The 130533-nt window shown below is 39.1% G+C and overlaps 3 protein-coding genes across 5 annotated transcripts; 1 reads left to right on the top strand and 2 right to left on the bottom strand.

Annotated features, from left to right (window-relative positions):
• Positions 1 to 23534: 23534 nt before the first annotated feature.
• On the top strand, positions 23535 to 80108 carry COL6A2 (collagen type VI alpha 2 chain). 3 transcript variants are annotated; one of them, XM_070933155.1, is made up of 28 exons: positions 23535 to 23691; positions 27886 to 28002; positions 30531 to 31126; positions 33450 to 33470; positions 34015 to 34080; positions 45677 to 45730; positions 47523 to 47567; positions 48320 to 48346; positions 49171 to 49197; positions 49287 to 49331; positions 50261 to 50314; positions 51139 to 51201; positions 53690 to 53752; positions 54741 to 54830; positions 55478 to 55540; positions 58967 to 59029; positions 61745 to 61807; positions 62593 to 62655; positions 63827 to 63877; positions 65044 to 65079; positions 65522 to 65584; positions 66483 to 66545; positions 67446 to 67481; positions 67825 to 67870; positions 68795 to 68947; positions 69659 to 70111; positions 70898 to 70936; positions 77729 to 80108. In XM_070933155.1, exons 2-28 carry the CDS (start codon positions 27915 to 27917, stop codon positions 78334 to 78336), a joined length of 3039 nt encoding a protein of 1012 aa, XP_070789256.1. In that variant the 5' UTR covers positions 23535 to 23691; positions 27886 to 27914; the 3' UTR covers positions 78337 to 80108. The 3 variants fall into 3 exon arrangements, with proteins under 3 accessions (XP_070789256.1, XP_070789255.1, XP_070789257.1); XM_070933154.1 differs by having other exon boundaries at positions 27883 to 28002; XM_070933156.1 differs by lacking the exon at positions 77729 to 80108 and adding an exon at positions 72564 to 72838 and having other exon boundaries at positions 27883 to 28002.
• Positions 80109 to 80315: 207 nt separating this feature from the next.
• FTCD (formimidoyltransferase cyclodeaminase) lies at positions 80316 to 105725 on the bottom strand. Its single transcript, XM_070933157.1, has 14 exons — positions 105656 to 105725; positions 101311 to 101439; positions 100421 to 100509; positions 98576 to 98755; positions 98243 to 98380; positions 95563 to 95694; positions 94798 to 94859; positions 93385 to 93514; positions 91301 to 91462; positions 91019 to 91062; positions 90071 to 90209; positions 89805 to 89900; positions 88357 to 88449; positions 80316 to 81123 (listed from the first exon to the last, which is right to left on the bottom strand). The coding sequence occupies exons 1-13, from the start codon at positions 105669 to 105671 to the stop codon at positions 88363 to 88365; spliced, it is 1404 nt and encodes a 467-aa protein (XP_070789258.1). The 5' UTR covers positions 105672 to 105725; the 3' UTR covers positions 80316 to 81123; positions 88357 to 88362.
• A 4051-nt stretch (positions 105726 to 109776) lies between these two features.
• On the bottom strand, positions 109777 to 116356 carry SPATC1L (spermatogenesis and centriole associated 1 like). Its single transcript, XM_070956756.1, has 3 exons — positions 116251 to 116356; positions 112204 to 112355; positions 109777 to 110103 (listed from the first exon to the last, which is right to left on the bottom strand). The coding sequence occupies exons 1-3, from the start codon at positions 116330 to 116332 to the stop codon at positions 109777 to 109779; spliced, it is 561 nt and encodes a 186-aa protein (XP_070812857.1). The 5' UTR covers positions 116333 to 116356.
• Positions 116357 to 130533: the final 14177 nt, after the last annotated feature.

Raw genomic sequence — 130533 nt, 5'->3', positions numbered from 1 at the left:
ATATATAAAAAATTTATTAAAAGTTTTAAAAAGAGTATAAAAAGTAAAGAAAAAAAGATAAAAGATGCAGAAAGATAAAGATAAAAGGAAATAGAAAAAAAGCATCTGATTGTAGAATTCCAATAGACAAGCACCTGCCACATAAGACCTCAGCTTTAACAAAATTTGATAAAGTCTGGATAATGGACACGGCAGTACCTGGAGACAGCAGAAGAGAAGAGAAAGAACTGGAGAAAATCACAAAATTTGAAGACCTCCAAGTAGAAGTAGAATAATCGTGGCAAAAGAAAGCAAAGGTAGTATCAAAAGTAACAGGCACCATCAGTGCAATCCCAAAACAACTTGGAGCACCACTTGAATACTATCAGCATTGACAAAATCACCCCCAGTCAATTGCAAAAAGCAACTTTATGTGGAACAGCTTACATCCTGAGATGATACCTTTAACAGCATCAAAACATTTGCCTCCACCGGGTTCTTGGGAAGGACTGGATAGATGGATAACGCTGTGACAAACCATAATAATTCATTAAAACACTATCAAAATTAGGCTAAAGTTACTATTTAAAAATACCAACTATTAACACCCTTTTCACAAAGGTTAGAGGAACAATCAAATCAACCAAATAATCATTTTTGATATTTTGATGATGGTGAGAGGGGAGTCGGTTTTTGCTGCATCCTTGAAGGATTGCAATGTAGGTGCATTACAATAAAGTTAATTTTAAATCTTTCCAGAATTGGTATGCTTCATTTCTTGTGTTCCTGTCAAAAATTTTCCCAACCTAGCCTACTGGGGAAAAGCCGGACACTTTGTATTGTCTGACTTCCACAAATGTGTTCTTTATTCCCTCTTTTCCAATGACTTTGGTCAAGCCTTGACATTCTCCTTATTTCTAGATTAAATCTCCCCTTAGTTAGTTTCCTCCATTATTCCTTGTCTGGCCTTCATGTGCTTTGAAAAACAGCTTGACCTCTTTCTCTCTGTGGCGGCCCCTCAAATATTGGAACACTGCTATCTTATCTCCCCTGGTCCTTCTCTTCACTAGACTAGCCATGCCCAGTTCCTGAAACCGTTAATCGAATGTTTTAGTCTCCAGTCCCCAAATCATCCTGGTTGCTCTTCTGTGCACTTTTTCTAGAGTCTCAACATCGTTTTTATAGTGTGACCAAAACTGGATGCAGTACTCTAGGTGTGGTCTTACTAGGGCTTTATAGAGTGGTATTAGTACTTCAAATGCACTTATTTTCATATGGAGAGAATGGAACAACACTTGGCCCTGAGAAATCAGTAACTATGAGAGATTAATTGTGATATCACAGAGGTGAAAAAACTCTTGGCATACTAAACACCCCTTCTTCCTTCAAATATTTACATGCAGATAAGAGCAAGAGCATGAAACTCCTTTGGAGCCCCAGGAAGGTTGATTATCTGCAAACTAAAACTATTTTTTACACAACATGACTCAGTGCAATTTGACCTGCAATCCATAATTTTCAGCATCTCCATTTCCTCCTCTTTAAGAGGTGCCTCCTTGAGCCAGAAACATATTTTTATTTCACTTGAAGATATATAATGCCCCCCGACACAACCTGAAGGTAATTGTGGAGAAGTCTAATTCAAATATACCTAGGCATGTGTAGTATTTCACATGTTGGTGAAAATCACAACAACTAAATATGAGCACAAGAGATTACAACATAGCCTGCCCTGTTTATAGCTGTCTTTCCAGGTTCCCCTTCAAGTTGCCCCTCCCCCCATAGCAGTAGGGAGTCTACTATGTTTTCCTTCTTTATACTTGGCCAAATAAAGGAACAAGGAGAGGGGTAGGTACAAGTGACCACTTGGCCTATTCCCAGTCTATCAATGATTGTTTTTCTACCAAAATCAGAATAATCTACACATATACATATAAATACACAGACAAACATATTCATATGCATACAGTTTCCAATTTGTGCAAATCACATCAGAAACCACACAATAGATTGTCAGAAAGTTTGATAAAGCTCTAACAATTGTATTTTAATAGGAGAAAAGGCAGTCACAAAAGTAGCTATTTATTATTAAATCAATCGAAAGAGAGATTACATTTTCATTGCCAGAAAAAGAACTCCCAAGATGAATAATGTTTTCAACTGGATAAATAGTTTACTTAAAGAAAGAGAGAATGTTTCTTAAAGGGATTATGCTTGTATATTATTATTTAAAAGAAGATAATTTCTTGACTAAATAAATTAAATTGAAAGACCATTTCCAACTAATATCATAGGACATGGTCAGATATATTGTGAAAAAGTTGAATAGTAGGATATTCCTTCTCCTATAAAAGTCTACATTTACACACACATGCTGAGTGTACATGTGCCAAACTCACATTCCAGGGCCAGGACAAAAATACATCTAAATTAATGACTACTGGTTAATTGCCTATCAAATAAGGCCCCACACCAACAAATGAATCTCCATCTACATCTATAAACCATTATTTTCTGTTCATACACATGAACTGCCTTTGTACAGAGAAATCCATCAGAACATGCAAGTACAGTACACATTCTCCGCCCTCTTTATTGCTCCCCTATTCACAAATAATTATTGGGGGGGCCAGGGCATGAGTCATCTTCCTGTGCAATATAAAAAGAGTTATAAGATCTCATAACACTTTCTGTTCCCTGTAATGGAGACCTTGACGGAGGACTCTATTTTTGTACCACAGTCTTTTTTTTCCTAGTACACGTATTGCCTACTGGATGTTGAATAGTCCTGCCCCTGGGAAAAGAGAGAGAGCCTGCCAAATAGGATCTCCTTTGCCATCTGCCAAATTCTATTCACTAAGCACCTTAATTCAGAGAGGCAAGGCAGCCTGCTAGGATGAGAATCAAGAACTCAAAGACAGAGGGGATTTGTGTGTTTCCGTGTGGGATGATGGAAAGTTTCTCCAACTGTGGAAAAGTCACACAATGACTTAGTCATCAGAACACAGCCTTTCCTTCTTGGAGAGTACATTTCTTTAGTCCAGCCAGCTTGTCATGAGCAGGTACAATTTTGCTTCAGAAAAAAAAGACATATTTACAATTGCAACATCCTTCCTTTCTAACTCCTTCTTGTGACAACTTCTCTGCAGAACCCAAACACAGTTACAGTTGCCCAAGGGTGTAATTTTCCTTCCTTTCTCATTTTGCCCCACATCCTCTGATGCTAAAGAAAATCTTCTCTAGAAGGTGGAATTCTCAAGAAGGATGGCCCTGCATGGGAAATGCCTTAAATGTTACCTCCCTTGCCTCATCAGGTGCAGAGGCAATGACAGGGCAAGGGATCAAATTGGGAAGCCTCTGGCAGCTAAATAAAACCCTGAGGAGCAGTGGCTTCCCTTTTTGTCCACCATCCCCTCCGTTGCCTCCACGTCTGGATTGACTCTATGCCTGATGCCAAAAGGGCAGTTCTGCTTCCGCCCCCTCTCCCTCCACAATGCTAGACACTGCACACCACCACCGTTCACCTGCCACACCCACACCCACCCCCAGCCCGTGCAATCGCCTATCACCCATCCCAGGCTGGCAGACAGAAGCACCATAGTCCTAAAGGTCCCATTTCATCTCATTCCCATCTCCTTTCTTCCTCTGCACTCAGGAAGGGAAGAGGGGAGGGGAAGAGATTGGCAGCACTGCCAGTAGTTGTGCCACCACTGGCTGTGGCTTTCCCACATGGGGGCAGGGTGGTTCCAGTGAAAGGGGGCTGCGAGGCCAGGTTGGTTAGTGGGGCATGGAGACGCTGATGTGGGTGCGGCACTCAACTACAACTTGGTGCAGCAATCTGGGCTGGAACATAGTCAGCCTTAGATACAACCCATGCAGCCGCCCTGGAGCCAGCAAGAGACTTCCCCACTGCCTCAGCCCCACTCTCTGGGCGTGCACACAGGAGGCAGCAAGTATGTGTGTCCTGTATGAAAGGGAAGTGCTCAGAAAGCAGTCAGCCTGTGAGGCAAGACAGTCCCCAGAGATGCCAGGCCCTGGCATTCTATGCTATCTCCTTTGCGCATGCCCAGGGGGCAGAGCGGGACAGTCCCTTGCTGGCTCTAGGGCAGCCCCATGGATCTAAGGCTGACCATGTTTTGGCCCAGATGGCTGCCATCTAGTTATAGATCAGCACATGGCCAGTTTGGGCCAGGGCTGAGGCACCAGGGGCCGGTCCTTAGCTGTCTCCAGGGCAGCCCCATAGGCCAGATCAAGCCACATTGTGGGTCAGATACTGGACTCAGTGTACTTTAACGGGATATTACAATACTTAGTGCAGTGGAAAGGCTATCCCTCAGCTGATGCCAAGTGAGTAGATGGCCACAATGTTAGCACAGGCAATCCTCTTCCTGAGGCAATTTGGATTAAGGTGAGAAAAACCTGAAGAAAAGCAGTAAGAAAAACCCTGAGATTTGGATTACAAAATTTTTGGGTTTTTTTCTTCTTTTTTCTCTTTTTCTCTTTTTTGTTATTTTTGTTATTGTTTGTGCTTTTTTTTTTTTTTTGCTGTTATTTTTGTGGTGGATCTATATTTGGATATAAATTGGCTTGGACAACAATTTATATTTGGTAGATTACAAATATTAAGATATTACAAGATGAAGAAAACAACATCAACATTGTCTTTAGTGTCCTCTTTTGCAACCTCTTGCCCTGCTGGTCAGAGAACATTAGATGCTATGATACAACAAGAAAAAACCAATATTATGCAATTAGAATTAAAGAATATGATACAAGCTCTTCATGAAGATCTGAAGGAAAGAATAGGCAAATTAGATGAGAGAATGGAGAAAGTAGAAGGGGAATTAAAAAATGTCCAAGGGATCATGGAGAAAAATGAGCAACGAATACAAAAAGTAGAAGAAAAAGCTGAATCAACAGAAAAAAGAGTGGGAGAGCTGGATTACAGATTTACAGCAGCAGATAGAAATAAAGAAAAGACAATTATTTCCGAAGATCAGGCAGATTATTATCTAAGATTTCAGAATATGGAAGAAGAGAAGGGGGAAAATCTAGCAGAGATAATGGCAGATTTGTTGGTGGAAGTGATGGAGGAAACTAAGGAAAGAATTTTGAATGAGATTGATGAGATATTTAGAGTGCATACAAGATATGCAATGAGAAATAACCTACTTAGAGAGGTGCATATTAGATTTGCCAAGAAAGTAATAAAAACAGAGATTTTACAGAGAGAAGAAACAAACCTCTGAAGTACAAAGGTAGAGAAATAGTAAATAGATATTTGTTAAAACAAATATCGAGAGGAGTTAGAGACTTGAGAAGAGAGTACCAGTTCTTGACAAAATGTTTAATTAAAAAAGGAATCAATTTTAGATAGCTGATACCTGAGGGAGTATTGGTGACTTGGCAGGACTAGATTCAATAGAGAAGGCAGAACAATTTTATGATCAATACTTGGGACTGCAAGAGGAGGAGAGACTGAGAGAGGAGAGAGTGAAATGCCAGGAAGAGTTTATGGAAGAGAGAAATAAACAACAAAAAGAGACTGTCAAGGATCGGGAGGAAATAGCAATAAGAGAAGGAGCAAGGGCAAAGGAACCAAGAGAGACAAGAGAGACAAGGATGACCAGAACAACAAAACCTACATATAAGTAAAATATGGAAGAAGAAATAAAGTTAACATCACTTAACATAAATGCATTGAATTCGGCAATAAAAAGGAAAAGAATTAAATTGGAGAAATTAAAACAGGATATAATTTGTTTACAGGAAGTTCACATTAGAAAGCAATATAAAATTTTTTTGGAATACCCTAAAATGGGGAAAGTATATGCCTCACTTACACATCAAAGTAAGAGGGATGTTGTCTTGTATGTTAAAGAGACAATAAAGTCAAAACAAATTTTTATGGATGAGGAAGGGAGGATTTTAATGGTGGAGGTAACAATGAACTATAAACGAATTCTCTTAGTGGCGATATATGCATCAAATGATAACCAAGAAGACTTCTATGGTAAATTACATAGGAAAATAATAGAATTGGAATATGAAAATATATGTATTATAGGCAACTTAATGTAATCGTGGATGTAGATTTGGACTATAAAACTAAAAAGATAAACAAAAAAGCTAAGAAAACATTTCCAAAAGCTTTTTTTTAAATGGTGGAAGAATTAGGCATTCAAACGCTTGGCAAGGAAGATTTCCAAAGAAAAGTCAATATACCTTCTACTCAAATAAACACATGTCTTGGTACAGAATTGATATGATATGGATGTCAGTTTATTTATTATCTAATATACAAGAAATAAATATTTAAACAAGCACATGGGTGGACCATAATCCAATGAAAGCTACATGGAGGGGACAAAAAAGAAGTTAAGATGGACATTGAATCAAACAATTTTAAATGAAAAGGAATTTTTACGGTTTATGGGGAAAGAGTTGGTCTTTTTTTTTTTTTAAAGAGAATAGAAAAGAAGAAACTTCATTACAAAATGTATGGGACACAGCCAAAGCATATATTAGCGGATTGGCAATAACATATGTGGGAAAGAGAAATAAAAAGAAAAGACAAGCTCAAATGAAATTAGATGAGGAGTATAAGAAGTTAGAGATGGAATTACAAAAAGAGCCACAAAAAAAGAATATAAGAAATCAAATGGATTTGGAAAAAAAAACAAATTGAATTTAATAGAAAAAGAGGATTTAGCACAAAAAAATCAAGAGATCTAAACAAAAAAAAAATTGAAAACGCAAATAAACCAGGAAGATGGTTGGCATATAGATTGAAAAAAGAGAAGGAAAAAAATTAATCTATCAATTAATAGATGATGAAGGGACTGTATGTTATCGAAATGATGAGAAAAAGAAAATGATTCGTAATTACTATGAAAAGTTATATAAACAAGAGACAATCCCAGGAGAATAAACAAAATAATACTTAGAAAAACCTGAACTATCTATAATACCAGAAACATTTAAAAAGGCATTAGAGGAAAGGATAACAATGATGGAATTGACAGAGGCAACTAAAAGACAAAAGAATGGCAAAACACTGGGCCCAGATGGTTTACCAGCAGAGCTATATAAAACATTACAAGATGTTATAAGCAACACAATGCTGGACGTTTTTAATAAACTATTGTTAGAGGCAAAAATGCCAATTTCATGGACAGAGACATATATTACTCTCATACTGAAAGAAGTTTCAGACTTGCAACAGATAAAAAAAACTACAGACCGATTTCTCTGTTAAATGTGGATTATAAGATATTTACTTCAATAATGGCAGAAAGATTAAAGAGATTTCTAAATGAATTTATACACATAGACTAAAATGGCTTTTTACCTAAGAGACAGATCAGAGATAATATCAGAATAATTTTGAATACATTGGAATATTATAAAGCACATCCAGAGAAACAAATGACATTGATATTGAATTATAAAGTTAAATAAGCTAAGAAGAGAAATGTTACAATAATAGATTTGTTAAGTATTATTAGTATTAAAATAAGAATAGATATAAATAATGAATATGGTGGTAAGCTTAAACTTTTATGACATAAAAAATTTGTACCTAGATGACACACTGTTTAATGAATGATGAAATGTTTCTATTAAAAGAAAATAAAACTTTATTTTAAAAAATGTTAGCGCAGGCAAATTAGTAAAAAGATTCCAAACAAAATACCCTCAGTGACCAAAGAAATTAGTGAAGGCTAAGACTACCTAAATAATAATACTAATTTATATGTTAACTTCAAACTGAACTTGGCCACAGCCATATTTCTCTTCCTTAGTTGCCACATAGAGGGGGAAGGGGGAAAGGTGGTTGGAATGCATTACTAGACACAACAAAGAGCTTTCTCGTGAGAATCAAGATCATCTCTACTGGCAACAGATAAGGTTGGGGAAGGAGTGCCCGAAGAGCCCACCAATTAATCCAATTGGCAACCTTGACCTGACACATTTAGGGATGGGGTTATTTCCTGGTTTAATTATACTGAAACCGCGGCAAAGATTTAGAATTGATTTTCCATTGAAGCTATGCCGATATGACAATAAAGAAGACCTTTGAGAAGGAGCCATTTGCTTGGGATCATTAGTCAGAGCCTTGACACTATGCTCAATATTTTCCAGATGCCCTTTTCCTTTAGTGGGCCAGCATGTCAAGATTGAACCGCTTTGCTTCTTTCAAACCTTAATGCTTTTCAACTTGCCAATGAATGGGGGGGGAGAGAAGGGGGAAATGTAATTCTGAGAATGTATGCAGAGATGGTGAGACATCAATCCCATAATTGGACAATGGGATCACCCAGGTGTGGGGAGAAGAGGAAGCTATTGTTTAACTAGGCAAGGATTTGCATGGGAAAACCAGAGCTAGTTTTGTTTCTTCAGAGTCAATATGATGTATCCAATAAAGTTTTATTTTTGAGAATTCAAAGCTCCAGAGAGTGTTTCCTTATTTTGGGTTCATTAGTTGGACAGTTGACACTCTGTCCATCTCCACACAGGATCTCTGGAGCTCAGTCAGAGTGACCATCGGTTCCTGGTCACTCTATCTCAGGGGTCTGCAACCTTAAATACTCAAAAGAGCCATTTGGACTTGTTTCCCACAGAAAAGAAAACACCAGGAGCCACAAAACCTGGTTGGGCGTGGCCAATTCGATGTCACTCACTTCCACCAGTCACATGACCCCCCCCAACCATGCCTACCCAGCCGGTCATTAGGGTAAAGAACCGTTGTTAAAAAACACCAGGAACCACAAAATCCTTTTGACATATCTCTTTCTCCCCTCCCCCCTTTCTCCCCCTCTCTCTCTGTATCTCTCTATGTCTCTCTCTTCCTCCTCTCTCTCTATCTCTCTGTCTCTGCTCTGGCCGCTTCGCCATCCCCCACCGTCACCCTTACCTTCTCAGGCCAGGCAATGAGTGACTGGGAGGGGAGGGTGAGGGGCAGGGCCAGCCAGTGGTGGGATCACCTGACAGGGAGCCACAGCAGAGAGTCCAAAGAGCCGTATGCAGCTCCAGAGCCGCAGGTTGCTGACCCCTGCTCTATCTCATATTCCTAGACCTATGAATACACACACACACACATACACACACACACACAGCCCCTATATGTGTTTTTGTGTGTGTGTGTGTGATATTCCTTGAGCTATGACCATTTGTTCAGTGAGAGGTCACCCAACACACAGACACACGTACAGACCGCCCAGAGCTCTCTCTGAGACAGTTAAGAAACATGAAATATAAATAAAATAAATAAATGCATGCCAGAGACTACTGTTTACTAAAGTAACATTACTCATTCAACCAATAAAATTTAACAGAAAATATAACTGTCTTTTCTCTGCCAAGAAGTTTTCTCCAGGGAATATTATTTGAGTCATGCAGAACAAAATAAGATGTTTGGATAAAGGAAAAATATGCAAAATGTGTAAAAAGTATATTTTGAAAGGGTGATGCACCATGTCCGAGTTGCCCAAAGAAGCTATTAAGGAAAATGTTCCTGTGTCAGGGCATCTTTGAACAAGGCATAAGGAGAATGTTTGCTGCTTACACTCAGCTGGATTGCTTGAGACTAATCTCTTCTGGTTACTCTGGTGACTAGTAAACAATAAAAATACAGCTGTATTTTCCAATCCTCACTCCTGACCACATCCCACAAATCATACTAATATTATGTGGAAAAGCACAAGAATGTATTAAATGTATGGCTTGTATTAATTTTCTCTGCTCTTTTTCTACTGCATGGCAATGGAAAAGATAGAAAAGGTATCAGGGTTATCCATTTTGGATTTTTTTTAAAAAATATATACTTTTATGGAAAGTTTTTAAAACAAGAATAAAAAAAGAATTTCCCATTCTTGAAGAATAATTAGTCTTCCTATCTTATTCTAGGACCAGACTAATAATCAATTCTGCATCTTAAAACTGATTCTCTTAAAATAAAAGAAGAAAATGTTTCCTAAGGCTTTATCTGAACCAAAACTCAGTTCAAAGGCCAACAATATAATTTAAATTAAGCAATAGCAGATTCTGGGATATCCCACTTCATTTTTAATCCCTGGTACTTCTGGGCTGTTATCATCAGATTCCTTCAGATGTTGCTGCCTCTTTGTCCTGCTATTTACTGCCCATTACTTCCTAGTATTATCTGAGCAGCCAACACCCTGTCCTTGAAAAAAATGCCATACCAGCTTTCACAAGTTGGAAACAAACCCTTGTCTGGTTTATGAAACAACAAATGAATCTCAGGATGCTCTATTTGCTTTAAACAACTGTTTTTCAACCCTTCAATCTTGGAACATATTCAGTGGTGGGTTCCAAAAATTTTTTACTACCAGTTCTGTGGATGTGGCTTATTTGGTGGGTGTGGGTTGATGGTCATGTGACTGGATGAGCATGGCTTGATGGGCATCGTTGGGTGGTCATGTGACTGGGTGGGCGTGGCCAACTTGACATCACAGGTTATGGTTAGGGTGCCTGGCCTCTCCTCGCCTCAAAGGCCTCAATGAGATACAATTTCCCTGTCTATTTATTTACTACTACTGAACATCCAAAATGTACTATTTAATCCTATGTACATATGCCATATGTGTACATACATATTACATAGTATAGAGTATGTATAGGCACACAAAAAGATACATTATTTACTATATATACTGTATGTGTATGTACACCAGTGGTGGGTTACTCCCGGTTCACACCGGTTCACAAGAACCGGTAGTAAAAATTTATAGTAGTTCAGAGAACCGGTAATAACATTGGCTGACCACGCCCCCGAACCGGTCCCCGGCTTGGTCGCCACTTGCTTGCCCGCCCACCTCATCAGAGGCTTTTTTTTTAAAAAAAGCATTTTTTCTACAACCTCTTTGGCCGAAAAAATGCTTTTAAAAGTAAAAAAGAAAGCCTCTGATGATCGCGCGGCTCAGCTGGGATCGTCAGAGGCTTTTAAAAGCATTTTTTTCTGCAACCTCTTAAGGTTGTAGAAAAAATGCTTTTAAAAATAAAAAAAATGCCCACGCCCACTTAGTCACATTACCCCATCAAGCCACGCCCACAAAATAAGCCACACCCACAGAACCGGTAGTAAAAAAATTTAGAACCCAACCCTGATGTACACATACACACACACACATCTCTTCTAAAACTATACACATTCAACCTCACCTACTACATTTGGAAAAACACACCCAGGGTTCACTGTCATTTAACTATACATTTAAATATAACTTCTGTACATTTAGAACATTACACACACCTTCAAATGTTCTTCCCTAACTTGCACATGACTGTTAGGGCCAGGAGAGATCATGGATTGAGTAAAATGTGGTGAAACTCACTTAACAATGCTCTTGCTTAGCAACCAAAATTTTGGGCTCAATTCTGGTCATAAATCAAGGACTATCTCTGCCTTCCTCTGCATGGCAGCCTTGTCCTAGTAAACTCCTTCTCCTTTCTGGCAATTTTCCTCTCTGTTAGAGGCACCAAAATAATCCAGGCGATGTAAGGTTTCCTGCTGGAGCAGAGGGTTGGACTAGATGGCCTCTAAGGTCCCTTTCAGCCCTAGAGTGCTGTCCTATTTCAAAGCATCTTCTGAAGCTACGTCTAGTGCCAGGGTTTGTGTTCCTTCCTTCCTCTTCTTTCTTTCTTTCTTTCTTTCTTTCTTTCTTTCTTTCTTTCTTTCTTTCTTTCTCTCTCTCTCTCTCTCTCTCCTTCCCTTCCATCCTCGTTCTTCTTTGTCTCTCCCTTCCTCTTTTTTCTTTCTTTCTTTCCTTTTCTTTTTTCTTTCTTTCTTTCTTTCTTTCTTTCTTTCTTTCTTTCTGCTCTCTCTCTCTTCCTTCTTCCTTTCTCTCTTTCTTGTCTATCCCTTCCTCTCTTTCTTTCTCTTTCTCTTTCTCTTTCTCTTTCTCTTTCTCTTTCTCTTTCTCTTTCTCTTTCTCTTTCTCTTTCTCTTTCTCTTTCTCTTCTCTCTTTCTCTTTCTCTTTTTCTTTCTTTCGCGCTCTCTCCCTTCTTTTCCTTCTTTCTCTCCTTCTATTTCTTTCTTTTCCTCATTCTTTCTTGTCTCTCCCTTCCTCTCCCTCTCTCTCTCTCTTTCTTTCTTTCTCTCTCTCTCTCTCTCAAAGTCTAGGAGAGTGAGACCGGGAGGCCCGAGAGAAAGTCCCTGGTGGCAACAGCAGTAGGAGCAGCAGCGGCGGCACCCAAAATGGGAGCTTCAGGCTGTGGCGAAGGGGCAGGGGTCGAAATGAGAGCTTCAGGTGGCAGTGGCAGGGTGTCCCGGAACTCTCTGAAACTTTTCCTGTATGGCTTTTGCCGCAGCAGGCATTGGCAGTGGCGGCAGGGAGTCCCGGAACTCCCCAGGACTTTTCCTGCACGGCTTTTGTGGTGTCTGCCTCCCTTCACATGCGGTGTACATGTGCAGCAGCCCTGGGAAATCCGCTCGCCCTCCCACAGCACCACCACTGCCACCACCCCTTTCAGCCCTATCACAACGGCTCCATCTCCCCGAAGGGCCACCCACCCACCCTGGGCCGGAAGCAGCACATCTCCTGTCACAGGCCACATGTGTGTCCCAACCTCAGAAGGCAAAGGCATGGGGGACCACGGGAAAGGCCATGTGGAAGGCAGGCAAGCATGCCAGGCCACAGGGAAGGGAGTAGTTCCCTTCCCTACAGCCGGGTGGCCCTGGCATGCTTGCCTGCCTTCCATGCACCCTTCCCGGCAGTCCTGTGGCCAGGCCCACTTGCCTGCCTTCCTCCCTCACCACTGCCTCTTTGTTCGGCTGCTTACCTTCCACGGCAGCTGGTCCAGAGTCAGGAAGAATATTCTGATCAGAATTTTTGGCGGCCCCCAGCCAACCGCCGCTGCTGGAAAGCTTTCTCTGAAGGCAAGCTGCTGCCATCACCACCTTGTTCTTCGCATATGCACATCCCATTGGACTTGCAAGGCAATGGGATGCGCATGCGTGAAGAACATGGCGGCGACGAACATGGCAGCCAGGGCGAGCGAGTGGCGACCAGGCGACCGGTTTGGGGGCATGGCCAGCCAGCCATTGCTACTGGTTCTGTGAGTGACTAAAATTTTTTACTACCAGTTCTCCTGAACCGGTAACAACCCACCACTGAACATATTGTCTGCCATCTAAATGCAGGCATGCTGGTTTAATGTTGGTTAGTTTTCAGGGGGCTCATTGGTTTTCCTAAAAACTCCAGGAACTCAGTAACACTCTTCAGTAAGAATTATGCCATGGTGATAAGTCGGGCAAAATGTTATCTATTTTGCTATTCTTAACATGTCAGCAGATAGATGATGAGTTGTCCTTCCCTGCTAGGAGGAATAACCACAAAAATATCTAGAGTCATAGTAAAGAATATTCTAGGCATCTGATAGATAAAACCAGTCAGATCTGCTTAGTCAAGCTCTGTCTGGGCAAGTTTAGTTGAGGGGTCTTGTTCCTTGGGATGGTTAACCTGGTTAACCATGTCTTTGTTACATTCCTGTCTTTCTTGGTTAGCAAAGCCCTCCCAAGAGTTGACATGTAGTTGGGTTTATGAGATAACTTTATCTGAGGGAGGTGATGGTTCTGCCTTCCTTGAAGGAGACAATGGTATATCTCCTCTTCAAGAAAATATCACTGCTTCTATGAGTGCTGGACAACTTTCATCCAGTTTCCAACCTTCTCTTTTTGAGAAAAATTATTGAGAAACTTTCATTAACAATTTATATTCCTCAGTTCTAAGGTTTATGAGACCCAAGTTATGGAGAGAAGTCACCACTCAGTATTCAGCTCAGTATTTATTTCTGTTTGAAAAAGACTTCAGTTTTTGTCCATTGCCTTTTTTTAGTATCAGGGTTGGGAAAGAATTTTTATTTGCAATCTTGATTATTTTCCTTTCTTTTGAAATGTTGTCTCTGCAAAATATTCTCTGATGGAGCCAGGATAGGGGTGCTGCAATCCATCTTGGCTCTCTTTGAATTCTTAGTGGCCTTCAATACCATTATCGTGCTCTGACTAAGGAGAATGGGTGTACTGTGTAGCATTATGGGAGTTTCCAGTCAGTGTTAATGTAAGAGGAGAAATCAAAAGTCCTTGAACCGCAGGATATAACAAGGCTTGACACTCTTACCCCACCTGATTAACATCTATATGAAGCTGCTAGGTGAGGTCTTCCATTGGCAAAGTGACAGGTATCTTGATGTAATTTTTTAAAAATCCAGCAAAATAGTTTTACATTTTCACTATCTCTATTTTCTACTATTTTCTTCCTAACTTAGACAATATTCCTTGCAGCTATAATGGACACTTTTCTCAATTTTTGTAATGATTATTTCTAAACCATAATGTTTTTTTCTTTGTCATTCCACCCCTTCCTCTGATGTTATCAGTGTCATTCCACACATTTCTGTTGCACTCTTTTCATTCTACTCAAACATTTTCTTCATCATATTTCATTATATCTTCTTTTTCTTTTTCCCAGGTCCATTTTCCCCCAAGATCCACTTTTTACACAATGAAATAATCGTGTTTGACTATTGTCTCAATTTCCATCTTAAATAATTAAATAAAAAATGGTGTTATATTAAACCTTCTGCTATGTACATACTTCAATACCTTTATGCTTAAAAGACAGGCAGAAGAGAGACAGAAAGACAGAAGATAGATATGTCGGGGGGGAGGGAGGGAGCAATACAGTAAATAAGGGAAGAAACAAAGACCTAACTGCTTAAATAAACCTGTAGAGTCGAGGTGTCAAACTGGCGGCCCATAGGCCAGATGCATCATGCACAGGCCACGCCCACCCAGCTCTGCAAAGGCAAAAGTCGCAATACATCATATGATGTCATGTGACGCAATCAAGCTTGACACCCATACTGTAGAGAAATTCAGATTTTCACTCTAGCCCTGAAAAATTTAAAAATTGAATCTAAATGGGATTCCAGGCAATAAAGAATTCTACAAAATTTAATTTAATTTAATTTAATTAATTTAATTTAATTAATTCAATTTATATGCCGCCCCTCTCTGAAGACTCAGAGCGATGAGGGATATCTAAGTGAACAGTACATACAGATGTAAAATATTCATATAAATATTGCAAGTTTCCAAATGTGTCTACAGTGGTATCATCTGTGCAGAACATGTTTGTTTATTTTAATTAATAAATTGTCCATTAATGGCTTAAAGACTTCATATTTAAAAATATAAATTTCCAAGCAAGGTAATTCAAAACTATTTCAAAAGAATCCCCGTGATTTTATATTGCCTGTTAGGATTCAGTTGCTTTTGTGTCCCAATGGAATGATCTTGGTATAAAAACTATTTTTAAAATATATTTTGCTGGGAAACATAATCAACTTCTTAATCCCTTGTTTGTCAACCAAAGAAGATACAATTTACACAATTTAGTCCCTCAATAATATTTAGATAGATTGCATCTCTTAGATGTTTGCTAAAATGCGGTGAAGTGTCAAAATGCAGAGAAGCTGCCTCTGCCTTAATTCATAGATAGGGCAGCTCCATCCAAAGTTACCCCTCATGCACTCTCCCCGACCAGGGGTGGGTTGTAAAATTTTTTACTACCGGTTCTGTGGGCGTGGCTTATTTTGTGGGTGTGGTTTGATGGTCATATGACAAACAACTCTTTAGGATTTAGCAGAGATACTGGTCTACCAGGCTTTTAACTGCTTGCAAAGCCGTACCAGTCAACCCATTTGTTTTTGGAGCATTCCAGTCTACCTATTCGTTTTTGGAGCGCACTGATCTACCACCACATTGCCTTTTACCACTGATCAGCTGTAGGGCGGCCCTTTGAAGCACTGCGGCAAGAGTTTAAACAGTTTTTTGCCGCTCTGCCACCACCAAGAGCATGGGAAACCGCTTTCAGGCAGCTTGGTCTCAATTGCCAATCTACCACCACCGAGCGATTTACAAGGAGCAGATCGGTTCTAGCCAATCAGTTGGGAGACTTCTTGGCTTTTCAATTTAAAGCTAAGGTGTCTTGTTGTTTTTTTCTCTTCTTTGTCAAGTGAACCCTGATTTTTTCCTTCTAGCCGATCAGCTGCGACTCGGGAGGCAGCGAATAGATTGGGGGCAGGGCCAGGCAGAGGTGGTATTTACCGGTTCTCTGAACTACTCAAAATTTCCACTACCAGTTCGCAAGAACCGGGGAGAACTGGTAGCAACCCACCACTTTCCCCAACCCGTGTAGCATCTCTCATGCATCCTCATGCACCCTCCATGATCCATGCAGCGTCTCTCACATACCACCTTTGTGATGCACCGTTTCATCCAATTGAAGATTATAAACAGACGAGCATCCATAGGAGTTTTAGTAATATATAAATGGCTGTGAGCAATTTTTAGTAAGGAACAGGACACAGTTGGTTGTGGTAAAAACATAGAGTGCTTTTGACATATATTGTCTCTTGAAGGATCCATTTGCAGAGGCTGGTATTGTACTAAGAGACTGTCATCTCTGAGCAAACTTTTCAAGACGCTCAAGTGTATTGCTATTTGGTGTTAATTAGTGTTAGCATTGTACCTGTGTATCAAGGGCATGTTCAGGGAGAAGGCAAAAAGTCAAGACAGAAGGTATGCCTTTGTGATCTGACAAACATAGAAAGAATTTCAATCATACCTTTGTCCCCATCTTCACTTTTTGGACAGGATAGAGCAGTGATGGCTAACCTTTTTGCCATCGCATGCCAGGAGGGTGGGGGGGTTGTGAGTGCATGTGCCCACACCCATAATTCTATGTGCCCTGCCCCCACGCATGTGACTCCCACCGCTCCTGGCATGCGATGGCCTGGTAGGCCCATTTTTCTTTCTCACCTAGCTCCAGGGCCTCTCTAGGAGTCTGGGGACGGCGAAAATGGCCTTCCCCACCCCCTTGGAGGTCCTCCGGAGGCCAAAAACGGCCCATTTGACAACTTCCGGTGGGACCGGAAGGCCCGTTTTTTGCTGTCCCCAGCCTCCAGGGCCTCTCTAGGAGTCTGGGAGGGCGAAAACAGCCTTCCCCACCCCCCTGGAGGTCCTCCGGAGGCGAAAAATGGTCTGTTTGGAGCTGAGCTTGTGTGCCCACTGATGTGGCTACATGTGCCACCTTTGGCACGCGTGCCATGGGTTCGCCATCATGGGGATAGAGTGACTGCTGCAAAAAAAAAAAGTCTGAAAAAAGATACTATATAAAATACTCAGTAAGAAAAACGAATGTGGTCAATAGCAAAAGAAATGGCTAAAGTGTTAAAAGGCAGAGATAATGCAAAGTGCTTTTAATGAAATTGTTTTCCTAATAGCGAGAACAATTAACCAGTGGAACAGCTTGCCTTCAGAAGTTGTGGGTGCCCCATCACTGGAGGCTTTTAAGAAAAGACTGGACAGCCATTTGTCTGAAATCATATAGGGCAGGGGTGTCAAACTCAAGGCCCGTGGGCCAGATCCAACCTGTGGGGTGTTTAAATCCAGCCTGTGGGGCTAACCTGGAAATATCAAAGGACTGGCCCGCAGTGCCTCTGCCTGCCAAAACAGGCCACATGAGGCCACCCTGTGGTCTGTTTTTGGCCTCCATGGCCTCCTGCAGCATTCTGCTGGCCAAAAACTCCCGAGGCCCCTGCGTAGCCTGTTTTTAGCCAGCCAAGTGCTGCAGGAAGCCATGGAGGGTGAAAATGAGGTGTGGGGGGGGCGTGCACAGCCCCCCCCCCGTGCCCCATTTTGGCTGGTAAAGTGCTGCAGGAGGCATCTGTTATGTTCTGACAGATTGGTGCATGCGTATCTACCACCGCCAGGCGAGGGCGCTCTTCTGGTGGGAAATGAGCCGAGCGCTCATTGGGTAAGATGCTGACAGCTCGCATATATTAGAGCTGTCAAAGCCTGAAGGAATCGCTTCGTCCCTCAGATAGTTAGTTGCTGTTAGCGATTAAGCCGTTGCTGTTAACTTGTTCTAATTAAAGGTATGGTTATCGTTAATTGAGTCAGCCTCGTTTTCTGCCAACCCCCGTCAGTATATACCACTGGCGACGAAGGTGGGATGGTGAGGCGGCAAATCGAGCAACAACGTTTCAGCTGTCATTGACCTATTAAGCATACCGGAACACAGTTAAGTGCCTCAGGCAACCGCCCGGACACCATGGCCACCCTAACGATGTTCGCGCCCTTTAACCAGATGCAGGAGACGTGGGACTCTTTCCTAGACAGGTTTGACTGTTTCTTAGCAGCTAATGACTATACTTTACTAGGCTTTACTGGGCGATCGGAAGCAAGCCGTATTCCTCAGCGTCTGCGGCCATGAGATGTTTGAGACCGCAAGAGTGCTATTAGCGCCCCTGAGGGTTCAAGACGTGCCGTGGGATACACTAATGGCCAAGTTAAAAGGACACTATGCCCCACTGCCTTCCCGTGTTGCTAGGCGCTATGCTTTCCGCCACAGATATCAGGCTGAAGGGGAAACGATTAACCAATACATGGCCGCGTTAAGGACAGCCGCCCTGTATTGTGAATTCTGGGACCTGGATGACCTCCTGCTTGATCAATTAATTTGCGGGGTACAGGATCTTAACCTACAACACCGTCTGTTGGCCAGAATGGATGCCACCTTGCAGTGGGCGATTGATGAGGCCCGTGCATCCGAGCTGTCGGATAAGTCCTCAAACGAAATGCAGAAGACATCTGGCCCCGCACTGGTGAAACAGGCTTCAGCTGTTCACCATGAAGACATTGACTCAGACCACTCCATAGATGACGAAGGAGTGAGCCGTTTAAAGACAGTTCCTAAGAAGGATCGGGACCCCGAGAAGCGGAAGGCACAGAGTCGGTGCGATGGTTGTGGGGGAAACCACAGCCGGTCTTCCTGCAGATTCTGGAGTGCGGAGTGCAGGCGATGTGGCAGGAAGGGCCACATAGCCAAACTCTGCCGAGCCGGCCAACCGTCCGCAGTTAATCCTAATAGACCATTGTCCCGGGAAGTCTGACCACAAGGTAGACAAGGCCCCAAGGGGGAGTGCTTTACCATCTATTGAGACACGCACAGCCCTGAGGTAGATGTTGGCCAGGCCAGTGGGGAAGTAAAAAGAAAAATTTTCCTCACATTGTTAATCGAGGGTATTCCGTGTAAAATGGAAGTTGACATGGGATCCTCAATGTCCATAGTGTCATGGAGCACCTTTAAGCGCCTGTCGCCCAAAATGTTAAAACACCGTTTGTCTCCAGGCAGTATTAGGTTGCGGGACTATCAAGGTAACTCCATCCCCATTTTGGGGCACGGATATGTCAGAGTACAATATAACAATTTTAGCGGCCTCCTGCAAGTAATCGTTGTCAGCGCTCCTTACCTAATCTCCTAGGGTTAGATTGGTTTGATGCCCTAGGTTTGGCCATAACAGAGGTTCATAGGAATGGCGAGGATAAATTTGCCTCCTTATTAGATGAGTTCGCTGACGTATTCAGCGAGGGGCTTGGTACCTACGTAGGTTCCCCTATATCTTTTAGCCTGGACCCTGGTGTTGCCCTCATCAGGCTCAAACCTCGGAGAGTTCCCCTGGCACTCCTGCCCAAGGTCGATAAGGAACTGGATAGACTAATTAGCCAAGGGATCCTGGAGCCTGTGGACTACGCTAAATGGGAGACCCCCATCGTGCTTGCCATTAAACCTAACGGCTCGATTTGAATTTGCGCCGACTATAAGGCGACATTAAATAAGGCGTTGCAGTCCAACCCGTATCCTGTTCCTGAGGTACAGCACTTGCTGCATTCTTTGGGCCACGGCGCGGTGTTTGCCAAGTTGAACATGGCGCAAGCCTACCAACAGCTTCGGGTGGACAGCGCCTCTGCGGAGGCCCAGACAATAGTTACCCACCGTGGCGCCTTCAAGTGCAACCGCCTGCAATTCGGCATTTGTGTTGCCCCTGGGATCTTCGAGAGTTTGGTAGAGTGGCTATTACAAGGACTACCAGGGGTGATACTGTATTTTGATGACGTCTTCGTCTCGGCGAAGGATGACCATGAGCTTCTGAGCCATTTGCGACAGGTCCTAGCTAGGTTCCAGCGTGCTGGCCTTAAATTAAAGCGCGACAAGTGCCAACTTGGCTCTTCACAGGTCGAGTTCTTGGGCTACCAGATTGATGCTGCAGGGATTCACCCTACTCAGGCGAAGGTACGAGCCATCAAGGAGGCCCCCACTCCTAAGTCCAAGTCCGAATTGCAGGCCTTTTTGGGCCTTTTAAACTTTTACAACATGTTTCTTCCACACAAGGCCACTCTCGCAGAGCGGCTCCACCATTTGCTTAAGACTCAAACGCCATGGTCCTGGGGCCCCCGGGAGGCTGCTTCTTTTGCAGCTGTTAAAGACTTGTTGACTTCTTCTAACCTGTTGGTCCAGTACGATAGCTGCCTCCTGTTGTCCCTTGCCTGTGACGCTTCTCCCTATGGCGTCGGGCAGTCCTCAGTCACCGCCTCCCCAATGGCTCTGAGGCTCCTATTGCTTATTTCTCCCGAATGCTCTCCCCAACTGAGCGCCGGTATGGCCAAATCGATAAGGAGGCTCTTGCTTTGGTGGCTGGGGTCAAACGTTTCCACCACTACTTGTATGGCCGCTCATTTGACCTCGTCACGGACCATAAGCCCCTCCTCGGTATTCTGGCCGGGGAAGGCAAACCCTGCAGATCATCTCCCCTTGCATGGCTCGAAGGGTCGAATTCCTGATGGCTTATCATTACTGCCTCCTGCACCACCCCGGTAAGGCACTGGGCCACGCGGATGCCTTCAGTCATTGCCCACTTCCCTCACTGGTTGATGACCCCACACCTGTCGCTGCTGTTTTATTAATCGACGACCAATGCCTTCCCGTCACAGCCACAGATGTGGCGCAGCTCACCGTTAAAGACAAAACCCTCTCGCAAGTTCTGGACTGGGTTCTGAGAGGATGGCCTCTTGGTCCCACTGCCCCTGAGTTCCAGCCCTTCAAAATCTGCCAAACTGAACTGACTACTCTAAAGGGGTGTTTGCTGTGGGGTGCGAGGGTCATTATACCGCCTACCTTGCGGGGGAATGTTTTATCGTCTTTGCATGAGGGTCACCCAGGCATCGCCCGCATGAAAGCCTTGGGGCGCAGTTATGTTTGGTGGCCTTGTTTAGACCAGGATATCGCAAATTGGGTAGCTGGCTGTTCTCCCTGCCAGGAGTCGTGAGCGTCTGCTCCGGCTGCCCCTCCCCGGGAGTGGGATTCCCCCCCCCATCCCTTGATCCCATCTGCATGTTGATTTTGCGGGACCTATGCAAGGGCATACCTTTATGGTTGTACCTATTCTAAATGGGTTGAGGTGGTGCCTATGCCTTCCACCTCGTCAGACGCTGTTGTCCGTGCACTGCGCCTCCTGTTCACAACCCATGGGCTCCCAGATTTTATCATCTCCGATAATGGCCCTCAACTCACATCTACCACATTCCAAGGGTTTTTGCCCGTGTGGCCCCGTTTCATCCAGCCGGAAATGGTTTGGCTGAGAGGGCCGTGATGTCGGCTAAGGAGGCCCTCCATAGGTTGGGGTTAGGGGATTGGCAGTCTAAGGTGGCCACCTACCTTTTAACGCAACATTCTACCCCTTGCCCAGTCACCAATCGCTCCCCGGCGGAACTACTTATGGGCCGCCGCCTACGAATTCCCTTAGATCGTTTACATCCAACCTATTCCACTGAGTTGCCCCTAGACTCTGTGGGTGGGGTCCGAGTTTTCCATGAAGGAGACCCTGTCTATGCCAGAAATTACAGTGGCAACCCACATTGGGTTCTGGGGACAATTTCGGGGGTGACGGGACCGCGATCTTATTCTGTCCTCCTGGCTGATGGCCGTCTGTGGCACCAGCACATTGACCAGTTGAGGGTGCGGCGTTTGCCAGACCTGCAGGAGCATGGCCCCCAAGCCTCGACAGTTCCTGTGTGTCCACCAGCGTGCGAGCACGCGCCTGACCACCTACCACCTACCACCTACCATTGGACTCACCTGTACGGAAGGAATTGGCAACGATGGATGATCCGGGTGACAATGGGTTCACTCCTCCTTCCCAGTCCATCTCCGATCCTCCGACCTGGTCGCCCGTCCCAACCGCAGGGACCAATCTACGCCGTTCAGGGAGGAGCCGGCACCGCCCGGCATACCTGCATGATTACGCATGCGTCATACTGGGGAAAAGGGGTGTTATGTCCTGACAGATTGGTGCATACGTATCTACCACCGCCAGGCGAGGGCGCTCTTTTGGCGGGAAATGAGCCGAGCGCTCATTGGGTAAGATGCTGACAGCTCGCATATATAAGAGCTGTCAAAGCCTGAAGGAATCGCTTCGTCCCTCAGATAGTTAGTTGCTGTTAGCGATTAAGCCGTTGCTGTTAACTTGTTCTAATTAAAGGTATGGTTATCGTTAATTGAGTCAGCCTCGTTTTCTGCCAACCCCCGTCAGTATATACCAGCATCCATCCCGTCTCCCCACACCCCCCCTCTACCGCTCCGCAGAGAACTACAACGCTGATCCAGCCCTTGAAGAAATTCAGTTTCATACCCCTGATATAGGGTCTCCTGCTTGAGCAGGGGGGTTGAACTAGAAGACTTCCAAGGTCCCTTCCAATTCTTGTTATTCTGTTAAACTATTGCATTGTTTTGACAGTGGTTGAAGAGAGATAAAGAGACTCCAACAAAACAAATGAAAGATAAATGACTGAAATTACTTCAATTGAAATTGAAAAGAAGTGGATGGTGTATTTTAGACGTAGGATATGGAAGAGTGGAATTGAACAAAGGGTGCATGGGTCCATTTGGGAAACAACAATTGCACCACAGAATTTATGGCAGGGAAATGGAGAAGAGGAGGGTCAGTTGCCAACCATTTCACTAATTTAAGACAGAGGCTTGGTTTTCACCTTACTGGATTGGACTCATTGTCTAAGGTTGTGCCTGCAAAGAAACGTTCTTTTTTCCTGCATGCTTATTATTTTTTATTGTTGATTATGTTAATTTTTATTTTGCTTGCCCCTTTCACACCCATTAAACTCTGGAATCAGAAAGATTTGAAAATAGCACAGTTGCGCTGCCGTTGAAGTCTGAGGCTTCGTTTTGAGCAATTTTACAAAATCTCTTTTTTCCCCAGTAAATTCAGCGGGAGGTGCGGGGGAGAGGGGGGTCGGAATACTGTACAGTACAGACATAGCAGGAAGCAAGCAAGTTAACGAGAGCAGCACAACCACTCTTTCACAAGACTCTGTCATCCAAAGGCGGTCACTACTCCTGTCGTGGCTTTGTAACTCAGTCAAAAATTCAGCCCTCCTCTACCCTCGCCTGCCTTCATTCACGTCCCACCAACTCCTGCTCTGAAAAGGGGACTGCGCACCCCGCCCTTTCCCGAGGTGGGATTGATAGATCCACAGCGCCACCTGGTGGATAACGGATGTGACTACGCTGCTCGGAGCTTTCTTTCAAGGAAAGACTCGAAGGAGGAGAATTAAGAAGTAGGCTGTTACTTTTCATCAGAGAAGTTACAGTCTGGAGCTGAAGAATGTGCCGCCACACCCGATTGGCTCCTTCCCTTCACTCAAAAACTGAGAAACGGAAAGAGACCTTTTCTCCCTGAAGATGCAGACCCCCTCTTGAAACCAAAGGATAACCATCTTCATTTTACCTTTTTCAGTCTAAAAGTATATTGATCTCAGTATTTTGCAGGTAAGCTGACTACAACTTTGTATTCCTGCCCATTTTGTGATTTTTTTTCTTAATAATTAATTATCAGAGGACAAGCAAGTTTAAAAACACTGTTGTTTATCAAGAGAAGCAAATTTTATTTCTGCACAAACAGATGGGAAATTTTGCTGAACTTTTGCTTGGATGTTCAGTTATAGGGAGGCAAAGCTAATCCTCTTGTGCACCCTCTTTGCTTTCACAAAGCCTTTTTCTCAGCAGAAGTTGTTCTTATGCCTGCAGGAAAATGACTTCAGAATACAGTTGTACCCTTCTTTTAGCCACCAAAGCTGGGGAGTGGGGTGGGGGTGTAACATAGAGAGGTAATTAATCAGAATATGTATTGTTCGTGGGGTCATATCAGCACAAATGATCATTGGGTTATTTTTAATCACTTCTGGATTTTTTAAAACATATCTCTGGTTTAACTCTGCTTAAGAAACTAGAATATTTGGTCTGTACTATTTGTGAGGATTTTACATCTTCTAATAATCTAGCAACACAGTTAGATGCTGCAATGATTTTAACTTTTAAAAGCAGGCTAATTTTCTTTCCTTTAATACTGCCATTCTAGATATATTGCTTTCACTGTGTCACAAAGGAAAGTGCAAAATTCACTGACTATTTTAAATTTCTGTCTTAATTCCAGATTTAGGAATTGTACTCACTAGTGAGTTTGATTGACAAATTGCAATTTCTGTGTGTATATTTCTATGTATCTAAAACGTGATAGAACAATAATTTATTCATCAACACTGTTTGTCCACCTGCTTTGTATCATTTGACACAAAAGTAGTAGCATCTTCAGCAAATAGCATGCTTGGTTCTTGGTTTTGCTGCTTCAGAATTCAGACCTTGGTCTCTAAGCTTACAGAAGTCAGCCCAGCCCAGCCTTCTGCTTTGTGGAAGGACGTGAATGCAGGGAGGAAGAACATTCTGAGCAGTTACACATCAAGAATCTCTCTTTGGCTATTAGTTGGGAACATGTTCTGTCCAAAAACAGCTCCTTTCACAAAGGTATCACCACAAGCAGCAGCCATAGTGCCAGGGGAGGCCCAGCCTTGCATGGTTCTTTAGAAAGGATTCTGATCTGGTCAATGGGTTGGATTGGATTGGATTGGGAAATGTCTAGACCTACCACAGAACATGCTCTTCTTCTGCATAAGGCTACTCTGCTGAATGATCTGGAAGTTGTAAGGAAAGTTATATCCAGGTTTTTAGTTAAGATTGAATGTCATATGGTTCATGAGAGCATTAGTACAACAACATGAAATACAGTGAGAAAGTTCAAGCAAAGCAATCGGAAGAGAAGAGAAGAGAAGAGAAGAGAAGAGAAGAGAAGAGAAGAGAAGAGAATGGAAGAGAAGAATATTCTTAATAATAATGGTCAATGTTAGAGGAACTATTCAATGTCTCCTTTTGTTAAGTTAACAAAATCAAGATCAGCTGTTAATATAAAAACTTAAAAATATTTCCGTTCTGGGCACCTATAACAGCTTGTTGTTACATCATTACTATGGTTTTTGTTCAGCAGAGAAATACAATCTACTATAGCATACTGGGGAAGGTTGTTTGAAGTTCCACATATTTCTGAAATTTTGTGGGCCTCACTATTAAACATAAAGGAGAGCTGACTGTCCTATACAAACTGTTTTCCATGTAAAGACACAATGCAAATTAGAGACCCAAACTACAGCTGGAATTCCTTGATTTGCAGGCCTGAAAATTCCTGATTTGTTTAATCATAAATATAAGCACTTTAAACCTAAGAAGTAGTAGTAGTAACTTTATTAAAATGGCTGCAGATCAAATCAGATTTGTAGGGGTAAAATATTACTTTCATTAACAGTTTATATTTCTCAGTTCTAAGGTTTATGAGACCCAAGTTATGGGGAGAAGCCATAGCTCAATATGCAGTATTTATTTCTGTTTGAAAAAGACGTCAGCTTTTGTCCATTGCCTTTTTTTAGTATCAGGGTTGGGAAAGAATTTTTATTTGCAATCTTGATTATTTTCCTTTCTTTTGAAACATTTCTCTGCAAAATATTCTTGATTATTGAACTGTAAAAGAATGTATTTATAATGTGTGAATATATAGACCAAACCAGAGTTTCTAACAGGTAAACACTCATTTATGACCTCATTATTTTTCTTACATAAAATACTTAAAATACTTCAGGAAAATATGTAAAATATGTAAAATACTTCAGGAACATTTAGTACTTTTTAAAATCCAGATATAGATTTTAAAGTTATTTTTTCTTAAAAGTAACTGACTGTGTGGAAGCCAAAAAAACAAACAAACCCCCCCCCCAACCTGTGAAGGTCCTAATATCTGATGAAATCAGAAAGACATTGCTGAGAACTGCACTTTTAGGCCTCCTAAAATACATGGTTCCAGCTCCCCTTTTAGAACAACCTTGGGAGGTTGTTCTTGAACAGGATGTGGCCTGGGAAGTAATGCAGGGGTTGTGCCGTTGGAAGGTTCTGCTCACCTCTAGAGTTCACTGATGGTCTTGGGCAAGTCATTTTTTTAATGGATTTGTGTAGTTTGGTTAATATTTTTATTTCTGTCACCATCCAGAAATCTCTGGGCAATGGATGGCAATGGGTATATATGTTCATTAAATAAAAAATATAAATAAAATAGTCCTTCCATCAGGCCACATTCATACTGGATTTGTACCAGATAACTTCCACTAAAACCAAATATTCCCAAGACTGATGAAATAAATATCCTGATTTAAATTTCAGATTAATAATGAGACATCTCCATTCCTTCCTCCATATTAATTCAATGAATGTGTTTTTTCTCATTTAATTATGATTTCCCATAAAAGTGTAAATTTATGGAACAAGATCAATCAAGAATGGGGGAAAGAGACAAATCTCTATGGTAGGAGATTTAAAATGAAGAAGATTCCATAAAGTGGCGCCACAGCAGAAAAAACTTGTCTCCTGTGACCCACCAAATATAGATCTCTAACTGATCCCAAGCACAGCATGCCTTTTTTACCAGATCTAGTGGGGCAGGCTGATATAGCCAGAGAGAGTTGGTCTCTCAGATAGCTTGATCCAATGCCATGAAAGACTTCAAAGGTCAAAACCAGTAGCTTGAATTGGACTCAGAAGTAAACGGGCAACCCATGCAGCTGGCAGAGCAGAGATGTAACCTGTGCTGATTTAGGAGTGCACATGCCCACACTGCTGCATCCTGTAACAGTTGAAGCTTCGAGATACTCTCTTTAGAGTAAGCCCCATGTAGATTTTATCACCATAGTCCAAACTGGAAGTGATTAGGACATGAATGACTGTGAGCAGGGCTGCAGATCCAAGAATGGGTAAAACTGGCACACAAAACAAAGCTATGGGAAAGACCTCCTAGACATAGCTATCACCTATTCATCAAGCAGGAGTTATGAGTGTAGGAGGACCCCCCGGATTGTACACTGGTTCTGTCTGGGGAAGTGCAATCCCATTTGAGCTCTTCCAGAAGGACATCATGGTTGAAGGTATCAAAAACCTGAGAAGTCAAATAGAGCAAGGATGGATACACTACCTCCATCCCACCCATTCCAGAGGTCATCCAAAAGCATGGCCGATGTCTTTTCCATCCTATAGCCAAGTCTGAATCCTGACTGAAGAGGATCCAGATAATCTGCTTCCTCTAAGGCCCTCTAAAGTGTTGCACCACCGTTTTCCCTACCATTTTCCCCTGAAAAGAGGTGAGATCCTGGATGAAAATCGTCCAGTATGCTGGGATCCAATTATGGCTTCTTGAGGAGGGGGAAACATGACCTCTCTAAGAGGTAAAGAACAACCCCCTCCTTCAAAGAAGAATTAATCACTGCAAGAACTCGCTCACACAACATCCCCCTGAACTGCTTTAACCAGCTGGGAGAGGCATGGATCTAAAGAGCACGTGGCTGAGCTTACAGGCTACTGAGGAGTCTCTCCTGTTTAAGCAGGAGGCTGAACTAGAAGACCCCCCCCCCAAGGTCCCTTCCAGCTCTAGTCTATTCTCTTTACAGTCTGTCCAGCTTTTGTTGCCATATGAATTCTGCTGGACTAGGTGGACTAAAAATTTCACTCTATGTAAGGCACCTTCCCAGCATCCACTACTTTGTGTCTTAGTCAATTCAAAAAGTTTTAACTTTTGTGCTGACTCTATTCTAGCAGTACGTGAAGCAGACGGGAGAATTGTGGTGATGTTCTCACAAACTTTTTTAGCTGTTCTGCTCTGCACAACTGTCGTCCACCTCAATGCTCAAAATGATGAAGGAACTTCTTGTGCAGGTAAAAAACATAGTTTCTCAATTTACTTCAGTTCTTTGTGCTTTTTCCTTCTGTCATGCCTTCTGAAAATATGTAATGCTATAAGTTTAATATAAAAAATAATTAAAAATCTTCTACTGAAGATGTTCTAGGATTACAATCCATGTCCAAAATCATATATTTGAATATCTAGGATTCTGCAGTGCTTTGAGTCTGAAGGCAAAAGGGTGTTATCAATCTTACTGTGTACTCAGATAGCTCTAATTCCTTAAAGCAGCTACATTTTTTCTAGAATTCTGTGACTCATCTGCAGCAGCCACAAAACCCCAATGAAAATGGTATAGACTCACACACATACAGACACACACACATAATCCAGCTGGAGTGTATGCATTTATATTATTTGACTCATCTTTAAAAGGTGGAAAAGATGCAGAAAAGCACAACCAAAATTATCATTGTTCCAATATTTGAGGTGCTGCCATAAGGAAGAGGGGGTCAACTTATTTTGCAAAGCACCTGAGGGCAGGACAAGAAGCAATGGGTAGAAACTAATCAAGGAGAGAACCAACCTAGAACTAAGGAGAAATTTCTTGACAGTTAGAACAATTAATCAGTGGAACAACTTGCCTTCAGAAGTTGTGGATGCTCCAACACTGGAAGTTTTTAACAAGAGATTGGACAACTATTTGTCTGAAATGGTATAGGATTTCCCTATAAAAAGAGTTGTTTCTTAATTTTCAGGAAAAATATAAAAGTAAGTATTACTAAAAAAAAAACTAGTGATTTTTTTTTCTTTTTCCCTCCCTCGTAGTACTCAAACTGAATACCATTCAGCAAATGGATTAGCACCAAGTGGTTTGGTGGGTTTCTGAAAAGTTATGGAGGGATAAACTAGGAGAATTTCCTACACAGACTTTCCAAGCTGAGAGTCATCATACCTTTGGATTCTTGTGACTTGGCAGAAAAGATAAAAAGAGGAATGAGAGCAAAGGGAGATGCTGTTGGAAAAGGGATGCCTGCCTGCATGCAGTGCCTCAGGCATATCCCAGAGACTTGGGACAGCAACCCAGAAAATGGGTTGTCCAGTGGGGATCACTTTGAGACATTTTTCATGCTGCACTGAATTCCATCATTTGGGAGGAAGCATGAGATAAATGTAGAGAGTATTCATTTCTTACTTTTACAAATTCATGAAAGCCATTGTGGCAACAAGATCTTAATAAATTAGTGAGCTGAAGGCAATATAGCTAGTCCTCAACTTACAACAGTTAATTTGGTGACTTTTCAAAGTTACAACAGCACTGGAAGAAGTGACTTAGAACCATTTTTCACACTTACGACCTTTGCAGCATCCCCATGATACAATTCAGCATCCCCGTGATACAATTCAGATGCTTGGTAACTGACTCATATTTGTGACAGTTGCAGTGTCCCCAGGATTATATGATCACCTTTTGTGACTTTCTGACAAGCAAACTCAATGAGGAAGCCAGATTCACTTAACAACTATGTTACTAACTTAACAACTGCAGTGATTCACTTAACAACTGTGGCAAGATAGGTCATAAAATGAGGCAATATGTACAAGCACTTATGTGAAGGTGGCCACTTCTAAATACGTCTGTGCATCCAAGAAACTTTATGTAGTTCCTCTCAAATTAAGAAGTGTAAAGATGAAGATTAGCATTATGGCGCCAATATCTTTATAGCTTGAATTCTGATCATATCTGAAACTTGTCCTTCAAAGATGAAGGAAGGAGTTGTTACTGAAAGCAGCATAGACTGCCTTTAGACTGTATTTGTAGGCTTTGGGGAAAGAAGAAGTATGCATGATGCTGCCATAATGAAATAATTGACTTCTATACTTGCATACAATGGCAAATGGGCAGGATTTGCATCATGATGTAGCTGCATGTGTGTCATATTAATGCAGTTTCAGTATGCTGTGGATCCCTGCTTAAAAAGAGGGACATCACATCTAGGAACTTGGTTTGGGAAGACATATAGGAGATGTACCTGGGGTGGAAAAAAGAAATTCCAGTAGCCCATTTGGCTTAATAAATACAGTAAAAATTTGCTTAAGGGTGACTATGTTTCTGATAATTCTGTTAATTCCTGAGGTTTATTTATGTGATTACTTTAGGCTGAGAAACTGTATTGACCAAAACTCTCATACAGACAGTACTTACTGTCTGTAAATTTAGATTAGCCTCATTGGTTTAAGGAATACATGTTCCAAGTGGAAATAAAAAAGGCTCATGCAATATTCTATATGTTACATACTGATGCTACCCTGTAATGGAGATCAGAATGATCATCTCTTCTTGGAGAATGTGGTTTGGGAAAAAGGGAGGGAGAGATCTCATGTCTTCATGAAGCTGTAAGAGTCAATTCAGGAACTGATCCTTAACTCAGCTACTGCACCATAGGAATGAAAAACTACACAAACTCCAGGGGTTTCATTCCCCAGGAACATCTGGCAAGCCTCTAGATGGGTATGTATCTAGTCTCCTTACCACATTCTTTCTCCTTTTCTTTTTATACAGATAAAACTGAGTGTCCTATCACAGTGTACTTTGTCATTGACACATCTGAGAGCATTGCCCTTCAGACTGACCCTATTGAGAGTTTAGTGAACCATAGCAAGAAGTTTGTTGCTCAATTCGTCAATAAGCTGGCCAATGAGGTCTACCAACAACAAATATCCATAAACTGGCAAATTGGGGGACTTCATTTTTCAGATATAGTGGTAATCTTTAGTCCTTTAACCCAAGACAAGCTGATATTCAATGATCGGTTGGAAAAAATCCGTTACATTGGTCGGGGCACTTTTACAGATTGTGCTCTCTCCAACATGACGGCTCAGATGCCTCTCAATTCACTGGGGGTGAATTATGCCGTTGTGATCACTGATGGCCATGTGACAGGGAATCCCTGTGGAGGGATGAAGCAGCAAGCTGATCGAGCACGAGATGCAGGGATCAAACTCTTTGCAGTGGCCCCCAGCCAGAAAATCTATGAGCAAGGTCTCCAGGAAATTGCCAGCCTTCCACATGAGCTTTTCCGGAACAATTATGCCACCCTAAAGAAAGGCAGTGTTGATGAAGATACTGAGACCATGGATAAGATCATCCAAGTTATGGTAAGAATTGATACCTAAGAATTGTGTTAAAACATTGTTTTACTGGATCATTTAGTAGATTGATAGTCTACTAAGGTGGGAGCTGCAAGGTATGGTTTTCTAAAAACCAAGTACTAATTGGCTTAATTTGCATGAAAATACTTCAGGCCATCATTAGAAACAAAATATTTTAGAGAAGAAATGAACAGGAAGAGAGAACAAAGGAGATTATTCCTGTTCCTGCTACCTGAAGAAATCTCTAAGGAGGCATTTGCTACGCAGGATTCCAGGTCCTGCTCCAGAATTTGTTCTTAGATAATACAAAATAAAAAATAAAAAAATGGAGTGGCCATCCCAGATTTTGTGTATAAACTCTGCCCAAAATTCCTTTTGTTTTTCCAAACAGACTGCAATCCCCTTGAGGGTGGTTCTTCACAGCACTATCACTAGAGGAGAGAGGGAGGGAGGGAGGGAGGGAGGGAGGGAGGGAGGGAGAGAGAGAGAGAGAGAGAGAGAGAGAACAGTGGGATGGTTAAACACACAGATCTAAACATTTAATTTTTTTAATATTGAAATAAATGTGAGGAAATCATACTAGATATTACTATAAACCTGTACAAAGTTAAAATAATGTAAATAATATAATCAATTTATACCTAACACAATGTATGAATATGCTTAATTTGATACAACCAATTATGTCTATCATGGGAGCAATACAAATCAAGCAAAAGCACCTGATAGGATTTAAGCATAGACACATAAGGTTAGAAAGAACTCTGGAGGTCTTCTAGTGCAACCTCCTACCCAGGGCAAGAATCCTCAAACAATCTCAGAAAATTAGGTGTCCAACCCTAGTTTGATAACACTAGATGATGGTGCATTTGCAGTTCTAAAAGTCAAACTACTCCACTCCTCAATAGCTCTCACTGGCAGGAAATTCCTCTTTATTTCAAGTTTGGATCTCTCTCTGTAAAGTTTATATCCTTTGGTCCTTGGATGTTGCAAAGAACAAATCTACCAACTTTTCCCTCTGAGAGCCCTTCGGCTATTGAAACACTATTATTATGCCTTTCCTTAGTCTTCTCTTATTTAGGCTATTCATACATAGTTCTAAATTCTTCATAAATTTAGCCTCTAAGCCTCTCACCACCTTTCTTGCTCTTCTCTGCACTCTTTCCACATCCTCAGTCTCTGTCTTGCATTGTGTTGATCAAAACTGGACAGTACTCCAAGTGTTGAAGAGCACTTGGCCTAGAACAGAATGCTGAATTATTCTCCTCATTCCTCCTTCCCCTGTAGAAATAGATCCATTAAGGACTAGGAGTTGAAGAGAATTGTTCAACCAATTGCAAAACCATCTGGTAGTGGGTCTGTCCTTGTGACATTGTTCATTTTATTAAGTAGGAATTTGTGGTCAACATTAAGTAAGTGCCTTACTTAAAATTTAAGTACAATATATTATACCCATAGCATTCCCAATTATCATAGTACTGTAGTATGTTTCCTGGGCATCTTGGCTATTGGTTTGGCATTTTATCTATAGCTTCTGTCTGATGGGTTGGCCTGTCCCAGTATCATCGTTTCTTTTCTCCTTAGTATTAACTCAGATGCTTTCAGAAGGATTTTTACCTTGATGTCATAAATTTCCACATAGATATAGTAATTCTTTATGAATAATGTGACTTCCCTCTTCCCTTTTGTTGTGTCTGCTTCTTTTGAACAAATCATAACCTTCCATTCCTAAGTCCCATCCCACCAAGAGTAAGTAATACTAGCAATGTCATATTTGCCCCCCGCTCTGTACTAGGATTTTAATTTCTCTCTGTTTGTTCCCATGCTCTGCACACTGCTGTACAGGCATCTGAGCCCTTTAGTATTGCCATGTATAGTCTGCCACAGAAGAAAAGTCCAGGATCAAATCTTCGACTTCTTCCACAAAATTATGTCTTCTTTATATTTTATAACTTTCTCTGCTTCTAAAATCCACATTTTTGAAAGCATTAGGATTACCATGTCAAGGGCAAAATGAAAAATCTGAAGCCTTAGGTTTGATTGCAAGTAGGATCAAGCAGAAAAAACAAAGTTAAGCAGAATACCAGTCATTATTGCTAAAATAGCAATAATGTTGCTATTTTAATGTTGCTGTTGTGTTTGATAATTCAAGAATTCTCACAAGCCATAAAATCTGCATAACTCCCTTAAAATGGGATGAGAAAAACCAAACTTTGCATGGAGTGCATTGGTGGAACATGCTTAACCAGACAGATTCAAAAGAAAGAGCTATGCTGATTTCTTTTTTCAGTTTTATAATTTTCTTTTATTTTTGTTCATTCCCTAACAGAAACATGATGCCTTTGCAAAGGTAAGTGTACAAGTTGTGTCCATAAAACAATATTATGAATAGGAACTTCTGGAAACCATACGCAGCTGCAGGTTTTGAATCACTGCCAACGGTGCATTCTGTTTAGAAGAAGACCCCTTCTGATGCAGTGAGACTTCTTTCTCAGAAAATAAATTATGGGCTGAGTTGCAGTGTCATAGAAATCTATCCAGTCCACCTTAATTTTGTATGGATTTGTCTTCAGAAGTATTAACGAAGGGATAGCGTACAAAATATGCAGAAATTGAATTATTTTCCCAATTGCAAAATCTTTAGAAAAGGATGTGCAATTCACATATCCAGAAGGCGACCCACAAGTGCATGATATCAGATTAGACAGCCTTCCTTCGAGAAATATTATAAAAAGAGGAGCAGAAAAAATGTTTTTAGTGGAATTATTTAATGAGGCTGATTAAACATGATGGTCCTCCTTTTAAATATAACTTTGCCCTACAGCTCCAAGATATCCTTGTAGAAGAACAGAAACCATTATGAAATCTTCACTTATATTTTCTTTTTCTTTTAGTGCTATAAAATGAGCTGCCTTGAAATTCAAGGTCCACGTGGTCCAAAGGGATTTCAAGGACAAAAGGTAAAGATATAAGATATAAGTGACAATAAATATGTAAGAAGAAAGAACAAATTGTGTATTATACCTCCTAAGGATTTCAACAGAAACCCTACATTAATGGCTTAAAAATACCAAAAATACAATTTCAAGAGTGTGACTATCATGCAACAATGGGTTGTAACTTTGGAGAAATGAAGTGAGGAAATGGTGTAATGCTTCAGTCTATACAATAATCACAATTCATTAATAATTCAGCACAGTCACTTATCTTTAGACTATGTACATACAGATTAACGTGAATTCTGTCTCCTAAAAATTGCAGGGAAAAATACATTTGGGTTTTTTTAATATACATTCCCTTAACATCAGCATTTTTATGAATCTGATATATAACACAAAGATGTACAATTCTGTGTAAACTTTTCCTGATTATATTTCATTTAATACTACTACTTCTGATATTAATTTGTGCTTTTTGGGTTGTAGAGAAAGAGGATTAGTAGACAAATTTGTATAATAATCATTCTTCTAATATACAACTTTCTGTAATACGGTATATGTTGTTCCATAAGTTTTATATGAAATTCTTGAGCCAAGTATAATAGACTCATGCCACAATTGATGAGTCAACTTTTGCTGTGATTGTACCAGATTTTTACATTCATAATTTAGACAGTTGTATAACTGAGAATTGCAATCTATTCCCTATAAATCTGCCTCCTCTACAGCTGCATAGTTCTCTAGTATTTGCTGTATTTAGAATATAAGCAGTTCATTGGCAATTCAGTTTCTTATGTATTTGCAAAGTAAAGAAGCAAAAGTAAATCTCTTAGCCCTAGCCTAGAATCCTATATTCTCTTTTCTGGAACAAGTGACCTTCAACTTTGCTTCCAAAGGCTGGCATCTTGTCTTATCAATCTTCTTTGGCATTTTTTAAAGAAAAAATTAGAAATGTTCTTGAAGGATCAATCTGCTGAGACATTTCAAGAAATTTAGGAAATTGGCAGGGACTTCCGGTTGGCACCGCAGGCTTCATAGACGGTCTCCTTAGACCACCAGCCCCGAGACTTCGTAAAAGCCGCTTTGACAGCGCAAATCTGCTGTCTGGCGGCTGAAAAACCTCCCCTTCAGGAGAAGAAGGAGAGGAGAGCCGGTGGGTGAGAGTAGAGCTCCCCAAAAGTCCTCTGGAATAATTCCAGAGGCTTGGAGGGTGAGAGCTCCCCAGCCAGCCCGCCAAGAAGCTCCGAATCCGGGACAATTCTGTGCAAACAGAGCTAGAAGCCGCGACCAATCCTGCTGTCAAAAGTGAGTTTGATTGATTACAAGCTGTAAAGTAACAAAGCTTAACTCCGGACTTACATTGTTTCAAATTGAATTCCTTTGAGCTGGAGGCTGAAGATGGCGCCTTTGTTATGAGTGTGAGAGTGAAAGTCAGTAGCAAAAGTGCTTATTGAGAACTTTCTGTGAGAGTGGATTAAAGCTGCTGGAATTGAGAGCTTGTGGAGAAAAGACTATTTTGCCTGATAAATTAGAGACTATAAATTACAAACTTTTTAAAATTGTTCAAGGGACTCTGTGGCTTTGAAAGGAAAAAAGATCTTTTTTAAAAAAATGGCTTCTAAACAAGTTAAGCCAGGAGTTGTTAAAGGAGAGGTTCTCCAGTTGTGTCAGTGGTGACACAGAAAGCACAACTTCCGGCTGATTCACAGAGTCAGGAGGCTGCTCTTAATGATTTAAAAGAATGTATGAAAGAAGCCATGAATAGTCAAGCTACAGCAATGAAAGAAACCATGAATAATCAAGCTACAGCAATGAATAACTTAACAGTACTTGTGGAAGGGAAATTAAAGAAAGTTGAGGAAGATATAAAGTCAATTAAAGAAGTGGTTGCAATAAAGCATGATGAAATAAGAGATGATATTGTTTATGCAGTATCAGGCTTGTCAAAACTTGTTATTCAGCTGGATGAGAAAGTGGAAGAAATTAATGAAGCTAATTTAAATTTGGAAAGCAAAATGGGAGATGTTATGACCAAAACAGAGAGAGTGGATGATGAATTGGTAATGTTACAATACAGATCCATGGAATTTGCCTTGAGATTGAGAGGCCTGAAAGAAAACAGCAAAGAAAATTTAAAGGATATTTGTGCTGATGCTATTGCAGAGATAGTTAAAGAAAGACCAGAAGATGTGGCAAGCCGAATTGATAAAATCTACAGGGTTAACTCCTGGCTGGCAAGACAAAGACAGCTGCCAAGAGATGTGGTGATTTATTTTACAACTAGGAGGATCAGAAATGATATCTTACAAGCTTCCTACAAGAATAAAGTTCAGGTGGCTGGGCAAGAAGTGGTGGTTTTGAAAGAGATCCCTCCAAAGATGTTGAGAAGTAGAAAGGACTTTGGCTTTTTGGTAAATGAGCTGAGAAATCAACAAGTGGCATACAGATGGGACGTTCCAACTGGTCTAATAGTGACTTATAGTGGAGAAAGATACCGGTTAAACACAGTCTGGAAGGCAAAAGATTTCTTTGTCAATGTTTTAAAGGCTGGATACCCACCCTCACTGGGGGGGGGGGGGTAGAAAGAAAATGGAGATGATACAACAAGAAAAAGATGGAAAGCAAATACAAACCTATGCTGAAGTTTCAGCTGGAGGAATCATCATGGAAGAAGATTTGGATCTTGGGGGCTTGCCCCCAACTTTGGAACCATCTAAGAAGGGAGAACCGAAATTTCAACGACTGACCCGATCAACTTATAAACTTCAAGAACAGCAGTTAAAAATGCAACAATCTCAAGATCTATCTCAAGAAGTTCAGAAAACAGAAGCAGTCCAGGGGCTAGGCCGAAGAGTAAGGTGGAGGAGGATCTTCAGCTGATGCTCATGTGGCTTCGAAAGGCTAAAGATGGCAACTAAATTTCTATCTTGGAATGTCAATGGCCTAAATTCACCACAAAAAAGAAAGAAAGTATTTCACTACTTGAAACAATTTAACAATTATGTTATTTGTCTGCAAGAAACACATATTAGGTTATTAGACCAAAAATATTTGATAAATTCAAGATTAGGTATACACTTTGTGGCATCAGCGCCAGAGAAGAAAAATGGGTTAGTTATATATGTAAAGAAAGGATTATCAGTTAACTTAATCGAGGCAGATGATCAAGGAAGATATATTGCAATTGAATTATTAACACAGACTGGAAAAACGTTTTAATTGGAATATATGCCCCTAATCAGCAACAAGACAAGTTTTATAAATTTTTACATACTAAAATAATACAATGGGATTATAAATCTTTTATATTAATGGGTGACTGGAATGGAGTAATAGACACACAGAAAGATAAAAAAAAGTTTATCAAAGATTTCAACACGTGCAAAATTACCTAAATCTTTTTTTAATATGATGGAAGACATAGAACTGAGAGATATTTGGAGAGAACGCAACGTGGAGGAAAGAGATTTCACTTTTTTTTCTGATAGACATCAATCCTTCTCCAGGATTGATTTTATACTAACCACAAATGATTTTATTTCTAGAGTGAAGAAGACGAAGATTTGTCCAAGAATTTTAACTGTCATAGTCCAGTTTGGGTGGAATTTGAACAGGAGAGGGGAGAAAGGTCTTGGAGGTTAAATGAAAATTTATTTAGATATGAAGAAAATGTGAAAGAGCTTAAAAAACAAATGAAAGAAATTTTTGCTATTAATATGAACAAGGGCACCTCTATGGAAATGATTTGGGATGCTAGTAAGGCTTATATGAGGGGTACGTTAATACATATGAATATGTATAAAGAAGTGGAAAGAGATAGAGGAAGAAATAAAAAAGAAAGAACAATTACTTATACTCAATCCAGGAGATAAGAAGGTAAAAGAAACAATAAATATATTACGAGGGCAATTTAATATGTTAATGGCTGATCAGGTGGTAACTAGCTTACAATATGCTAAACATAATACATTTTGTAATGCCAATAAACCAGGTAAGTGGTTGGCCTACATGCTGAGGAAAAAACAGAAATCACGAGTCATTGGTAAAATAGAATTCAGAGGTAAGGAAGTTTACCAACAGAATATGATCAAAAAGGCTTTTTTAGAATTTTATACAAGTTATATGCTAGTGACTCAATACAAGGTACAGAAAAAATAGATACTTAAAGGAAGGGAATATTTCTGAATTAACGTTGGAACAGAGGGAAGGATTGAATCAACCAATAACCTCTGAGGAGATCATTGCTGCAATTAAGCAGTTAAAAACAGGGAAAGCTCCGGGAACAGATGGTTTAACAGTTGTTTATTATAAGAATTTACAGTTTGAAATGGTAGAACCGCTTAGAGTTTTATTTTGTAAAATTCAATTAGGGGGAGGAGTTCCACCCTCTTGGAGAACAGCTTTTGTTTCACTGATTCCGAAGGAAGATCAAAATTGTACCAAACCTGAAAATTTTAGGCCAATTTCACTTTTGAACACTGATTATAAAGTTTTTGCTAAGATATTAGCGAACAGATTAATGCCAGTTATGCAACAAACAATTCATAATGATCAATCAGGTTTTATAAAAGGGAGGCAAATGAAATATATTGTTAGACAAATTATAAATTTATTGGAATATTTGGAAAAAAACAACCAGGTCCCTGCAGCGTTCATATTTTTGGATGCAGAGAAAGCATTTGATCGATTGAATTGGCAATTTTTGTTTAAGATAATAGAAAAAATGCATTTTGGAGAGTATTTTATACACTCAATTAGAGCAATATATCAGGAAGAAACAGCACAAATAATAGTTAATGGAGGCCTAACAGAAGTTTTTAAAATTGAGAAAGATACAAGGCAGGGTTGTCCCTTGTTGCCATTGTTGTTTATTTTAACTTTAAAAGTTTTGTTGAATAAGTTACGTGACTCTGATAAAATAAAAGGAATTGTAATCAGACAGCAGGATTATAGATTAAGAGCATTTGCAGATGACCTGGTTGTTACTTTATCTCAACCTATAGAAGTGGCTCTATATACGTTGGATATAATAGGTCACTACGGTAAGGTATCTGGATTTAAAGTAAATCAACATAAGACAAAGATGATAATTAAAAATATGTCCATATCTCAAAGAGAAGATTTAGGGAGAAGAACGGGGTTTGAAATAGTTAAAAAGGTTAAGTATTTAGGAGTATATATTGCAGCCTCAAATACGAAATTGTTTAAAAACAATTATAAAGTTCTTTGGCAAAAAGTACAGAAAGAAATGGAAAATTGGAAAAAGCTACAACTATCATTACTGGGAAGGATAGCAGCAATAAAAATGAATGTATTACCTAGGTTTTTATTTTTGTTTCAAATAATACCAGTGCTTAAGAAAGACAGAAATTTGATGGAATGGCAGAAAGGGGTTAATACTTTTATCTGGGGTGGGAAGAAACCAAGAGTGAAACTGAAAATTATACAGGATGTACGTGAGAGAGGAGGTCTTAAAATGCCTAATTTTAAGTTTGTATTATGAAGTAGCTGTTTTATCACAAATTAGCGATTGGTTTAACTTAACTGAAGAAAGAATGTTAAACATAGAAGGCTATGATTTGTTATATGGATGGCATGCTTATTTGTTATATGAAAAAAAAATGGATAAAGTGTTTAAGGGTCATATACTTAGAAATGGGTTGTTGAGGGTTTGGAAAAAGTATCAATATAAACTAAATTATAAGATACCCATATGGGCAAACCCAGACATGCAATAGAAAATATAAGTATAGAGCAAAAAACAGAGGTGATTACTTATAAAGAGCTTCTTCTTTTGGAAAGGGGTAAGCTGCAGTTGAAATGTCTAGATGTATTAAAAGAAGAAGGGATAATTTATACTTGGTTTCAGTACGGTCAGCTTCAAGTTAGATGAAGGGAAGATCAAAAAATTGGTGTTATGCAAAATGAGGAAAATCTGGTGAAACAAGAGTAGAGATCAAAGTCAGATGCATATTAAAAGGTTGTATAATGCTTTATTGGAAATAGATTCAGAAACAGAATTGGTTAAGGATTGTATGATAAAATGGGCACAAAACTTTCAGGAACCAGTGATGATGGAAACATGGGAAAAGATTTGGGTAAGAAATGTTAAATTTACGCAAGCACAAAATTTGAGAGAGAATTTTTATAAAATGTTTTATAGATGGCATTTAGATCCTAAGAAATTATCATGTATGTATTCGAATTTGCAAGCTAAATGTTGGAGATGTGAATGTGATGATGCAACCTATTATCATATATGGTGGACTTGTAAGAAAATCAAGGCATTTTGGATAAAAATTTGGTGGGTGATGCAGAACATTCTTAAAAAAAGGTTGAAATTTACTCCTCAATTGTTTTTACTGGGTATAACGACGGATTGTACAGTAGTAGAGACTAAATTGATTTTGAACTTAATATCAGCAGCTAGGCTGTTGGTAGCGCAATACTGGAAGAAGGACTTTTTGCCTACTATTGAAGAGTGGATACTGAAAGTAACGAACTTAGCAGAAATGGCGAAAATCTCAGCATATTTGAAGGACTTTACACAAGAAAGATACGTATCGGAATGGAGAAGATGGATTGATTATATTCAAAATAAGTATCAGACAAGAAAATACCAAATAGCTTATGAATGAACATTAAGTATTAGAAGTAGTATGTTATCTATAGTGGAGTTAAGGTTTCAGGGGGGGATTTAGTATAAGGTGACCAGATTTTAACATTGGTAAAGAGGGACATTGTGGGCGTGGCTTATTTTGTGGGCGTGGCTAGCTGGTCATGTGACCGGGTGGGCGTGGCTATGTGTATAGGGTAAGGTGAACAGATTTTAACATTGGTAAGAAGGACACCATTGTGGGCGTGGCTTATTGTGTGGGTGTGGCTTGGAGGCCATGTGACTGGGTGGGCATGGCTACCTGGTCATGTGACCGGGTGGCCATGGCTATGTGTATAGGGACTACTCAGAGGGCTGAAAAGTCATTTCTGACAGGTCCTCACACTTTTGACTGGTCCTCACACTTATGACCATCCTCACATTTATGCCCATGCAGCATTCTTAACAACCATGTCACTCATTTCACAACTGCTTCTCTTCACCATGGTGACAAGATAGGGCAAAAATGTAAAATGTGAGGACAGTCGTAAGTTCGAGGACTGGTCAAAAGTGCGAGGACCAGTCAAAAATAACTTTTTCAGCCCTCCGAGTAGTCCATATGCACAAAAGGACTAACCAGAGGGCTGAAAAAAGTCATTTCTGACAGGTCCTCACACTTTTGACTGGTCCTCACACTTATGACCATCCTCACATTTATGCCCATGCAGCATTCTTAACAACCATGTCACTCATTTCACAACTGCTTCTCTTCACCATGATGACAAGATAGGGCAAAAATGTAAAATGTGAGGACAGTCGTAAGTGCGAGGACTGGTCAAAAGTGCGAGGACCAGTCAAAAATAACTTTTTCAGCCCTCTGAGTAGTCCATATGCACAAAAGGACTAACCAGAGGGCTGAAAAAAGTCATTTCTGACAGGTCCTCGCACTTTTGACTGGTCCTCACACTTATGACCATCCTCACATTTATGCCCATGCAGCATTCTTAACAACCATGTCACTCATTTCACAACTGCTTCTCTTCACCATGATGACAAGATAGGGCAAAAATGTAAAATGTGAGGACAGTCGTAAGTTCGAGGACTGGTCAAAAGTGTGAGGACCAGTCAAAAATAACTTTTTCAGCCCTCTGAGTAGTCCATATGCATTAAAGGATACAGCAATAGAGAGGGATGAAGGAAGGGAAATTAGAGTAGGAGTGAGGGTAAGAGAGGGAGGAAGAGAGGAGGAGAAGGAGAAAGGAAGAGGAAGTAGGGAGGAGAAAAAGAGGGTGGGGGAAGAGAAAGTAAGAAGGAAAGAAAAGAGAGAGGTGGTAGGTTTGAGGAGAAAGACTGCTGTACAATAAAAAAGATGAAAGGGAAGAAAGCCAACCCCAAGCAAATATAAAGATATTAAGATAAAGAATGAATTGTTAAACTTTAAAGAATAAAAGAGAACAAATATGAATAAATAGCAATAATTAGAAACACACATACAAACATACAATGTATTTTCTTTGAACAGAATATTTGGCTGGTTCACAAATTTAAACAGCGTTTAGTCATTTCAATTAAATTTACAATTTCTATATTTCCTTTTTGCCATATTTATTCCTCATCTATTTTTTAAAAAAACCAATATTACCCTTCATCCTCATCTCTAATCTTAATCAAATTCAATTTTTCCCTTCTATTCTATATTATACCCCTTCCCATTGTCATCTATTTTTATATCCATCCTCACATTGGTTAATTATGTAATTATGTAATACAGTTGTTTAATACAAATTCAACATTTTAATATAAATCAATTAGTTATATAACTATCTTTTTTGTATATTAATCAATATGAACATGAATATTCCAATTATTTCCATGCAATCCAATTTCTTACAAATCAATTAATTATATTTACCAATAATAATAAACCAAATAATTTCCCCCATATATTCCTCCAAACCACAACTTAATTGCTGGGTCGCCCGCCCCTCGCCCTGCCCCGCCTCCCATCCGCGCGGCATTAGCCTACCCTAGCCCAGGGCTGGGCAATTGTGGCTCTTTTACAACCTGTGGACTTCAACTCCCGTCGAGCCCATTCTGGGGAATTGTGGAGAATTCTGGGAGTTGAAGTCCACAAGTCTTAAAGCTGCCAAGGTGGGAGACATCAAGCATGAGGCTGGCCAAGTATCCTCTTTGAGAGACAACAGTTGAACATCAGGAGAGCTGTAAGAGGGCAGGGCTACATTTGGAAATTTTCGCATTTTTGCAGGTGGTGCATTACAATCTGGTGTCTGCAATGGAGAGCAAAATCCGGCTTCTTCTCTCCGCTGTAAGGGCGGCATCAGGATTCCACCTTGGTATATTTGCAGCGCAAGGCAGCCCTCCTCTCCTGTCGCTTGGGACTCGGAGCGGTAAACAGCGTCTGGTTCGGGGAGCAGCCGGATTTTGCTCTCTATTGCTCTCTCGGCCCCCTGCAAGCTCTCGTCTCTCGAGGAGGGCTCCCTGAAGTGGTGCGGGAAACTTTGGTTGGGCTTCTCGAGAGATGAGAGCTTGCAGGGGGCCGAGAGAGCAATGGAGAGCAAAATCCGGCTGCTCCCCGAACCAGACGCTGTTTACCGCTCCGAGTCCCAAGCGACAGGAGAGGAGGGCTGCCTTGCGCTGCAAATATACCAAGGTTTTTTTTTTTAACACTGATCAGCTGTAGGTTGGCCCTTTGAAGCCCCGCGGCAAGAGTTCAAACAGTTTTTTTTCCCTCTAGCCATCAGCAGGGACTCGGGAGGCAGAATGAAAAATCGGGACTTTTTTAAAACGCCGCGGGACGCGGGACAAATTGCTCAAAAGCGGGACTGTCCCGCCAAAAGCGGGACGTCTGGTCACCTTAATTTAGTAGTCTGAGGATAGATAGGTTCATTTAGCTTATGATTGTTAACTGAAATACCTTGTATTTTGCTCTGGGAAGTCTGGGGGGGAGGGGGGGATGAGGGGAGGGAAAGGGTGGGGGGAATATTGGGGGGGAAATCCTTTTTCTGTAAAACTTTTCAATAAAAAAAAAAGAAATTTAGGAAATTGGCCAAGAAACTTTGGACTTACTCATAAAACAGCAGTGAGCACATGGAACCTTAGCAATTATGGTTCCTTTTTTTAAAAAAACAACAACATTTATATATTTTCTCTTTGTATACAATAAGTGCTTAGTGAACAGCGTACTGTCTGAGTCAGGTTTTTTACATAACAATATTAAACTCCTAGTTTCTACCTCTATTATCTAACCAGGTACTTTGGCAATTATGATTCCTTGATAGCAGCAACCAGGTTCAGTAATCTCCTGTTTTCAGGGTTGATCCCTTGAGGGAGCAGCAATCATTGCTATCAGTATCTTAGCCTTTAGATTTGGATGGGATTTCTTCCAGATTTGTAGGTTGGACAAGAAGCATGACATTGAATTTCATTTCATTTTCATTTCATTTTATTAGATTTATATACCGCCCTACTCCCGAAGGACTCAGGGCTGTGAACAGCCAAAGAGATAAAACACACAGACTACAAAATTTAAAAGACAATATAAAAACCCATTAAATAATTTGGCCCGAAACAGATTAAAACATCCCCAATGTTTTAAGACAAATTTAAAAATTTACAATTAAAAAGGGAAGTTAGGCCAGGCCAGTCTATTGAAATAAAAAGGTCTTGAGGACACGGCAGAAGGTGCGTAAATCCGGGATCCTCCGTATCACCGGGGGGAGCTCATTCCAGATAGCAGGTGCCCCCACAAAGAAGACTCTTCCCCTGGGGGCCGCCAGTCGACACTGTTTGGCCGACGGCACCCTGAGGAGCCCCTCTCTATGAGAGCGTACTGGCCAGTGAGAGGCTACTGGTGGCAGCAGGCAGTCCCGTAAGTACCCAGGTCCTAAGCCATGGAGTGCTCTAAAGGTGGTAACCAAAACCTTGAAGTGCACCCAGAAGACCACCGGGAGCCAGTGCAGCTCGCGCAGGAGAGGTGTTACATGGGAACGCCACGTCGCTCCCATAACCACCCGCGCGGCCGCACTCTGCACCAGTTGGAGCCTCCGGGTGCTCCTCAAGGGGAGCCCCATGTAGAGAGCATTACAGTAGTCCAGGCGGGAAGTGACGAGGGCATGAGTGACCGTGTTTAAGGAGTCCCAATCCAGAAAGGGACGCAACTGGCGAATCAGGCAAACCTGATAGAAAGTCCTCCCGGCCACGGCCGTCAAATGCTGTTCTAAAGACAGCCGTGAATCCAGGAGGACATCCAAGTTGTGAGCCCTCTCCGTGGGGGCCAACGACTCGACCCCAATAGTCAGTGATGGCACCAACTGACTATATCGGGACGCCAGAAACCACAGCCACTCGGTCTTGGATGGGTTGAGCCTGAGTCTGTTTCTCCCCATCCAGATCCGCACGGCCTCCAGGCACCGGGACATCACTTCAAGGGCATCAATGGGGTGGTCCGGGGTGGAGATGTACAGCTGAGTGTCATCAGCGTACTTCACCCCGAAACCACGGATGATCTCACCCAGCGGCTTCACATAAATGTTGAACAGAAGGGGCGAGAGGACCGACCCCTGTGGCACCCCACATATAAGGCACCTCGGGGTTGACCTCTGCCCCCCTGCCAACACAGACTGCGACCGGTCAGAGTGAAAGGAGGAGAACCACCACAACACAGTGCCCCCCACCCCCACTCTTCCAACCGGTGCAGCATGATACCATGGTCGATGGTATCAAAAGCTGCTGAGAGATCTAATAGGACCAGGACAGAGGAGCAATCCCTGTCCCGAGCCCTCCAGAGATCATCAACCAACGCGACCAATGCTGTTTCCGTGCTATACCCAGGCCTGAAGACCGACTGGAACGGATCCAGATAAACAGAATAGTCTCTGAAGATACAATATGAAAAGCCTGAGCCAACAAGTCACATGAAATGATGTGTGAGCATAGGAGTTGATTCAGCTTTTTGTTTTATGGGAAATCTCTGAACTAATTATTTTCTTTTTTAACTTTTAGGGTGCGAAAGGGAACATGGGACTTCCAGGCTTTCTTGGGCAAAAAGGACGACAAGTAAGTAACTGGAAAAAGGGAGAATTCTAATAAGTACTATACAATTTCTGTTTCTTTGAATATGGAGTACACAAGATCATATTGAATAAGACTCTCACCTACACACCAGTTTTAGGATGGCATTTAATTCTAAAATTAGATACTCAATCAGTATCTGAATTCCTTTGACAATGTTTAGTCAGTATATTATTTTGGTTGTAGGATTTTCAACTTGCTTTAATGAGAATTTATTTATTTATATAATCTGTGTATATTCATTTATCATGCTGCTCTAATCCTCTAATTCATAAAGAAAATCAAAAGGTTCCATTTAATTTTTCTTTTAGATCATGATACAGATTCTCTCTCTCCTTTTTTTCCTTTAATAATAGAAGTTTAAGTGGAATGCATCAGATTTCTAAATACAGTTTATATCCTCATTAGGGGTCAAAGAATTGAAGCCCATTTTAGCCATGCTGGGGAGGGCACTTTCCAGATTAGGATTCCCCACACTTAAATATGCACTTTAAATAAGATTCATATCATTGTTGTTGAAGATCTTGCTGGGGATGTTCTATGCTGAGAGTGGCTGACAGGGTAGAGAGAAGATCCTCAACCCTGTGTCATCCATCCTCTTGGCTTTTAGTCTCTGTTTAATCTTTGTTGATTTTCATTTTTTTATATTTTCTGCTTATCATTTTGTAAGCCTCCCAGAATCACTTAATGAGGGATTTTAACTGTCAGGCCAAATTGTTTAATTCATTTTTAAATTGTTTTTATATTTTGTATTTGATGTTTTTTACTTCTGGCTGTTTACCGCCCTGAGTCCTTCGGGAGAAGGGCAGTATATAAATTTAAATATCAAATTAAATTAAATTAAATTAAACAGTGAGATAGGCATGTTATTATATTGATGGCAGCCTATAGTCTGTATGCTCTAACAGAACATTTCCATTCAATGCAAAAACATCCTTGTCCTATATGGGGCAATGTTAGTATTGATATTGAAGATGTGTGTGTCTTTATTTATATATTATGTGTGCATGTAGAAGGCAACTGGAATCTAAAGAAATGTGTGGTCCATCCTCCACTCGTTCATTAGCTTTCCATCCACATCTCCTTCTGTTAGGATCAGAATGAAGAACAGGCTTGACCCAGATGTTATGCTGTAACATGGTGTGACTTTCAGTGAATAAGCCTCAGTCTCGCACACTTTATCATACATTGGTTGATAATTCTGGCAATCAGAACTTGTGAGTGGAAAGGGAAAATGAGGAGAAAGAGTACATTTGACTCTCCAACTTGCTAATGTACCTCAGCACAGTTTAACAATACACCAGAGCCAAGCTTTTTTATAATGTGTGAAAGCAGTTTGTATAGTTTGTTCTTGCTGCTTGCTTTCATTCCACACTGACCTCTAATAAACAAAACATTTGATGTAGTGTATGCAATGATAGGGCAAAATAAATATATTCATCACTGCTTATAAAAAATATAACACAATTCTTTCAACTCTTTTAAAATATTTGTATTCCAGTCATATATGTTTATTCAGTCTGGAAGGAGAAACAATCACTAATATATTACTATTCCAAATGTTATAGGTTAATCATATTAAATTCACAAGTAAATGTATATAGGATTGCAACCATAATGTAAATTGATAAAATTGGTACAATTAATAATATTGCATAATGCAACTATTACCTTGTTCAAATTAATGTAAGTAATATGCATTATTGCCTGCCTAAGGTAAATGAACATATTATGCAGATTATGTCAACTAATAATGGCATTTTCTTTTTACATATAGGGTGATCCAGGAATTGAAGGTCCAATTGGACACCCTGGGCCTAAGGTAAATAATTTTAGGTCTCACTTGTTCTTGTGCTTAGAATTTGACCAAATAAGAGAGAGGTGGGGGAGGGAGGGAGGGAGGGAGATATCTTTGTAGTAACCAGTAATCATTAAAGCTGCAGAAACCAAATTTATTTTGATTCTCAAAATAGGACAGATAATTAACTCAAGTAAATGGTTATTGGGCTGATGAGATATCCATTCCTTTATCCTGTTCAATATCTAAAAATTCCTGAATTAGGAACAATTAGTTTATCTTAGGTTTTATAGACTGAGAAGAAAAAGGTGTGGTACTCCCCTCCCAATCACATTGATGAAAGACATGAACTATGTCCCAAAACAAGAAATACTGGACGATAGAAAGAAAATGAAAAGTTGTGTGAATTCCATAGAGAAACTAGAAGAGATTTTCTGAGCACTGAAACAAAAATGGAAATGTGAAAACCTGGTGGAAGTCAGGTGGGAATTGCTTACAAAGCATGACTGTTTCACAGTAACTGATAGCCTGCAGAAGCAACCTTAAGTGTATATTCTAAGTCAGGGACCAAACAGGAGGACAAGACATAGGAGAAGATAGATTGAGGCAAGTTGAGAGACCATAAATTCCAAACTAATCATTTACTTAAATTTATTTGTTTAAATCAGCTAATTAACAAATCTAAGTCAATCCACTCTAGTCAGAATAGCATATCAGAACTAAACTATACTATATCCACAAACACTAACTGAAAGTACTTTTTGTTTCTTTTCCAGGGTATTCCTGGTCTAAAAGGAGAAAAGGTAAGGTAGTTTTACACATTCAGAAAACTTTGGGAAGTGTGCTTTATAATTAGAATGCTTTATTTCGTATAATTCTGCATTTCAAGGAGAGCCCTGAGCAACGGGTTCCCTGCCACCTTTCCTGGAGATAGAGGCAAAAGGTCTTCACCTGCATGCAGAACCTGCAATCCTGAGTTGGGCTGAACCTGAAACAAGCTCCTGGAATGCAGGAGAACCTCTGCCACTAGGACAGAGCAATGCTTTGGATTAGGAAGCAGAAATATATTCTCTAGCACAACTCTTTCAATCCAAAGCAGCTTTTTCCGGGTTGGGCTGTTACTGGTTTGCACTATGGAGCTCCTAGGAAAAGAGGTAGCTACTGAAGGAGTGGCAAAGAGGTGCTTTGACGATCCCCCCATATGCCTGAAGTACTTTTGGTTTTCATGTTGGAAGCACTGTTCAGTCCTAATCACCAAATAAGCAGTGGTCCTGTGCTTTACTGAAATGCTCTTAAACTGCAGTTGTGTTTTGATTTTAATATTGTCTGGCTAATTGCTGGGATGTTATTTATGTTATCATTTGTGACTTTCTTATTGTGAACCACCTTGGTAAAACTTCTATCCCTAAAAAAAATCTTTTTCACCCAACTGGCCAGGCAGGGCTTAACATTGCAACTGAAAAGGAGTGGGGAAAATCTTCCATGTCATTTATTCTAGGGTAATATTTAGTGACACAGAATTATTTCACTCTGTCCCAAATAATTTCTTAACTAGCTGCCTCACTGTTGTGGCTGTTTTTAAAGGAAGCAGGGCTTGACTCATGTTGTTTTCTTATATCCTTTGTAGGGAGAGTTTGGAGCAGATGGACGAAAGGTAAGATTTGACAGAGGAACATAAGACATTATTTCACTATTGGTTTTATGGAAAAAGCTCTCTCTAATGCTTTTGGTCTTTGATTTCAGGGAGCTAGTGGTACTGTTGGAAGAAATGGCACTGATGGACAGAAGGTAATGTTGTTTTTAGCAATATAATGTCAGTCTTTCATTTACATTGATAAAATGCATTTTAAAGGAGAATGAGCTTCCTAAATATAAGCTTTAATTAGCAATTTAAAATAGGAGAGTGGCCCAGATAGATCATTAGTTTTCCCTTTCATTTTGTAACTGAATATCCATTGCTTGTTGGCAAGTTCTTCTGTCTCATTCCTGAGGTACTCAAATATCCACGCCCTCATTTCATTTAATTTAATTGGAAGAAAATAACTATTTAATTTATAGAAACAGTCATTTGTTCTGTCTGAAAATTTGCCAACACCATGTTGTGTATTGATTCTGAATAGTTGAGATGCATCCAAAATTAGTGGAGCCCCTATGAGTTATCACCTTATCACCCACAACTTTTTTAGACTTGGGTTACTGGTCTTCTCTTGGCATATGGCCTATAATCATTTGCTGCTACTGTAAATCAAAGTAGGGCAATTCATGGAAAACAGGCCTCAGGCAACTTCCCAGCCTTACTTTTTGCAGCTTAACAGGATAACGCTATTAACATTCAGTGGAAAAATAACAAGTTCTATTACAATGACTTTAACCGCTTAAAATGAATTAAGATTTAACATAGATGTTTTACACGTACGTAACCCCTGGGAGGATGAAAAAAATAGAAATGCTGATATAAGGTCTCCTGCCGTGCGCAGAGGGTTGGACTAGAAGACCTGAAAGGCCCTTTTCCAGCCCTATGATTCTATTCTATTTTATCCATTCTGAAATGCAGCTCATTCCTCCTGGTTCAATCTCTCCCCAGTTCATTCACTAAAGAGGCCCTGAATTGCTGGTGGAGGGAGCTGAAGAAGGAATTTAAGTACCTTTGTGATTCTTCCACCTCACCCCTGTTTAATGTTGCTTACAATCCCTCCTTTTATATCTAATGCTTTCAGGGCAAGATGGGGCGGATTGGACCTCCTGGCTGTAAAGGTGACCCAGGCGAAAGGGTAGGAGTGCTTTCTCTACTATGTCAACTCTTTTTTCATATTCTTATAAAATTTATGCAAAGGAGATTATTATATTCAAAGTGTCTTTGGAATTTTATGGATGATTAAAAAATACTAGTTGTTTTTTTAGAAAAACATACCTTGAAAATAAATTACACAAATGTCATTGGTTTGTTTAGCAATAAAATAAATGAAAACCTGAAACAAGAAGGTGACTTTAATTTACAAATTCTGTACAGCTCTTCAAGGTGAATAATAAAGTACAGTGATACAAAATGTTCTGAAAGAGCACTTTCAGAGTGTGCAAACAAATAGTCAATGAATTAATAGCAGAAAGCGGGAAAAAGACTGACCAATAGAAATCCTTTAGGAAAAATGAATGTTTAATACACCATGGATATATAGTTAGGTCATGCTTCTTTTCAGTTGCCTGTAATCATTCAATCATAATACTGTAACATCCACCAACAATCACATCTCTATACAACACAATCAGTAATATTAGTCAAACTGCTTGTACCATAGCAGTGCAAATTCAAGTATGTATCCATGAGTGAGATACGACTTGTCTTCTCTTTTTAGAGGCAATGTGCACAACTTACTTGGTTTTTACATGATTTGATAATATTTTTCTACCTTTTGCTTTAGTATTAGCTGACTGGGATATGTTTAGGAGGATGCAGATTATAAATGCAGTAAAAATAACACAACAATAAGTATTACATATCTACAGTCACAGAACACTTTCCTGTTGTTTACATTCTACTTTTCTAAATGAAATGGCTTCTGACTATATCCTCCTCCACTCCCACTCTTTCTTTTAGGGTTCCGATGGCTACCCAGGAAACCCTGGTGATCAAGGACCACCGGGAGAGGAAGGAATAAAGGTCTGTACTATTCCATACTGGCAGAGACTAAAGGCAGCATGACATAGTCAGGAAGAGTAAATTCAAACAAAAGCAGTACATGAATCTGGCTGATTTCTCAGTTGAGAAACTTTCTCAAGATATTTAGTTTAGAAAAAGGATAGTAAAAGAAAATGAACATGGTAGAGATTTGTTTAAAAAAATATTTTTTAAAAAAACTTTGGGTTACAAAGTAGGAAAACAAAAGGAAGTAGCTCTTCACTCAGGGAATCCTAGAGCTCTGCTGAGATTTGGAATGGACCTCTAAACGGTGCTTCTCAAAGTGTGGGAATACCAATGGTCTGTTTGTAGCCTCTTAAAGGAGTTCTGCCCTTTTCTTCAATTGCAGAGCACCTTCAGAGGACAAGCCTGGTGAGAAGACAGGCCTTCTCTGCATGTTTGCTTTGTTCAATTGATTTTACCTTTATAATAAAACAAATCTTATGATGAGTTTTAATTCGTAAAGAGAGCTGGAAATTCTGAAAAGTAAGGTAAGGAAAATGTTGCTATCAGTAGGAAGAGAGCTAAGAGCCATTTAGAGAACATTTTTCTTGCATGTCTCTTTCCATTTCACAGTTGTGAATTTTTCCCATGGGTAAACTGTTTAATTGGGAAGTCAAATCTTGCTTAATGTCAGGCTTGTCCTGACTTGAGCATTTAGGAAAGAAAGACCCTCAACTCAATGGTTGAAGTGAAAGGTTCACTTTTACTAAAGTCAAGTGGTTACAGTGTAAGCAAAGCTGGATCTGAATGTTCCTATGCAAAACCTGTGATTTTCCCACTTCCCTGGCCCTCCCCCCTTGACCATCCATCAGTGTCCAATAGTATTCGCTTTAGATGTTTTGGGAACGGCTTTGAAGTTTGGTAGTTCTTTGGTGGAGTTTTGCATTCTGTTTTCATGCTCCATCTTCATCAGCCAGTTCATTCTGATTGACACCTCTGGTTCTTGTCACCATGTCATTCTCGCTCTTCCTATTCCCTACTTCCTCAATCTTCTCTCCCCCGCAACCCTGCATTTTATGGCAGCATGCCAGCAAAGCAGGATATACTGAAGTTGGCAGACTTGAAAGTGAGGGATGATTTAAAAGGAGAAAAGCACACTTAATTTCTCTGCCCCAATATACATCACTGCTATTAAATTACATTTAAAATGAGTCATTTTTAATAGCTCTTCCATGACTATCAGAATGGGATGCAAATTGTTTTAGGAGGGCCTAATTTAAAGTCTGCACAACTGGAAATTGGGAAAAGCTGCTTTAGATGCTTCTTAGTAATTCTGGACGCTTAGAAAATGGGAAAAAGAAATAAAACAGGCTTCCACTAAACATCTCTAATGAGTTCCTTGAGGGTGGCATGAGCCAAGGCACAAAGAATGTTTTATTGCACAAAATTAAGTTTTCTGGTATCTGAAATGGGAGAGGAATCTTATTTCCTATTTTGTTTCTATACCTATGTATATCTCTATTAGCCTAATCCTAATTCTGCTCTATTTTTCCTTATCTCTATGGTCTTCTGTCTCTATGTTCCTCTGTTGCTAATTGCTAATTTTCTGATGGATAGGCGATAGATTGTGACTTGGAGAAAAATTGCATTGACTGATAAAATTTGGGCTCACTATAAACCACATTATTCTGATCAATTGCAAATTCTTCTTTTTGTTCTCTCTCTTTTGTAGCTTAAAAGTAAAGTTAAAAGGTTTTCCCCCACCCCTAATCTCTGACTTCCAAGATAAATAGGTTTACCTGGGAGGCCTTCTTCTGAGAAACATATCTATTCCAGAATAACACTGCCCTTGCCGCACCTCCTTACCTTTTTGGTGAATATAATTCCACTAATTTTTACAGTCCTTGTCTATTTGAGAGGATCAAGTTACAGTTGCTTCCCTTTCAGCCTAGTTTTTAGAGACAGCTTTGCCCCCTTCAAAGTACACCACTGCTCCAGCTACTTTCCTCAGAGCAGGCTAGATGGATTAGCCTTTACTGTATCAACTTTAGGTAGGAGTTAGTTATTACATCTTTGCTTCTTTCTGACCAAGTCATGCTGGAGCCTCTCTTTTACTGCTGTGTTTCACTGGCTGCTGGTCCAGGTTCCAATCAGTTGTTCCTTGCCAGTTGCCCCTTTCCTCACCATCTCTTCCCAGCTGGTGCTCCTTTGCCTGCACCTGGACCTCTGAATCTGGTCTGTCCCATGCCAGTCCTTTCTGCTCCTCTCTTTCTCTTCTCTTCCATCTAATTTTTGACTCAACTTCCCTTCTCTCCACACTTTCAATTTCCTTCTCAGCTTCCACCATACATCCTTCTGCTGGGTGTGATCATAACATAGTTTGATTGAGACTAATTTCATTCTGATTCCAGTATATGTGTTTGCATGCATGCATGCATATGTAACTAAAACAACTATAACAACTGTAACTGTAACAACTATAATTAAATTGTAACTTACATGCATTGTTTACTACATCTTGTTTCAGGGAGATCCTGGCCGGCCTGGCAGACATGGCCCACCTGGTCCCACTGGAGAACCCGGAGATTCTGTATGTAACCTTGTGACTTTTCTGAAATAATTAAATTCTTTGAACTTCAGAGCCACACGCTGACTGTAGTTCATCAGTAGCATGATTTCAAAATGCGGATATGATATATCTATCTATGTTCCTTTTATAGCAACTGTAAAAAGTTAGGAAAATAGGAACCTTGGTTAGACTGAACTAAACTTAAACTAAACTCCTCTAATAAACCCCAGACCAACTGCCTGCAATTACTGCAGGTTCGAATCTCATCAGGCTCAAGGTTGACTCAGCCTTCCATCCTTTCTAAGGTAGGTAAATTGAGGACCCAGTTGTGGGGGCAATAAGCTGACTTTGTATAAATATACAAAAGAATGAAGGCTATTGCTCAGCGCATTGTAAGCCGCCCTGAGTCTCCGGAGAAGGGCGACATAAATCAAAATTAAAAAAAAAAAACCCCAAATGTTAAGGGAAACATTCATTTATATTTATATTTGTATTTGGGGACAACTATTTATTGGAAGTATGATTGAAATGAAGTACCTAAGAGAGTATGTGCTTCCAAACTGCAAAATCCAAGGTTTTCTGCAACATTTGCACTCCCTCTAGTACAAATTTCACAATCCATGGTATTGATTGAACTCTCAAACATTGTGCTTGAAACTATCTGTAGGCAGATGGTCTGAAGGTAAGCGTTTTCCAGCAATGCTTTTCTTGGAGAGACTTTTTCTTCTAACCCACTATTTTCAGAGCTGTATTTAGCAGGACTAAAAATAAAAATAAAAAACTGGCTTAAAAAATCTAGATAGACCCCTTAAAACTTGGTTCTTCCAATCTGATGATAATTAATTAATGATTTGTATTACAAGAGACAGGAAACAATTTTGTAAAAACCTAACATTTGGAAGTGTGGTTCAGTGTGATCAAATCAGATAATCCTCTGGAACACTACCTTTTGCTGTCCAAACCTTTTCTAACAGGTTATGTTTCCATTGTTTTTCTTTTATTTTCAAAGGGACCAAAAGGATACAAAGGAGAACCTGGTCTTCCTGGTCCCAAGGGAAGTCCAGGCGCCAAAGGACTTGGGGGACCAAAAGGAGAAGCTGTAAGACCATTGATGCTTTCTAGCTTTGATTTTTTAATGCTTTTCAAAAGCAGACTGTATTACAAGTCTTAAAAGACACTCAGAAGGGTAATACTTCAGAGCTGCATGCAGTATCTAGATGCAGGTGCCAGACTTTTGGGGTTGATTTTCTTTATATAATACCTTGTGAAACAATTCATGGTATCAATCATATGAAAATTTGGAGCTTCCAATTTATTTCTTTTTATGACATTGAAATGTAATCATGTAAAAATGTACTATAGTGTCTGATCCTTAGTTTTCTGCCTTAATATTTAAATTTTAATAAAATGTCTCCTCTTGGCACATATTAGTGGATGAAATGCACAGAAAAAATAAATAGGAATTGTTTTACTTTTAAAATAAATATGTTGTCTTCTTTCTCTTTGAGAACTGATCCACCAAAAGCTATATTAAGTGCAGAAATCTTAACTTTGAAAGGTTGCTCTGGTCTGAATTTTGCTCTAGTTCTTAATAATCAAATGCTTTTATTTGGCTTTCCTTTCCTGGTAGTATCTTCATGTCTTAAAATAGAGTAGGTACTCTTGTGCAGCTGTTTAGCATTTCAGTGAAGTAACTTATATTTGGAGTTTGATTTTTAAAAAATAATTTTATTCTGTTTTGCTCAGGGTCGTCGTGGTGATCCTGGAGACATAGGAAAACCTGGAAATCAAGGATCCAAGGGGGAAAAAGTAAGTTCACCAAATATCCAAAACAACAGATATAAACCTTTTCAATGCTAGTGCTTACAAAAATCTCTTGGGAAAGGGAATGATACATGTAGATTTCTAATGGAAATGAATAAACTATAAAAAATAACCAAACGTTGTCTGAGAAAAGTTTTTCCTTGCTTTCTAAAGAGACTTGCTTGATTCCCAGTCCAGGAAGATAAAGGGAGCTATTACTTATGATGTTCTATTGCCTTTATTAATTTTCCAGGACACGTTGGTGAGTTTTATTTCTTAGCTGGAGTTCTTAACATGGTGCTTATAGACTTCAGTCAGTTTACCAGTGTATTTCTTGGCAGCTGCCTGCTTGATTTGACTTTTAAAGTTTAACAAAATAATATTGGGAAAGTGACATTCTGCAAAGCAAAGTTCCAGCCTTCAGAATTACCTGAGTTACATGAGCATTCTTTCAAAATAAAAATGGAGCATGGTGGCAGCTGGTCCACAAAACAAGAGAAGGATAGATAAGGAGAAGCCAGAGTAAGGCAAGGTTGTCCCCTATCCCCCTTATTGTTTATTTTGGCCCTAGAAGTTCTTCTCCGGAAAATTAGAACTAACGAGGAAATAAAAGGATTGAAGATCAGGAAGGAGACCTACAAGACGCAAGCATTTGCGGACGACGTAGCTCTAATCCTTGAAGACCCCATAGAATCGGGACCTAAAGTATTAGAGGAATTAAGTAAATATGGAGAGGTGGCAGGCTTTATACTGAACAAAACTAAAACCAAAGTATTGATCAAGAACACAACTGAGAGCCAGAAGAACGAGATAGAAGAAGTATTAGGATTACAGGTTGCCAAAAAAATTAAATACCTAGGAATTTGGATTACATCAAGATGTTCGACCCTGAAAGACGATAATTATACTCCCCTAATTAGAAAAATGAAACAAGACCTAGATAGCTGGAAAAAAATAAGACTATCACTTTTTGGCAAGATAGCCACAATTAAGATGAACATCCTCCCCAGAATATTATTCTTATTCCAAAATATACCGATAAATTTAGATAAAAAATTTTTTTTAGAATTAGACAAAATCATCAGAGAATTTATATGGGAGGGGAAAAAAAACCGAGATTTTCCATTAAAATTTTAAGGGGCAAAAGAGATATAGGCGGATTTGGACTCCTGGATTGGGAAACATACTACAGGGCAGCTAAGCTAGTTTGGTTAAGAGACTGGATCACCCTGGAAAATGAGAGGATTCTCACTTTAGAAGGCCATGACTTGCAAAAAGGCTGGCACGCCCACATTTGGGACACGGAGAAGAAAAGGAAGACACATTTCCATAGACATAAAATTAGAGACTCCTTGATACAAACATGGAGTCAGATTAGGCAAAAATATTACAAAAAAATCCCAAATTGGCTCTCAACGATGGAGGCCCTGACCCACCCAAATAGGTGGGAGAGGGAGAAAATGGGCAGATACAAAGATATTTTAGACGAAGGAGGGAGGCTTAAACCAAATGACACCTTACGAGAGCAAGGAATAATTTTAGATTGGTGAACCTACTCACAAGTAAAATCCAGATATCAGAGAAACAAAGAACAATACGGTTTAGAACTTGGACCAAATGGATTGGATAAAGTCCTGATGGGAACAAATAAAAAGATTCTGGCAAAACTATACAATTATTTATTAGGCGATGATAAGTTCAAAGATGTCACAAAGAACCAAATAATTGCATGGGAGAAAAATATAGGGCGCGATATAAATTTTGGGGAATGGGAGGAGGCATGGAACAGAAATCTTAAACTCACTAGAGCGGTGGCATATAAGGAAAACCATTACAAAATGTTGCATAGATGGTACCTAGCCCCGGCCAGACTAGCAAAGATATATCCCAATATACATCCCAACTGTTGGAAATGTGGCTATGGTCAAGGCACCTTCTTTCACATGTGGTGGACATGCCCGGAAGCGAAAGGATACTGGAATAAAATTAGGAGGTGGTTACAAGAAATAATTGACGAAGATATTGAATTAACACCAGAGATTTTCCTCCTGGGAATAATAAAGAAGCCATATAGTCAGCTCAAGGTTGACTCAGCCTTCCATCCTTCCGAGGTAGGTAAAATGAGGACCCGGATTGTGGGGGCAATAAGCTGACTTTGTATAAAAAAGAACACCGCTTGGGGGGGGCAAAAAGCCCAACTAAGCAGGTATATACAAAAGTATGAAGGCTATTGCTTAACGTATTGTAAGCCGCCCTGAGTCTTCGGAGAAGAGCGGCATATAAATCGAATAAATAAATAAATAAATAAATATAGAAAGGAAATGACACATTTAATGATCCACATAATTACAGCCGCTAGATTGGCATACGCACAGTACTGGAAAGAGAAAACTCAACCACCAGAAGAGCTTACAATTAAGAAAATACTCGAGTGCGCAGAGATGACTAAATTAACTTATGAATTAAATGATGAGAAGTCAGTTTACTATATGGTGTGGGAAAGGTGGTACAAGTGGTTGCATGACAAAATGGAAGAAAGATCTAAAGGTGTGTTAAATATTGGTTAAAAGTGAGTTGAAATGTCACCAAGTACTATTTATGTAAATAGTTAAAACACTGCACATCCGATACTAACTGAAAATGTTATTATACTTATGTGTTTTATGTTTCTGTTTGAATGTTTGTTTTTCCTTTTTCTCTTTTTTTTATTTCTTTTTTTGTTTTGTAAAAAACCTCAATAAAGTTTCTATAAAAAAAAAAAAAGATAAGGAGAAGCCAATGGGGGACAGGAGAAAGAGGCAGCATCTCTTTCCTTCTGGCAAATTAGCATTTTATACTTGGCCATGCCCACTGTGTTTGACAAGGCCCATTATATCTTCTGAAAGATTTAAGTACATCAATTGACTCAAATGTCTGTAAGACCTTTTTAGGCTTTTGACTTTATTTTTAAGAGCCATGGTGGCGCAGTGGTTAGAATGCAGTACTACAGGCTACTTCTGCTGACTGCCAGCTGCCAGCAGTTTGGCAGTTCGAGTCTCACTGGCTCAAAATTGACTCAGCCTTCCATCCTTCTGAGGTCGGTAAAATGAGGACCCAGATTGTTGAGGGCAATATGCTGATTCTGTAAACCACTTAGAGAGGGCTGTAAAGCATTGTGAAGCAGTATATAAGTCTAAGTGCTACTGCTATTGCTATTTTTAGTTATGTTTACCTGTTGCAATAAATAGGACAATAAACAGATTTAGAAATCAATACGAAAGTAGTGGAATATTAATCCAGGTTCCTAATGTTAACCTTACATCAAGGTTTAAATATTAAATTTATGTATGGATGTCTTGCTGGGATTTTCTCTCATACATCCAGTTATTATACATAGTAAGCTACAATAGAGTTGAACGCAATAACTAATATGAATTATTTCTTCATTCACAGGGAGATCCTGGTTCTGAGGGACAAAGGGGTCTACCAGGAGAAGTTGGAGAGAAAGGAAGAAATGTATGATAGAATATCAGTCAATGCACACACACCCCTATTTAGATTTCTTTAGCCACTACTTTAAAAGTAGATTGAAAAATGTTTCCCTATTATAGATAGATATTTATATATTATTGGTTTACATATACTGCTAGAATTGGTGAGACTGCTAAAATATCCTGGCAAAATGCCACTTTATTATGTTAAATTTAAAAAACTTTGATGCTTAATTCCTGACAGAAGAGAAGAAAGATGGTAGGGTAGGGGAAGGGGGACAAGAAGTCCATTCACAACTATCCACTATTAATTATACTACTGAATAGAGTTGATGGGAAACAGAAATCTGGAGCTTTCTCTGGATAACTTTTGTCCTCTAAAAATTGTATGGATAACTTTTAATTTTTAATTGTCTGAATACCGTTGTGTTCTAAAAATTGTCTTCTATAGATTCTTCACTTTCACCCCCAAAGTCTTGCCTCCTTGTTCATATAACTTTCTGGGACTGGGTCCTCTTTCCAACTGGGTTAATATTAATGTTTAATATTTCAATTTTGAGGCTCCATGACTCTAGGTAGCTTACAGTTAAAGAGTTAACTTTAAAATAAATTATCTTTTAACACAGTTAAAAGAAACAATATACATCATATGATTAAGGAACCTCAAAATCAAGGTGTCCTGATAGTCTTTGATAGTTGATAACACATCTTTCATAGTGTGCATTTAAGGAAATATAGTCTAAAGACTGCAACGTTATCTAATAGAAATTGTTCCTCCTTATTTGTTGTTGCAATGAAATTTTTTTGGCCATTTCTGCAGCATGAGATTCTAAATCTCTGGTGCAATGCAAAGTTTGAAATATAATGCAGCAGGAAAATTGAATTCTCATGAACAATAAATGTTTTTGTTTCCTGCTTTGCAGTAATCATTAAATTGATTTTATAAGGATTGACTGTCAGTTGCTTGTTGAATGAGTTCAGGTTTGATAGAAATAAATCTGAAATCAGTTATGGCTAAAATAAGATTGACAACATATAAGCAAAATGTTTCTGTGATATTCTAATATAGGTAGTCCTTGACTTAGAACCATTCATTTAGTGACCATTCAAAGTTACAGTGGTACTGAAAAAAGTAAATTATGATCAGTCTTCAACTTATGACCATTATAGCATCCCCATGGTCATGTGATCAAAATTTGAGCACTTGATACCTGGGTTCATGAGATCACCATTCCCAACTGGTTTCCAACATTCAAAATCAATGGGGAAAGCCAGATTCACAACCATATGTTTCACTAAATTGCAGTGATTCACTTCACATTCACTGTGGCAAAAAAAGGTTGTAAAATGGAGCACAACTCATTTGCTTAGTAACAAAAATTTGGGGCTGCATTGTGATTGTAAGGACTGTGGTTGTGAGGACTGCCTATATATAATACAATAAATAGGCTCATTTTCATCTGTTATAATTTAGGATGGCCTTACTCTCTAGGTAAGCCTCTTTATGTCTACGGTACAGACAGACAGATTATCAGAGTTGGAAGGGATCTTGTAGGTCATCTAGTCCAAACCCCTGCCCAAGCAGGAGACCCTATACCAGTGATGGCTAACCTTTTTGCTGTCGCGTGCCAAAAGTGGGGGGAGTGCAGGGGTGTCACACATGTGTGTGCCCACACCCATAATTCAATGTGCCCCGCCCCCCTGTGCATGCCCATGTGTCCCCACTGAGCTCCCCCTGCTTTTGGCATGTGATGACCCAGTGGGCCCGGTAGGCCCATTTTTTACCCTCCCCAGGCTCCAGAGGCTTTATTGGAGCCTAAGGAGGATGAAAACGGCCTTCCCCACCCACCTGGAGGCCCTCAGGAGGCTGGAAACAGACTGATTGCTGACTTCTGGTGGGACCTAGAAAGCCTCTAGAGCCTAGGGAGAACAAAAAACGGGCCTTCCCTCCCCTGGAGGCCCTCCAGAGGCTGGAAACAGCCTGTTTCCCAATTTCTGGTGGGCACGGAAGGCCAGAAAATCAGCTGGCTGATGTGCACATGCGTGCCAGAGCTGAACTAGGGCAATGGCTCACATGCCCACCGATATGGCTCCGTGTGCCACCTGTGGCACATGTGCCATAGGTTCGCCATCATGGCCCTATACCATTTCTGATAAATGGCAGTCCAATCTCTTCTTGAAAGCCTCCAGTGATGAAGCTCCCACAACTTCCAAAGGCAACTTCTGTTCCATTGGTTGATTGTTACCACTGTCAGAAAAATTCTCCTTATTTCTAGGTTGAATCTCTCCTTGTTCAGTTACCATCCATTATTCCTTGTCTGGCCTTCAGGTGCTTTAGAAGATAAATTGACCCACTCCTCTCTGTAGTAGTCCCTCAAATATTGGAACACTGCTATCATGTCTCCCCTGGTCCTTCACTTCACTAGACTAGCCATGCCCATTTCCTGCACTATATATAATGAAAACGTTCATTATATGTTTTAGCCTCCAGTCCCCTAATCATCTTGGTTGCTCTTCTTTGCACTCTTTCTAGAGTCTTAACATCTTTTTATAGTGTGGTGACCAAAACTGGATGCAGTATTGTAGGTGTGGTCTTACTAAGGTTTTGTCCATCAAAACTCCAAGATCCTCTCACAGTTACTGCTATTAAGCCTGGTTTTACCCAGTCTATATGTGTATCTGAAGTGGTATCTGAAGTGAGGGATAGCTCTGACGGTTCATCTCACATTTTGTTTCATAGGGAGATCAAGGATCACCAGGCCAGCGTGGTTCACCAGGTCCTGTGGGAGAAAAAGGCAACCCTGTAAGTTTATCTAAGCACATTTACAGGATACAGCCATTAACTTATTTCATTTACAGCCATTAGCCATTAACTATGTTGTTGCTTTCCAAGAAGCAGCAAAATAAGAAAATAATACATTTTCTTCCTCATACAAATTATTTCAATCAAGATTAAAACCCTTGTTCTTTGCTTCTTGGTATAGATTTCACTTGTCCAGTTTTCACAACATCTCTGGGAGGATCCAAAATCTTTTACTCTTCTTTTGTTATTTATTAGAATTGTCCATATAATAACCCAAGAGAATAAACAATAACAGCACTTCAAATGAAAAAAGTGTTTTTTTCAATTTTTGTTAATGTGTATTTCTCTCTCACTTTGAATTTGAGTATACGGTAATTTGATTATATTTTTTAATTATTACATAATATTATAATACGGAATGCAGTCTTCATTAGAAAAAGTGATGCAAATAGCAAGGGATTGAATAAATCAGAAAAGTTCAATGGTTAGGCCAGGAATTTTAGCATGAGATTTGACCCAGTAATATACTAAACTTCCGTCTTTAAATGGACAAAGAAGTAGTGCCTGAAAATCTAGAGTGTCTGCATCTCAATTCTGTTGCCTGTCATGGATTGGCAGAGAGCAGATGGAAGGAAAAACATGACTGGCTATATTTGAAAAAAGGTAATATAGAGAACCCCTTGTAAGTGGAGGAAAGCATGTTGATCATGCTATTCTAAATGCTACACCTGATCATTCATTTCTATATTCCATCTCTTTGTTTTCTCCCCATTTCCTGTTTGCAGGGCTCAGCTGGAGCTCCTGGGAGAGAAGGTGAAAGGGGTGACATGGGGCCTAAAGGACCCAAGGTAAGGCCTGCAGCTACCAGGAATAGACTTAGGTTTGTTTTGGTTTGCTTTATAATATTAACTTGATTTAATCAGCTAAGCCTTGTTTTAAGACTATGTTCAAGACAGAGGAGGTGTTTTTGTCATTCTCCATGTCTTTCTTGAAAATTCAGATTCATAGCATTTTTATTAAATTGTTCATTATCTTTCAGTTGGTGTTTCTTGCCAACTGAATTGGATTCTTCTATACTGCTGGTTCATTAAAGTCCTATTAAACTTAAAAAAGAAAGTCAGTTTGATATAATGATTGAGGATAGAACCAGGAGACTGTGAATTCTAGTCCTATCTTAGGCATGAAGTCATCTGGGGCAGTCACTCTCTCCTAGCCTTCGGAATGAGACACCTAGGTAGAAGGAGGCAATGGCAATAGCAAACTACTTTAAAAAAACCTTGCCAAGAAACCTGTAGGGACTTGTCCAGGCAATTGTCAGGAGTTAGCGCTGACTTAAAGGCACACATGAACCCACACACATGCGCGCACACACACACACACACACACACACACATACACAGACAAAAGGTCAGCTGATTATTTATTAATGGTGGTCATGAACAGACTTTTAAATTGTAAAAAAGTTTATATAAATATTAACTATAATTTCTAAAATATTAATGTTGATAAACATAAAGTTGGTTAGATTTTACATTTCTTATTCGAGATTATATCTAGTAAGAAAGTTGTGATTTCATTTTGAATTAAGTTTTCTGCATTGTACCATGCATATCTTTCCAGTACTTTTGATTTTTTTTGTTTTAATGTATCTACCACTTTTGGTAATTTTTTCTTCTTTTTCCGGGCATTTCAATTGTCTATTATTGTGTTTTCTTTATCGTGGAAATTATTGATGGAGTTGTATACCATGTATAAAAGATTTGGTACTAACTTTCTTTCAGATTATAAAAGAAAGCTTGGAGTAAATTTTATGGAATTGGTGATTTTATGAATGTTGCAATATAATTAAATCTAAGTAAGCTGTCCAGAGTCATTAGAGTTGATGGTATACAAATAATCGTAATATATAAATAATAAGAGCTAAGTTCAGTTGTCATACAGATTAGTAAGAAGCAAACTTCTGGAATCTTATATATGAAATGTTTGAATTGTATGTTTACTTTCTTGTTTTAATCATAGGGTGATAGGGGAAGACCTGGCTTAAGTGTTCCTGGTCCCAGGGGATCACGGGTATGTTTTTATGGTGTGGCATATTTATATTAATTCCTAATATGAAGAGGCTTCCCAGAACAAAGCAGAAGCACCATTAGAAAAGTTCATTTGTGGAACAATCAATGAGAAAGTCTCTTCTCTCTGTCTTTTATTCTCCTACTTATATTTTTAATCCTTCCAAGAACAGCGATTTCCTGGCTGGTTTAGAAACCAAAAAACTCTCTCTCTGGGAAGGCAGAGTCATTTACATTCACGTCCTTCTCTTTTGAACTTCTTAGAATGATCCTGCAAACATGCAGAAGCATGGTTTTCTGACAGTTTCAGGAAATGCTGCCAAATTTAAAGCTGTAAAAACAATGTCTTTGTGAGTATTTTTGTTGTGAAAGATAAAAAAACAAGAGAGTCCTTATCCTTCTTTTAACATTTACTAAAATAAACACAGCCCCCCCTTCCCCCTCTGCCTCCCAATATTTTCTAAAGAAATTAATCTCCTCTTCCCATCTCTTCCCATGATGCTCACATCATGGATAAGTAAAGGAAATGAGGTGAAAAATATAGCAAAGCATTGATTAAAAACATACAACAGAAAATCATTTTCTAACTAAGCAGTTTTACAATGATTTTCCTTTACAAGTAGATGAAGGAATTATCTTTGCAACTGATTATTTTAAATGCAGATCCATTTTAAAAAGTGCAAAAATTTTAATACTTAAATAAAGAGCAATTAAGGAAATGTTTTATAAACAATAGCATATTGTATACTTTAAACTGTTACTATGAGGTAAAGAATATATTTTTTGAATGTTTAAGCAATATACATTCAATTCATTGTTCATTGACAGAGAAAACACTGACAGACCATATTTAGCCATAATAGATACATTGTACATTATGTGAATCAAGCCAACTGTGTCGTATTCAATGATTATTAACTATGATTTAATGTGTTGTGATGGATTCAGTTTTTTGGAATGTTGCTCATCAGATATTTTACTACTCTCATTCTTTGTTGAAACCAAGGGAAATTGCTTGATTCCCTTGGCCCTCCAAAAATTATGTTTGTCTGTTAACTAATCTAATTAATTTATTGATCACCATATGAAATTTTATGTTATGCTTTCTTATATTTGAATAAATCTATGGCAAAACAAAATGAAAACTGGGATACTTTTCTCTCTTTCTAGGGTGACAAAGGTGAAAAGGGTCAACCAGGCCCAGAGGTATCGTACACTTATGTAACTTGCTTTTGCTAATAAATTGGACATTAATTGATGCCATGTTATTTTCCTTCACTTATTGAGGAATAGATCCCAGAAGCAGCTATGAGAACTGGCAGGAGGAAGGTATAGGTAGTATCCATAGTGGAGTTGTTCTGGGGTCTCCTGAGTTGCCAGTAGGATACCAAAACAAGCCACAAGATTAATACCAGTATTTCTCAGCTCAGCAACTTTAAGAGGTGTGGACTTCACCTTTCAGAAATCACCTCCTGCTGAGATGTTCTTCTCACAAACTTCTTTTTATTTCAATTTAGCTTAAGCCTTTAAATCAAGTAGAATCCTCTTTCTGAAGGAATAATAGAGGAAAATGAGGTATTGAGAAGAAAATAATGAGCTGTAGAGGAAAATACAAAACAATCTCTTCTTTATGCAATTTTTGATACAGGGTGCAAGAGGGGACCTTGGACCAAAAGGATTTAAAGGGAAAAAAGGAGGCCCAGGTGATGATGTAAGTAGACTCTTGATCTTACATTCTCTAAACTGCTTAAGAACTTTAACCATTTGAAGTCTAATTTAATATTCTGATTTAAAAAGCATTTCCTGCTCTTCCACTGCTTTTTGGCATATTATGAACTTAGCTAATGATAAACTGATATTTCATAATAGTAAACTCACATCTTTTATAAACTTACAGCTTCTTTCATAGGCTTTAAATTATACTGTTGCCCATGTAATCTTAAGAATTAGAACATCCCTTATATCTCATATATAATTGAATATAGAGTTATAATTATTGTATTGTATGTAGATAATATGTATATCATATCCTTATGACAAGGAGATTTAAACACCAAAGAGCTTGTGGTTCCAGGTTTCTCAGGCCTGTGGTTAAAATACAGTTGCAAAGTTTACTGGGGTACCATGTATGTTTCCTATAATGGTAATAATATCTGAAGCCTGCTGAATTTTCTCAGGATTCTTTAATGAATCATAGATAGAACCTCAAAAACCTAATTTAAATGTTGTACTGGTTGGGAACTGTTTCCCTCTTGATTCCATTTCTGCTTCTGGCTGAAATGATCTTACAGGGGTTTTTAAAAACAGTGCAAATGATGTGTGTGTGTGTGTGTGTGTGTGTGTGTGTGTGTGTGTGTGTGAGAGAGAGAGAGAGAGAGAGAGAGAGAGAGAGAGAGAGGGAGAGGGAGAGAGAGAGAGAGAGAGAAGGAGGTGGTGGGGAGGGAAGGGGCCAGGGAGAGAAATAACTATATACCCGGAGAGTTATAAATCCCCTTTAAACCCTCTTTGAAACAATTATCTGTCTCCAAAGAGCTGTCATTCATTTTCTGTACTCTTAAGTAAAACCTTCTTCATTCTCTGCCTTTAACTGCATTTCTCTGTCTCTCTAGGGAGGTGTTGGCCTTCCAGGTCCACCTGGATCCAGAGGACCAGATGGTGAATCTGGACCCAAGGTATTGTAGTTGTGCATCAGGTTGGACATTATTGCATGGCTCCCTTCCCTTTGGATGAGACATTTGAGCAATCCCAAACCAGAGAAGCAGGAGGCAAAAGAAGTGATTACCTTGATACCACCAGTAATGTGCTTTTTTCCCTAAGATGGGAAGAAAGTATGTCACTTTCTAAGCTCTGACAGCAGTCCATTTATTGCATGTCTGAAGAGGTTGGTAATGGTGCTGCTAGCACCGCAAGAAACATCCATTACTTTCTGAAGGCTGTAAAAAAGCAGGCCAGGTGGACGAGTCCTTTCCCCTTTAATTTAGTGCTTATCTCAGGATTTCAAGGAGAGCAAGTTGTATGCTGAGCACCCCTCTCCCCATTTCCTTGTCCTTTGAACACAATGTTGCATTAGAAGCACTCTATCATATTTCTGTTATTCTGTTCCTATTTATATCAAATTTATTCCCAAGAACCATTTTTGGCTCTACAAAACACCGTCAGTCCCTCAATCAGAACCTTCTCATTACTCTCATATCTGCCACTGTCTCTCATTCAGGCCTTTTGTATAAAAAATAATAAAATCAGTGAGATTTTTAAATCTATCTGTTTGCTATGTATACATAGAAATAGATTTATGCTTAAACCACATATTCATGTTCAAAACAAATAAACCTTTTCCTAAGTAATTAATCAGCAAACTGACATCATTCACTATCATTAAGTCTCTGAACGATGCATTTTTATACATGCCATGACACATTTTCTATGCTCTCCTGCCTTAATTCTACTTCTTATTTAAAGCAACACTTATATTTCCAAAAGCTAGTGAATATTAAAAAATATATTGCAAGTGGATATATTATTTTTCTTACATCCTTAAATCTCAGAAAGGATTCCATCATCTTCTTTTCTAGGGTGACCCTGGTCCTCCTGGAGATCCTGGCCTAACTGTAAGTCAAGAACATTTCTTATACTACATATTCACTTTGGTCACTTTGCTGCCTTTCTGGTATCAATGATAATTTGTTGTGAGCTATGAAAAAGCACAGCAAATGCTGCTTCACATTATTTGGCATAATAGAAATTATAATCAGAAGCTGATTTTGTTTCATATATATCTTAATGCATGTACTCTCTGATCATGTTTTGTTGAGATTAGGCAGATATTTGTGGACTTATAGTGTTACAATAATGGAACATTGGAATTCGCATTACTGTATAATATTTATAATAATCTACTGATGTCCATGTATCTCTTGCATACACAATTGTTGCTGTTGTTGTCGTTGATAGGACTGCGATGTGATGACCTACATCAGAGAGACCTGTGGCTGCTGTGGTTTGTTCGGAGTCTTTGCATGATCTTCATTTAGAGCAGAAGGGTTCTCTGAGAAGGGGGAAATTATACCATTTTGATAGGGGAAAGTTGCCATCATATCATGGTGTTCTTCAGTTATTTGATGGCTAGGCTAATTTTGGACAGTTTAGGGTAGGACTAGTAGCCCTTACATCAAAAGAATTTGCAGAACTGTAGATGACTCTAAGCAGTAGATTGGTTTTTAATTCATTGCAAATAGGCAGAAATAATCACAGCTTACTATGGATGTGTGCCTAATGTGGGAAATAACCCAGAAGGATATTTTTTATTTGTTTTTTTGGTTCCTTTAAAATTATTGGCCATTAACTTAGAAAGGATGCATTTAGAAGTGAAATAATGTACTCTTACTATTTTTTTTCCCTGGGATCCGAATTGACATCATTATTCACTCTGAACTAACAATGGCTGACCAAGCTGCTTAATTAATGCGATCCAGCATTTAGCTGTACCAGAAGCTTAAGCTTCCAAATGCCAAGCTTCAGACTATGTTGGAAGGGACAGTTTAGAAGCACAGCTTTGCCTAGGGACACATGGCCTGGATAATCTATGGTATTGCCTGACTTTCTGCATTTTGTATTCTAGTGCCCTCGGACCATTATCTCTCACCATTCTTATTGGTCATGTTGTCTGGCCATATTAGCCACCATTCTTATTGAATAGAGGGAACAGGCCAACATATTTAGAGAATGCCAGTTGGGGAAAGCTAGTTTAGCATGTACACTTAAAATGTTAACCCCTGGTTTGTTCACATGTGCAGTGTTCAAATAGACTTCAGGAGGCTCCATACTTTAAAATACTTCTCAGTACAATACGGTGCATTGTTGTTATGGTTCTGGACTCATTTTATGGTACAACTCCTGACTATTTTGTCTTCCTTTTCCATAGATTGTGAGAAGCGGTGTGGTCCATTGGACATTGTCTTCGTCATAGACAGTTCAGAGAGTATCGGCTATACCAATTTTTCCCTGGAGAAAAATTTTGTTATCAATGTGGTGAGCAGACTAGGGTCCATTGCCAAAGATCCAAAATCTGAGACAGGTCAGTGACTGATGATTTCTTCCTACAGCTGAATATTCTCCATAGCTGTAATGGTCTCCAATACTTGTATGATGACATACATTTTTTCAGTGTTGCAATTGCAACATAGGAAGCAATATCTGATCCATGTCACTATTGCAAATATTTGCTATCTTGACCCATCAATATTCCACACTGGTCTAATTTTTAAAAAGATATATAGAAAAATCTGTATTTGGACCCAGTTTTCTCTAACATACCCACAGCCCTTTCTGATCAACCTCTATGTGCATTGGAAGCTTCACTGAGGTAGTTGATTTTCTACTTCATTAGTGCTGCTCTTAAGGGAAGGATGATACAGTAGAAGAGCCTCCAGTGGTGTCATTCATCAGTACAAAGAAGATCCAAAATGTCCTTTTAGGTCTGTTCTAGAGAGCAATATCAATGGCAACTGATGTCTTTGTGGTCGCCACTTGGGATGTGACATTATGTCAGTGTCAATTGTTATTTGACTTGGGAACCATCCCTTTCTCTAAATATCAAAAATGATACTTTTTCTGAGGATTATTTTACAGTAATTGTATTAATGGTCTCTAAAAATGATTTCAAATCATTGGCCCAGTACATATGTGAATCTGCATTCAAACAGGCCGGGGGTTAGAGATCACTGTGATGAAGGGGAAATAGAATATCAAAATCTAGGAATTTTGACTGAGTTTATTTTCCTGGCAGGTGCCCGTGTTGGAGTGGTACAGTACAGTCATAAGGGAACCTTTGAAGCCATCCAGCTCAATGATAAGCGCATTGACTCACTCTCTAGTTTCAAAGAAGCAGTGAAAAAACTGGAGTGGATTGCAGGGGGCACCTGGACTCCCTCTGCGCTTCAGTTTGCCTATGAAACACTCATCAAAGAAAGCCGGAGAGATAAAGCCCGGGTGTTTGCTGTGGTGGTGACTGATGGACGTCATGACCCTCGAGATAAAGACTCAAACTTACAAGCCCTCTGTGATGGAAATGTTGTGGTCAATGCCATTGGGATTGGAGACATGTTCAATGTAGATGAAGAATCGGAGACTCTGAAAGCAATTGCTTGTAATGACAAGGACAGAGTCCAAAGAATGAAAGTGTTCACTGATTTAGTGGCTGAAGAGTTCCTTGACAAAATAGAGATTGAACTCTGTCCAGGTCAGTCAATGCAAGCTTCGCTAAGGCTAATTGCAAGAAAGTAATATGGCATGTCAGAGTTTTCATACATTTGGGCTAAGTATTATGTTCATGGCATTTCCATTTTAAAAAGTAGCAACTGTCAAGGTCTAGTGATAATCAGAATTGGAAGGAATGGCCAGAAGGGAATGCTCTGGTCCAGCAACGAGGCTTTCGTTTTCAAATATTGACTGAACTATGACTTAAATCATAGTTTGTGTGGGAGAAAATTGCATTGTTTCAGTAAGATAACATTCATACCCGACTGCATTTATAGTTCACTATGAAGAAAACTGCATTTGCTAATGCAGTTTAATTAAAAAGGCCTGTGCAGTACAGAGCACAGACTCAACATATTTTGTACCCACTAGTAAAGTCTTAAAGGACAGTTTTCAAAGATTGATCAATGTAGTCATTGCCAATCTTAGAGTGAGTCTAAATACTAATTCTACACTCTGACACTTGATTAGGCTATCATCCTAAATGAAAATGAGATTCAATTGATTTGTTGTTAATGATGCAGTATTCCCTAATCCCTTTGCTAGGGATTCCTAGGCCAACATGTCATTGTTCCTGCATGGAAGATCATTTTGAATCATAAATGGCCCAAGAAAAAGGATTAATTAGCTTCTCTTGGTTGCACTAATTTAAAACTTAATATTTTTAATATCCTGCCTAATTGTTGATAGGTATACATTGCATATTGTTGTAGTTATAAGCTAAATGTGATCTGAATGATTTCCATCGTATTTTTTACTCTTTTTTCAGATCCTCAGATTGTCTGCCCTGAACTGCCCTGCCAAACAGGTAAAACAAAAATAATTAAAACTATGATCCTCTTTCCCCTTCCTCTCCAATTTCACTGTATAAAAGAATTCTGAGCTAAACAAAGAATGGGCATTCTAACTCATATTTTTACATTATTTCTAAATGTTATTCCTTCCTAATGTTTAATTCTACAGGTAGGTACATTCTTGTATTATAGCTATTTCGCTTTATAGTTATGTTTTAAATATCCCAAGTCTTTTGAAACAGTAGTATCTTAAAGCATAAAAACCTCTTCTGACATGTCCCTTTTGAAAATAGCAACCTAATCTTGGCCCAGAGTCTAACCATAAGAAAGTAAAGGTCTTAATAGAAGCACTTGGGGAAATTGCCATTAATCCTCAGTGATCAAATGCTGGCTTATGTTTTGACACACCATAAATCATTGATATTGCTCCTTTGCTATTTTCCTTTGTTCAAGAATAATTGTTTCAAAGACCATAAGAGAACACAAATTTCCTTCATGTCTTCATTTAAAGGAACAATAGAACTTGTACATATTGTAGTCAGTTTAGTCCTAAAGTACTGGATCTCCATCTCTTTGCAATGAATAGAAAAGACCGATGGGGCATCAGTGGGGAAGGATAAGGTGCCCCCCATCTGGATCAAGGGATTCAGCACTGTACATTGAAAACAAGTATCGGTTCAGTAGAAAGCAGCCTGGGCAGGGGATAAATACATTAGCCTGATCAAAACTGTGCCTGAACGAAAAGTAGAGAGAAGAATATTAAGTGTATTAATGCTTTTCAGTTGATACTGAGAAAAATGTGCTGTATTGCCATTTGAGCTTTGTACTGGGCAAGATTTTTTTCTTTTCTAAAAACAACCACATTTTCAGCCTTGTTTACTCACCATATTAATGCCTGTCATAAACATGTACACTCTCTGTAGTAACTAAAAAGACACACAGCAATAAATTAATATTAATACATCCGTGGTAAAAATCAAATCAAGCTGAACTGAATCTGAACTTTCTGGAATTTACTATAAGTTGAGGGTCTGCTGGTATCTTTAAGGGTCTTGTAGGCAGCCTGGCACCAATAGATACCATGTTGCCTACCTATGATATGGGTGCTTGTGGGCTAGAGTCCATTTGCTGTGGTCCACAAACTGCCATCATTCTTTTGATAATCTTTAAGGAACTTCAGCATTGTGTGTGCTGTAACAGACTAACATTACTGCCTATTTGTACTTCTAGCTAAATATCTATATGTAGTGCTCATGTAGTAGTAGTAGAAATACTAGTAGAAATTTTGGCTACTTTAAAATGTTTATTTTTGCTTGTTAACTTTTAAATGTCCCAATAATTGCATTATCTCAAAGGAGTCATAAATGCAGTACATAAGATCACATTAAAGCCAGCAGCAGAATAAACAATATGAAGTTTTAAAAGCACTAAAGTTATTTTAAAATGCCTTGGAAGATATAAAAGGACTTTTCATGGCCCTGACAAACTATAGCATATGGGGCTCTAGAGAAAGTATTATCCAGGGACTACCATATTTAAACTCACTGGCCAGCAATTCAGCACCAGTATCAGTATATAAAACCAGCAGGATCTGAAATCAGAGCATAGCCCTGAAAATATTCTTTTGACACTCACTTGCAGATGGGAGGTACCCAATTACTTTCCGCCCTATGGAGGTCGAGATAACTTTGCCCAGCACCAAACCTATGATCGCCCAGTTCCTGAACTCCACGAGGGAGATCCAGGACCCCAGCATGTATACCCAACTGGTGGCCACCTTGGCCTATACCGCCGAAAAAGCCAAGTTTGCCACTGGACATGAGCGGCAGGAGTGGATGGACTTGTTCATTGATACTTTTAAAATGGTGCACAGAGAAATTGTGGGGGATCCAGAGACTGTAATAGGACTTTGCTGAAATTATTATTTTGCCTCTAAGACAAAAATAAATTTACGGTTTGGCCTACAGAATTTAAAGATATTTAAAAGGGCAGCCCTTTTAGCTGAAGAATTTCTCCTTTACTTTTTATTAATTCCAGATTATAACAAAGAAGCTTCTAGAATAGGAATGTTCTCAAATGTCTGCTCTGGTGTGGCTAAGGCTTACATGCAGCTTTACTTAATAACCAGCGCCCTGGTCCTGGCCAAGAAATGTTTCCAGTCACTGCATCTCCAAACAAAGACACACAGAAGGCAGGAGAGAGTAATCCTTTAATAAAACTTGTCTGGGCTGAGAGATTGGCATATTTGCTAAAGCAGAGATTCTAAGATCATGGTACACACACACACACACACACACACACACACACACACACACACTCCTGCAAGAATCTTGTTGTCAGTCCCAAAAGATTGTTACCAACTGGTAAGAAGCAGGGAAAGCATTAAAGAGATGGCTAGAGAGTAAGGAAGTTAATTTTTTAGAGGTTGTCCACACTGAATGACCACAAAGGGTTTTACAACAGATTCTTGTAGTTGCAACCATTATAGTGTTCCCCACAGCCACATGATTGTGATTCAGGTATTTGGCAACTGGTTCACAATTATGATGTCACAACATCCGATAGTCATGAGTTCTCAATGTGTGACCTTCACTATCAGTTTCCAAAAAGCAAAGTCAATGGAAAAGCTGACAGGAGATTGCAAATGGCAATCAAGTGACAACGGAATGTTGCAACTGTGCAGGATTTGCCTAACAACAGCAATTGGGGTAGTTGCAACTGCCATCATAAGTTGGCACAGTCATGTGATGTCATGCTTAACAACCACATTGCTTAGCAATAGAACTGCTAGTCCCAATTACCATTGCTAAATGATGTGGTTGTAAATGTAAAACAGTCCCAATTACCAAAGTTAAGCAAGGGCCACCTATATTTTAATTAATATGGTATATGAAATGCTTGCTATATTTGGAATGCAGACCAATGGTGGCTCCTTTCCAGAAAACATTTAACATCCTTACTCTGAAAAATCCAAATTAAGAAGAATGACAACATTCTGCCCTTTGACTTCCCAAATAATATTTAGAATATGATGTTTACAATTAAGTTGCTATATGGAGTGTTTCTAAGTGTTTGATATGTGTCTCTTTCTCTAGTGAAACCATGGCATGACCTTCATGTGTCTAACCCTAACTGCTTTTTAAGAACTGGTGAATATCTTGTGTCCCTTCTTCTGCCAACTAATTATCTGTAAATGCCTATCTGTCTGACTCTTTCTTTTACTTCTAAGAGCTTTGGTAGGTAATCCCATACAGTGGTTTCCATTACTTGTTGGACCTGGGATTGCATCCTGCCCCCTGGGTCCCACACCCTTGGGCCTACTCCATCCTACTGCCTTGCTTCACTTTCCTTTTCCAAAGATTTGAGAAAAAGAAACGTCTGGTCCACTGTGCAGCCTTTCTATACAGAGGCTGTCTCAGAAGCAGGTATCATTTTGGGGGCATCCACAAATGACCCAAGAATTACAGTCATTACCAAAATGGCACCTGCTTCTGGACAGCACCATGCAGGTCTATATAGGAAGGCCATGAAGCAGATCAGGTGCTTCTCTTTCCCAAAGGTAATTTTTGGAAAAAATAAGGAGTGAGGCATGATGGAGGGGAAGAAGCCCAAGAGTGTGTGTGACCCAGCAGGAATGGAAACTATGCAAGGGCTCCCTTGGTTTGAGAGAATCCCTGGAAGGACTGGAGCAGGCCATGTGTGACCTGGGAGGTGCTGCAGTGCACCACATGCTCCATCTAGATCACCAGCCTTACTTAATAACCGTCATGACTTATTACCATAATTCTAGACTCAATTGTGGCCGTAAGTCAAGGACTATATGAAGTTATTCTAAGCATGTTAGAAAAATTGTGCTAAGAATAAGTAAGGCTAGGGACCCAAAATTAAAACATTTTATATTAGATAGCAAGCAGTTTCACACCAAGCCTGACGCTGCCTTTCTGAGAAATTCCAGAAATATAGGGCCCCCAATAGCATGCTGGAGGCAATCTATATAGCTGCTGACACCTGCCATATATTGTAGATTATCTGAGAGACTCAGAGATACTAAGTTAAACCTCTGGCTCTGGAGTTTTCTTTCTCACGTCAAAAGACTGTTCCCATATGGCATGAAAAGCTGTTGCTATACTCAGAAAACCCTCACAGCTCTCAACAATTGTGTAAGGTACATAGAATCATGGGGCTGGAAAGGACCTCGAAGGTCTTCTAGTCCAACACCCTGCTCAAGGTAGGAACCTTATACAAAAGCAGTCAAATAGTTGTCCAGTCTATTCTTGAAAACCTCCAGTGATGGAGGATCCACAATTCCAAGAGACAAGCTATTTTATTAATTAATTATACACTCTGGCTTGTAATTTAGTGGTGGTGCACCAGAACATCTACTGATATAATGACCTTGTTTATTGTCTGGATTTGTCAAAGACCATAGCGAAGATAATTGGAATTGATTGGATTCTAGTTTCAAGGCATGAAATGTAGGATGGTGAAGCTAAAACGAAATCTATATTAATGCAATCTTTCTGTTTTTTATTTGCTCAGTTTCTTATTGTCTCCCAGTTATCCTTCCTCTTTTAACATTTTATGTTATGCTAATAGCATTTCTCATTGCTTGCTAGTCTTATTAACACAGGTGGCAAGTTTTAAGAAACCTGTATAAGTGGACCAAAACATACAAGGAAAAGAATATGAATTAACACTTATTTGGGGGGAAAGCCTAGAGATAGATGTGTTATAGGCTTTCCCTTTTACCTCTGAACCTGCATTTTTCGAATAACACCTGACCCAGTCAGCAGGTCAAAACAGAAAAGGCTACAAATCAACATGTGCAATGATGCCAGGGAGTAATGGGTAAGGAGGCCAAAAGTGACTTTAAAGAAAGACTTGGCACAGTATCATCCAGGCAGTTGAACAATAAAATACACTAAAACAATAGAACCCCTCTTTTGGCATAAATTTGCTGGTACAGACAATGCCTACTAATGTTTCCTGGCATCCATAGAAATAGTAATAATTGAGAAAAAATGTATAGGGAGAAGTATATAATCTAATTAATTTGTAAACTTTTGTCCATCGTTTACATCAATTGGTTAAATTTGATACACTCCTTATAAACTGGCTCAATCTGAAGAAAATTCCACTCAGAAACTAGTGTTCATGCTCAGGAACTTGCCTGGCCAGTCTGTCATATTGCATGTACAGTTATGCACTGGTTTTATTCTGTTTACTTCCCTAACATAGGCTTCAATCACATCTTTACATAACCTTAGAAATAATTTGAAACAGAGTTAATGGAAATTGTTTCTTGTTATTTCATTTTTGGCAATTCATGGCCAGTGATAAGGAACCTCAGCAAAGCTCCCTATCCCTTGTGTAAATCTGTTTTAGTTGTGATGTAACAGAAAACAAATGAAAGATTTAGAGACTTTTTACAGTGCTCTTCCCAATGAGACATTGGTGTACAAAAATGCTTTTATTTTGGGTAAAAGTTTGCAGTTAATTTATTTAGCCAGTAAAAGTTTTATTCTCCATAAAATGGTTTATGAATACATTTTCTGTTTTTGTTATTGTCATTTTTGCTAATCATGTCAATAGCAATATGTGCAATGTGCTTTCATATGTGAAAGCAAGAAATGAAATCTTAATAAAAAGTGCAAACCTTGGCTAATAGAGTATTATTTATTGTAACTTTACTATATGTTTTCAAACAAAAATCTAGCTAGGCTTAGGCCTTATTCCAAGTAAAGATAATCCTTGTTTAGAAACCAAACTGGGACCAGCAACACAGCCATTAACTAAAGTAGTCACTAAGTGAAACTGTGTCTCGGCTTGTCGTTCGTTCAGAACTGCGATAGGAAATAATCACCAGTAACACACAGAGAATCAGGGTTTACTTTGGCAATGATAAGCTTGCAGTCAAAAGTAAAGTACAAGTCGGTGTTTTGGTTCAAAACTATGACTATGCTTATGATCTGCCTTCAGTTTTCCTCTGCTTTATGGACCTGTGAAGATCATAAATGTGAGAATTGGTCTCAAGGTTACTTTTTCATTACCATTGTAACTGCAAACAGTCAACAAACAAGGACTATCTGTAGTGCTCTCCCAATACATCCCTTTCTTATTTGAGAAACTTGCAAAATTTCTCAAAATTCTTTGCACTAAAGAAACATTTGGAAAATATAGTCACCACCCTCTTAAACAATGCCCCTTTCCTATGTTTTACTCTTTAAACCCAGGGGAGTTCAGAGTTTTTTGGTGAAGAAGTTAATGGCTGAGTGGTATTTACATCTGTCTTCCTGCCGCCTCTATTTTAAATGCTTTTTAAGATAAATGCTGCACACCACAAAATTAATCAAAATTAAGTATTTTTACTACTTGAATTGTTTTATATATTCCATGCCATAATAATACCAACTTTTAGCACAAATACACTGGTCAAAAGGTTCCTCAGTTAAAACCCTGACTACTAAGGGGCTAGGGGCACAGCGCCCAACCCAAAGAAATGCAATTTTTAAACTGTACAACTTCTTTTTTCTATTTGTACTTTTCTTTTTGGTGCATGGATTTCCACTCCACACAGCACTTGATTTATAAACTCTGCCATTCTCAGAGTTTAAAGTCTCAGTGTTCCTATGAAATTACAGAAATGGGTTTATGTTATAGGGGGAAGAAGATAAGAAAAGAGTAAACATTCCCCCACCTGATCTCCAATCTTAGAATCTCAGAATGGAATGAAATCCTTTCCCCAGCTTTTTGAGTTATGTATTCTAAAGTCCTGATTGGTTTTTTTTTTCTTTCCCTACTCATAGAGCTTTCTGTCGCCCAGTGCACACAGCGTCCAGTTGACATTGTCTTCCTCCTGGATGGTTCTGAAAGAATTGGCAGCCAGAACTTTCGCAGGGCCCATGGTTTTATAGAAGCAGTGGCTGAGCATCTTACCCTGGCCAGAAGCGACAGTGACGACATGAATGCACGCATTGCCCTACTACAATATGGAAATGAGGACGAACATGACATAGTTTTCCCATTGACATACAATATTACTGACATCACAGATCGTTTAGCCAAGATCAAATATATGGACTCCTCTTCCAACATTGGGTCTGCCATCATATATGCTGTCAACAACCTTGTCATCAACACACAAGACAAGCAGAAGGCAGCTCGGCGTAATGCGGAGCTGTCCTTTGTCTTCATTACAGATGGTATTACAGGCAACAAAAACCTGGAAGAGGCTATTGATTCCATGAAGAAGCAGAATGTTATGCCCACAGCCGTGGCCCTAGGCAGTGATGTGGATATGGATGTCCTGCTGAAAATCAGTCTAGGAGACCGGTCAGCCATTTTCCGGGAGAAGGATTACCTAAGTCTCTCCCAGCCTGACTTCTTTGATAGATTTGTTAGGTGGATCTGTTAGTTGTGAGGTAGACACCAAAGCTTTTAAGCTCCTATATTGTTACATGTTTTTTAGCAAAAGTATGCTGCCAGAAGGTAGCAGGCACAAATTTTCAGGGGAATTTATTTTTATATTGCAAATTGGTAGGCTTGTTTCAAATAATGTTTATGGTGCTAATTAAAAACAAAATAATAGGAGGCTACAAAATACCACAGTATCATTTGTCACGCTTTAAAACATTGTTTAAGATCTTTATATTGTAATACTTTTGGTGCTGAATAGAGAAACCGTGCATTCAACATAAAGAACTATCATCTCCAGCTGCCCCAAGGATCCATCTTAACCCTCCTCTCCCATTATTTCCCACTCATCCATTTACTGGTAGACGGGTAATTCCATTGTGCCTTGATTCTGATCCTAATATTTCCTCTGTTTTCAAGGAGATACTTTGAAACAATAACAGGAAATATTTTTATCAGTACTGAGTCTTGCACTTGGCCTATTCCATTAGTAAACACCTAGTCTTCCTTGCTTTCTTTCCATGTACTTGCTTCAGGGTTGCAACATTGGATGGTTCCCCCTGTATCATGATGCATGTAATAAATGGACTTCACAAAGATCTCTGTAGCTATTTCATCTTGGAAAGATCTAGGAAAAGAAACGTTGTTCTATACAGGTAGTCATGAACTTATGACTGTAATTGAGCCTGGCAATTACAGTCATAAGCCATGATGGTTGTAAAGCAACTCACTATGTGACCCACCCATTTTACTACCTTTTATGGCAGTCATTAAGTGAATACAGCAGTCATAAAGTGAGTGCCATGGTCTTTAAGCAAACTCTTCATTCTCCATGAGGCAATTTTTGATGGAAACTGGAAGTAAAGCCCATTTCTGGCAAAAACGTAAATTGCAGAGTACTACAAATAGCCATAAATGCACACTGGTTGTCAAGCATCAGGGAAGAGGGTGAGATTGAACTTTGAAACTGGGTTGTAAGTCACTTTTGGGCGATCTGTCGTAACTAAGCGACTGATTGTAAGTGGAGGATTACTTGTACTGATAAGATATGGCATCCAGTCTTCCTGTGTCAGTACTGTTCTACTCCCAAAGAAGGAGTCTTTCACTGAAAATGGACATCAGTATAATGTAAAGAGATTCTGCTGGATTCTCTTCTGGATTTCCTGCTACATTTAATTGAAGCCAAGTGCCATCAGCTTTCAGTGTTCCATGTATAAATCTGGAATTTCCCTGACTTGACTTGGCAGACCATTTTTATTTTTTTCACAATAATGATGATAAGCACTATTGAACTGAATTCCAATTTAAAGTGTACTACTGTGTGCATAAAGGAGTCTATTGGAACTGTATTTAAGCATTCTGCTTTTATTAGGTCTTCATTAGAATAAACAGTTCTATCAATTTGCTTTCCCCAATCCAGGAAATTGCATAACAATCAATTTTCTTAAAGCCTGCAAATTTACATGAAAAAAATGAAAGAAAGTATGACTACATTTTTAAAGAGATGGGGGAAGAGTAATTGAAGTGTTACATAACAAAGATGATGAATATAAAAATTCCATAAATTATGAACATATGAAACCAAAAATATGATTTTATAAACATGGTTATAATTCAGAATTCTGCCTTATTAACATGGAGAACATTTTACTGGTTTGCACACTTCTACTCCAAATAATTTGTAGTTTGTTTGGGTTTTGTTTTTGTTTTTTTGTTCCACACTACAGAGTGTGTATACAGAGTGTATACTTTTTTATACTTTCAATCTTCTAGTGAAAATATATCTTTGGTTTTATTTCTAATTGCTAATAATCTCATTCTTTCATAAATGAAAGATTATACTTTCTCTGAAATATAGTGTGAACTATCCAAAGGGCCACTGTGCAAAGCCATACGAATTGATAAGCAATGAATACCCAATGTCAATGTATTCCTGACACACTGTTTCTGGAATAACATCCTTACTTGAGCCAAAATTGCACTCCTGATAAATAAAATCTTTTTTCATAATATCTTAATATTAATGTCATTCATTTTGTAGCAATTTAGAGTTGGAAGTACCAATATAGCTCTTTTACCATATATGCTTGTTTTATTATTTTCTTAATTATTAAAATCAAAAATCAAAAAAGAATATAAAGAAAATGTTTATGCAATATAAGTTCTAATTCATAATTTCCTATTAAATTCAAAGCTTTTTTAAAATTGACACAAAATGCTATACTACAGTCTTCGCTCTTGTACAATGGTTCCCTCAAGTGCAGCTCAGTTCCTGGTTACTATATGAACGTGTTCCATTGATATTATGAGAAAAATATGGAAATACATTGCTACTTCCACTTTATTTAGTTATCTAAATTTTTAGACTTGGACATCTCGTCTATACCTTTGGATTTAATGATAGTCTCTTAATAATTCAATCTATAAATGATAAACCGAATAGCTGATACAAAAAATATTTTTCATTAGTATTTCTTCCAGAAATTGTTATAAATTTAACAATATATCATATCAGGCTTCTTCACTGTAGTGAATCTAGATGTTGCCTTTAATTCAAAAGCTCTGCTGGATGGAGAACTTACATTGAAGTTCAACACATTTAGAGTTCATCAAGTTGGGATAAGCTAACTTACATGTTTTATGATTCGTGGGCATAAGAATGTACAGTAAAAAGGATGGAAGGATTTTAAAATATTTTTGATTGATTGGAATTCGTGAAGAGCTGTACTCATGCTGGGGTGAAAGTTCTTCAGTCTGAATCTGAGCTGCTGCTGGAACTGCCACTATGCTGAAAGAAAAAAAAAAGATTAAATCTTGTTGATATTTCGCATCTATTTTTCTTATTTATTTAACTTCTGTATTAACTGTTTCATTTCTATTTGTTTCTTCCTATGGTTTCCATTATAATACTTATAATGCTTATTCTTTTTGTGATGTCCGGAATGACTTGCAGGAGGATGAGAGCCTGGAGGTGGTTCAGGAGAGTAACATTCAGGCCCTCCAGGGAACATTCCAGGTAAACCAGATGGTGGATGCGATCCATGATGATGTGGACTCTGGAGAGGATCCCCCACTGGCCCAGGAAATCCATATGGAGGAACAGGCTGGCCAGGATAACCAGGACCTGGGCATGGTTGCATTCCTGGTCCAGGGTATGGTCCAGTTTGTGGTCCAGCAGGAGGAGGAATGGGCTGTGATCATGGCATTCCACCTGGCATTCCTGCCAGCAATATAAACGTGTAGATACTGAGCCCTTTGTAGTTGCTGATCTTCTTTAAAAGGGATTTCAATCAGTTTAAAAAAATCAATTGGAACAGTAGATTATTTTTTTCAGTCAAGAAAACGACCTACCCTTCAGCAAAGCATTTGACAAAGACCACAATCTACTTCTTGGTAAGATAGAAAAATGTGGGATAGACAGCATCACCAGTAGATGGATTTGTAACTTACTCAATGAATAGTTCTCACTGGTACTACATCTACATGGAAGGAAGGAAGCAGTGGGGTACCACAAAGTTCCATCTTAGGCCCAATATTCTTCAATATTTTCATAAATGACTTAGATGAGGGAATAGAAGGGGAACTCATCAAATTTGCAGATGACACTAAGCTGGCAGGAAAAGCCAACACCCCAGAAGATAAGCTCAGGATCCAAAAAGATCTTGACAGACTTGAACACTGGGCCCTATCCAACAATGTAAAATTTTATGTGGAGAAAAGCAAGGTTTTATACTTGGGCAGGAAAAACCAAAGGTACAAGTACAGATTAGGCAAAACCTGGCTCAAAAACAGTAACTGTGAGAAGGACTTGGAGTCCTAGGGGATGATCACTTAAACATGAATCAGCAGTATGCAGCAGCAGCCAAAAAAGCTAATAAAATCCTGGGTTATATAAACAAGCATAGAATCAAAATCAGGTGAAAGTACTGCTTACAAAACCTTAGTAAGGTCACACCTGGAATACTGCATCCAATTTTGGTCACCACACAAAAAAGATGTTGAGACTTTGGAAAAAGTGCAAAGAAGAACAACTAAGATGATTAAAGGCCTGGAGACTAAAACATATGAAGAATGGTTGCAGGATTTGTGTTTTAAATTTAAATTTGTGTTTAAAAGTTAAAATAAGCAAAAAAAATAGTAAGAGAACATCTCTCTGATCTTGATTAATACAAATCACTGGGTCCTCAAGGATTATATCCAAGTTCTAAAGGAGCTGGCAGATGTCATCTCAGAACCACTGTACCACATCTTTCAAAAACCCTGGAGCATCAGGGAACTACCAGAGGATTGGAAAAGAGCTGATGTGGTTCCCATCTTCAAAAAAGGGAAAAAACAGACCCAGGAAACTACAGACCAATCAGCCTAACATCAGTATCCAGGAAGATACTGGAAAAGATAATAAAAAAACAGATCTGCCAACATCTAGAAACGAGTAAAGTAATTAGAAATTCAGCATGGATTTGTTAAAAATAGATCATCCAAACCAATCTTATTTCATTCTTCAACATAATGACTAAATTAGTAAACCAGCGAAATACTGTGGACATAATATACTTAGACTTCAGCAAGGCATTTGACAAAGTAGACTTACTTCTTGGTAAGCTAGAAAAATGTGGGATTTATAGTATCACCATCAGATGGATTTGTAACTGACTGACAAACCGTGCTCAATGAGTAGTCCTTAATGGTACTACATCTACATGGAAGGAAGGAAGTAGTGGGGTATCACAAGGTTCCATCTTAGGCCCAGTACTCTTCAATAAATTCATAAATGACTTAGATGAGGGAATAGAATGGGAACTTACCAAATTTGTGGATGTTACTAAGTTGGGAGGAATAGCCAACACCCTAGATGATAGATGGATCTTGACAGACATGAATACTGGGCCCTATCTAACAAAGTGAAATTCAATGTAGAGAAAAGTAAATCTTACACTTAGGCAAGAAAAACAAAAATTACACTATATATAGACTGGGTGAAACCAGGCTTAATACCAGTAACTCTGAGAGGGATCTTGGAGTCTTAGTGGACAACCAATTAAATACAAGCCAATAGTGTGCAACTGCAGCCAAAAAAGCCAAGGCAATCCTAAATTGCATTAACAGAGGGATACAATCAAGATCAAGTGAGGTACTAATACCACTCTATAAAGCCTTAGTAAGACCACACCTACAATACTGCATCCAGTTTTGGTCACCACACTATAAAAAAGATACTCTAGAAAGAGTGCAGAGAAGAGCAACCAAAATGATTAAGGGAGTGGAGGCTAAAACATAAAATGAACAGTTGCATGGAACTGGGCATGGCTAGTCCAATGAAGAGAAGGAGTAGGGGAGACATGATAGCAGTATTTGAGGGGCTGCCACAGAGAGGAGAGGGTCAACCTATTTTCCAAAGCATCTGAAGGCCAGACAAGGAATAATGGATGGAACTGAACAAGGAGATATTCAACCTAGAAATAAGGATAATTTTTTTGACAGTGAGAACAATTAACCAATGGAACAGCTTGCCTTCAGAGGCTGTGGGAGCTTCATCACTGGAGCTTTCAAGAAGAGGCTTAGGGCATAGGGACTACTCAGAGGGCTGAAAAAAGTCGTTTCTGACCGGTCCTTGCACTTTTGACCGGTCCTCACACTTATGACCATCCTCACATTTATGTCTGTTGCAGCATTCTTAACAACCGTGTCACTAATTTCACAACTATTTCTCTTCACCACGGTAACAAGATAGGGTGCAAAACATAAAATGTGAGGACAGTCTTAAGTGCAAGTACCAGTCAAAAGTGCGAGGATAGGTCAAAAATAACTTTTTCAGCCCTTTGAGTAGTCCCTATGCACATAGGGACTACCCAGAGGGCTGAAAAAAGTGATTTCTGACAGGTCCTTGCACTTTTGACTGGTCCTCACATTTATGACCCTCATCATTTATGCCCATTGCAGCATTCTTAATAACCGTGTTGCTCATTTCACAACTGCAGTGCTTCATGTGACCGGGTGGGCATGGCCAGGTGGTCATGTGGCATCGCTTCTTTGCCCTAATGACAGTTTGCTGCAATGGTCGTAAGTGTGAAAAACGGTCATAAGTCACTTTTTTCAGTGCCATTGTAACTGTTGTAAATCAAGGATTATCTGTACAAAAATGCAAAAAGCTTCTTTGCTTGCAAAAAGCTGCCCTAAATACCAATCATTAGATTAGAAATACCTGCAAACTGGAGTTACAAATCAAGCAGGGTGGCAGAGCACCTTGAGGAATTAAAATAGTTAAAATGCAATGATAACTATCAGCAGCCAACTCTTGCTCATAAAGTGAAACCCTTTAGCAGAGAGGTCATTTAAGCTCCCCAGAATGAAGCAAAGGAGGAAACACAGTAGCTGTTGCTTGTTAAACCAATTACCAGAACAAATAAACACAGGAACTACTCAGATTTCTGAAGCTGCTTCTTTTCAGGAACAGAGACAGTGGTGGGTTCCTCCTGGATCGGCCCAGTTCGGCCGAGCCGGTAGCGGTGATGATATGACGTCACTGAACCAGTTCTCTTTGTTCGGGAGCTGAGCCCTCCAGCCCTCCCCCCGCGTTATTCTTATCTTTTATTTGGCCCTGCCCCCAATCTATTCGCTGCCTCCTGAGTCCCAACTGATCGACTAGAAGGAAAAAAACTGTTTAAACTCTTGCCGCGGGGCTTCAAAGGGCCGCCCTATAGCTGATCGGTGTTAAAAGGCAGTGTGGTGGTAGACCAGTGTGCTCAAAAAACAAATGAGTAGACCAGTGCCTCCAGAAACAAATGGGTAGACCAGTGCCTCCAAAAAGAAATGGGTAGACCGGTACAGCTCTGCAAGCAGTTAAAAGCCTGGTAGACCAGCACCTCTGCTAAATCCTAAAGAATTGTCACATGACCATCAAACCACGCCCACAAAATAAGCCATGCCCACTGAACCGGTAGTAAAAAATATTAGAACCCACCCCTGAACAGAGATTAACATTTTTCCTTCCAAACAAAGCTGAATAGGGAAAATTATCTCATCCCTAAACACAATTAAACTTCATCAAAAACCAGTTTTAGACCAAAAGTCAAAAAGGGTATGTTAACTCATGTTTGAATGTCAATCTTTCTAGCTAGCCAATAAGCCTTGCTGAATGTCACTCATCTTGGTTCCATGTCATTAAAAGCTTCTGCTTCATTATTCAATTATTTCTTCAAAGTGCTGATCATTGCACCTTGGCTGGAAAAACTCCAACAGGGGAGTATTTCCTCCCAACAGCAGTGTAAAAAGCTTAAAAGGGTTGCTTCCCCTTTAAGAAAGTCAAGCAAAAAAAAAAAAAAAAAACCTCCGAGAAGCTCCGGAACTGGAAGCAACTGTAAATCTAGGTGTACTGCCAAGAATGTAAAAAGGGTTAACGGAGAGGCAGTTTCTGTAAGGAGAGCAATAAAGATTAGGCTAGGAAACATTAATTCCTTACAGGATTAACCCTGTAAAGTGGAAAAAAACAAAAGGAGATTTCTTATAACAACCAATTCTCTGAATTGCTTAACTACTTAACAACCGGTTCTACCGAATCCCACCACTGCACAATAGTATATATATCTAAGCATTGATGCATGTATTAGGACGCAGAAAACCCTCACAGCCAATGTTTACTGAGGACAACGTGATTTATTTCCACTTTACTAAATTCCACTCAAGATACACTTGTCATTCAAATAATGAACCAAAGGATTGTGCTGGTGGGCTCAGTATTTTCCTATCAGTAACTTTGATTAATTTAACAATCTTTGCATAATGGCTGAAACAATATTCATTTTTCATTTCATTTTCATTTTATTTAATTTGTATACCGTCCTACTCCCGAAGGACTCAGGGCAGTGAACAGGCACAGGATAAAACACATAGAATACAAAAATTTAAGAGCAGAAGTAAAATCGAATTAAATCAATTTAGCCCAAGACAAATTTAAAACCCCAGGTTAAGAACAAATTAAAATTTACATTAAAATTTACATTAAAAAGAGAATGGGAGAGGTTAGGCCAGACCGGCCTGGTGAAATAAAAAGGTCTTGAGAGCGCGGCGGAAGGTGCATAGATCCGGGATCCTCCATATCTCCAGGGGGAGCTTGTTCCAGATAGTAGGTGCCCCCACAGAGAAGGCTCTTCCCCTGGGGGCCGCCAGCCAACATTGTTTGACCAACGGCACCCAGGGGAGTCCCTCTCTGTGAGAGCGTACCAGCCGGTGGGAGGCCGTTTGCGGCAGCAGGTGGTCCCGTAAATAACCAGGCCCTAAGCCATGGAGCGCTCTAAAGGTGGTAACCAAAACCTTGAAGCGCACCCAGAAGACCACCGGGAGCCAGTGCAGCTCACACAGGAGAGGTATTACATGGGAGCACCACGTCGCTCCCATAACCACCCGCGCGGCCGCACTCTGCGCCAGTTGGAGCCTCCGGGTGCTCCTCAAGGGGAGCCCCATGTAGAGAGCATTACAGTAGTCCAGGCGGGAAATGATGAGGGCATGAGTGACCGTGTTTAAGGAGTCCCGATCCAGAAAGGGACGCAACTGGCGAATCAGGCGAACCTGATGGAAAATCCTCCCGGTCACGGCCGTCAAGTGCTCTTCTAAAGACAGCCGTGAATCCAGGAGGATGCCCAAGTTGCGAGCCCTCTCTGTGGGGGCCAGCGATTTGCCCCCGATAGTCAGCAATGACGTCAACTGACTATATCAAGACGTCGGAAACCACAGCCACTCAGTCTTGGATGGGTTGAGCCTGAGCCTGTTCCTTCCCATCCAGATCCTCACGGTCTCCAGGCACCAGGACATCACTTCAAGGGCATCGTTGGGGTGGTCCAGGGGTGGAGATGTACAGCTGAGTATCGTCAGCGTACTGGTAGTACTTCACCCCGAAACCACGGATGATCTCACCCAGCGGCTTTACATAAATGTTGAACAGAAGGGGCGAGAGGACCGACCCTTGTGGTACCCCACATATGAGCGCCTCGGGGTCGACCTCTGCCAACACAGACTGCGACCGGTCGGAGAGAAAGGAGGAGAACCACCGCAACACGGAGCCTCCCACCCCTAACTCTTCCAACCAGTGCAGCATGATACCATGGTCGATGGTATCAAAAGCCACTGAGAGATCTAATAGGACCAGGACAGAGGAGCAACCCCTGTCCCGAGCCCTCCAGAGATCATCCACCAACGCAACCAATGCCGTTTCCATGCTGTACCCAGGCCTGAAGCCCGACTGGAACAGATCCAGATACACCGTTTCATCCAGGTACTCGGGGAGCTGTCGCGCAACCACACTCTCAACAACCTTCACCACAAAGTGAAGGTTGGAGACCGGACGATAATTCGACAACACTGCTGGGTCCAGGGAAGGCTTCTTGAAGAGAGGCTTCACCACCGCCTCTTTCAAGGCGGCGGGGAAGTCACCCTCACCCAATGAAGCATTTATAATCCCCTGGAGCCAGCCTCGCGTCACCTCCTGGGAAGCCAGCACTAACCAGGACAGACACGGGTCCAACAAACTCGTGGTCGCATTCAGTCTATCCAGAATCCTGTCCACGTCATCAGGAGTCACAGGATCAAACTCATCCCAGATAACATTCTCAAGACCTGCCCCAATCATCCCCCCTGAACCTACCCAGTCAGAGTCCAGATCTTCCCGAAGCTGAGTGATTTTGTCATGCAGATACTGTACAAAATCCTCGGCTCTACCCTCCTATGCTACATAGTTCATATTTTCTAGATTTAAAGCTTTCTACCGAAGACTTTTGAACATTGATGGGTCACTGAAAACTTACTTTATATTGCTATCATGATTATTAAGATGGGATAACAGGAAGCAAAAAGAGATCCCTTTTAGTCACACCAGAAAACTCTGGATTTGTAACAAAATTCATACATGTATAGGCTAGAAAGTAAGTTATATATTTTTTCTTTTTCTCAAAAGTGTTAAATCTGTCTGAATGTAGCTGAACAGTATTATAGATAAGAATTTTATGTTTAACCAAATGGTTGTAGATACCATATTTCATGTTGCCCGCTTGTCCAGATGATCTAGAATAACTGTCGTATTCTTTTGGGCTTCCTCCAAGAAGTACGAAATATTCCTGTGCATCTGCAAAAGAAAGGGAGAGGGAGAGGGAGGGAGGGAGGGGGGAGAGAGAGAGAAACAGAGAGAGACAGAGAAGAGACAGAGACAGAGAGAAAGAGAATTACTTACTTTAGTCCTGAATTACTCATGAAGGAGTGGTATTTTGCATAGTGAGGCTGTAATTATCCTATTTGGACACATTATGTGAGGACGCTACAACTCAGTTGCCAGATACAGTAAGGAAAGGATTTTTTCCTGGATTGATTTCAAACTATGTAATACTATATGATAAGATTTTACAAAAACTATAGCATAAATATATTAATACATAAGTACAGCAAAATAAACAAAGGAAGATAAGATTCTCAGAATGGAATGTAGATCAGCTACCATAGTGATTACCATGCATAAAATGTGACTCAAGCACAACGTGTAGATCCCAATTAGCGTGAAGCAATACAGCAAAATAGCAGGCAGAAAAAAATGTGGGAGGATGAGGAAGGAGACATGAGACAATAACAATGTGAGGTGGGAGCTTTTCCTTTTAAAACGATTTTGACTCAAAAGACCAGCTAAAATTGGGAAATCCCTGACAAGTAGCTCTAGTTTAAGGCACTATTTCCTAACTTTGGCAACTTTAAGATATGTGGACTTCAACTCCCAGAATGCCTCAGCCAGGAATGCTGGTTGAAGAATTATGGAAGTTGAAGTCCACACATCTTAAAGTTGCCAAAGTAGAGAAACAGCGCTCTAAGGGAAGTGAGGTCTTTGTCATGAGGAGGATGTTCAGTGAATTTCTTGAGTCATTGTGGTGAAGCATTCATTCATATTTGAACTAAGTGAGGCACAATTAAAAATAAATTCTAAGCATGAAACTAAGATTGAGAGAGGGGACAATTTCTGCTAGACCTGGTTGGCATCTGTCTAAAAACTGTATCATATGTTATCTCTTAGACTTTCCTTAACTGTGAAACTGTGGTTGAAACCCTTGACTTAAAAAATGCCATCATCTAAGTCAAGGCTGTCAAATTCGCAGCCCGCAGGCCAGATGCATCACACACTGGCCACGCCCATGCCTGGTTTACTGAAGGGGGGAAAAGTCACGATACATCACATGATGCCTCTGTGATGATGTGTTTGACACTCCAGAACTAAGTCATTTAGGAAACACCTTCTGTCAAGTGTCTGTTATCTTAGAGAAAAATGCAAAAAAACAAAAAAGCAAGGAAATCACCAGGCCTCCAGTCCAACTAACACTACACAGAATTCAAATAATCTCAACCAATCTTAACATAGCTGAGAGCTGTTTCAGCCTTTTTTAAGAATACAAACTAATGCTAAATTGTCCATAGTTCTAAGCAAATGTGAACAATTCCTACCTTTTGTGTGAAATCTTCATCTGTTATATCTTTCAAGTTGGTGATGACATTGAAATAGGCCCCAAACACACCTGCTTCTAAAGCTTTAGCTGCCACCTAAAATCAGTAATAGGAGAAGAGATGCCCGTGACCAAGGGGAATGGAACCTACCAACTTCATGCAGTCAACTATGGTCTCAACCAATTTGTAACCAGAGTTCACTCAATGAAATAATTAGTTGCACAAGTGAAGATCAGCTCTGTCCTCAGACGGGGCAGCACAAATACCTGAATATCTGATCTGCAGGCTATGTTTCCATGCTGTGCAATTTCTTTCAAAAAAGGCCATAAAGAGTTAATTTTTTCTGCCAAGGAGAAAGGGACATCAACAGCATTCTTCAGGCCTAGCTGCATGGCTGCTGTACGCCTGCAGACAGGGAATAAGAAAACAATGAAATAAATCTGGGAGAACAATCCCAACCCAGGGAAAGCATCTATCTTGCAATAAAAACAGATTAAAAACTACCAGACTATTTTTACCATGTACTTTTCAAATGTAAATGTATTCAATACAAAAAGAAAAAAATAGATTGCCCACTGTCTAAGGAAAGCCATAGTGTAGTGTAATAATAGACCCAGGTTCATTGTCACCCACTGAGAATTTCTTTACAGAATTTAATAAAGGGCAGTCTGACACTTAGAGTAAGATAGAAAAAGTTTTGTCTTCAAAGATCACATTGGTTACAATATTCAATAGTGGACACAGCATGGAGCTTTCTCCACTCCAAGATAATTATTTGCATCATTTCCTAAAGCAGCCTGAACTTGGGCAGGAAGGAGGAAGCCTAAGACTTTTGCTTCTTCTCATCAGCCCCAGGGAACAAAACCCATTTCTACTTCCATCCACAGGAAAGTCAGCAATCTTGGATATGGAGAGAGAAGGAAATGAAGGAGCACCTTGCATTTCTCTGCTGATCTGCAGGCAGTTCATTGGCCAAATGTTGCACTCACTGTCCTGCTGTACCTTAAACAGGGTTTTTAAACAACTTTAAAATGGATTTATGAGGTGAACTAAGATTCAGTCACTCACAAATCACTTAGGAGATGTACTAAGAACCTTTATCAAGTAACCATAGAATTTCACCAAAATGTACATCTTGGAACATTTTGAGCAACTTCTGAACTGCTATGAAAGCAAATACAGTAGTTTCATGTGAACAAAAGGCCCAGTAATACCTCTCTTTCTCCTCAGGGGTCTGCTTAGGAAGTTTCATAGCATCCTGTAGAGAAAACAAACACATATTTAGGCTATTATTTTAGGGAACATGAATGGAGGGTGAGGCTGTAAAATAGATTCCCAGAACTTATTTTCACTTTACCTTTCATATGCACTCCACTTTTCCCCAAAAATACAGCCTTCATCAAGCAAAAAGCAAAAAACTCCCCAACATTCTTCTTATCCAAAGGTACAAGATACACAAAATACAGAGTTGCTAAAAGTATGAATGCTTCACTCACCATGTAGCTGCTGAATGCCAAGGAGTCCCTATCTACTATAGCAATTAGTTGATTCATGGCCTGATGAAACGGGGGTATGAGTTGCCTCATAACTGGGTCCAGGTCCTCAAATTGACGCTTTCCATATGTCATTAATCCCACCATGCAACCAAGTGCTGCTCCCTAGAAGGAGAGACCTGATGTTCTGAAATGCCTTTGTCACACAGGAGGGAAAAAAAGCAAGATGTCTACACTTTCCTAATTTCACCAATCACCAGGCAGCAGAGACTTTTTATGTTACACCAAAATACTGGGGAGCAAAACTGTTTGCAGGGGAGGGGGAGAAGGAGAGGGGGGGGATTTCCTTATCTAACACTTGTTCACCCTGGGCACCTTCCCCAACCCTTGAACCCTCTTGCATCCTGGTACACCCTCCCCAATCCACCCCTGATCCTCTGAATGGTGTTGTGTCTTTCCAAAGCTTTGCATGTCCACCACATATAGCAGAATGTTTCTTCTTTCTTGTGGCATTTCCAGCTCTGATTACCATATAATTTGATTGCTTTTTGCCATTATTGACTGAGTTGTATACCATCTGTAAATTTTTTTTACACAGTTTTCTCTCAAATCATAGCTTCTTCAATAAGTCTTCCCATTGTTGTATTGAGACAATGTCTTTGAAGTTTTGCACCCAATTTAACATAAATGCTTTCATTTGTTCTGTCCCTGTATCAGAACTAATTAGAAGGTTATATATATAGGTGATCTTGATTTTCGATAAGGATTTCAAATTCTGTCATTTTCTTAATGTCCCTCATTTCTGAGGTCAGATTTTATTCTTCCAGCAATTTGTAGGTACATCAAATTCTTCCTTTGTCTTTAGTCTATTTGATGTTTGCACATGTAATTATACTTTTCTTACTATAGACATCTCCAACATGAAAAGTATTCTCACAAAAGGCTAATGGTAAAATTATTGGGCATTATTTTCCATGAAGAGTTCTGTATTTTTGTCAAGCTTTATTTTATAATTTGCTTTTCAGGTTGTGTTCCTCTTTTGTGTTCCTGTACCATATGGAGCTCTCTAGCTAGGCCAGCTCCTTCCGATAGCAACATTCTGCTGTCAAACAGCTTGTTCTAGAATACAGTTTAAAATTTGGAAGAGCAAGGCCACATTTCTTTTTTGAAACCTGTATAAATCCTACGAAGAAGTAAGAAAATAGATACTGTACCTTTACAGGGAGGATACATGAGATGTGGGTGTGGCTTACTGATGATGGCTAATGAGCCAGAAATAGATCTATATAAGTCTCTCACCTGGCACCAGAACTTGCTGGCTGCCAGAAAGAAAAAAAGCCCAGAATCGAGTGGATGTTATTCTACTGAGCTAGGGCTGCAGAAAAACCTTGGTTACATAGGAAAACCTGGCTAGAGGAAAAACATATATATATATATACACACACACAGACACACAGACACATACAGTATATATATATATGATTTACTGAACCTCAAACTTTGTATGGAAAAAGAATGAATGTACAGTTGGAAAATAATAATTAAAACATCTTGTTCTAAAACTGTGATGTAGTGATGTTCTGGGAAGAAGTAATTGCACGTAACAATCTGATTTTGAAACATTAGTTAATATTTTTGGATATCTATATTATTTTGAACTATGTGTAGTTCTCATTTAGCGACTGCAGCATTTAACAACAGTTCACAGTTAAAATGATGATGAAAAGTAACTTTATTATTACCTTCACAGATCTGTAAAGTAAAAAAAATCTGAAGGAAGAGCATAAGCATAATTACAGTATAATTAATATTTCCTCAGGTGCTGATTTCAATGTCATTTGGCTGGCAGATCAAGAAGGAACCTTTTAGCTACACTCAACCAAAAATACAGAATACGTATTTCCAGGGATTATGAAAAACAGGAAAAATTTGCATTCAGCATCGGCTGAGAGCAATTTATTTTCAAATTTCAAATCTTGCTGGTGAATCTCAGCATTACTGTATATCAGCATTACAGGAAAATGATTAGTGTGGAATCACTATTTAGGATAGTAGTTTTAAAATGGGGTATCGGAGTAGCTACATACCAGAGATGATATTGCTGCTGATACTGATCCTCCTCCAGGAGCAGCTGATCTTGCACCAACTTTCTGCACAAAGGTGTGAAGAGACATAGACACTAGACAGCCTTTTTCTCTGTCATCCTCCACCATATCCCTTCCGAAGGTAAAAAGCATTTGAAAAAAATCACTTTCACAAACTATAAAATGCTGTGCAGCCCTTGGTGTTCTCTGAGTTTGGGGGTTTTCTTGCAGATATTTCATTACCAGACTAGGTAACATAATCAGTGCGCCTAGTCTGGCAAAGAAATGCCTGCAAGAAAACCATCAAGTTAGAGAACACCAAGGATACCACCAGTGGTGAAATCCTCTCTGGTTTGCCACCAGTTCGCAGCCTGCACATGCGCAGTGCATGCCAAACACGCTCTGTGCGCATGCTTGCACAGTGTGCGCCAAATGTGAGCGCCCATCCACATTTCACACCAAACGCATGCAGCGCACGCATGCACAATGCACATTAAATGCACGCTGCGCATGCACATATACGCAGTGCACACCAAATGCGCACTTCATGCAGAAAAAGGAGACTTAAGAAGATAAGTAGAACAGTGAGGGGGAGAACAGCTGGGCCACGCAATTTATATTCACTAGAAAGCAGGATTTCCTGCTAGTGAATATAAATTGCACAGCACAGCTGATCATCAGAAATACCGGTTCAGATTAACCGGTAGCTATTTTTTTTTACTACCAGTTAGCCCGAATCGGTAGCTTTTATTACTACTGGTTTGCCCGAACCAGTGCGAACTGGTAGCATTTCACCCCTGGATCCCACAATTCAACCCTGATGTACAAATATTCTCTTCTGTTGGTATTATAAAATGCTGCTGATTAAAAACAAAGTGAAGTCAAGAAAGGACTGTACTCAGACATCTCTCTGCCGGATATAGGAATAAAGGTTTTTGGATGAGGAAATGATCCAGAGTAAGAAGACATTATTTGAGCCAGAAAAATATAAAAAATTTGCTCACTTGGAATATGGTTTTGAATTTCCCAAGCAAAAGCAGATCTCTTGGGATGATAGTGTTATGTGAATTAAATAGTACTTAATTAAATTAAGTAATTATTTAATTAAATCTTAAACAAATGCAACACATTTGCATAATTATAAACTGGAAATTAAATTACTTGCATCTTTTAATTTGTGCTTAAGATACACAACATGCTTTTTCGAAACTTGACCCTTCTTATGAAAAAGTTAAGAAGTAGCAGACAATGTTTGTTTCTCCAAATGGCAACTTTTATCTCTGGCTCCATACGTTAAGACCTATCTATATACAATATATGACTTCAATTAGAAATCCATATATCACCCATCCAGCCAGTCTTCAGACATACACTATCACCATACAACCAACTGTGAGAAAATAAAAATATCCATACTCAATTATGCGCTCCTTAGGACTGAATGGAGACAAAGAATCCAAGCCCAATCGATTAATTACCTGAGATTCAAGAATACAAATTCATATTATTAAATAGAAATTGGCATTTGAAACAGATGAAGGTCTTCTGTTCCTTATTTTTCCGTTTACATTACACTGAGCAGTGTAATGTAAACTGCTAAGTATCGGGACAGCTACGACTGCCATGGCTTGTGCTTGCTCATCACCTGTGGGCCTGTTCCCCTTTCCATCGTACCCTCCTCCCGGATCCCATTCCCACCCCGTCATCTCTCGTGTTAGTGAGGTTGGCTTCAGCCACGGCCAGGTTGGGCCAGTGTCTCAGGGCGGAGAGATGGAGAGCAGGTCGCACAACCTGGTTGTCAGGGAGAAGCAGGAGAGGGGTCAAAGAGCCACATGCGGCTCCAGAGCCATTGGTTGCCAACACCTGTACTAGATAAATTGCAATTGACTAGATTTACACAACATGATAAAACCAAACAAGCCACCTTGTGATTTACCACAGTGTGGGATCCCATTCTCTAGAAAGGTATGTTACATAATAACTAAGGAATAAAAAGTATCTTCAAACTAAGAGCTTAGAAATATCTGTCATGAGAAATTAAAGGAAAACCACTAACTGCAGTTTGAATTATTTTTGAAAAGGAAATGAACATCCAACTTAATGCATTTTATAGGACACATTAGGGTTTTTTAAACTTTTCTGTTATATAAAACCAAGGTATAAATGGATATCCAAAGTTACCAGTCTAATTTTATGTTCTTCCTCAAGGATGAAGATATTTTCTTTCTTGATATAAAATTCTGCCGCATCTAACATGGCCTTTTTAGGAATCAGTCCCACTAGCTGAGATCCTACCACTGGCAGATTGAGATCCTAGAAATAAAACCAGATATTTTATAGTCAGCCTACAGTCCAAGAAGCCCCAGGAGCCATGTCCACAGAGGCTGAGGCATTAGATCTGCATCAGGAAATGACCAAAAATGTAAGCAGCATCACCTCAGAACATTCCTCCTAGCAGATCTACCCAGAACTGTTTTTCATTTTTAGCTGTTGTATTTATATACATCACTCCAATAACATCACTAGTTTACAACAATTGGAATATATTTCATTACCTCAACATTGTTACATATTATTGCCATACTGGCATACCTTTGAATGCCATTTTTCAAGTATTATCTAAAAATTTCTATTGATGATTTATAGATTTTAGGCACCAGGAACCGGTTCTGTGGAGAATGTCTCTTGTCACTTAGAAAGTAAAGGCATTTCCTTGATCTTTGTGAAAATTATATGGCTACAAAAACTGCTTCTCAGTATCCTTGTTATGGCATTTTACTCCCCATAATGAACAGGAGTCCCCAACTGGCACTGGGCCACACAAGCAAGCAAAGGCCCATTCGCCGGATGCAGGCAGCATGTGAAACAACACCCCCTCTAGTCCGTGGAAAAACCTTTCTAAAACTAAATGAACTCAGCAGTGAAATAGCTGCCACATGGCCAGAATCTGTAAAGCCGTGAAAGAATAGCCTAATTTCCCTTAAAATACTATACAGGCAAAGGTTCTTGAACAGTCCACATACATTGAAATATCCTGATAATTCTCGAGATATGACCATAGGGAAGCTTGCCCTTTATCATAGACATAGTGAGGTGAAGCATCTCGACTAACAACCCGCCCCTCCCCATTTCTGCTCTCTCAATGAAGCTCTCCCAAGGTCTCCTCCACCCCTGAGCAGCCCTCCCTTGGGTCCCCACAGACCTTTTCCTATTCCTACCTGTCCCCCCAGGTCTTAGGTCTGATTCCCACCCCACTAGGCCAAACACTCTTCTCCTCACTTACCTTTTGAGGCTTTCCAAGCACTGGAATGGGTTGCTTCTTTGTGCGGCTGCATAGTGTGGCTCCCAGAGCAGACACCATTTTATCCTACCCACAAAATGGCAGCTGCATTCAGGTCACCACTGTGTGGCCCAGGAACAAACTGCTTTATTTTGCTGCCTTAAGGACTGTGCAGCTCTGCAGAAGCTTTTGCAGCATTCAGAAGCGTCTGTACCACTGTGCAGACCTCTTAAGATAACAAAACAAGCCATCTGGCAACCATCATTTTGTCGTATCCATAAGTGGGCAGGACAAAATGGTAACCATGTTGACAATCTGCTTTGTTTTGCTGCAGAATCCAGAAACTTCTACAGCATTGTGCAAACCTTGTTAAGGCAACAAAACAAAGCAATTGTCAACCCTGGAGCCATCTTTGAGCATCTTCAGGGTTGCCACAGTGAGGCTGACTGAAGCTGTGGGAAAGGGAGGGGGGAGTAGAGATAGCTGGAGGAATATGTAGCCAAAATAACGTTCTTTCTTCTGGGAACCAAGGACACTCTCACCAGTACCTGGAGGGGCATGGATCAGTGGTGGGTTTCAACCAGTGTTACCACCAGTTCACTTTGCGGACGTGCTTTGCATAACTTCGCACACTGGTTCGCTTCGCACAAGTGCATTGAATTTCAGAACAGCTGAAGCATGACAATCCACTCTGCCGTGCTTATCAGCTGGGCTAAAAACAAACGAATATAGGTAGGTATATCGCAGGGGCGGGCGGGAGGGCCCAACTGACAGTCGGAGAGAACCAATTCACTCTCACCTCATCATCTCCACTACCGGCTCGCTTGAACCGGGGAGAACCAGTGGTGTGTGTTGGATGCTTATCCTACAGTTGGGTAGGTAATATATAGAAAACTATGTTCTGTAACTTTAACTGCTACAAGATGACTAATTGGCTGTGCTAAGCAGACATAAAAGAAGGCAAGAAGTTCATTCACTTCTGCTCCTGCTATTAGAAGGTTGAACTGCTGAAAGGAACTGTGTCTGTGTTACTGAAGAGAACTGGAATTGTAAGCAAACTTTGTTTTTGTGTTGAACTGTGATTATTTGAAGAAGTGTTATCTTTGTTTTGAGAAGCCAAGTTTGTTTTTTTTACTACAAGTAAAGACTGTTTATTTTTCTTTAAACGTTCAGAGTCTGTGAGTATCTGTGTGTTTTGCTAAGCAACGTATCTATTCGCTGTCTGGTCCGTTGCACCACTTTGCAGAGGGCAGTTTTACCCTCAACAGTGTGGATGGAAGGCATCTGGGATGGGGAGAGAGACCTGATTGGGGTATGTGATGGTTGTGAGTGATGGGGGGAAGAACTTTGGATTTGAACTGAGTGGGGAAAACCCGGGGAACTTCAGAGTCTGGTTTTCACCAGTTGTGCCAATATGACATGCCTAATAAATCTAGACTTTGAGTAACCCTGCCTTGGAGTTTTGATTTCATATGGGCCGTTACTTGGAATTTCAAACAGGAGTTCCCCAAACCCAATGCATTTTGCTCCACTTCAGCCCAATCTGAGGTTCATTCAATTTATCATCTTTGTGCCACTCACCTTGGCATCCTTGCAAACTTCTTCATAGACCACATGAAGAGGAGTGGTTTCAAAATCCAACAGATTTGTAGAGACTTGAGCAATGTTTTTCTCATCCAAATACCATCCCATGCCTTGCACCTGTTTCAACCGCCCAGGCTGTAAGTGAGAAACAGAGAAGACTCTGAAAAGCAAATAAGTTCAGCCTTTTGTACTAGATTCCAATTTGTTAAACTAATGTTTTTTTTAAAAAAAAAAACAGGACCCACAAATCTGATGTCTGCCTTGCCTTGTTTTAAGACTTTATTGGCATGCAGAATAGAAAGATCTACAAGCCACTCTTCCCTGGAGTACCTGGTTCTTACTACGCCCCTGCTCTCGAATGTTAAGTGCTATCCGATGTGCCAGTTCCTTTGTGCACAGCAAGTTGATGTTGTATGCAATGAGGAATTTTCGTGCTCCTGTTACAGTGGCTCCCCATCTTGGAACAAAGGTTGCAGGACCAAAATCAGGAGTCCATTCTGCCTTTTTTAGCTTGAAAGAAAGAGTGAAAGTAAAGAGTGCTTTTACTTTAATACTATGAACATGCTCTTTGCCAAATTTTATAATTTGCTGGGCAATAACATTCCATGGAAATGATTTGATACTGAAATGATTTCAAAATCAGAAAAGGCTATTGTTCTATGGATGACAACAATATATTGTATCAAGTCTTAGATGTTAGCATTCTAGACTGAATGTGTTCTATGGTTGCTATGCTTTGATTCTCCATAAGAAATATACTAAGAAGATTTTAATATATTTTCTACAATCTGTTGAATTTGGCATAGACAATGAAGAGGAAATCATCACAGATGAAGACACACAACTGATATTTCCAATAATTCTTTAAAAACTGGATTTACTTTATAGGCTGAAGTATTTAAATAATTACAAAAGTGTCAGGAGATTTATTTCTATTTTTAAAAAAACGTCAAACCTTTATACAGGATCAGCATTGGTGTGAAGACATCAAACTAAAGCAAATTTTCTACTTAATCTGTAAGGACCTGTTGTACAATATTCAACTGATGGCATCTACTTGTTATCTATGAATCTCTTATACTATTTAAAAGAAGTTAGGTGTGGAACATACATTAATTTTGCCAACAAAAGATAAAATAAATATCTTATGGCAATGCAAAGCAATGGCAATACCTAAACATATGGATTAGCAAAGGAAAATACAAGAAGAAGTTTGGTTATAGGAGTAGTTTATTTTATTAGACCACAACAGAACTACAACAAAATAAATTTAAGTTATAATCTAAAAATGTATATTCATAATTTTGCATGTTATTATCTATTTTCAGTAGATTCAATTTTGTGTTGAATGACAGCATGGGAAACCCACAGCCGCCAGCAGCATGGCCACCAGCAATGCTGCCAATCTCTCCCCCGACCCTCACCCCTTCCTGAGCATGGAGGAAGGAAGTAGATGGGAATGAGAAGCAGGGGAGGGAGGGAGGAGATTATGAGAGGGAGGGAGGGTCTGAGGGAAGTCCTTCCTTAGCACTTTGCCACCAGCAGCCCTGCAGCCCTTTCGCCATCCACTTGCTCCCTCCTTTCCTGGTGGTCTCCCATCCTATAGATGAAGATGCTTTGGTTAGAAAGCTGGGTCTCCTTGCAAGGAAAGGAAGTGGGCCTCCCTCTGACCCACACACTTTGCCTTCCTGCACACACCATGACCAACCTGGCCAAGGAAAGCAAGCACAGCAGCAGCAGCCTTGAGGAGGAGGTAAGTGTAGCCAGGTGCCCCCTTGGGGAAGCAGGGGAGGGCTGAGCTGTGGATCCCACTGCCCTGGGAGTCCGAGGGCTGGGCTGGGCACTTGCCCTCCAATGCCCAGGGCTCCGGGCAGCCTGCGCTGCCATCCAGGGGTCCTCCAAGTGGCCTGAGCAGGACATCAAGGCTCCCCTGGTGGACAAGGGTTTAGCACTCGCCCTGGTCTTGCCTTCCTCAGCTAGAGACAATGGATCCCCCCCACCCCACCCGGGCCTCCACAGGCACCCCATAACATGAATGAAGTTGAGCTGACCAGCCCACCCCAGCCATGCCCACCCAGTCCCCCAAGGTCAACCACAACCCTGATGCGGCCCTCAATAAAATCGAATTTGACACCCCTGGTATAGCTAATGTTAAAAATACTATTGTTATCTTACTTTCTCAGGCAGGGTTTCATATTCCCCTGCTCGGATAGCAGGTAAAGATCTTCTGCTCTCATTCAGAGCTGCTTCACCGTATAGGTACACTGCAAATAAAAGCTAAATTCACTGACAGTTGTCATCTTGAAATCTAAATAGCCCGGTTTGCAAGAAATTAATGGTAAATCAAAAGAATGGATAGGAGGCCTAGTAGCTGTACATAATTAGTATTAGCTTTGATAGTCCAGTTGAGATGTTGAGGGCCTTCCTTTCTCTCAGAAGCCCATTCCTTGTTTTATCATTTTTATACCTGCCATTTGCTTTCCCTGGGCTTCTATCCACAATCCCATATCATAATTTAGAAGGTAGAACAAAGCTAAAAAAAAAAAAAAAAGTCAGGGTTCCATCTGCTAGACCTTGCCTGGAGAAGATTTAGAGATTGAAAATTAAAATAATTTTACCTATGGGAAAACAGGATTGCTTCACTGAAACAGAATTGGTGGACTGAAATGGGGGGTAAAGCATGAACGGAATGTCCTTCTTTGGCTGATTGCCCAGTGCTTGCCTATATGGATGTAGCAGTAGAACTCTAGCGCCATCGTTTGGCTTCACACTTAGTATTCTCCAGAATTGGAATACTGACTGCTTCAGAATAAAACTGAGCACTAATTATTACTCATATAGGAAAAGGAAATAAGATTCAGAACTTCATTACAGCAGAGAGCATAGAGTGTATCAAGACCTATACTCAAATTTGATAGGCATGTTGTCACTGAGCAAGAAGGTCACAGATCTTTGGGATTAGAACAAGGGCTGGTTTCTGTGAATGGCCAAACAGAATTTTACACTGAAATTGATTAGTCATTGCAGTCTTTCAGACCCAGCTTATTTTTCTATGACAGGCTCACCAGGCACATGCAGTTCATCTGCTAAGCATTTTCCAAAGAGATTAGCAGAACAAATACACTCTTCCATGGTAACGTTCCTCACAGGAATGAATGGGCAAACATCCAGCGCTCCCATTCGGGGATGCTCACCTATATACAAAAGCAAAGCATTAAAATGTGTAATAAAATCAGAAAGGATAACAGGAAATAGTAGTCATAAAACAGATAAAATATAGAGTATGTTTTGTTTTCATTTGTTGCGAAATATTGAATAAACTATACTAGTGGTCCCCAATCTTTCAGGAACCAGGGACTGGTTTTATGGAAGACAATTTTTCCATGGACCAGGGTAATGTAATGAAGCGGGCTCTGATAGATGACCACTGGATAACTTTCTATTCACTCTATTCTAAAAAGCAATGCATCCGGTTGGAAAAAGTACAAACTCAGCCAAAATCCTTTTGGTTCCTCTAGGAGGCCTCTAAGTTGTCAGAAGAAAGGGTCAAGGGGATCCACATGAGTTAAAAGTTGTCCATCGTCAAAAGATGATTTGAATCTATGCTTCAGTAATCTACAAAAAGAATTATGACTGTTTTGCAAAGAAACTCTGTAATAAGGAAATGTCAATTAAAAATGATAAATGTATATGACCATATGAATTGCTGAGTTAACAGAATCCTTTGTCTAGAAGGGTATAAAACCATTGTACCTAATTTCTGTCTTTGTTCAACGCTTCATGTACAGAGCCTTGAACCTATTGCGCAATATATAAAATCTGTCTCTGATTAATCTAAAAGTTGTGTTTGTCTTATTAAATCCACAACAAGGGCAGGGATGAAATGCTGCCCGGTCTGGTAGCGATTTTGGCCGGTGGTTCAGTGATCCAGTAGCAGGGCCGGATTTTCCTATAGGCTAACTAGGCTTCAGCCTAGGGCCTCAAGATCAAGAGGGGCCTACACAGTGGTGGGATTCTGCGGGTTTTTTTTTTTTTTTTTAATTTGATTTATATGCCGCCCTTCTCCGGAGACTCAGGGCGGCTTACAATGCTTTAAGCAATAGCCTTCATTCTTTTGTATATTTTATACAAAGTCAGCTTATTGCCCCCACAAACTGGGTCCTCAGGGTTCTAGGGGGTTCGGCCAAACCCTTTGTTAAATTGCTGGCTCGCCCGCCCCTCACCTCCCACCCGCGCGGCGCCAGCCTACCGTAGCCAGGGGTGGGCAATTGTGGCTCTTTTACAACCTGTGGACTTCAACTTCCAGAATTCCTGAGACAGCTTGGCTGTCTCAGGAATTCTGGGAGTTGAAGGCCACAGGTTGTAAAAGAGTCACAATTGCCCACCCCTTCCCTAGCCTGAGTTCCGCTGCCTGGGATCCACGTGGGCTCCGGACGCAAGAGAGCAGGATGGAGAAAGCAGCTTCCCCGCCTTCACTCACCCTCCCTCTCTGCTCTGTTGGATCGCCTGCCATTCGCTTACCCCGCCCACTCCCCATCTATTGCTGCCTCCGATGGCTAGAGGAAAAAAAAACTTCAAATTCTTGCCACGGGGCTTCAAAGGGCCGCCCTAGAGCCAGTGGTGCAGCCGAAACCTTTGTTAAATTGCTGGCTTGCCCCACCCCTCCACACCACTATTTATTGCCAATAAATAGTGGTGGGCGAGGGGCGGGGGAGCCAGCAATTTAACAAAGGGTTCGGTGTTTTTTTGTAATTTTATTGGCCCCCGGAGCTTCAGCATAGGCTAATTAGCCCTTGCTTAGATCGGCTCCCAACCCCCAGCTGATTTGCTCTCAGCTGTTTTGCTCAGAGCTCTTCTGCTTGCTTGGAAAGAGTGCAGATTTTTTTCCCCCTAGCTATACTGAAAAACGAAAGAGAAAGTAAAGCAGGCTGTTGGCTTTGCACGTTGGAAAATTAGGCAGGCAGATTTCTTTTCTTTTTCCTCATCAAAAAAGGTAGGTGCAAACAACGGGAAATTTAGGGAAAAAGAGGAGATTTTAAAACACAAAAGAAAAAAAGCTCTATTTAACTAGGGAATTGTAATAATTGAGATACTATTAATTGTATATTGTGTTGAAAGCAGAAATGGTTACGTTGTGGTTTGGAGGAATATATGGGGGAAATTATTTGGTTTATTATTATTGGTAAATATAATTAATTGATTTGTAAGAAATTGGATTGCATGGAAATAATTGGAATATTCATGTTCATATTGATTAATATACAAAAAAGGTAGTTATATAACTAATTGATTTATATTAAAATGTTGAATTTATATTAAACAACTAATATTACATAATTAACCAATGTGAGGATGGATATAAAAATAGATGACAATGGGAAGGGGTATAATATAGAATAGAAGGGAAAAATTGAATTTGATTAAGATTAGAGATGAGGATGAAGGGTAATATTGGTTTTTTACAAAAATAGATGAGGAATAAATATGGCAAAAAGGAAATATAGAAATTGTAAATTTAATTGAAATGACTAAACACTGTTTAAATTTGTGAACCGGCCAAATACTCTGTTCAAAGAAAATACATTGTATGTTTGTATGTGTGTTTCTAATTATTGTTATTTATTCATATTTGTTCTCTTTTATTCTTTAAAGTTTAACAATTCATTCTTTATCTTAATATCTTTATATTTGTTTGGGGTTGGCTTTTTTCCCTTTCATCTTTTTTATTGTACAGCAATCTTTCTCCTCAAACCTACCACCTCTCTCTTTTCTTTCCTTTTTACTTTCTCTTCCTCCCCCTCTTCTTCTCCTCCCTACTTCCTCTTCCTTTCTCCTTCTCCTCCTCTCTTCCTCCCTCTCTTACCCTCCCTCCTACTCTAATTTCCCTTCCCTTCCTTCATCCCTCTCTATTGCTGTATCCTTTTATGCATATGGACTACTCAGAGGGCTGAAAAAGTTATTTCTGACTGGTCCTCGCACTTTTGACCAGTCCTCGAACTTACGACTGTCCTCACATTTTACGTTTTTGCCCTATCTTGTCACCATGGTGAAGAGAAGCAGTTGTGAAATGAGTGACATGGTTGTTAAGAAAGCTGCACGGGCATAAATGTGAGGATGGTCATAAGTGTGAGGACCAGTCAAAAGTGCGAGGCCCAGTGAGAAATGACTTTTTTCAGCCCTCTGAAAAAAGTCTATGCACATAGCCACGTCCACCCTGTTACATGACGAGCTACCCACGCCTACACAGTCATGTGACCAGCTACCTGTGTCCGCCCAGTCACATGATTGCCAAGCCACACCCCCCAACTAAGCCACGCCCACAGAACCTGTTGTTAAAAAAATTGAATCCCACCACTGGTGAAAGAACCTCATAAGTGGAATAGCCTAGGGCCTCTTTTCATCTAAATCCGGTCCTGTCCGGTAGCGATGGTAGAGCGAAGCTCCGCTCACCTGCCTGGGTGTCATTGCTTCCTGGTTTTAACAAGGAAGTAATGTTTTTTACCTTCTGCACATGTGCACGTGCGCTTCCAAACCAGTAAGGAAGGTAAGTAGATTTCACCCCTGGACCAGGGTTTTGGTGGTTTTGCACAGAATTTAGATCCCACAAATGCACAGATGAAGCTTCACTCGCTTGTTCACCACATGCACTGCCCGGTTCCTAACAGGCCACAGACCAGGGGTTGTGGACCCCTGAACTCTACTAAAGGACTACGTTAACATTGAAGATCACTGTCAGGTCTGGGAAAGTAACTGATTAATCTTTGTGTATTTGCTTTCAGAAACATTAGTTCCAGGCAACAGTTAGCATGTCACAAATTCAGGGCTGTACCATCTTTCTTCTGAAATTTGACAGAGCCCTCTTTTGAGGCAAAATTGGAGATGATATAAATTTCTATATTTTTGCATTGGTGTCTATCACATTATGCCAAACAGAGGTGGTCAGTCTCATTGTCTAATCACATAAATCCACATGCCTTTTACGCCTGTCAATCCATCTTTTGGTCAATATTTATAAGTGTGGCACATTCCAATCTTCCCAAAAATATAAGGACACATTGTATAAAAGAGGATGGAAGTGTTTGCTTGGGTAATCTTATATTTATCTTATTACAAAGCCTCCAAGCAGCAATCTATATAATGTTGCATTTTAGTTTTACATTTTCATGAGATTCATCAAGGATATTCAAGATGCCTGTCTGAGCAGTGATTTGAGGTTAGGCTCCAAAAGTTTGATCACTGGTCCCCCATATGGCATAATCTAAAAGGTCAGGACCCAGAGAATTTTCATACTGAGCCATCTAGAGATAAGATCAGAGTTGTTGCAACACTAAACACAGACTGCAGCCCTATATCCCAGACCTTTTTGCTCCTACATTGACTCTCATAATTTGTCTCCTCTTCTCTGTTTACCTTTATGTTTTGCCATGTCAATAAGCTGAAAAGCAATTTTAGCTGCATTCAATGCACCCACAACAACATCCTCTGGACTTCCGACAAAGGTGTAAACAGTCCGATTAGTGGAAGGGCCTGCATCCACATCCAACAGGAGGCAACCCTTTGTTTGAGAGATGGCCTTGCCAATCTCATCTATGACCTGTAGCAGAGAAGAGACAGAGAGCTTGGAAAGGAAGCACATGGTGATATACTGTACCTCAGTAAACTTTCATCACTTTCCTTAATTGGGAACTAGATTTCCATGCTCTTACAATTAGTCTAATTCATGTTACCCTGAAGAATTTAGGAATGAACTTTCCCCTATCACTTCAAACAATTATAGTAGAATCCACTGATTAGGACTCAATTCAAGAGTAAATTAATCAAGTTGAGGAACTCTTACAAAAGATAACAGTTCCTAATCTAATGAATGAAACTGCTTCTTGTATATATGATTGCCAAGTTTGGTATGTCTCCCATGGATAGTTTTAAAGTGAAAGCTATTTCTGTTTTTGTGTTCTGTTTAAGTGAAATATATATAAATAAATATTTATGCCACATAAAAATCAAAAGTTTAATCTCACTTCATGGACTTTTTCATAGTTACTTTGTAGGAAGATGATGCTTCACACCGCCCAAAATCTGTTTTCTTGGCAGTTTACCAGCAGTTAGCCGTCACTCACTACCAGCAGTTAACCCTCATGGTATATGCAATTTATTAACACATGCTAATTTAAAATCTTGTTGCACAGATATCTGTGTCCATAGATGTAGAAGGCCTATTTTCAGTGATTTGCAAAACATTTCCAAATGTATTTAATGGTATAGAGATGATAGGTATGCTTCTGTCAGTTCCACTAGATGAACCAGACCAGGAAATCAACAGGAAGACCAGAACTACATTTTATTGTGATTGATTGTAATAATAAAATCTTCAAGTGTGATTGTGTTGTGTTGCTGCCTCCTTCTTAGAGTTCATTGAATTAGGAAGGTGTCTGCTGAGTCATTTTCAAATGTTATCTGTTATTTTGGATCTTTAAAATGCTTCACTGTCATTTGCCTTCATTCCTGTATAACTCTGTCACGATCATTTTTCTTACACTTTATAGTCTATTCAAACAGTTCAGGAGTATAAAAGTCTCTTATAAAAATGGATTTCATAACTGTTTAGTCCTTTACACAAAAACACAAGAGCCTGGATAGCTCAGCAGACTAATGCATTGTAATTTAACTCCAGCTTTCTGCAATTAGTAAGTTTGAATCTTGCCAGGCTCAAGGTTGACTCAGCCTTCCATTCTTTCTAAGGTAGGTAAATTGAGGACGCAGTTTGTGGGGGCAATAAGCTGACTTTGTAAAAATATACAAAAGTATGAAGGCTATTGCTTAACGCATTGTAAGCCGCCCTGAGTCTCCGGAGAAGGGCGGCATATAAATCAAATTTAAAAAACAACAACAACAACAGATTTCCTTTGAAAGAAAATTATGTAGAACTTACCTTTTTATTATTTCCTTCAGAAAAATTGGGAACACATTCCACTAATTTTGACATTATTCTAGTTGCAAGCTTATCCTTGTTTTAGACTTATGAGAATCCTGGATGTATTTTTCCTTCTGCTTTTTTGCTTTAAAGTGAAAGTAAAGTAGAATCTGAGTCTTTATAGCTTGGATCTAATGGGATTTCTCAATCCTCATTGTTTCTCATTAACCAAGGCACACCAGTTACGAAGAATTTTGCTGGCACTTTGGACTGACCTTTTTTTTTTTTTAAATTTAGCTCTGGCCCTGTTCATCAATGGTGGGGTTCAGCAGCTGCAGCTGCATTTAAAAGCAGAGTATTGCTGAAAATATACATTCATGCTGCTCTGTAAAAAATTGAATGGAGATAAATAGAATTCTCAATTTTTCTGATTGACAAAAGGATCTTTATCCCCATCAAAGTCACAAATAGAACAGATTTTTCTTCCATGCACTGATTAACAGGAAAGTTGTGCTAATTTTAGAGGCAATGCACTACAGTATTATTCAATTAGGCATTGTTTAAATCAGCCTATCTCAGTATATTTTTGACAACACATTTTTAAAAATGTTGTCTTCCATTCATTTAGAATCTTCTTGTGTTTTTCTTGGAAATGAGACTATAGTTGCACTGACTCTTTAGCACCTCACAATTTTCTGACCACAAGGTTTAAAATGTAAATAAAGATGCATGGATTTCCTCTGTAAGTCTACTTTATTTACACTTATTTATTTAATCAACTTTTAAGTTGCCTCTGTTACCTTAGCAATTCTAAGTGCACATAATATCACATAAATAAAAAACAGTAACACATGAGAAAAAAAACACAAGTCAAAAAAGTAACAAACAAGTAACAGTAGAATTGTTAGCAACCTGCTTTAGAAATATATGCTTCAGATGAAATGGGGTCACAGATCTTGATCTTTACCCTTCTCTCTACCTCTTCTTTAGAGATTGCTAATGACAGGATATTTCCTGCCTCCTTTTCACAGGCCTTGGTCCATCACCAGCATATACTTTCTCACTTGCTCCCTGCAAATGCCTGGGTCTTCTGATAGTCACTTGTTCTCTGCCTGGAAGGATATGTAACTTCCTCAGAGCTAAGCTTTACCTAGTCCTTTGACCCCACTCATTTTTGCCAAGGTAAGATTTTGCTCTCTAGAACACATTCAACTCACTTTCTTATTAATTCTCAGGGTGGTGATCATAGCACTCCCTCCACAATAACCCTATGAAGTAAACTGGGCTGAGAGAGGATGAGTGGGCAAACATAACCCAATGGGTTTCCGTAGCTAAGGATAGTCTTAAACCTGGGTCTCCCTTATCAAACCAACGCTGTGAAGGAGAAAAGATGTAATAGCATTCCAATGTCATTTGACTGAAATAGTTTATTAAACTCAACAATTCATCCTTTCCGAAATTGGACAGAATTCATGCTTCACTAAATAGATAAATGGCACATAAATAATATGTAAAGGGAGAGAAGCTCTTTGAAGAAAGAAGAAAAACAAGACAGAATATTCTAAGAACTGCCTAGCATTTCTGAAGATAAATTTTGATGAGAGGTCTGGGAATCCCTGGCTTTTTCAGGAGTTGTATACAGCTTCCACCGTTGCCTATCATTGGCCATGCTGGCTGAGGTGAAGGGGCAATCTAGTTTAACAGCATGTGGGGAGCCATATATTCCCTGCTCCATTAGTGGCGTACAGCCTCAACAGGGGCCTAATCATCAATTAGGCATAAAGCAGAATGTTGATAAACATCTACTACTCCAGCTTTGCAATAGCATTTGAAATTGCAGTTGTGTTCATTATGAATAAATGCACAAACTTCTCATTGGAACTAAACTTATGGTAAAAGTTTATCCCCCCCTTTGTCATCCTAAAACTAATTAGAAAAGTCTATTATACTTTCAAGCATTTGAATACATTGATAAACATTTGAATGCACATTTGTCATACTAAGTGACAGGATTCCAGAATCCAATATTTTGGAAGTACTGGAAATGTTTTGTACCACCAATGCAGGTAAATGGTGATATATAGTTCTGTAACAATCCAAAGGAATCTATATACATTTTATTATCACTGAAGCAAAATGCCCCAGGTTTTTTATAGGCATGAGAAAGAAATGTGTTTCTTGAAGAGCATTCAAATTTTACAGTAAGTCATGTCATACCTATAGCTGTACCTTTGTGGAACAAGCAAAATAAAATTATAGTCTGACAGGTGTTTTCTTTCTCACACAGAAATAATGCAGGATTTAATTGGGAATTTGTGAACTGTTGCAACAAACAACCACTTCTATATTATTTTATTGATATTCCCATCAAAATATACCTGACATAGCAGTTACCAATGAAACATTATCAATACAGCACCAGTTTTTCAAAAATATCATGAAATATAAACTTTGCCAAAACCAAATTACATACAACATGAAGCAGTGATTTGGACAGCCACAGCTTAATTAAAAAATCATACACATGTTATCCCACACCCTCTTTTAGCAGCATTCTTTATTACGTATATGCTGTGCTTAGGTGCTCTTTCTATTAAAAATGGGGACGTTGCAGGAGGCACTACCAGGCAAAAAGGGCCTTGTTGTCTTCTTTCGAAAGTTCACACAAACAGTTCAAGAGCAGTAAGGTATCACCAAGGAATTTAGCTGGGACAATGTCTATCACCATCTTTCTGAGATCATTAGGATTGTCATTCATGGGGTTAGAGCTGAGGTCAGGCCTTTGCTTCAGGATGCCATAGGTGTTGATAAGAAATTCACTAAACACTGGATGGACATCGGTGCGGTAGCCCATTTTCTCCAAGCGGGTAATCAGGTTATGATAACGCTGGGTTATAGCTCGATATTTTTTCTCGTCTAGAGAACCATCTAAAGATCTCGTGGAGACCTAAGAATTGTCAGATATAAACCTATGGTTAATATTTTATGGAAGTGTAAATCAGCCTGAATTTTGTATAACACTAATAGGAGCAGAAAAGAAGAAATTGACGATTGTACAGTTTTTTTAAAAAAATTGTGAAATGGATCACAAATAGTACTATTACTATAATATTTTCTACTTAAATTGGCTAATCTCCTAATACAATTCTGAAGTTTTGCAATTCTGTGGATGTTTGTACTATTGGTGTAAGTTTCCCCATGCATGCATGATCCAAACCTTCAGTTTTGATAGTCTTGGAAAAGTTCTTATAAATGCAAAAAAAATATTGTTCTCTCTAAATCCATGCACACCACACATACATATACACACAACCACTGCACACACACATATAAACTCAGAGTCCTCTACCGCAACATTACTACAATATCATTACAGTTACTTATAGCATAAATATGAATGAATTTTTATTCATAAAAATACAATGCACCTTGGAACAAAACCAAGGCTCAGAAGATTCAGATTTGTAGCTGGACCTAAAAAATGTAATGTAGCAGCAATTAATTCTGACTCTTCTGGGTTTTATTACATATTCATCTGGTATATTTGTAAAAAAATGCATAAAGAAAACCTTTCTAGTTCTCTATTGAATTTTGAAACAAAACCTGCTTGTGCACTCCTTTCATATAAACGTTTTATGCTGATCAGTGACCAAAATAAAAATGAAGAACTGAATATCACACTTTTAACTATTAGTTCAGAAACCTACGCATAGAAATTGAGTTGGCAGTGGTGGCTTCAATGGAAATAGAAAAAGGTTTTGATATGAGGCAGGTTATGTTTTTAGAACATATTTTAATAAAAATTAAAATCCCTTCCTTTTTTAACAGGTGGTTTAAAATATGGTATCTAAATATCTCAGCTAGAGTTAACAAATGCAATTATTTCTTCATTTATTAAGATGTCCTCTGGATCTGATTAAGAATAGTTTTTATCTCTGCTCATAGTTAACTTTGTTTTGAGATCATTGGCCTGTTTTATTAGACAATCAAAGGATATTTTGCAAACGAAAGTAGTTATCACACCAGTTATCACAATGCAAACATGCTATTTTGGCTCTTATTAGTAATTAGTGTCTTTTGTCTAAATCTACATTCATACAACATTTTAGAAAGTTACTTGGTTTAGAAGAGAAATGAGATTTGATTAGAATTAGAATAGAGCTGGAAGGGACCTTGGAGGTCTTCTAGTCCAGCCCCCTGCTCACGCAGGAAAACTGTACAATCTCAGACAAGTGACTGTCCAGTCTCTTCTTAAAAACCTCCAGTGATGGAGTGCCCACGATTTCTGGAGGCAAGCTGTTCCACTGGTTAATTGTCCTCACTGTTAGGAAGTTTCTCCTTAATTCCAGATTGCTTCTCTCTTTGATTAGTTTCCAACCATTATTTCTTGTCCTGCCCTCTGGTGCTTTGGAGAATAATTTGACCCCCTCTTCTTTGGGGCAGCTCCTCAAATACTGAAATACCGCTATCATATCACCCCTAGTCCTTCTTTTCTTTAGACTAGCCAGACCCAAAATCTGCAGCCGTTCTTCATACAGTTTAGTTTCCAGGTCTTTGATCATCGTAGTTGCTCTTCTCTGAACTTTTTCCAAAATCTCAACATCTTTTTTGTGGTATGGTGTAGTATGGTAATGATTATGTTAATGTGACCTATAAAATGAAAACTTGAAATTTATCAGTTTATGAAGAACTCTAGTATATCAAGTGTGGAATGTAATGATTGAAGTAATTCTATCTAACTATAGAAAATAGAAGATAGAATTATCTTCTCTCTACTGACAGAAGTAATTCTATTGACAAGAAATTATCAACTGGCCTGAGAAAAATGTGTTTTGTTTTACACTTTAAACTGAGCTCTCCTAGGGAATATAAGGCGGTCCACTTTTATTATGTCCAGAGTTCTCTTCTTTGACACCTTAAGAGGCTGCCTTCTTCTGCTCAATAATGCTGCCAGGTGGCACAAAAGCTGGATCTCTAAATTTTATTCAGGTCTACAATCTTGACAAAATCTCCATTTATCTCTAAGTGTTGGGATAGAATTACTTACTTGTTTTATTTTCTCAGGAATATTGGATACTGTGAATCCATAGAGCCGTGTTATTCCAGGGAATACATGTGCAAGGATACGCCTGTCTAACTGGAAAGCAATCTCTCCCACGATGCGCCCATTTTTCTTGTTGTTTTGAGCAATTTCTATATCTAGAGGGGAAAAAACAGAGATAGACATGATCTTAGCTAGAAGAGGCTAAAAACACTTCTATGAAATAGCCTGTCTGTAATGAACTTTTCCCTTATTAGATTAAAAAAATACTCATCATCGCAATTACAAGGGCCTGGTGGCTCAGCAGACTAAAAGCATTGTGATTAACACCAGCTGTCTGCAATTACTGTAAGTTCAAATCTCACCAGGCTCAAGGTTGACTCAGCCTTCCATCCTTTCTAAGGTAGGTTAAATGAGGACCCAGTTTGTGGGGGCAATAAGCTGACTTTGTATAAATATACAAAAGTATGAAGGCTATTGCTTAACGCATTGTAAGCCGCTCTGAGTCTCCGGAGAAGGGCGGCATATAAATCAAATTAAAAAAAAAATTACAGTAACGGAGTTGGAAGGGGCCATGGTGGTCATTTAGTCCAACCCCCTTCTCATGCAGGAGACCTGTACTAGGGTTTCGAATCACCAAACTTCCGACCTTTCTGATCTACAAGCTCAGTGTCTTAGCCCATTAATACTGAAGGAGAGTGAGAATGGAAATCACTTAAACCACAAATCCTGAGCACATCAAAGGTCTTACTAGAGCCCAATGGCATCAGAATTCATGTATTATACAGCAGAATAAAAATCAAATTTCTATTAAATAAAAAATGCAGTGATAATTCCTGATCTGTTATCTGCTTGAAAATCTAGTTTATATTTAATTTCACTGAAATGTAATACTTCTTATTTATTCATTTATTTGCTGTATCCTGTCTTTATTTTTTGTAAACTCAAGGTAGGATATGTGACTAATGCTCCCGCCACCTATTTTCTTCACAACAACAACCCTGTGAAGTGAGTTAGGCTGAGAGACAGTGACTAGCATAAAGTCACCCAGCTGCCTTTCATGCCTAAAGTGGGACTAGAACTTATGATCTACAGTTTCTATACCAGCACCTTAACCACTACACAAATTTGGTTCTCATTAATAATATGAGAATGGTACAAGGAAGCAACTCTGAAATCATATTTAAGAAGTAAAGAGATCAGATACATTTTTAGCATTCATTTCAACATAAGAAAGAATATATACTGTTTATAATAAATTATGACTGATATATGAATGAATAAATATATAAATATATTATTACATTAACATATAACGAACAGTTGCTGGAATTTGGTAAGTCTAGTTTAATGAAAAGAAGGATGGAAACAAATCAAGAAGAGAAGCAACCTAGAACTAAGAAGAAATTTCCTGACAGAACAATTAATCAGTGGAATAACTTGGAATAACTTGCCTTCAGAAGTTGTGGATGTTCCAACATTGGGAGTTTTTAAGAAGAGATTGGATAACCATTTGTCTGGAATGATATAGGGTTTCCTGAGCAGGGGGTTGGGCTAGAAGACCTCCAAGGTCCCTTCTAACTCTGTAATTCTAACTAATTATGAATAAATATATAACATATTCGTTCAATTTTTTGTAAAATGCAAAAAACCCATATTTGATCAAAATATTTAATCCTGTCAACCAGCTTTCACGATATCCAGAGAAATAACAATGGTCAGATTTTGCTTGTTTGGGTATAAAATATAACTGATAGCTGAAGGAAAGCCATTTCTTTTCCATTATAGCATTCCCTCAAAAGGGGAAACTCCTGATATGACCCAAATAAAAGTCAGACTATCAGGAGTTTGCAAGAAATTCAGCATTTCTTAAAGGTGCAGAAAAAAAGTGGTATGTTTGCAATCAGTTTACATTTATTGAACGATTTATTTGACTTTTAATTGTAAATGCTAGAATGGGACGAGGGGAGAGAGAGAAATTAACTAGTCAATCTGCCTACAATGGAATATTTTAGGAACCATTCAGAAATCAAAACTGTTGATCACAATTAAAATTTCTGCATTTATTTGTAGTGTTGAAGAATGATTTCCAATAAAAGATACAATGAATGTCTGCAAACATAATTCTGTTTTTTTAAAACATCCCAGGATTTAAAAAATAAACAAAAAATTAAATACAAAAAGCAAATTCAGTTACTAAATTGAATTAGGAAGTTTCTAATCATCAGAATGAAAACAGGACAGTTTTTCAAACTGCTGTATCATAATTTAAAACTGATGGTCACTGCATATCCCACCAATACAATAATTATAATATAACAAATTCGGGCACACTCAGGTCACCATCTACAGTGAGTAAGGGAGATGACAAAAATATACAACAATTGTTACATAAATTGAAACCTTGAGTCCTGAGGAGGAAAAGAGAAGTAAGTTTTTTAAAATTGCTAGTCCATGTATGATATACTATACTCTAAATAAATAATGCTAAATACAGGATAGGCTGAGAGACTGTGTTAGAGTGACTCTGCATGATAACCCATAAAAAGACCAGGGAGAAAAGCATTGCACAACAGCTCTACAGAGTAGTTAGTATTGTTACCAGTCATCCTTGTTTTACATTTTGTTTGTGTTTTAGGGAAATGAAATGTCCTTGAGGGCTCTGTAATAACAATGCAATATATTAAAAATATCTAGGAGGGATCATTTTTATACTGTACTAAGGACAATATGAATTAAAGTGCTAAGTAAAGCTGCATGATTTCCTATTTATTTCTGGAGCAGCATTTTATATTTACCTAAATTATATATAATACATTTTAAAAATGGATATAGCCTGGATTACTGTAATGCTCTCTACATGGGGCTCCCCTTGAGGAACACCCGGAGGCTCCAACTGGTCCAGAATGCGGCCACATGGGTGATTGTGGGGGCGACATGGCGCTCCCATGTAACAGCTCTCCTGCGCGAGCTGCACTGGTTTCCGGTGGTCTTCCGGGTGCGCTTCAAGGTATTGATTCTCACCTTTAAAGCGCTCCATGGCTTAGGGCCTGGGTATCTACGAGACCACCTTCTGCCACCGATAACCTCCCACCGGCCAATTCGCTCTCACAGAGAGGGTCTCCTCAGGTGCCGTCGGTCAAACAATGTCGACTGGCCCCCAGGGGGAGAGCCTTCTTGGTGGGGGCACCCACCCTCTGGAACGAGCTACCCCCAGGGTTACAACTGATCCCGGACCGCCGTACTTTCTGCCAGGCCCTGAAGACTTTTCTATTTCAGCAAGCCAGGCTGGCTTAAAATTTTTAACTGGTCAATTTTATGGGTAAGGGGTTTTAAATTGGGGAAGCCAAATTAATTTAATCATGTTTTAAATTATTTTAATTTTCATATTGTATGTATTTTAAATTTGGCTGTTCACCGCCCTGAGTCCTTCGGGAGAAGGGCAGTATAAAAATTTAATAAATAAATAATAAATAAATAAATAGCAACAAAAATAATTATATATCTGATATGGACAGTTGGTGAATGGATGCGAGTTTTTACTGGGGCTTTACTGTAGTTTATCATTTTAAATTGTTGTTTTTTCTGTATTGTGTTCATATTTTGTTCACCACCCAGTGTTCATTAGGTTCGGGGTGGTTTCTACTTACTTTTACTACCAGTTCGCAATGGGAGCACGCACACTTCTACGCATGCGCAGAAGCTTCTGAGCATGCGCAGATCACTGATGATGATATCATGGCGGGTGGGTAGAGCCTCCTGCCAGTTTTACTACCGGTTCTATAGAACCAGACCAGACCGGGGGCAACCCACCGCTGACTTGTGTAGCTTGGTTGTTTTACTGTATAGATTTATTTAATTAATAAATAAGTATTTCTAATGAGTTATAAAAATATTACACATATTTAAATTCTCAGATTTCTTGTTCTCTTATACAAACACACAAACATACCACACAGAGATGTGAAAACTCTAAAAATGTTTTGGCGGGGGAGTGAGGGTTTCGCTTCACAACATCTGCAACATGAAACAGCCACAAAGTCTCAGTATTACCATTCAGGTAGAATGTATGGAACTTCCTTAACTTGTCTGTAGCAGGTGAATCCGAGAACCAGACTCTCTTCTTCCGAGGCATCTCTTGCAATTCAAGCTGGGTTTTGTCTATGCTGGTGTCCAGAGCATTACCTCCTAAGCAGTAGGGCTGTCTCTCAGGACTCCTTCCTTTTGGGATGTTTACATCGTTAGAAAATGTGATCTGTGCTTGGGCCTCCTCTTTGTTTGTCCTTGAAGAAGGTGATTCTTCTGGCCACAATGTTGAGGAATTGAGCTTCTCTTTTGGATTCAGGAGTCCTCCTGTTTTGTAATGAGCTGCAGTTAAGCAGATTTAGCACCAGTTATGCCAAGAGTAATAAAACAGTAAATGGATTATAGAAATTCATTTTACTGGGCACATCCACCCCAAATAAATATTTCCTTCCCACTGTTCTCCACATCTTCTGTGAATACCTAGGCCATAAATAACCAGGACTTGATAAAGGCTGTGCCCTGCTCTCCCCTTTGAATTACAATGGAGAGAGAGAGAGAGGGAGGGAGGGAGGGAGAGAGAGAGAGAGAGAAGCTCACCTTGTTAAAATTGTTGTTAGTGCAGTGTGCAGTTCATATACCACAAAGCTCACATTTCTCTATTAGAGACCTCCCAATCTAATGGAAGTGATATCATGGAGGAAAACCTCATGAAAAAAAATCTATCTATGTGGTTGCTAGGAGTTGAAAATGACTTGATGGCTCGATTGATCATCTAGTGGAGAAATCACCAGGCTGAGATTTCTGCTTCACCTGATAGGTTTTTTTTACAAGATGTCTTAAATGAAATAGATCTCTGTGTTTTTTCATTTAGCAATAAAGAACAGGGTTTTTTTCATTTTCATTAGCACTCTTTAAAAAATATATTGGGAGTGATGACTGCTTAAAACTTGTGAAGTTATGACAAAAGGTTTGAGTGGTAAGACATTCCAATTTCTTGTGCAATCTTAACATGATTTTTTTTTAAAGTTCAGAGTATGAATGAATAGATAATTTTCACAATAAAGGGTGCAAATAGTAAAGTTCCTAAAACATCAGGACATTGCTTTTAACATATTTGTTTATTAAAATTGATAACTTATTAATAAGCAATTAAATGCCCAACATTACTTAAAATTGACGAAGAAGACCTTCAAAAAGCTATTTTCAAATGGAAGGAAATAATATTGTAGATGTAGCTTTATATAAGCTGTTTAAGCAAGTTTATTTATGGAGGAAAGCTCATAACTAAATGTATACTAAATGTGACAGAATGTTGATGTTTTATAGATTGATCAAAATGTTATTGATCAAGGCTTCCGGTCTGGCTTCTGCCGCCGCCAGACGGTCCTCTGAGACCGCCAGCCCCGTCGCCCGTAAAGAGCTGCCTTTACATCTGAAAGGCGGCTCGAAAAACTCCATTTCCTAAAGGAAATGTGAGATAGAGCTGGCGAGGGCAGGTAGAGCCCTCTGCGAAGTCCCCAGAGTTCTTTTTTTACTCTTGGGGACGAAGCAGGTTGTGGCTCCCTATTTCTGCTCGCCGCTGCTCCAGGCTTCGGGAGAACTCTGCCTTTTTGCAGAGCTAGGCGCTGGGACCAGACCAATCAACGAAATTAACAGATCATTTGAATAAGCAGGATGAAATCCGGATTGGGGATCCTAAACTGCAAGTATTCTAACCGCAAGACTGATTTTAAAATTAAAGAAGAGTGAAAGGAGGAAAAAGGAGAGTTTAAAATGGCAACTGGCCGAGGCTTGAGAAAAGCTGAAAGCGAAAGTCCTTCCGTTTGAATAGTATATAACGTTACGTTACAAAGTTACAAAGTATGTAGCAAAAGTGCTGGTTAGAAGTGAAGAGAAAAAACTCTTATTTCATGTTTCTTCCTTCTTAGAGACTTGTTATTGATATTGTTTGGAGAGAAGTCTTTCTCTTTAAAAGGAAAAAGAAAAAAAATCTGTTGTGTGGCAGGATGGTGCTAAAACTGACAAAGCCAGATAACCAAGCCATGTGGGGGGGCTCTCCCATTTATAAATCGCATGAACAAGTTGAGAGTTTGCAGATGCAGAAGAATGGCTTCATAGACCTAAAGAAATTTCTACTGGAGGAGATGGCAAAAAACTGTGAATAAAACTGTGAATTTGAATCTTGAAAATTTTAGACAGGAAATTAAAGAGTTGGTTCAACAAAAGTATGATATTCTGAAGCAACATATGAAAAGTTTCATAGAACTAATTCTGAAGATGGATGAAATTATAAATTTAAAAATAGACTCTAAGGAAGTTGATGATAAGATTTATAATTTGGATAATAAAATAGAAAGAATTGAAAATTATTTAATAAGGATTCAAGAAAAAAGCTCAGAAGTAAGAGTTTAAAAAAATAAAGGAAGCTGATTATAAGACTTACAATGTAGATAATATAAAACAAAGGATTGAAAATGAAGCCACAATAATGCAATTCAGACTCATGGAATTTGCGGTTAGAATTAGGAAGATAAAAGACAAGATTTGAGAAAGATGTCTGCTGAAGTTCTGGCTGGGATTTTAAAGGTTAGCCCTGAAGATGTATCCTGCAAGATTGATAGGGCCTACAGAGTTAATTCTTGGGTGGCAAAGCAAAGGCAGCTGCCTAGAGATGTGGTGATTTACTTTACTGATAAGGAAATAAGAAATGATATTGTGCAAAAGTCTTTCAACTCCACTCTTGAAATACATGGAAGGAAGATCTGGATATTTAAAGAACTACCGCCCAAGATGTTAAAAGATAGAAAGGAGTTTGGATTTTTGGTGACTGAACTAAAGAAACAAAACATCCCATTCAGGTGGGATGTCCCAGTTGGTATAATATTGAGATATCAAGGAGAACGATATCAACTAAATACTGTTGAAAAAGTGGAAGAATTTTACTATAAGGTTTTTAAAATGGGTTTAACATCTCCACGTATAATACACGAGGGGAATAAAGAAAAGCAAAATCAACAAATTGAAATTCAGGCTAAGCAGATGGAGGTGGAGGTAACGGAAAAACAACAAGTTATAGAGGCTTTTGTGGATAAGCCGCTTCTGGATTCTCCTTCAGAGGCTACAGTTGGATTACTTACAAATACAAGAGAGGCGGCTTTGGATTCTAATGTGATGACTTATCAAGCTACAGACCAGCATGGAAACCAAACAGTTGATATACAACTCATAGAAAGGAAACCAGGATGGAGATCTAAGCCACAAAAAGTTAAGAAAAGAAGAAGCAGGTCCTACAAAAATAAAAATTTTTAGACCAAACAACAGTGTAATGCCAGTTACTTAAGAGCTGATTGAATATTTAGAAATTTAGTTGAGGCAAAGTATTGGTGTATATTATCTTGAGGAGAGTGACAGATCTCTGCAGTGCTGTACTCTTGGGATGTGAAGATGGCCATAAATTGAGTGGATTGGAATTTTCTATTTTGGATTCTTTGACAAATGGATTACGTTTATGCTGAGCTATAAGGCAAGAGAACTATGGGATTGGGGCATGCAGAAGATCTGGCTGTTACCCCAACACGGTGGTTGGAATTAATAATCTAGATGGAAGACATCATAGATGACACTATATGGAATATAAATATAAAGTCACTCGGGTGGTTTTTTATATATGAAAACATTTACTATTGATGGGGGCAGATGGTAATTGAAGATACCGAACATACTGTTGGAATTAGGATGTGACGTTACCCTAACATGGGTAATGGAATTAACAATCCAGTTGAGAGACATTACAGAAGATATCATATGGATTACAAATTTAAAGTTAATTGAGGATTTTATATATATATGTAAATAAATTCTTTTTTAGTGGAATGGGCAGAAGAATAAAGATATTGAAAATATTATGTATGTAGACCTGTAGGAAAGTGGGTGGAGACAGGTTAGTTTACTGACTGTTTAGTTTAGGAGAAGGGATGTTATATCAATATACGTAAAAGATTCGAATTAAGAGATATATGTATGGGGGAGGAGGAAATGGATAGATTATGAGTTGAAATTGCTAAATTAGGATTTATTATATAGTTTTACAGCTGAAAGTTGCTTTGAATGTTGTTTTTAAATGTATAGTATAAGGGGGATATAATGATATTGTTAGAAGGATAGATTATGAGTTGAATAGATGAAATTGCTAAATTAGAATTTATATTATATTATATTATAATTTATTATATAATCTTACTGTTTTATATATAATCTTACTATTATATAATCTGAATGTTGTTTTTGAAATGTATAGTATAAGGGGGATATAATATTATTGTTAGAAAGAAAGGGTTAGTATATGGGGGGTGGAACAAAAGGATGGTAAAGTATTATATAATCTGTTATTAACTTGGGTTTTATTTTGGAGAAGCCACAGGGGGAGGGGAGGGGGAGGGGGGGGTTAGGGAGGAGGGGGGGAAAGGGGGGAAAAATTGTATTTGAAAAACTTTTTCAATAAAAAAAAATGTTATTGATCAAAACAGCAATTTGACGTGTTAATCTGCTGTGAGGGCCAGTTCTACTTCTAGGAGTTTTAGATAAGGAACTGAAAATCACAGCTAGTATGTTAAATCTCTTACACAGCTCTATCGTACAACCATAACTGGAATATGTTAACATTTTCAGGTTACTTCATCTCTAAATTGGATCATAAAGATCTAAAAAATAGCAACTAAAATAAAGAGTTGTATAGCTGACACTTAAATTTGTCCACAGATAGAACTTAGTCACTCATGATAATTACTTTGACACTATGGACTGAAAGTGGAAAATATTCAAATGCTTCTAGAACAAACTCTATCCCATTAACTGCAGATGTGTACCTAAAAATATACACATAAAGTGTTGACATCAAATATAATTTCTCACCAACGCTAAATGGAAATGTTTGAACCTTATCACCACCAGGGAAAGGACCATCTGTAGCCCAAGATTTCCTTAACATTGATATGTCTGTAGGTTCTTCACGCTGTTTTCCAGGCATGGTAGAATATGGTATATTTGAGATGTGTGCTGATTTCCTATCTTCATTTCTAGATTGAACAGTAACAGGATCAGTGTGGAACAATTTAATTGGTGACTGGGTGCTAGGACTTGACATGTTGGCCTCTTTGGAAAGGATGTGGGGAGAATAATTATAATCTTTTCTGACAGACTGAGCTGAAAAGAAAAATAAACAATAGAAATAGTTACATTTATGTCATGTATGTCATACACATATCTAGACACTGACATAATTTAGCAAAATACTTTTTGACATCATCAGAGCATATGCTATTTCTAGAAAACATTATCAGTGAACACATCTAGTGTGGTGTCTATTGATATACCTGTCCTTGGAAAATTGACTGAGATAACAGGTCTATCTGTACTGATTGAAATGCTTCAAAATATCTACCCAGAAAATATGCAGAAATCATCTAATCTTCACAGTCCAAACATGCTTTCTTGAACATCAATAAGTTGTATTGAATTCTTTTTGATACTGAATGTGACTTTTGTATCCCAACTGAACAGCATATTAAAGCAAGGGGACATTACTACAAGCAATTATTATCGTCATTTTATCTGGGACTTTTAACATTTTTGTATATAGAATGGGAAAAAATATGTGTGAGAGTGGGGGGAGAGGAAGAGAGAGGGAGAGGGAGAGGGAGAGAAAGAAAGATGAATAAATAAAAGTTGGGCTAAGCCCTCTGAGCAAACAAAGAGGAAGAGCAAATAGGAGTTTGGCAGGAGCAGTCAAGTGGGAGGCCTGGAAAGATTTAAGGAGATAATTGCTCTACTGCAATGCATCAGGGAAGTCATGATCAGAAGTATTGAAGCTCTCCAGAACAGACGGAAATGTGAAAAAAATATCAAAGAGCAGGAAAAGCTACTTTTCACAGAGGTACTGAAGAAACAAACTAATCTAGGTAACCTTTAAGAATTCCTCCTCATGAGCAAATGTATTCTCATCTTCAAGAAAAGAAAGGAGGCAGATCTGAAAAACTGTAGGCCTGTCAGGATGAAGTCTATACACAGCAAGGTCTAGCAACATGAATGTTGAGCACATAGATAAGAAGCTACAATTAATGAAAGCCAGCATTGGTTTGATAAAGCAAATTTATTACTAGTAGAACAATGCCATTGATACAGTGTACTTGGTCCACAGCAAAGCTTGTAGCAAGAGTACCTTATGATATTCCTTAATAAAATAAAATAGCAACAAGTGGGTTGGATCAGATTTCTGCAAGACCTTAATGGACTTCTGTCAGAACGAAGGGCGGAACAAAAAGTTTGTCGATGATACAAAATTGGGAGGGATGGCTAGTACTTTGGAAGAAAGAGAGAACATTCAAATAGAACTAAATTGACTTGAACAATGGGTTGGAATGAGTAATACAAGTAGTCCTTGACTTACAACCACAATTGAGCCCAAAATTTATGTTGATAAGTGAGACATTTATTAGGTAAATTTTGCCCTATTTTATTACCTTTCTTCCAACAGTTGGTAAGTGAATCATTGTTGTATAGTTAGTAACATGGTTGTTAAGTGAAGCAGGCTTTCCAATTGACCTTGCTTGTCAAAAGGAAACAGGAGTCTGCAACTATTATAAACATTAACCATCAAGCATCTAAATTTTAATCATGCGATCATGCGTATGCTGCAATGGTCGTAAGTGTGAAAAACGGTTATAAGCCACTTTTTTTCAGTGCCATTGTAACATTGAACAGTCACTAAATAAACTGTTCTAAATTGGGGACTACCTTATAGAATTTAACAGAAAGAAATGCAAAACTGGGGAAATAAAGGAAAGGCACCAGTATAGGATTAGGTGAACTGGTTTGACAGTATGTGTAAAAGGGGATCCAGGTGTTCTTATTGACCAATTTGATTTCTGGACTATACAACATCTCACTGCAGGAACAGACTGTCCCACAAAGTGGTGAGTTCTCCTTCACTGGAGACCTTCAGAAAGACACTGGATGGCCAACTGCCAGATATGTTGTACGGCAGTATATCCTATGATGGAAAGGGGATTGGACAAGATTACTGTAAGGTACATTTCAACTTTATGAATATGAAAGAAAATGTTATTGTTCACAGAAAATGCTTCATGTAGCATGGATAGCACTACAGCTATTCTACTACACCTTTTCAATTTTATCAAAACATTGCTGTTAAAGATTAGCCCTGAAGAGATTTTTTGCAAAATGGATAAAATTTACTGAGTGAATTCGTGGGTGGCCAGACAAAGACAATTGCCTAGAGATGTTGTGATATATTTTACAGATAGAAGAATGAGAAATGATATTCTGCAAAAGTCTTTCCTCTCTGCTGTGCAAGTGGAGGGAACACAGATTGGAGTTTATAAAGAGCTACCACCTAAGATGTTAAAAGATAGAAAAGATTTTGGATTTCTAGTGAATGAATTAAAAAGACAACAAATTCCATTCCGGTGGGATGCTCCAACTGGCATAATTTTGAGGTATAATGGAGAAAGATATCGATTAAACACTGTTGAGAAGGCGGAACAATTTTATTCTAATGTTTTTAAAGAAAGTTCACCATCCCCATGTACATCCACTGTGTTGGAGATAAAGGAGAGTGACAAGGAGAAGCAACTCCAGCAAGAGATGGAAGAGCAGCTTAAGCAGGGGGAATCAGAGGCAATGGAAATGCAGGGAGCTACAGGAGGTTTTCTGGAGGAGCCCCTGCTGGACCTTCCTTTGAAAATTGTGATTGACCCACCTAAGACTACAAGAGATGTGGCTTTGGAGCTAGTCCGGATGGCTGAAGCTAAAGATCAGCGTGTAACTCGAGCAATTTCTAAGCAACTCAAAGAAAAACAACAACAGGAAAGGACCAAGCCACAACAATATAAGAAAGGAGCCAAGAGCAATATACAAGAATGTGAAGCCATGGGGGGGAGCAAAGCCGAAGACCACAGACTCAGGAGACATTCGGCAATTCTGCTCGTCGCTTCAGAAAAGCCTAGATGACGATTAAGTTTTTATCTTGGAATGTGAATGGACTAAACTCACCACAGAAAAGGAAGAAATTATTTACATACCTGAGACAATTTAATAATGACATCATTTGCTTACAAGAAACTCATGTTAGAATACAAGATCAAAAATATTTGATAAATCCAAGATTAGGAACACACTTTATAGCTTCAAATTTGGAAAAAAAGAATGGTGTGGTTATCTATGTAAATAAAAGACTGTCAGCTAAAATTATAGAAGCAGATGAAGGTGGCAGGTTTATAGCAATTGAATTGCATACAGCAACTGGCTTAATTTTAGTGATTGGAATTTATGCTCCTAATCAACAACAGGATAATTTTTACAAAACTTTACATTTTAAAATATTGCAATGGGACTATAGATCCATTTTAATCATGGGAGATTGGAATGGAGTAATTGACTCTAAAATAGATAAAAAGAGCTCGGCGAAGTCAAGGATTAGACTACCACAGACTTTTTTTCATATGAAAGAAGATTTGGAACTAAAAGATATTTGGAGAATACATAACCCAAAAGAATTGGACTTTACTTTTTTTTCAGATAGACACAGATCCTTTTCTAGGATTGATTTTATTTTACTATCAACTGATTTACTTGTTAAAACAAAAAGAACAAAGATTTTTCTAAGGACTTTAACTGACCATAGCCCGGTATGGATAGAAATTGAGATGGGAAAGAGTGAGAGAAGATCATGGAGATTAAATGAAAATTTGTTTAGATATGAAAAGAATATAACAGAACTTAAAAAGCAGATGAAATAATTTTTTGAAATGAATTTGAATAAGGGTACCCCTATTGAAATTGTGTGGGATGCGAGTAAAGCGTATATGAGAGGGGTACTCATCCATATGAACTCTAAACACAAATTAAACCGACAAAAGAAAAGAGATGAAATGGAAGTAGAAATAAAGAATAAAGAACAGCTACTTATAAAAAACCCAACAGATGAAAGAATACGAGGAGCTATAAAACTTTTGAAAGATCAATTTCAAATGCTTATGGCGGAGCAAACAGCAACAAATTTACAATTTGTGAAACACAATACATTTTGCAATGCTAATAAACCGGGCAGATGGTTGGCTTATACATTGAGGAAGAAACAGAGTACACGGATTATTGATAGTATTGATACTGGAGGGAAGGAAATTTCCCAACAAAAATTAATTAAAGAAATTTTTGTGGATTATTATACCAAACTATATGCCAAAGATGATACACAGAATGGACTTACAGAGAAATATCTAGAAAATAAAAGAGTTACAAAAATTACCAGTCAACAAAAGGAGAGAATGGATTATCCTATAACAGTTGAGGAGATTATGGCCGCAATTAAACAATTGAAAACAGCTAAAGCTCCTGGGACGGATGGTTTAACTGCGGTGTACTATAAAACTTTGCAAGCAGAAATGGTTGAACATCTTAAAGACTTATTTTGTAACATACAACAAGGGGGTAAAATACCCCTATCATGGAAAACAGCTTATATTTCTTTGATACCGAAAGAGCAAATAGGTCCTAAAAAACCTGAGAATTTTAGACCAATATCTCTTCTGAATAATGACTATAAAATACTTGAAAAAGTATTAGCCAACAGGTTGATGCCAGTTATCCAAGAGGTGATCCATTGTGACCAAGCGGGATTTATAGAAGGCAGATATATGAAGGACAATGTAAGGCAAGTTATAGATTTATTGGAATATCTTGAGAAGAATAAACAGATCCCTGCAGTGCTGGTTTTCTTGGATGCGGAGAAGGCCTTTGATAGAGTGGATTGGAATTTTCTATTAAAGACTTTAAAAAAGATGGACTTTGGGGATCAATTTATACAGGCAGTTTCAGCAATTTATCAAGAACAAAAGGCACAGATTATTATTATTTTTTTTATTGAAAAAGTTTTCAAATACAAATTTCCCCCCCCCATTTTTCTCCCCCCCCTCCCTAACCCCCCCTCACCACCCATCCCCCCCTGAGACTTCTACACAACAAAAACCTAATTCATAACAGATTATATAATATTTTACCATCCCCTTACTCCCTCCTCTAAATACTGACCCTTACTTACTAATAATATTATTAATATTATTACTTCCCCCTTTTACCATACATTTCAAAAAAACATTCAACTATAACATTGTATGAAAACTTCTAATTTAACATAATATTATTATAACTCCCAATTTAGCAATAAGCTGCCCTTTTTCTCCTCCCCCATACTTATATCTGTATATTATTACAACATTTCAAAACAACCTTCCACTTTAAAACTATATAATAAATCCTACTATAACATTTAATCTTTTGTGTATATTAATATAACATTTCAAAGCAGCCTTCCCCATAAATCCTAATTTAACATTTATTCAACTCTATCCATTTTCTCCACTCCCCTAAATATATCACTTAAACATCCCTTTTCTTAAACTAAACAATCAGTAAACTAACCTATTTCCACCCACTTTCCTACAAAATTGCCATACACAACAAATTCTTAATATCTTTAAGCCACTACCCGCCCTGCTAAAAAAAATATATTCCGTTATATAGAAAAAATCAATGACTTTAAATTTATAATCCATATAATATCTTCTTTGATATCTTTCCACTGGATTGTTGAGTCCATCATCCATATTAGGGTAACATAGCATCCTGGTGCAACAGTTTGTTCAAAATCCTCCATCATCATCTGCCCCCATCAGTAATGAATATCCTCATATGTATATAAAAGAAAAAAAACAACCACCCGAGTGACATTATAATTATATTCCATATAGTTGTAATTGTGGCTTTCATCAGGATTATTAATTCCCATCATCATATTGGGTAACAACCAGATCTTCTGCATGGCCCAGCATAGCTCTCTTGCCTTATGGCTCATGATGAATATAATGTATTTATCAATAAAAAAAAAGAAATCCAAAATAGATAATTCCAATTCAACAATTTAAGGCTCTTTTCACATCCTAAAATTACGGCATTGCAGAGGTCTGTCACTCTCCTCAGGATAATATTAACCAATACTTCGCCTCAACTATCTTTTCATATATTCATTCATTTTTTTAAAAAAATAACTGGCTTCACTGTTGCTTAATTTAGAAGTTTTTATTTTTGTGAGACCTATTTCTTTTTTTCTTTTCTTTTTGTGGGTTTGATCTCCATCCTAGTTTCCTTTCTACAAGTTGTATATCAACTGATCGGTTTTCATTCTGCTTTATAACTTGATCTTGTTGGTTTTGTTTTTGTGTCTCATATTTCTTTTTTGCTCCATACTTGTCTGTGACTTGATGAATCATCACGTTAGAGTCCGATGCCACTTCTCTCATATTTGTAGATAATCCAGCTGAGGTGTCTAAAGAATCCAAAGGCAATTTGTCCACCACAGCCTCTGTAATTCAATGTTTTCCCTTTATTTCCAACTCCTTCTGCTTATCCTGTATTGTGCCTAAAGATGTTAAGTTCATTTTCAAAATTTTTTGATAAAATTCTTCCGCTTTTTCAACAGTATTTAGTTGGTATCTTTCTCCTTGATATCTCAATATTATACCAACTGGGGCATCCCACCTGAATAGAATATTTCTTTTTTTTAGCTCAGTCACCAGAAAACCAAATTTCTTCCTTTCCAATAACATCTTGGGCGGGAGCTCTTTGTAAATCCAAATCTTTCTTCCAAACAATTGCAAAGTAGAGTTGAAGGAATTTTGCACAATATTATTTCTAATTTCTTTATCTGTAAAATAAATCACCACATCTCTAGGCAATTGCCTTTGCTTTGCAATCCAGGAGTTTATTCTATAAACTCTATCGATCCTACAAAATACTTCCTCAGGTTGGACCTTTAAGATCCCAGCCAGAATTTCAGAAGATATTTTCCTTAAATCAACTCTGTTATTTTCCTGCAATCCTCTCAGTCTAATTGCATATTCAGTAAAATTATATTGCATCATTAAAACTTCTCTTTCAATCCGTTGTTGCATGTTTTCTGCATTACAAGTCTTTTGATCAGCCTCCATTTTAGGTTTTTCTTCTGAACTATTGTCTTGAGTGTTTGTCAAATCATTTTCAATTTTTTGTATTCTATTGTCCAAATTGTCCTCAATTTCTTCCACTTTAGACTCTAATAAGTTAGTATTTGCATCCAACTTGATCATAAATTCTGAAAAACCATTAGCCATTTTTATAATCTTTCGGTCCAGAGTATCAAACTTTAATTGCACTAATTCTTTAATTTCCTGCTTAAATTTTTCAAAGTTCTGATTCACAATCTCATCCCTTCTTACAATCTCCTCCAAAAGAAATTCAATTATATTAAAATCAGTTTTCTGAGACTGGAGCTTTAAAACTTCTTCACGTAATTTATTAATGGGGGAATCCCCCCCCCCACAGCTTGTTTGTCCGGCTTTGCAAGCTTTAATGCCATATTTCCACACAGACAAACTATTTTTTTTTTTTAAAAAAAAGAGAGGCAAAGAAGAAAAAAAGGACTTCTTTCCAACCAAGATCAATATCAGATCTCCAGGAAGAGAAAAACACAAAAATAGAGCTTTATCTTAAGTGTAGCCAGAAGTATTTATTCCGCTACTTTGTATCTTAATGGGAAACGGAAGGACTCTCCCTTTCAGCCCCTTCTCAAGCCTTGGCAGTCGCCATTTTTAAAACTTTTTTTTCCTTTTCCCTTTCCTTCTTCAATAACTGTTGTAAAATGAATAAAATACTTGCGATTCAGGGTCACAGGTCCAGCTCATATCCTTTTTAATTGTTCTGTTAATTTTTGTAGGCTTGTTCTTGTCGCCTAGCTCTGCATAGGCAGAGGTCTCCCAAAGCCCGGAGCGGCGGCGGGGGAAATAGGGAGCTTCGTCTGCTTCGTCCCCAAAAGTAAAAAAAAAAAACTTTTGGGGCTATGCAGAGAGCTCTACCTGCCCCCGCCGGCTCTATCTCCATTTCCACATGGAAATGGAGTTTTTTCGAGCCGCCTTTCAGTTGTAAAGGCGGCTCTTTACAGGCAATGGGGCGGCGATCCGAAAGGATCGTCTGGCGGCGGCCGGCACAGATTATTATTAATGGAAGTTTGACAACAGATTTTAATATTGAAAAAGGAACAAGACAAGGTTGTCTGTTATCCCCATTGTTATTTATTTTAACACTAGAAGTCTTGTTGAATACAATACGAACCTTGAGCACCTTGAAAGGAATAGTGATAAGGCAAGAGGATTACAGAATAAGGGCATTTGCAGATGATCTGGTTGTTACTCTAACACAGCCGATGGAATCAATAATCCAGATGAAAGACATTATAAAAGACTATGGTACAGTATCAGGATTTAGACTGAACCAGAAAAAAACTAAGATGATAGTTAAAAATATGATATGAGATCGAAAATACGAACTTGAAATCAGGGCAGGTTTTGAGATAGTACCAAAGGTTAAATATCTAGGAGTTCAGGTTGCAGAATCAAATACGAAATTGTTTCAAAATAATTATGAGGTGTTGTGGCGAGACGTACAGAAAGATATGGAGACTTGGAAAAAACTGCAGCTGTCTTTACTTGGAAGAATAGCAGCAGTTAAGATGAACATTTTGCCAAGATTTCTTTTTTTGTTTCAAATGATTCCGGTGCTTAAAAGTGATAAACAGTTGAAAGAATGGCAAAGAGGACTGAATAAGTTTGTCTGGAACGAGAAAAAACCGAGAGTGAAACTGAAAATTATGCAAGATGTTCCAGAAAGGGGAGGTCTTAAACTTCCAAACCTACAATTATATTATGAAGCAGCAGTGTTGATGCAAGCAAGTGATTGGTTTGGAAGAAAAAAGACTGGAATATTGAATATAGAAAGTTTTGATCTTGAATTTGGTTGGCATGCTTACTTATTTTATGAGAACAAAGTGGATAAAGTATTCAAAAGCCACATACTTAGAGACTCTTTGATGAGAGTTTGGAAGAAGCACCGACTCAAATGGGATTACAAAATACCGTTATGGCTGGATCTTGGTCATATCATGTGGAATACAAATATAATGTCACTCGGGGGGGTTTTATATAAAGAAGTTCTCTTTGCAGATGCGGGCAGATGGCAACTGAAGACTTTAGAAACGCTGTTGGAAGAAGGGATTAATTTAACTTGGTTACAGTATAATCAACTTCAATTGAGATGGAAAGAGGACCAAAAAATTGGTATAATGATGCATGAGGAAGAATTGGTTAGACATATAAAAGAGAAAGGTCCAATGCATATTAAAAGGCTTTATAATGTTTTGTTAGA

The sequence above is a fragment of the Pituophis catenifer genome, unplaced genomic scaffold (assembly GCF_029215685.1).
Source record: "Pituophis catenifer annectens isolate HBS135680 unplaced genomic scaffold, rPitCat1.0.hap2 SCAF_1, whole genome shotgun sequence".
Classification (NCBI taxonomy): domain Eukaryota; kingdom Metazoa; phylum Chordata; class Lepidosauria; order Squamata; family Colubridae; genus Pituophis; species Pituophis catenifer.
The sequence above is the reverse complement of the archived record's forward strand: the minus strand, read 5'-3'. Positions and strand labels throughout refer to the sequence as shown.

What these genes read in the sequence shown, in the direction of transcription:
- COL6A2 (XM_070933155.1), top strand. Translation starts at nt 27,915, where the DNA reads ATGTTCTCACAAACTTTTTTAGCTGTTCTGCTCTGCACAACTGTCGTC. An exon ending in AAGGAGGCCCAGGTGATGAT is followed by an intron (nt 65,585 to 66,482) that starts GTAAGTAGACTC and finishes CTGTCTCTCTAG; the next exon opens with GGAGGTGTTGGCCTTCCAGG. An exon ending in TGAACTGCCCTGCCAAACAG is followed by an intron (nt 70,937 to 77,728) that starts GTAAAACAAAAA and finishes CCCTACTCATAG; the next exon opens with AGCTTTCTGTCGCCCAGTGC.
- FTCD (XM_070933157.1), bottom strand. An exon ending in AAGAACATAAAATTAGACTG is followed by an intron (nt 94,860 to 95,562) that starts GTAACTTTGGAT and finishes CTTGAATCTCAG; the next exon opens with GTAATTAATCGATTGGGCTT. An exon ending in CCTGCAGATCAGATATTCAG is followed by an intron (nt 89,901 to 90,070) that starts GTATTTGTGCTG and finishes TACTGATTTTAG; the next exon opens with GTGGCAGCTAAAGCTTTAGA.
- SPATC1L (XM_070956756.1), bottom strand. Translation starts at nt 116,332, where the DNA reads ATGCCTCGGAAGAAGAGAGTCTGGTTCTCGGATTCACCTGCTACAGAC. An exon ending in CCATACATTCTACCTGAATG is followed by an intron (nt 112,356 to 116,250) that starts GTAATACTGAGA and finishes TTTCCCCTCTAG; the next exon opens with ATATAGAAATTGCTCAAAAC. An exon ending in TTCCTGAGAAAATAAAACAA is followed by an intron (nt 110,104 to 112,203) that starts GTAAGTAATTCT and finishes GACAATTCTTAG; the next exon opens with GTCTCCACGAGATCTTTAGA.